The sequence below is a fragment of the Echeneis naucrates genome, chromosome 18 (genome assembly GCF_900963305.1).
Source record: "Echeneis naucrates chromosome 18, fEcheNa1.1, whole genome shotgun sequence".
Taxonomy (NCBI): domain Eukaryota; kingdom Metazoa; phylum Chordata; class Actinopteri; order Carangiformes; family Echeneidae; genus Echeneis; species Echeneis naucrates.
Window position 1 is genome coordinate 14,890,657 of NC_042528.1, and position 127,222 is coordinate 15,017,878.

General features: G+C 40.8%; 4 protein-coding genes and 2 non-coding genes across 13 annotated transcripts; 2 read left to right on the forward strand and 4 right to left on the reverse strand.

Annotated features, from left to right (window-relative positions):
• Window positions 1-12,037: 12,037 nt before the first annotated feature.
• ap1s1 (adaptor related protein complex 1 subunit sigma 1) lies at window positions 12,038-21,165 on the reverse strand. Of its 2 annotated transcripts, XM_029526620.1 has the most exons (5): window positions 21,021-21,165; window positions 17,251-17,429; window positions 14,641-14,749; window positions 14,416-14,553; window positions 12,038-13,265 (listed from the first exon to the last, which is right to left on the reverse strand). In XM_029526620.1, exons 1-5 carry the CDS (start codon window positions 21,021-21,023, stop codon window positions 13,218-13,220), a joined length of 477 nt encoding a protein of 158 aa, XP_029382480.1. In that variant the 5' UTR covers window positions 21,024-21,165; the 3' UTR covers window positions 12,038-13,217. The 2 variants fall into 2 exon arrangements, with proteins under 2 accessions (XP_029382480.1, XP_029382481.1); XM_029526621.1 differs by lacking the exon at window positions 21,021-21,165 and having other exon boundaries at window positions 14,641-14,664; window positions 17,319-17,429.
• A 320-nt stretch (window positions 21,166-21,485) lies between these two features.
• serpine1 (serpin peptidase inhibitor, clade E (nexin, plasminogen activator inhibitor type 1), member 1) lies at window positions 21,486-25,103 on the reverse strand. 2 transcript variants are annotated; one of them, XM_029526585.1, is made up of 9 exons: window positions 25,032-25,103; window positions 24,298-24,536; window positions 23,484-23,708; window positions 23,207-23,401; window positions 22,925-23,123; window positions 22,698-22,798; window positions 22,518-22,604; window positions 22,208-22,291; window positions 21,486-22,122 (listed from the first exon to the last, which is right to left on the reverse strand). In XM_029526585.1, the coding sequence occupies exons 2-9, from the start codon at window positions 24,533-24,535 to the stop codon at window positions 22,076-22,078; spliced, it is 1,176 nt and encodes a 391-aa protein (XP_029382445.1). In that variant the 5' UTR covers window position 24,536; window positions 25,032-25,103; the 3' UTR covers window positions 21,486-22,075. The 2 variants fall into 2 exon arrangements, with proteins under 2 accessions (XP_029382445.1, XP_029382446.1); XM_029526586.1 differs by lacking the exon at window positions 23,484-23,708.
• A 9,410-nt stretch (window positions 25,104-34,513) lies between these two features.
• trnat-agu (transfer RNA threonine (anticodon AGU)) lies at window positions 34,514-34,587 on the forward strand. Its single transcript has one exon. It is a non-coding gene; the product is annotated as a tRNA-Thr (tRNA).
• Window positions 34,588-35,937: 1,350 nt separating this feature from the next.
• On the reverse strand, window positions 35,938-36,019 carry trnas-uga (transfer RNA serine (anticodon UGA)). Its single transcript has one exon. It is a non-coding gene; the product is annotated as a tRNA-Ser (tRNA).
• Window positions 36,020-60,732: 24,713 nt separating this feature from the next.
• On the forward strand, window positions 60,733-79,626 carry gal3st4 (galactose-3-O-sulfotransferase 4). Of its 6 annotated transcripts, none has more exons than XM_029526170.1 (4): window positions 60,733-61,219; window positions 63,594-63,710; window positions 73,941-74,241; window positions 74,987-79,626. In XM_029526170.1, exons 2-4 carry the CDS (start codon window positions 63,595-63,597, stop codon window positions 76,052-76,054), a joined length of 1,485 nt encoding a protein of 494 aa, XP_029382030.1. In that variant the 5' UTR covers window positions 60,733-61,219; window position 63,594; the 3' UTR covers window positions 76,055-79,626. The 6 variants fall into 6 exon arrangements, with proteins under 6 accessions (XP_029382030.1, XP_029382028.1, XP_029382029.1 ...); XM_029526168.1 differs by having other exon boundaries at window positions 60,733-61,148; XM_029526169.1 differs by having other exon boundaries at window positions 60,733-61,148; window positions 73,944-74,241.
• A 7,275-nt stretch (window positions 79,627-86,901) lies between these two features.
• Window positions 86,902-121,577, reverse strand: zanl (zonadhesin, like). The gene is made up of 52 exons (XM_029526970.1): window positions 121,511-121,577; window positions 116,702-116,848; window positions 116,301-116,566; window positions 115,234-115,318; window positions 115,000-115,152; window positions 114,532-114,699; window positions 114,349-114,446; window positions 113,979-114,057; window positions 109,299-109,623; window positions 108,682-109,103; window positions 108,377-108,570; window positions 108,112-108,253; window positions 107,594-107,838; window positions 107,268-107,416; window positions 106,947-107,075; window positions 105,660-105,798; window positions 105,230-105,371; window positions 104,439-104,635; window positions 104,098-104,236; window positions 103,901-104,017; window positions 103,444-103,568; window positions 102,919-103,064; window positions 101,727-101,870; window positions 101,398-101,505; window positions 100,257-100,426; window positions 98,921-99,123; window positions 98,540-98,684; window positions 98,036-98,283; window positions 97,704-97,881; window positions 97,436-97,544; window positions 96,936-97,030; window positions 96,508-96,684; window positions 94,564-94,772; window positions 94,327-94,471; window positions 94,156-94,253; window positions 93,911-94,057; window positions 93,643-93,807; window positions 93,409-93,536; window positions 92,371-92,642; window positions 92,075-92,283; window positions 91,110-91,254; window positions 90,763-91,010; window positions 90,559-90,688; window positions 90,281-90,476; window positions 89,658-89,819; window positions 89,381-89,511; window positions 88,999-89,201; window positions 88,764-88,899; window positions 88,335-88,472; window positions 88,028-88,121; window positions 87,274-87,317; window positions 86,902-86,954 (listed from the first exon to the last, which is right to left on the reverse strand). The coding sequence occupies exons 1-52, from the start codon at window positions 121,575-121,577 to the stop codon at window positions 86,902-86,904; spliced, it is 8,304 nt and encodes a 2,767-aa protein (XP_029382830.1).
• Between the last annotated feature and the right edge of the window lie 5,645 nt (window positions 121,578-127,222).

Below are 127,222 nucleotides of genomic sequence, written 5' to 3' on the forward strand. Positions count from 1 at the left end.
GCTCTACTAAAGCAGTCTTTCCCAAAGTCTTTGCAAGTGCCCTCACCCCACCTCCCCCATTTACCATAGAGATACAAACGAGATAGCCTATGAGCGTATGTGTTTTCTATCTCTCGTGCTTAAAACAAAGTTTTAAAATGCTAAACGATATAGTTGTATTTTAATTTATTTATGAATCTATGTTGGTTTCATAACTTTAGCAGGCGATTTATTATATGTATTATGAAATGGAACAGAATGCCTTATCACAGCTGAAATTCTGTGTCACTTACCAGTAGCAGGCCCTATACAACATATCGTAGCGTCCTCCAGGATGTGTTGGAAAGATGAGAGAAGCGTTAATCAGTTTAACAGTGTATTGGGTTAAGGATTTGGATGGGTTAATGTAACCAAAACAATAACCTCTGCAGCATTAACTGTCTACAACTCAACATATGCTCTCCTTCCAGCATTCTCTCACATGACAACATCCACTCAAACGCTCACGTACCTCATGCACTCGTACCCTGCCCCTACCTGCTCCACACCTACAGGCTCGAAACTTCCATAAAACATCTGAACATGTACAACACCACACAGGAACATTACTGCAGGGTTCCTACAGTACATACAACAGTCAGCAACAATCAATCAACTCAACTTTACACAGTTATAACATATAGCATATAGCATATAAAAATAGAATAATAAATAATCTGTTGATTAAAAGAGTCTATATCGCAGTGCATGTGTAAACGTGTTTAGTGAAAGCATATAGCGCCATATTTTCAACTTTTTTATGTTTGTGCAATAGTGATTTCTATGTGACCCCCAAATTATTTCAGGGTCCATCTTGGCCACCCCACTGAAAATTTTCTGGCTCCGCTACTGTTGTGTATTTCTCTTCAGTATTGTCATTATAGTCAGAGAAGCAGCTATGTTTCCTTGACAACAACCAACTGTTACAGTAGGTAGCAAAACTTAGCGGTGGTGTTTTGACAAAACTAACAGACAAAATTAGTTGAATTCACATGTTTAAGGTTAACTTTCACCTCCAGGGAGGGTTGACAGCGGTAGAGTGGATTGAACAGTGACTTTCTCCTGAAAAAAAAGCAGAGGAATAGACGACATACAGCACTAACGTCAGGAGAGGTGTGCCAGTTTTCACAGTTGGGCTATTTTTATTGGATAATATGTATTATCCGAGAGGTGGGGTGGAAGAAGAGCCAAACCAGACTGACTTCTTGGTAATGACCGGAAAGGATACTGACAACGATATAAAGCTCATGAGAAAATTCAGGTGTGGATGGGAGAAGGTGACTACCTTCAGAGGAGGCCATCAGCAACATTGCACTACAATCGCAGGTCAGACAAGAGGAGAACAAAGCCAGGTCGCTAACCACAATGCTGAGGTTTCTAATGCTGCTGAGGGAAGGCAGGCGGAGCATACAGAAGGATCCATGATGGATACTTATTCTTTGGAGGGTGGCACAGGTGAACATATCCCTAAAACATCAATGAATCGCAGAACACCAACTGACCCCAGCAACCAGGAGCCAGGTCAGAAGGCAGAGAGGAAGGAACCAGGGTGGAGGCAGCCAGTCAAATGGCCAAAGGCAAATGAGGTGGCAGTTTGGAAGCAGCTTGATAAAGACCTCAGCAGCATCTTAGAGCATTCGCTGCGTGGCAACATAGAAACCAGACTGAACTGCTTGGGAGACATCCTGTATGAGGAGTGCAGAGGCAGATTCGGGGTAGTTTCCAGAAAGCAGCGCGCGGGCCCGAAGCAGAAGGGGAGGAGGGAGAGAGAGATTGAGCAACTCTGAAGAGGCGGCGTCAGCTTCGTAAGCAGTGGAGGAAGGCAAGTAAAGAGGAGAAGGAGGGCCTGAAATCATTATGGGAGGAGGTGAAGAAGGGCCTTGCCAGCCTGCGGAGGGCAGAGCGCATCCACAAGCACAGAAGATGGAAGGAGAAGGAGAGGAGCAGCTCCTTCAAAAACCCCTTCAGGTATGCGAGACAGCTACTGGAGGAGAAGAGAAGCGGGAAGCTTGAGATCACACAGACAGAGCTGGAGAATCACATCAGAGAGCGATACAGTGATCCAGCAAAGTCAACTCTACTCGGATCACCAGGGTACGTTCCTCGCCCAGACCCTCCATCTGTCCTGTCCCCAAACTCAGCGAGGTAGCAGAAGTCATCCAGAAAGCGAGAACAGCCTCAGCACCAGGCCCCAACGGGGTCCCATATAAGCTGTACGGGTACTGACCAGGAGTCAAGAGACATCTGTGGAACCTCCTGAGAGCGGCCTGGAAGAACCAATACATCCCATCAGAGTGGCAGAGAGTGGTGACAGTGTTCAGGAAGCAAACTCCACCTCAATCAGCCAGTTCAGGAGCATTGCGCTCTTGAACGTCGAAGGGAAGATCTTCTTCGCCATCCTGGCCAAAAGGTTAACAACTTACCTCACAAGCAATGGGTACATTGACACCAGCTGCCAGAAAGCAGGAGTGTCAGGCTTCTCAGTATGTGTGGAGCATTCTGCAGTATTATGGGAGCAGATCCAAAAGGCAAAAAGAGAGAGAGGTGACCTGCATGTGGTGTGGCTAGACCTTGCCAATGCATACGGGTCCATCCCCCACCAACTCATTGAGTATGCCTTGGTCTTCTTTTACATCCCTATCTGCATTTGTGCCCTGGTGACCAAGTACTTTGCAGACCTCAAGATGTGCTGCTCTCATCAGGACTTCACGACATGCTGGAAACAGCTGGAAGTAGGTATCGCCATGGGATGCTCGATCTCTCCCATTCTGTTTGTTGCAGCCTTCGAGATCATCCTGACAGGGGCGAGGAAGGTAGTCGGCGGAATGAAGCTACCATCAGGACAAAGGCTACCACCTGTGAGAAGCTACATGGATGACATCACCACCATCCTCCAGACGGCAGCAAGCTTTCGGCTGTGGCTCGGGAGGAAGCAAGGGAGTTGGGGGTCAGACAACATCTAGGGCAGCAGCAAGGGGTGGCAAGGAGGGATCCTTGCCATCGCTCCGCCACCAGGAGATGTACTGGGGTTAAAGGAGCGAAACATCCATCATCGGTGGTCCCCAGCTGATGACCCACTTAAGCCCAGAGAGGTGTTCAGGGGAGCACACTTCCACCAAAGGCACCGGCAGGCTGTAATGCCCAGAATGGTCACCTGTATCTTCTAAAGTCTGATTAAATAAAAACTACATGAAATGGATTGTGTATTCCTCTGTATATTTCCATTATTGGTAACTGCTTTATAAAAGAAATACATCACGGCCGGCCGAAGAACGCCCCTTTAGCTGTGGTATAATGAGCATATACCATGGCCTGTCGTGATGTATTGCTTAATTATAATACAATAGATTGCATACAAAGAATACAAAGATTACAGTCTAAGATCAGGTGAGAGGACAACTTGGACAGCAAAACAGTCTACAACCAGTGTCCAAAGTGGACAGTGTAAGAGGACAGTCTGGTGCCATAGGGAACAATCTAATGACAGGTCAAGACAGTCTATTCTACCACCTGGTGAGGAGAGGACAGTCAACCAGCAGTCCACCACCAGAGGTGGAGAGGACAGGCTGAAACCAGAAGGGGACCAGTCCAACAACAGGTCTAGATGAAACAATGTAAGAGTACAGTCGACCACCAAAGGGGAAAGTCAATACCAATTGGTACAGTTTAATACCAGGTGAGGGGGAGACCAAGTGAAGAGAGGACGGTCTCCCACCAGAGAGAAAACCATCCGAGACTAGGTGAGCTTTCATTTATCATAGATTTACTATATTTGTTTCTTTTAATGTAGAAAAATTCATTGACATAGGCATACTTACATCCAGGAAACACATGTTTATTCGGATGGTTACAACAAGGTACATGTAGAAAGACAATGATCAGTATTGGCCGCACATTGTTTCTGTTAACTTTAGGATTTTTTTAAAATACTTTTTAATCTATGCTTTTACAAAAAGAACCTATCTATATGCAAGTGTACAGAAACGTGCAGTTGCTGTAGCAGCGTTTTTCTCTGTCTCAGACGTTTTAAACCTTATGACACAACAAATTAAAACATGACACATAGCTTCACTTCCTCTGTTTACTGTAGTGTCCGATTGTCAATGCCATGGTTTTGTCTTATAAGAGACACAGATTATGAGGTTTACTTGTCCCTTAAAAACAGAGGTCACCTAGAAATCAGAGAGCAGGACATATATTTTAAAAAAGCTGATTGTTGATCACTGATTATTAGTAGCCAGGTTATAAACGTTTGTATGTGACAAACATCAACCTTTTCTTCGTGCTTCCGCTATCGGTTCAAGACACAACACTTGTATCTGAGACGGAAATGGAGACGCTTGTCTTCATCATCATAATTAAATATAGAGAAGGGGTTTTGATTTCGATTTTTTTGTTATTTTCTGAGGAGATGTTTCGGAAACAATTACTCAGTGGAATGCAAAATAACGCCATTGAATTAAATCATTCTGATCAAACATAAACACTTAATCGTTCTTCCCACTCTTCATTTTTTTCAATCTGACTTCAGTTCTCTGTCATCAAATCCCAGCAATGAAGAATTGCTTTGTTATTTTTCAATTTGCACATCATCCTTCTGCTGAATATGGGTCAGTTGTTCAAATGGAAACAGTCAATGATTATTTTATCTCCTTTGTCCCAGGAGGTAAGCAGCATTCATCATCATTTTTTAACGAAAGCAGTGTGAAAAATTTGACAATACCACATTACCTTCAGACAACAGGTTTTACTGTCAGCGTGAAGATGTTTCTCCTGTGTTTGTAGCATTTAATCCTAAATTATAAAGTCAAGATATTAAAAAATTTTTTATACAGCTGTGGAACGTCTCAGCAAGTCACCTCAGCAACCTGAGGTGAAGTAATTGACAGATGCACAAACATGTTTTGAGTTTGGTTAAAGTGAATGTGTTGAACAAAGAACAGTGTGTCTCCACCCTGCAGTCTCCTCTGTAGGTGTGAGCTGTAGAGGCTGCTGTATTGACTCTGGCCAGGTTTTGACTACATAGCAACAATGTAATTGAAATTATGCAAAAGGACGACTCATCATGGCCATTCTTGTGGTTTTTCTGTGCGCCTGTGTGAAAGAAAAAGGACGATGACATGTCTTTATACAATTAACAAAATTATACTTATTTAAAAACAAATGCATTACTTACCTGGGATGACTGATACAAAGCCATCTGTCAATTCATGCACTATATGGCCAGAATTATGTGGATTAGCTGTGGTAAAGGGAAATCTTTGAGCAGTATTTTAGCTATTCCTGACTCAGCCTCCATGCTCAGCTCCAGCCCCACAAAAAGTGACCTAACTGATGTTTCTTGTGTTTGCAGTTTACAGAACAGCAGAGGCAAATATAGCCTCATATTAATGAGAATCTGCTTGGTTACCATAGGTCATATAATCATACATGGCTGCTGTCCACACACTTTTGGTCATGTAGAATACATCATTTAACATTTACTGTTTCCATGTCTGAGATGCTCCCACAAAATTTCTTTTTGATTCCACACAGTAAAATTCACCCCCTATGATTTCTATGACTCACTAATTCTTCAGAGGTAAAGGAAGCATCCTTGTTTGTTGGCATTATAAATTACCCAAATGGAGAATGTGGTCATGATGAGATGCATGATACAAGCATGATACAAATCTTTGTCCAGTAAAAATCCATCCCTGGCCCCTGGCGTTACAGAGGAAAAACAAAAACACAAACACAAGAAACCAGAGAGAAAGAAAAATCCTTTCACTGTCCCTTCTTTCCATTATCCCTCCCTTCATTATCCCTATTCAGTCCACCATACGTGGTCTTTTCAGGAGGATCTGCTGTATGAATTTCTTCAGGTCTCTGCTTTCAGACTGTTTTCCAGAATCATAATGATCTTCGTCTCTCACCAGGTCTGAGAAATACATCTGTTTCTGTGGAGGAGAGACTGAACGCATCTGGGAAGGGGCGCGTGGTTTAGGAACAGACACTGGCTGAAATGTCCGTGGGTACAGTGTGAGGGGGTAGCTGATGTAGTATGGCCTCTGCTGAAGACCTGAGGTGGGGGTTCTCAACCGTGGTTCCACCCAGCTGTGGTATTCAGGTTTGAAAGGGAAACTGTGGGTGTCCTCCACTGAATTTCCCAGCATGTTGTTGAGGGGGAGAGCAGGCTTGGGGATGTAGTAAAGGGGTCTTAGTCTGGGGGGAGGTGGAAAATAGATGGGGTAGTAGCCTGGGTAGGGTTTCTGCTGGTAGTAGGATGGGTAAATGTAAGGATAAGATGAATAGCCTGTCCAAACCTTCTTGGGTGATTTTAACCAGGCATCCTGTTTGATGGACAGTGGCTTCTGAGGTTTGAGCATATGATTCTGTTTGGCTAGCAGGGGATTTGCATGTTTGCTCCAGTGACTTTTTGTTGGACTTTTTTCCAAGAACCAGGATTTGGGGAGAGTGATAGGTAGAGATGTCTGCTTTGAAACAGGGAAGTTATTGTGTTTGGTCAGTACCTGTGGTGCTGAGAAACCATTGGTAGATGAAAAGGAAGATGGCAGGGCTGTCATAGGTTGCCAATGTAAAATCAGCTCAGGTGGCATGTCTTTCTTCTTCTTCTTCTCTACATCGTTGATAATATCAACCACATCATCAGCAGGGAGGTGGAGCTTGCTTGAAATCTCAATCAGCTTGTCAATGGTCCGAGGATCAACATCATCATCCTCCATGACTCCCTGGTCCTCATCAGACCTCTTGTCTTCTGCAGCACTGGACAAAGATGAACTGTACTTCTTGTTCCCGTGGTTCTGTTTGACCATGTAGTGCAGCAGCATGTCAGAAGCAATGTCAGCCAATTTTTCCTCCTCTATCTTTGCTCTCTGAGCCTCTGCTGCCTGCCTCCTCATTTCCTCTTGCTCTGCTTTGGCCCGAGCCTCCTCCTCCTCTGGACTGAGCACCTCCTCCTCAATCTCCTCCTTCCCAGCCTCATCCTCAGAACCATGCTCCTCCATTGCCTCTTGCTCTGCTGAGACTTGTAACAGCGCTGCATCACCACCATAGTTACTGTCCTCAAAGTCATCCATAAAATTTCCTTCCGTGAATACTGGGAGGTTAAGGGCTTTCTGCGTCTCTTCCTGCCATTTCAGCTTCTTCTTGGACATTGCCAGGTTGCTGCCTTTATTTATTGGTATGACATTATTGTGGCTGCTATGACCTCGGCTCTCTCTTTGGTTCTGCTCAGACTCTTCCTTCCTCTTAGTGGCTGTGCTCAAGCGAGGAAACTCCTTCATCATGGTCTCAAGGCTCTTCAACTCCTCTGGACTCAATTGCTCCTCCTCTTCATTGGTGACCTGTTCAGAGCTGATTGGTTGCGTCTGCTGGGGAGGGCTCTTCCCACTTTCCTCTCTCAAATCTGGACTAGGGAGCTGCTGATCTGCTGCAACTTGGACTGTCTGGCTTGTAGTGTGACTGGTAACCTTTTCTGTCATCTTCTCCTCTTCCACCAGAGCTCTCTGCCCCTCCTCTGCTTCTGTTTCCTGCTCTCGCCCCAGTGTGGCCATCAGCAGCTCTGAACTCTCTTGTCCATTTACGCCTTGATCTGCTCCGTCCATTGTTCTCACTTCCCTATATTCCTCCTCTTTTTTATCCTCTCCTCTTTTGGGCATGATCTTTTTGTCTATCTGTGCATGTTTGTCTTCCTCCCTCAGTCCTCCAAAATGTGAATGATTCAGGGCCTCTATTAAAACTGCTGCCAGAGTTTGGGGGTCCACATCTTTAAAGAGCTCTTCCTCTGCCACTGTCTCTTCTTTCAGCAATGACACTCTTTCCTCATTCCCTCTTTCCCTGTCTCCTGACACTGTCAACCCAGTAGGAGGGATTCTTTGTGGGTCCCTGATGTCTCCAAGGTTGCTTGTAGTATTAGAGGAGGATAGATGGAGGAGGGACACGCCTGTCAGGAAAACCAGGAAGGTAAGGACTCTTGAGACTTCATGGTACCCTGTCATGGCCACTCACACTGGACGTGCAGGGAGGGAGTCGAGACTCAAAATTTTCTATGGCAGAGAAAAAAGAAACAGTGATTTGGTGTCAGTGACTGTGGGCCCTCAAACACAGCTATACACACTCTCATGCTTATAGTTGGTACACACGATGACAAAAACTGATCAAGACAATAACATTCCTCCACATGGTCACATATAGGTGTACGCTGGTGTAAACAGTGTTACACTACAGGATGAGAGAACAGCGCTGTTACCATCACCGTATTGGCACCAGGGATTTGACATCTAATGAACTTCTATGAACAATCATGCAGACATTTTCAGATCTGAAAACATGTCACATCAACATTTCACATATTGTGCGTCCATCCGAAGAAGATGAGGCAGCAGCTCCTGATTGACTGCAAAACAGCTGCAGCTGATCAGGTGTGAGCAGAGCACAGGAGACACACTTTTCTTGGACATGGAGTCAGCACTACTATGTACCAATGCCATCTGATGATTTCAGCTCAGCACTTCATAATTCCATACAGATTGCATATGCACTTAGACATATAATTGTCAACACTCCAAAAGTCCTAGTGGAATTCACCTTTGTCAAAAATTACTAAAAATGCACCTACGCCCAAAAGACAAAGTTTGCGTAAGCCAGAAAATATATTATAAAGCACTTAAAACAAACTTTGCTTTATGTGTGCTCAGCTGTGTCAGCCTCATGCCACGCCCTGTACACGCCAATTTTCAACTATACATGGTCAATGCAAAGCATCTCATGAATATAAAATAAGACTCAGAAACTTTTTTTTAACCTTTTCTTCGTGCTTCCGCTATCGGTTCAAGACACAACACTTGTATCTGAGACGGAAATGGAGACGCTTGTCTTCATCATCATAATTAAATATAGAGAAGGGGTTTTGATTTCGATTTTTTAGTTATTTTCTGAGGAGATGTTTCGGAAACAATTACTCAGTGGAATGCAAAATAACGCCATTGAATTAAATCATTCTGATCAAATATAAACACTTAATCGTTCTTCCCACTCTTCATTTTTTTCAATCTGACTTCAGTTCACCACAGCACCTTCTGGATAGCCTATTCCCCTTTTCCTCCAAAATATGCGTATGCATGGGTCAGAGTTACCGTAGAGCTGCGCAGATTTTACGTCAAGTCTGTTTTTTCTAAAGATCACAACCTTTGCGTATAAAGGACGTACGCAAGCTTTATAAATGAGGCCCCTGAGTCTAGATTGCTGGAGTCAATCTGCAGTGGAAACGGAGGAGCTGCTGTACTAAAGAAAAAATTGTGTAAAAAATTTGTTTGTGAAAAATAATGTGTGAAATCAGTGAATGATCAAGACAGGACCCAATATGACTGAGCGCATATGTCTGACTCATGTAGGTGGATTGCGGCACATTAATAATCTATATATGACAAACTGGAATTGGAAAAAAAAACTCAGCATAAAACCACCTCCAGACCTAAATCAGCCTCAACATTAACCCTCACAACCACGACAAACATGATCGTGACTCACTGTGAACATCACAGAGGCAAGGGAGTATATGGTGATGACGAAGAATAGGTGGTTGTGTTATAAACAAAGAAACATGATAAACAGGTCGTAACATAAAGTCAGTCACATACACGAATTAATGACTGTGAAAATGACAGACAGTTTGAGAGATTACATTACACAATTGTAAATTATTTTCATTGGTCTAGCGACAGTACAGCATCACTCTGGCGTTGAATGCGAGTGGGCTCAGTGAGACCTGTGTTCCGCACTGGATCAGAGGTGGTTTCTGTGATTTAGAGGTGAAGCAGAAGTTGACACTTACCTACGGTGATGCTGAAGCCTGCCCTCCTCTTCACGCAGACTCGGGCCTGATGGAGCTCTGCAACGTGAGCTTGTTGTTGTGTGAGTTGTTGTCTAATGCTGCGTGCCGTCACTTGTTTTTGCCTAGTTGCAGCTCCCGGGATTCCGTCTATGGCCGTTATCAGGACCACGGACAGCGGCTGCAGTTCCTATACCTCCGCCCACGATTCATGCGTCAAACGGTCTCTATTGACGTCACTAGAATGGGTTTCATTCATAAGATTTGTCTTCATTCGCAACCATTCTCCTCCTCCCCTCTCTGATCAACCAATTAACTGCAGCTCTCGTGCCACTGAGCGAACAGAAGCTGCTAAATGAATCTGCAGTTTATCCGCCGTAAATGACGGAAGATGAGGCACGCATTGAAAGAGATCCAAGTCTCCGTATATCGGGAAATTTATGACGACCTCGTTTCTGTGACTGGATTTAATGGATGTGCAAAATATTAGTTGCATACCATCTACGACCGATGATGTCATTAGTTAGTCTTGGGTGCAATGGTCAGATGAAACACCTCAAGTGTCTGATGATAGACATCAACGATTGGCATTCTATAAGGTAAAGGACATCAGTGGGTGATTTCAATGTAGCCTGTTGGTTTTTTGAGAGTCAGATCTAGTTTTGTTCTTTTGGTGTCAACAATTACATGAATCAGTACTACACCATATCTGTAGTAAACCTGATGGACAATATGTAGCCTTTATTCATAAAGAACAGTACACCTGGAGCAAAACACTAAAACATCAAACTAAATATGATGGAAAAAACATTAGGAACTGATGTTGATAACAGACATTTTCTCCACATCTCCCTGGCCTCTTCATCTCTTCAGTCAGTTACAGGAAGTGGTTTTCCAGACCACTGACCAACAGAAATAACACGGTGGCTACAGTATAGTACTTGATATCATGGAGGAGGAAGCCCTCCAATGCAGAGTCCTCTGATCCAGACTACAGTCACTCTCCCTCATGTCATCCTGTAGTCTGTTCCACTTTACATACATGCTGATTTACCATCATTTGGTCGGGCCAGAGAATCTCTTCCTGTGCTTTACCACATTGAGAACAGGACTGCTTTGGTGCAGGAGGTGGATATGGCTGTTGAACCCTCTGATGCCTTCGTGTTCTCTGGACTGAAACAGGTGTGTCTCCATTGTCTCCACACTAAGACGCTTCCTGCCTCAGCGCATCTTTGTGAAGGAGAAAACAGTGTAATGTATCTTAAATTTTTTTATTTCTTTAGAAAATTACATTCACACATTTATCCCTGTATCCCACAGAACAGACTCACTGATGCTTCCTCCACTATGGCCCTGTGCAGCTCAGACTTCATCATCTTCCTCAAAGAAACACAAAGATTTAGAATCTAACATCTGAACCCACTGAGGGGGTGTTTTATGACCTTATATAGGATTTGGTGAAAGTGTGGAACTGGGTGGTGTCTGAACATTACTGGTGGGGGTCAAGTCCTCAAACAAGAATATGAAGCATGACGTAACTGGTAACTTAAAAGAAAATGAGATTAAGGCTGACAGGATCATACGAAAGATTACGGTCACATTCTGATTTATCTGAATATCATCTTCACCACATCTAACCTCAGAACTCTTTTACCTTTAATGCTGGATCACAAAGCATCTTTATTTAACAGCAGATATTGACTTCTGCCTCTCCACCTCAACACTTAGACCACAGTCAGAGTGTTAATAACCTCAACAACTAACTCTGCAATGACAAAAATCTCCACTCTAACTAAATGTCACAACCAGGAGGACAAACAAACCAAGTGGCATTAACGTCCTTGCTAACAAACCAACCAAGGCTAAATAAATACCTGGGATTTCCCACCAGTCATTTAGACCTGATGAAGCCTCTTGGATGAGGTAAAACATCTTCAAGAATCTACAGCAAAGTTCAGTTTGCCTCAATTTAACTATCATAGAGAACTTGACCTGGATGATTGAGAACCTATCCAAACTTATTGTACATCATATTGCTCCAAAGATGTTGAAGGCAGTAAAGGAGTGTTCCTCTTGAACACTTGTCTTTTCGTGGTCTTCCTGTTGAAGTCAGCTGAGTGACCATGAAAAGCAACAGCAACTGAGCCTGTCTTTTACCTTCATTCATAGATTCCCCAAAATATCAAACATATTTAAAATAAATTTAATAAAATAATGATATGATGATTATTGACAGAATAAAATTAGGACAGAACAGCTGGAAACTGGAAAAAGGAAAAAGGAATTTATCAGTTTTGGCCTCAGTCCTGTTTGTTATGAGGATCAGGGGGGTCTTCACGGGTCAGGTGTGATGCCTTATGGCTTTATGATGTAATTCAATATGATCAATCTGATATGAGCTCAACCCTCAGTGAGACAGAGCAAAAGTCTGAGTAAGTTCCTTGTTCTGGGTCAATGAAGGCCAGCTGAACTTAGGCTGCTACTCTGAACTGAACAAAAACTGTGTATTATATATGTATGCATTATAATGTGTATATATATGTGTGTGTGTGTGTGTGTGTGAAGCCTGTGAGCAAATCAGCGGTGGAGTATATGCAACAAGAGATTTGTAAAATAGGTCTAAACCACCACAATTATGACCCACTCAGGAGTGTGTGTGATCCTAGATCTAGGCTTTATTCTTCCCCTGAGCCTCAAAGCGCCAGTTTCTTTAATTATTTGTAACAGTTACAAATTATTATAATCCGTCTCTGAAAATAGTCCCCAGAGTCACTGTTCCTTTCTGTTTAAGTAAAAGAACGACAGCATCTTGCTTTTTCTAGGAAATTATTTAAGCTTTTTAAAAATATTTTTACAGATGTGAGTAACTAATATTAAGTACAGGGGTGGGAACAGATGATGTTGAAAAATGATGACATCTGCTTTTGGTCTTTTCATGAGATTTGCTAAAAATGTGAAAAATCTAGAATATCAGATTTTCACTGGAGAGAAGTTCAGTTATTATTAGATCTTATCACTGGGACAAGTCCACATTCAGGATCTCACAAAATACAAGGTGAGACAGTTCAACCTGCCTCTATTTGACTAACATCAGTGTGCACACTGGTTCTTCTCTCAACTTAATGAGAGTTTCACACTTATTCTAAAACACATTTAGATTATAAACACACACACACACACACACACACAATTTAAGGGCCTGTCAATGCAAGGACCCTCCATCTGAGTCTCCTTCCCAGTTAAACCCTGTACATCAGTACCCACAGATACACAGAGCCCATATCCTCAGTCCAAGTATGTTCAAATCCAAATTCTGTCCAGTCCCCTCTTTCACAATATCTTACAGTCTCTCTCACAAGGACATACTCTACGCCAAGCCCATCTCCTCCAGCACACTCCGAGGCGATTCATCTTCCTGTGAAGGAAACACAGAGATGTTACATTTGAGGGGCTCAAGTATGGTTCAAAGCAAAAACAAAAGAGAAGGAATAAATCTTAATCTATAGTTAGTTTATCACATTACACAGCCCTAAAAATTGTGTTCAATCTTCTCCTTCAAGTGCTCCTACACCTACAGATAGTCTGACATACAATTAAAACTACAAGCACACCTACAGGCACTACTTTAACCTATGTGTGATGCACCACCTTCGACTACTCCTTCTTTTGCAACTATAGGTACCTCCCGACTAAGTCTTACACTTGCAGTGACACCAAAAGGTTGTACTCCACCCCACTCCCTACAGTCACACAAATACGACCAGGAAAAGAAGGCTAATGCATGTTAAACTCTTAATAACAACTGCAGAAAATTGTGAGAATTGGACCAGGTCATGCCATAGAGCAGTAGAGAAAAAAAAAAAAAAATCATCACAAGTTTGGATTCTAGGTCCAGAATGATCCAGTCTGTCATCAACAATCAATGAGACATTCAATACCAGCTAATGAAAGTGAACTATGTCATTAAAATCTGCACTACATTTGTTATAGTCATACATAGCAATTTTTCTAATTAATAAATGATAAATGAAAATGTATTCAGTTCTTTTCCATTTTACTGACCGAACAACTTGTAGAACAATTGTAGAACTATTATAGCAAAATGATAGAAAAAAAATTTATAGTTCTACAACAATAATAACTATTCAGTTTCTGTCTGTCTCTCATGCTGCTTTACCTGAAGAAACTGATTCATGACTTAATTCATTAATGGAGTTAAAAGAAGGTGCAACATAACAGCTGACACAAACCACATAAAGAAGTCTATATAAAAGTTATAGATCTCTGTGGAGCAGTGGGTCAGATTAATGTCACTCTCAACCATTGCCATCCTCCTCTTGAGCTTCACAACAGAAATATCAGTGTTGGTGCACCTGTCTGAGGCTTTAACAGGTGTACGCTCAGCCCCAAGTTTTACTGCAGTGTCACTGCAAAGTGACATGGACAGTGGGTTGACAATTGCCCAACAACAATAGATGTAGATATGTTCCTTTCTGGGATGACCACGCAACTGACAGAATTCCCTAATGTTGCTACATAGAGGTGACTCCTGGTGTCCAGGTTACCTCCTGTAGGAGGTCGGCCTGTTCAATGGCTTTGAGAACGCTCTTCTTAGACGTGTCCTGGATCTCTCCTCCCATCAGGAACTCATCCAGAATAAAATACGCCTTCTCAAAGTTAAAGATAATGTCCAGTTCACACACCTACAGAGATGGACACCAGTTATCAATGTTCAGTATGTTTTCTGTCATCTTTAATTAGAAGCAACAAATCAAAGACGTTTCACTTACGCTGCCAAAGTATTTGTCAAGAAGCTCCACAAAGCGATGGATAACCTCCAGAGTTATTAACTCATTGTCTTGCTCTTCAATGGCACAGCAGAAATACAGACTGGCATACCTGTAGGAATACATAGCCACACAAAAACAACACATCAGTAGTATATCAGTCGTAGTATAGTAACTAGTTGTGATTAGATGAGGCCAAGAAGCTCACAAGCACTTCATTTCACACTGACATTATGAAATTCTGTGAAAAATCGTGCATCACTCTGGTTTTGGAAGAATCAGTTATTTGGTGTGTACTTGATTTCCTGTGTGCACAGCCCAAATTGCAGCATGATTATTGCAGGTTTGATTCTCAGGCCAGGAGCCTGTGCAGAGTTTCCATCTTATCCCCGTGCATGTGCAGCTGAGAGTGCTGCTAAGATGAACTCCCTGGTACCAGCCTGGATGAATTGGTTATATATGTGAATTTTCAATTGTGACTTTCAGTAGTTGAGCCTCTGAAACACCTACTGGCATAAAACTATGTGATTAGTCCATTTTGCTTGGACTGGGATCACACCCTCCTCGACTCCACTTATTCTAGCTGCAGTCCAGAGATTCTAATGCGCAATGCTTGTTTCATCTACACTAATAAACATATTTCTATCAAATAACTGTTTGGTTTATTCAACATTAAACATTCTGGAGCCTAGGGTGACCTCATCATATCTCTCCAACCAACAAAGATGGTTGTAACCCTAACCCTAACCCTCCAACCAACAAAGAAACATCAAACAACACTGATGGAACAACTGAGAACTACTACAGTCACGCACATCCCGGAGATGGAAGGTTAATATCCTTTCATGGATGATCAATCAATAATTAGATAATCAGCAAATATGTGAACTAAGGTTTGCACTTCTTGTAAACACATTTTTGAGTTAAATTTAAAAGGCTTGTGAAAACATCAGAGCTTCTATTACATTAGAGTTCCCTCAGTTCATGTCTACTGCAGGGAATCCTTCAACACATCACCCACACAGAGTTTTGTTTGTCCACCTCTGCATTCTGCCCACTGAGCCTAGGCAAACACTGTATGTGTGTGTGTGTGTGTGTGTATGTGTGTGTGAAAAAGGAGCGCAGGTCTCACCCTGTCCACCTACCTAAAATCTGATGCAGTTCAGCCCACTAACAAACAGAAGAGATGTTCTCCCAATCAGTGGGAAAGAAGCCAAGTGCCAGAGTAACTAATATTCGACAATCTAAAGTCACTTATAAACTGCACCTGGGGGCTTTTCATAATCAAACCTCTTTATTTTAAACAGTACAGAGAATGTCATGTCACATCACTACAATGAATATGCTGGCCCTGAAATGCCACAACCTGGGTTTGTCAGCACCTTTCTGCTCTGTGTCACTGATCCTCAACATTGGCACGCCGCAAGGTTGTGTGCTCAGCCTTGCCCTCTTCACTCACGACTGCTGTGCCATCCAACCCACAAACATGGTTGTGAAGTATGTGGACGACACCACCGTGCACCACAGAGAAGAGGTCAAGAACCTGATACAGTGGTGCTTCAGGAATAACCTAATCCTGAACACCAGCAAGATCGAGGAGGTCCAGGAAGACTAAACACGCTCCTCTCAGCATAGATGGGGAGGTGGTGGAGCGTGTGGACAGTATAATGTTCCTGGGCATCCACAGTTCCTCTGACCTCTCCTGGTCTGTGAACATTTCACACCTGGTGATAAAGACCCAACAATTGCTTCTCAGCTGCTCGTAAACTTCTACAGAGCCACCGTTTAAAGTATTGTGTGCCTCAGTGTGACAGTGTGGCACATTGGCTGCACAGCACAAGAGAGAAAAGACCTAGCCTGGATGGTAAGGACAGCACAGGGGATTGTGGGCTGCCGTCTACCAGATCTGGACCCAGAGCCGTGAAAGCAATCGCCCCCCCTGCAGTGAAACGTTCACATCCCATCCCCCTACAGAACTCACACCACACCCACACCTTATCCTATGTTGTTCTTTACTGTATATATTTTTATTTTTATTCTTATCCTATGTTGTTTGATGTCTCTGTGTGTAATGCTGCTGCTACACTGCAATTTCCCAGCCTGGGATAAATAAAGTATCTCTATCTATCTACCTATCTATTTATCTATCACACACACACCTTCTCACACACCCCTGCTGACAATCAAACAGATCACCAGTTCTCAGCAGTAAGACAATCACACACAGAACTTTTCATAGTCTGGACTTACAGGAAGCTGCATTTTATCTCCACTTTATCTTTATAATTGTTCTATTTGAAGGTTTATTTTATGTTGTGTTATTTATGTGTGCCTTTTTTAAGCCAGGAGTGTGCTAAATTTTGTTATGTCCTCATAATGACTATAAAGACTCTTGAATCTTGAACATGCATGCATACACATACCTACTTTGTCATGAATGTAATGCATGCTGGTTAGAAACTTTCAGAAGCATAGGACATAATCAGCCTTTGCTGACATTAACAATATGAGTTTTCCAAACATCAACATGCCAATGAGCTGTGTCTATTCAAACTCAGCCAATAGGAAAGAGACTACTGACTGAAGATAAATCAATGCGTCAGTTATTGTTACCTTTTATAAACAATCTTCAGATCCCTCCATTCAAGGAAGCTGCACATCTTTGGTTTGCGAGCAAGCACAGTTTGCATCAGTTCCCTCACCATTTTCTTCTTGTCACGTTCGGCTGTAGCTGTGTACCACTTTTGCAGCCGCAGCTTTCCCTGTCTGCTGAACAGCAACATGAAACGCATCTACACACATACATACCAGGAAGAGATTGGAGACATTATTCATGAGAGGGGTTAAGAAAGACTCTTCATTGATTTATCTGAACTGAACTAAGAATATCATGGGCTTATTAAAAAAATTACAAACTGTAACACCACTGAGCAACAGAAACAAATCCTTCACACATCAATCATAACATCTTTGGTGATGCTGAGCGGAATTCATTCAGAAAGACATTGGTTTTTAATGCAAATCCCCCACAGCCTCCAAGGTTAAAGAAGATTATCCGAACGTCCCATGCTGGACTGAGGTTGAAGTGAACTGACATTTAAATTCATTAATCAATTAACCATTTATTACACAGCTTTTATTAACCCTCCTGACCTTAAAGTTGACTTCAACGTAGGGCTGAGTGATAATCCAAACATGGAAAAGGATCATAGTAAATTTAAGGTAAATAACGATGATAAGCTTTGGACATAATTCACTCAGTAGCACAAGGCTAAAATAGGAGCAACAACAGCCAATCAGTTTCAGTCTTGAACTTGTTTCAGTGATATAAATTTCTACTTATTTTTTTAACAGGCCATTTAGATGCTGTCCTGGCAAAGGATTTTGATGTGATAGTAGTCACACCTGTTTGTTTATTTATGTTGTTTCAATAAGATTCAGGTCACATTCATTCATTCATTAAGCTGTTTTTATGTTGTTTTCGCAAGTTGTTTACAAAAATCAACAAATGTAGCCAAAACTGACTATTCAATTTATTTGCACATTTATTTTCCAGAAATAGAAACAGAAAACATAATTTCAGTCTGGAGGAACAAGTGTTGCTCTGAAATTTTCTTTGCCAATACTGGGCCGATCTGCTCTCTTGACCAATGGAGGGAATTTCATACAATGAATATGAAATTCTAAGTTAGGATGTGAATCCTTTGTTTGCATGAAAACCTTAAGAAAAAGAATTAGGGCTCAATATTTAAAAAGTTTGTTACTTTTTTGGGGGGTTCATAAATTATATGCTAAAGTTAAAATAATTCAACCTCTGGTTTGCTCAGGCTTCAGTCAGGATGCTCTTCAAACTCAGCGAAAAATACATAATGTGAGAAACAGCATTACTGAACGATATTTTGTGATCACTTGTATTCGGTAAATACTGGGATTACGTCATATCTTCAGGTAATGTACAGGTGCACCTCAACAAATTAGAAACTCATATGGATTCATTACACACAGACTGATATTTTTCAAGGGTTTATTTCCTTTCATTTTGATGATAACATCTTAGAGCTAATAAATTATTCTGTAAATCAGGAAATTTGAATAATAATGGACTACTGGAAAATATGAACATTTACAGAACTCAATATTTGGTCAGGGCTCCTTTTGCAAGAATTACTGCAGCAATGCAGTTTGGCATGGAGGTAATCAGCCTGTAGCACTACTGAGGTGGTAAGGAAGCATAGGATGCTCTGATATCAGCCTTTACCTCTTCTGCATTGTCAAATCTGGTGTTTTGCATTTTCCTCTCCACAATACTCCATAGATCCTCTATGGAGTTTAGGTCATGTGAATTTGCTGGCTAAACAAGCACGGGGATACCATATTCCTTAAACCAGGTACCTGCACGCACTTTTGCTATGTGTGCAGGTGCTAAATCCTACTGAAAATTTAAATAAGCATTTTCATAAAGCTTGTCAGCAGAGGGAAGCATGACGTCTTCCTAAACTAAATTCTTGAATGGGGTTAGCTTCACAAACATTTAAAGGCTGTGGTTATCCTTGTTGCTTGTGCAAACTTTTCCTTTCCATTCAACTTTCCACTTAATGTGCTTGGATACAGCACTCTTAACAGCCAGCTTCTTTAACTGTCCTTTTGGGACCTTTTGTGTCTTAGTCTCCTTGTGCAGGGTGCCAATTATCATCTTTTGGACAACTGCCAAGTCAGTCATCTTACCCATGGCTGTGTTTCTTACAGTCTACAGAGGACTGGTAGACCATTTATAGGCTCAGGAAACATTTGGACGTGTTTTGGGTTAATTAGCTGATTAAAATTTGATACCATCAGTCTCCAATATTGAACTTTTTTTCAGTATTGAGATACAGAATTTTTGGATTTTATTAGCTGTTATAGTTAGTTATAACCAGTAAGTAAGTAAGGTATAACCATGAAAATTTTTTACTGTTCTGATTAATGCTTCTTACATTGTGTAATTTGTTTTATATTGTGTAAATGTAAATGCTGTTTAACAGACCCTGTCCTTCTGTTCCATCTGCTCAATAACACATGAAGGTACTCGTGTGTACATTCAATGTGCTCGTCAACATGCTGAAGCAACAACCTCTGCTGTTCATGCATGTCTCAGACTTTTACCCCAGTGTTAGACTGAGAGCTGGAATTTGATCTCTTTCAAACACCAGGATGGGGCAGCACGGTGGAATAGTGGTTAGCACTGTCGCCCCACAATAAGAAAGTCGTGGGTTCGGTTCCAGCCTGGGTCCTTGCAGAGTTTGCATTTTCTCCACGTGTCTGCGTGTTTCCTCCAGGTACTCCGGTTACCTCCCACCGTCCAAAGGTATAAGTATAGGTTAACTGGCGACGTTAAATTCACCGTAGGTGTGAATGCGAGTGTAAGTGGTTGTTTGTCTCTGTTTGCCTTGTGTGTTGGCCCAATGGACTGGCGGCCTGTCCAGGGTGTACCCCGCCCCTCGCCCAATGTGTGTTGGGATTGGCTCCAGAAGCCCTGCGACCCGGATATGAATAAAAGCGGATGAAGATGAGTGAGTGAGTGAAACACCAGAGTCTATTAGATTTTAGATTTTAGATTTTAAGCACCAGGTACTTCTGTTGCCAATGAAAATGAAGGATTTTTTTCTGCAGTCACAATACACAAATCAATTGTGACATTATCATCAATACTGCACACACAAAAAATGTATGTTCAAAGGGAGCCACAGACAAAGGTTGGTGGGTTTGTTGGTCGCTGCACTTCCTGTCCAGTCTGAGATGATCTTACTGGTATATGTTGTAATTGCAGCTAAAAGTTATTTATCAGCTTTTTACACCTTCTCATTATAGTTTATTGCAAACAGATTAGTGAGGGAAAGGGGTACATTATATGGTTATAACATTCAGCATATACTACATGATGACGTGAGACTGACGCTGCAACTATAATCACACTGGATCTGATATTAATTTCATTAGTTTCTTCCAACTGTGGTTTGGAGATACGATAGCCATGGCAATACTAACCTTCACAGTCGCCTGCCACCTTCATTGTTTAACCTTTGGATGAGCGAGTTACATACCTCCCGGAAGGTATGACATATCTCGGAAAATTTAATTATCCTGGTCTGAGTGGTTCAGCATAACTTGCGGGTCGCACTATGTGTAAAACAGCCCAAACATGGATTCGAATAACTCCGCTGTGTAAGAAGGACGGCAATATTTTACGTCCTGTACTGTGACACGGCCTAGTAATTTACAGTTTATGCTGACAAAAGCCAAGTGAAGGTACTGCAGGTGGACACTTCCTCAAAGCTTACACCTTGCTAGCATTACCCTAACACCAGGCTTCTCACTTTCCCATCGAATGATTCTCAGTAACTCACCATGTTGCCGGATTTTTGTTAAACTGCTGCGACGTTAGAGACGAATTTAGGCTCAGAACTGGTCCAACGCAGACGGACAAACCGCGGCTAAAACAGACCCTCCATGTCTGTCTGATACTGAAACACTGGATTCACTGCTTGCTACACTGAGGACTTCCGCCTCTCATGAGCATGCGCACTGCACAGCCAGCCGTTCTCGGTCAGGTTAAACCGTACATTGAGGTTTTTGTTCAGTTACCCATTATATTATATATATTAATTTAATACTTCTTGGAATGTAGTTAATAATATAATATTTTGACTTTTGAAATACCCGCGAAGAAGTTTCAAATCCAAAATCTAACACAAATAATATCCAATTTTTAATTTTAATTTAATTGAATTTTCTCAATTTGCACAACTGTTCGTACAAACTATTGTTTTATTCTTGAAGTAAACCATTGAATCAAAAGGATCCTGTGGAGTTCTCAGTGTGGGCGCGGACATAGAACGAGGGAATGAGTAGAGCGTCAAGCTAAGGCTTCATTAATAAGCGACCTACATATACAAATTTTCAATCAAAACAGTAATAATTAAAAGCTATATAGTATACAGCACCTAATGATGACAAATTATAATTAAATGTTAAATTCAAACACATTTAGTGACATTGATTGTGTAAAGCAAACTAAAGTAGTGACTCTTAATGAAGGTGCAGAGACACTGCATTTGTAAAAACATAGAATTTTAATAAATATAAATACAACAAGGTAAAAATAGATATTTACATCTAAAAATAGATCATATGCATTTTTTTTATCCTAATGCAGTCATAAGTCTGCCTCAGTGTAGGGCGCAAGGATCACACGTCAGAATCCTAAGTTCCTTCAAAGCTAACTTCCTGTTCCCTTCAAACCTACATCATCTATGTCTACACTTTAAAAAACAGGTCTGTCTGTGATGAAGTTAAGTGACTTATTATGTGTGTTCATTGTGTGTGTCCCTCAGGTGTGGATTCCACAGGTGTGAGCAGCAGTATTCAGACATAGTAGGTGGCTGCAGGTATTCAGGGTGTGTTATTGTTGTTGAGGCTGGTTGACCTGACCCATGAACAAAATAGCACCTAAACACAGAGGAAAAACAATGTTGACTCCAAAAACACTACTTCCACTGATATGTAATTTTTCTTATTACAATTAATGTGTCACCTGTGTGTTTATGCTGGATGAAGAAGAGGAAGGGTCGGTCAAGAGTGATCTCCTCAACTGCCATACGAGAAAACATGACAGCAGCTATGAGTGGGGAGAAAGAGAATATAGGTCAGTGTCTGTAATGCGAGCAGGGGGCCTGAGTCAGGGCGTCTTGAGGGCTTCATTGTTTCTACCTGCGTACATGTGAAGCAGTACATTTGAAACCAGATTGCCACCCCTTTTCCTTTGTCTCATGGATGGTTGGTGTCATTTCATTAAAAATTAAGACATTTCTTAAAATGTGCAATGTGTGTGTGCACAGACATACCTGTTCCTGCTGCTCCCTTGGTCCCCCTCTCGTTCACTTCAATTTTGACTCTCTGCAGGACCTTTGATACACACAGCCGTTCATCAGCTGGAGGTACAAACACAGGTCAACAGGTCAAGTGACTGTTCTCAATGTCATGAGGTACATTAATCTGTGAAAAGGGACTAACAACTAATTTACTGGTAATGCGTGTGAAGTCAGCAGTAGCCAGGCTGAACATGTCTCTCAGACCCAGGTTCAACAGAGCTTGCTTCAGGTTCACCTCAGAGTCTAAAATGAACCTGAAAAATAATGGTCCTTAGTTTGCATTTGAACCACATAAGGATAAATGTAAGACAATCTTCAGATACCGTCAGTCTATAATCTGATGTGAGTTCCACACACACTGACAGACCCTGTCACCTCACCTGGGCATGGATAACCGCCTCTTCACACTCCTCAATTCTGTTGTCCACTGTTGAATCTTCTTGCTGGTCAGAGCTGCACTGAGTTCACTCAGTGGTACCTCAGGCTCAAAGGGTGACACCAGGAGCATGCTGAGTGAGTCACCCTCATATGGGACCTCTATAACATCATAGTCCACCCCATCATTGGTGACAAATTCACCTGTAGATTAAATCGTGGACAGATGTATTTCCTGTGGACCCTGGTACAAATTGAAGTGAAAACTGTATGCTGTGTCAACTTACCATAGTTGAAGTGGCTTGTAAGTCTCATCATGTGCACAGGTATAGTGCTACCATTAGGACAATGGAAAATCCGCTCCTGTGTCAGAGTGGGGTCAAAGGGAACCTTCCACAGGGCTTGGAAGTGGAGAGCATTGAGAAGGACCATGCGGGTCTCATCACTCAGAGATCCAGCTTCCAGGAACACAGGGATTGCTCCTACAGAGGACAGATACATACCAGTCAAAAAAGGCTGTGGAGATCGAAGCAGATGACATGGATGAGTGGACACCAAGAGTACCTGCAGTATGGTCTGACACCCATGAATTGATAATGCTGACTGCATGGTCTGGCTTAGTGAAGTCCACCTGGTGAGGGTGGGTCTGGAAGGCCTTGGCCAGGGCCCTACGGTATCCTTTCTCTAGGTTCATCTTTCTCTCCACCATCACCCCACTGGCTGTCTCCACCCATTCCTCACTGGACAGATCCCGATGCAACAAACGCTGCTGCCGTGATAAACCTCGCTCTAAGGGATAATCATTGTTATTATTCCTGTTATTAATAAAGTCAAATGTATAAAGTACATTAGGACCAGGATTACATTGTGTTAGCATGTTTTTGGTTCTAATCAAATCAAATTTCTTTATATAGTGCCAAATCATAACAGAGTTACATCAAAGAATCTTACATAGAGAGCAAGTCTAGACCAAACTTTTTATAGAGTTGTTAATGAGACCCAACATATCCTTCAAAGAGCAAGCACTTAGTGACAGCAGCAAGGAAAAACTTCCTTTACGAGGAATAGGCAGAACCAGGCTAAACTACAACTAAAGCATACAGATGTAAATACTGATTAAAGCCTGGTACCATTGAATATGCACTAGTAAATATTACCAGTAATTAGCATTGCAGCAACCTTAAATTCAGTTTTATTATGACCCAAGCTGCTGATGTACCTGTAGACCAGCAGAGGGCGCTATTGCAGCTGGGGGGGCAATACTGCTTTGGATTTGCTGCAGTGTTATTTGTTATGTAGCGATAACCAGTATGCAACCACATTAATCATTGTTAGTTGGTCTCCAGACATTATGTCTTTGTCGTCATGAGTCACTCACCTCGCAGAGAGAAGCCAAGGGCAGCAGTTAAGGCCTTGTGGGTGTTTCCTGCTGCACCAAGCTGCGCCATGGATAGTACTGAGGCCAAACCATAGGGTGAGAATACCACATTCTTGTCCATGGAGTCCTGGCTCAGCTGGAGGAAGACTTTCAGGCCAAAGTCAGTCTGCTTCTCCTGCAGAGAGCTCAGGCCAACTCTGCTCAGGGTCAGTAGTAGGAAAATGTAAATGCAAAGCATCCTGGGAAAGACACAAAAGAGTGGTTGATTGTGACAGGTTGAATTTCACACCTTCATCTCACTCAGTTACCAAGCAGTTACACATTCTGACTTTTCTTTGCACTAAGATGTAAAAAACATCAATTGTGGTAATAGTGAATCCTCCTGGGTAATGGTCAGCTCTCAGGTCTTCTCCCTAAAGGTCCAGCAAGGCTTCACAGTTCATGTTCATTTCGGCCCCCAAAACCACCTGAGTCAAGCAGCTTCATAGAGCTGGTTCAGGTCACAGACACCACCTGAGTCGAGCAGTTTAATAAAGTTGGTTCAGGTCAGAGAGACTACCTGAATCCTCAGTCTGTGGATGTGTAACTACTCTGTGAGAATAGACACACTGAAGAAATAAGTCTGAAAGACAGTGAGTCCCCTGACTGTGGTCTTGCCATTACTTGAATTGCCCAGCTTGAGTCAAGTATTTGTTGCTGAGGGTCCATATGTTTGGTTCAGATGCAATTCTTACCTTGCAGTTGCAGTATGTCAGGTGTGGATATGCACGTTTCTTCTGTCACCAGTTTTGGTGCACTCCTCCTCTTCAGTCTGACAAAACTACTGAGTTTGTGTCTTTTTATAGTGTAGAACTGTTGGGTTGGAAGCCCTGCCCCAATCCACCCATGTGCACACATTATTGGAGACGATGATGTCATCTGACACTGTCTGGACAAGCTTCCTTTTCTTGAACACACACTCTCTCTGTCAGTCTTTGTGTCTCCCCCACAACATGATAGAACATATGGAAAGTCTTAGACTTTACACACACAGATGCACACACTCACACACTGTGGGTTTGATGTGACAAATGCTGATGGCTAACTCAAGAGCCATTTGCCTATTTCATTTTATCCTGACTCAAGTACTCATGAGACTCAACTTTCTCATGAGCTGAGACTACTGTGCTAGCAGGTCCATTTCAGTCCCTCCAAGCAAAACCCATGTTGTCTTCATCAGTAAAGACAGGGTTCACTTTGTACATGGTTTCTAGGTAGTAAAGGAGATTGCCTTGTTTCAATTTCCTGAAGTCTTCCTGATCATTTCACTAGCAGTTTCGCAGCTCATGGTATTCAACCTGAACATCGCTGATACATTAGTGTGTATTGAAGAGCTGGTGACACATCTAAATACCAAATTTGGTCGTAGCTTCCAACATTCCTCATACCACTACTCACCAAACATCTGGTAGACAGGCCAGAGACTGGAGCTAACACACTCTTTCCAGCTCTGTCTGGATTTTATTGGTCTGCCCAAGGCAGGCCAACAAAAATCCTCATTGAACCCACGTTATTTTCATTTTCATTATTACACGCCTCTGGAACTGATATGTCCAGATCAGTTGCCTAGATCTGACAGGACTGGATCACTTTGTTGGATCTGCTAAGACAGTAGTGGCATGTTTGATGACATGGTTTGAGGACCATTTATGCAGAATTGACAGCTGCCTTTGATGATGATACAAATTATACTATTATACTAATATTGATATTTGTTGGGGGTCGAAGGGGGCCTGCAGTGCAGCAGCATAGTGCTTAGTGCTGTTGCCCCACAATAAGAAAGTTGCAGGTTCGGATCCGCGGCCTGGGGCCTTTCTGTGCAGAATTCGGATGTGCCTGCATTGTATGCTAGCTAACCAGTTAGCTTAGCAAGTCTAAAACTTAGTCAAAATTTTCTGCAAAGAATGAAAATTGTCATTACCATCACACAAATCATGTCAAAAATGTCTGGGTTGGGGACAAGCCCAAAGCAGTGACAATCTTGCACGTTTGAATTTTGAACACACTGAAAAAGTATTAAAATGTCATCATTGAGACAATTATTTTTTCATCGCTACTACAACCTAGCCTTAACAAATACAATAATTGTTTTTTCTTGAAAATCTACCCGTGGAGACCGATGAACTCCCTTAATCAAAGAGTCACCCACACCTATTTTCTACTAGTCAACACACTCCACAGCTGTATTTAAAGACCAGCTCTCCACTCTCTTTACATTGTTCAGTCCTGTATGCTGATGACTTGATGACTTTAGCGCTTATTTACTTTATTCTGTTTGGATTATTATGTCACCAGCATCCCTCCTTGAGCTTCAGGTCCAGACCTCTATTACCTCTATTACCACTTTCAGCTTTGTTATGAATCATTACTAGCATAATCAAGTGGAACTTGAACCCAAGGTTCCTTTGACACTTTCCATTCATGCCAACCTACTACTTTGTTGGCAGGTCTGAATTTGGCTAAATTTTAATCACCACAGAGCATCCTGTTAGCCAGTCCTCTTTAACATAACTACTATGAAGTGATTTGGTCTCTCCCATATCACATATCCCATATAACTATCACTGAATAAATTCTTTAGAACCTTGTCATTTAATCTGCAGGGTAAAATAAGGTTTCTTTGTCATTTTCTCTTATGTTGAGCAATAATCTTTTCCAAACTTTGGTGAAGTGCCATAAACTGAGCTCCTCTTCTGGGACTGAGAATGATATCATTGTTTTCTGCCTTTTATCATTCCTCTGGCCAAACTGTGTGTGTAATGAACATGTATAGGGCTATGAACATTTGTTTCTGGCATGTTTATGTTTTTTATACTGTCTCAATGGCTGTTGTAGGATTGTAAATAATTAAAGAAATTACTATCTCAGGCTTCAGTTGCTGTGACCACTAATACTTCAGAATTATGGGTTAGGGTTAGAAGCATAGCTGAGTGATGGGTCAATGACCCCATGAGACCTTTTGTTTCTCCAGAGTTGTTTTTGCCTGGTATGCAACCATTTGTTGAGGTGGTGTTGCCTAAAATACACAGATGCATCAGCATCTCTTTACTGTTACTTGGCAAAGGATTTGGTACATTCCATATATGGCTGTGAATGGAAACTCTTCTTCCCACTTGGTTCTCTCTGTGGGCTTCAGGAACATAGGATTCAAGTGTTTCCAAAATAACACACATACACGTACAATAGTCATTCTGTGACTATGTGTAGGAACTAACTGATATGAGCTTCTCTGATTCTCAATGTCTGGAGCCATAAAGAAAATCTCAAAGCAAATTTAAATTTTGAGAATATAACCAGAAGTCCATGATGGTACATAAATGGCACTGTGTGGTACTGTGACAGTTGCCACAACTTGTGCTTTGTGAAAACTGCCTAGTTGCCTGGTTTCCAGGCCCTTATGAAGGCAGGTAATGGACTGGAAGGCTTAGCCCCCCCACTGCAGTTCTGTAAACACTGACACCATTGTCGCTCTTGTTATTGCTCTCTAAAACTGTGGAGAGCTCTTTAGATAAGTCAACAATAAGAGCACAGGGAGGTAAACTTATTTGAAAGAAGAATAAACCAAATTAGGTTATTTTTTTCATGTCACTTTCTGAACCAGCAATGAATTGTGATGATGAGGGTAGAAATGAGGATGTCTGTTATTCTCTTCACTTTTCAGTGGTCATAATGTTATGCCTAAATTGTATATGACCAAAGTTCTCTGGAGCTGCTCCATAGCTGTATGAGGTGAAAGAGCCCAGGACATTGCTGCTCTGCAGACACAGAAAATTTGCACCAGAGTCAGAGGTAGGGTTTGCTCTGTGTAGAGAGAACTGGCAAAGCGTTCAATTAATGGGGAGAATGATCATGGTAACGCACGTGTGTGATTGTTATGTCTCACTGACAGAGATATGGTGGCACGGGATTCATTTTGAGCTCTGATTTACCTTCTCCTTAACACTGAAACCAGTGTTGATATCTGAAGAATGGGGTTAATAAACTTTTCTGATGCAAGGAATAGTACATATCATCCTGGAAAATGACCATACCATAGTTTATTTTTGGAGGAAAGCAAAGCAAGACAAATTTATTTGTACAGCGGCAAATCATAACATGTAGTTATGTAGTTATTACAGAGGCCCAACATGTCCTTCCGAAGCAGGCACTTGACAACTGTGACAAGGAAAACCTTCCTTTAAGAGGTAGAAACCTCAGAACCAGGCTCAGGGAGGGCAGCCATCTGTGTCGACTGGTTGAGTAGGTGTAAATTGCAAAACCTTTAAATTTAGATCAGGTATCAAAGGAAAACTTTTTTGTCTGCAGCTCCGTGGAACAGAGGTTAACAGGTCAGACTTAGTTAGGGAAAACCTAGCATCAATCAGTCTCTGATGGTAGTTAGTTCGAAACGTCCTGACTTTTTGCTGAGACTGTACACCTTTCCCTTCCCAAACAGGTTCCCCTGAATCCCCCATGTGTTCATCTGGTCCAGCTGTTGACACTTATTAAATATAATTTCTGTTTTATAATATTAGCTTTGGTTATAGTTCTGACCAACACTCTTGATGCAATCAGTTTTTAATGTGATTCTGACTCATATAACTGCTGCCAGTAAATTACTTTTAACAAGGAAACAACAATTTTTTCCTTGCATAAGGAAATCATAGGGAATCTTCAACTTCACACGACTTCTGTGGATTTCACTGATGTTGTAAGGCCATGGAGAATCTCCACACGTGGTCTTTTGACCTTTAGGTTAGGTTGTCAGAGAACAGAGTGGAGATTTCAGTGTTAGAGTTTGAATGGAACATAGTCTGAATCATAAAGAGGCAAATGACTCATCAGACCAGTATGATCTGGGTTTTGTTTTTTGTCAGCATTAAAACATCTTTTTCTTACTAATTACTACTAACTAAGTGTTTGGAAAATTACATGGAAATATGTGAAGTAATCTGATCACATATAGGGTTAGGGTGACACACAACTACACAGAACCTTTTTTCCATGTTCTATGATTTTTTTTCTTAAGTGAAACAAACATGAGAAGTCGTACAAATGAACCATGTCCATTCTGAGGAAGTCAGAATGATGATGGTGGATATGGTGGTCTGAATGTGTATTTCAGGTTGTCAAACCTTTCCTTATTTTTTTCATTAAGTACTGTTCTAATTCAGGTCTGCATCCAGTCAGGTACAATCCAAATTATTAAATCTCCTTATGTCAAGTTGGCATAGCCAAGAGATTACAGCTCAGAGCTGGGCCTGAGCTGCTAGAATTGGCAATACAAACAAATTTGAGAATGGGGATTTGGGCGTGGTGTGTTGGCTACAGTTTAGGATGACAATACTCCTGTGTAATATACACATTTTTGGTTGAACCATCATGACCCCTGTATGTATGAATTTGAAGAAACAGGGACAGCTTTTTTTTTACATGTTTTGTCATGCTCCATCAGATAACAATGGATGCCTCATGGAATTAAAAACAGGAAGTGAATCAGTGGACTGAGATAGTCACACTTCCTGACTCCCTGGCACACACTAAGAGGAGAAGCCATCTCATTTTTTAATTTTTAAGACTATGGTATGTTGTAAAAAACAAAACTTACACAGTGGGATTGTACGGAGGTTCTTTTCTGTAAAAGCTCAGAGGTCCGTTTCGCAAAGCAGGTTTTCGTGGAAATGGTCTTAATAATAATAATGCGGCATAGTGATTAGTCCTAAACAGAAGGTCACAGGCTCGGTTCCAGGGCCTGGTAGAACATAAATGAATATTTGGAAATTGCCACCACACTGGTGGTGCCAACATCTTTCTCTGATTAGGTAACACGGTTAACTTTCTCTGATTAGGCGAATCAGCACTTGAATTTAAACTGAACATTAAATGAATTAGTAATTGAGTTACAGCATAATGTATGTATTTTATTTAAATCTCCTACACCAAGTTTTCCCAAAGTCACTCTCTCTCCCAGTTCCTCTCCTAGTCCTTATCCTGCAGACGGTATTTCATCACCATCCTGTGTTTCTGCAATGCCTGCTGCTCCCCAAAAAGTCCAAAGCATGTTCACGTCTTAAATAGGGTATCGTAGTATTTAGTGGGCACAGACAGAAATGGACAGATGCAAAGTGCCACTGATCAATATTGACAAATGCAAGCAACACAGACCAATGCAGATAGATGCACAGACAGAATCAAATACCGTGTCAAGACCAGGCTAGGACTCAGGACACAGGTGAAGGGTTCAGGTGTATCAAGTAAGTCTTTATTGTTTACTTCCACAAGGACTCCAACATTGAGAAACAAACAGGCTATGAACCCATCTCTATCAATCACCCCTCTTCCATACGGGAAGAGGCGTGGCTATGAAAAAAAAAAATATATATATATAAAAAAAACAAACAAACAAAAAAAAAAAACACTCCACTAAAAGGAGGGAAAAATACAAGACTATAAAAGGTTTATCAATAAATAGAAATCACTACAAAAAAGGCATAAACAACAACAACAAAAAAACTGAATAAGTGGAGCCACTAATCTATGAAAAGGTAAGGAAACAAAAGATCACTCATCATGAAGGAAACAAAGGGCTATGAACACATTAACTATGGTCTAAACTAAGGTGTGAAAACTTACAACAGAAAACTCTCACTTGGAGGAAGAAGGACCGGAGAGAGAGGAGGAGGGAAGGGGAAGGAGAAAGAAAGAAAGAAGGGGAGAAAAAAAAAACAACCAAAAAAAAAAAAAAAACCCCCACCACACAAGGCTGTGGTGAAGCGCTGGGGCGTACACACAGGTACAAAACACACTAGCACAAGACAAAGGGAGATGCAGACTATTTAAATACAGGGTAATGGGGAACAGGTGGAAACACTCAGGAAGCAATCAGACCAAGACACATGAGGAAGGGCAAGTGACCTGAAACTAGAGGAGAGTCACTTTTTATAGATGTGGAGACATTTTCACACAAGTGCATTGGAAAACACGGTGGGGGGTAGTAAACAAAGATGCTGCTTTTGTTTGTTTAGTTTGTGTGAAAAACAAGAAAAGGAAACAGTCTGAGAATAGTGAACACAACTGAGTGTCTAATTGTGTACACATGCTTTGTCTACATGTTCACAGAGGGGACCCCGGAACCCCTTTGACGGAGTTATATTAGATATGATTATATGAAGTGGCTTTAATCCTGATAAGACTGCTGCCTCAGACACAACATTTAAACTCAGGTGATCTCCACCCCTTCCTTCCTACCTGCAGATCTGGCTGACTCACTGCATCTTTGCACCACTGTTGCCCATCCCTATGAGTCAGAGTATGCACCCTCATCTTTATGAACCTTGATAACATGTGTTGTGTTTAGAGGCAGGCCTTCCTACACGTGTCAGAGGCCCTTCCATAGGGCACCATGCCATGGTGGGTGCCAATTATGCAGCCAGCCCCACCAATAAAATAATTATTATGTTGAACTATCGTCCAATGTGAGCTGGGATTGGCTCCAGCAACCCCTGCAACCTGAAAACAGATAAGTAGTAGAAGATGAATGAACGAATAGACAGAATTTATTGTCAGCTTTTGGCATCAGTCTATACCTCTAACTATGCAAACATTTTCATGTAGGTTAATGAAATGACCCAACTCTGTGCTCAAAAAAAATTCTTGGCCCTAATAAACATGAAACAATATTTTCAAGTAAACTGTAACTGAAATGTATAAAACTAAAAGTTAATTTAATAAGAATAATTAAACATTATGTAAATATGATCTTCACAAATATAATGTAAACTGATCAAGTAAACTTTATCTGATTGGACCACAGAAGAGGACAGTGGGTGTGCGTCAGCATGTTGTCACCATGGTAACTACAGTGATCAACGGGTTCGACCACCCTGCCCTCACGCACTTGGCACTGCGGACCGTGCGTTGATCCTGACTCCAGACTGACTGATGGAGATGAGTATGTGGTTCAAGTCACTAAGGTAAGTTTAATTGTTTGAAATATATTGTGTAAATGGTAGTAACATGATATTTTAGACGTATATTGATGTATTCAATTTTTTTCGAGTTTCTCAAAGACAATGCAAATGCTTTGGCATTTTTGAAAGTCTGGTGAAGGGAGATTAGGTTAGCACTGTCAATGCATGGTTATGGCTTTTAGCATGCGCTAGGAGCACTGCTCCCACCCTATGCTTCCACCCCCATTATTTGAGCAGAATGAAGCTAATGGCTACTGTGGTTCAGGCTGCGTTATTTACTTTAGATACATTGGGTGTCGTCAGGTCCGAGACGAGGCCGGTTGTTGAGGCGGGACGTGACGGCCTCAGGCCAAGCGCTAGTACTGAGCTGTTGGCACCTGCTGCAGGAGTTTGGCGCTAAGTCACTGGTTCAGTCTACAGCGGAAAAGATTAATTACAGCCAGGCTGCAGTGTTTTAAAAATATCCAAATGGTATTATTTTAATGGTCATGGTCAAGTGCCGCTCATGTGGGAATGCTCCCTTAAATTTAAATAGTAATGTCTAAATCTGCTCCAAGTTTAAACTCCCTTGAGCTGACTTAAGTAGTGTACAAGTGAAATGATTGATTAATGTAACCATTCATATGGGTGGTGTTATTTACACTCTGAGATGAATAATAATCTATTAAATTATTAATTTTCTTTTGCTTTGTTATCAGTTAGTTTTGAATTTTGACTGGATATGTGTTGCCCAGCTAACAAGAACCAGCTAGGTTATAGTTATCTACAGGCCTTTGCTTGCAAAAAAAATAAAATAAAAAATTATTTTGCGTACAAACTTCTTTAACTTAATATCACTAGCATTAACAGTACTCTCTAAATACGTAAGCACATTGCATTGTTAATTAACATACTGACTCAACATGGTAAAAACACTCTGAATTCAATGGGACTTTCACATTGAACTTGCCTAATAAAATTACATGGACCTTCATGTAATTGAAATAATTAAAGTCAGTTTTTGGTACAATTAGTTTTTTGAGTGTGACCTTCCTTTAACCATTACCTGAAAAAACACACCAAAAATTCTGAATATGAAGAAGCCTCAGCCTTTCGAGGTACAGTTTAGAAAAAAGAGAAAAGAAAAACCGGGTAATATGCTAAGTATGTATGTATGTATGTATGTATGTATGTATGCATGCACTAAGGGTGCAGTTTTGATATGTATATGTTAAATTCACTGATTAGCATTCATGATGGTCATGCCAGCTAGCAGAAGCAGCAATGTCATGTAATCTTGTTAGTAGAGCACAGATGCAAAGGAAGGACATGATGAACAGACATACATATAAGATGCATGTTGGGGGAATAGTGTATAAAAAATAGTTCAACATAATAATAAACTCGAACATTTCAGAAAGTGAGTGCCATGGGTACTCTGTGTGACTGTCAGTATGTGTCATCTCTGTCTTAGTCATACTCAGGGTTGTAGTAACAGGGAAATTATGCACACAGTTAACTTAAAAAACTGTGATTTATTTAGTTAAGATAAAGAGATGACAGCCAAGACCCACCAAAAGAAACATTATCCTGTCACCCTCAACCTGCCAGTGACGAAAGTGCCTGCTTCTTTAGGTGAGCAAACTGCTCATCTCGAATCAAATCAAACTATATCTATTTATATAGGACCAAATCATAACTAAGTTACATCAAGGTAAAAAAGTTTGGTCCAGACCTGCTCTATATGTAAAGAGATCCAACAGATCCCCCGATGAGCAAGCACTTGCCAACAGTGGCAAGGAAAAACTAAAAACTCAGGTTTTTATTATTATTTTGTGACTATTAGTTTTGATTCTTTAGTGTGCACTTTGCATTTGTTCTTAGCGAGGGTTTGGAATAAAATTTGTTGCACGACTAAAATTTTTTTGTTTATATTTTGCCAATTATATTTAAAAGTTTTATTTTAAATAAAACTTTTTTACAATGACAGTAAAAAATAAAACAATTTTGATCTGATTTGATTTTTTCTATATATATATATATACATTGTTTAGATAAATATACAGTACAAAGGATTTGCATTATAACCGCTTGTGTTGCACACTTCTTTAACACGACTGGCAAGACTTTAAAGATGAAAAAAGCGAGCGTGAATTAGCAGAGCCTCAAGTCGAGCACCTTTCTTGGACACCTAAAACTGTCGTAAGTCAATTTATATTAAAGCATGTGTAAAAGCATTACGATCAGTTGGCGCCGTGGCTTAGTTGGTTAAAGCGCCTGTCTAGTAAACAGGAGATCCTGGGTTCGAATCCCAGCGGTGCCTTTTATTTTATTTTTTTTTTGCCTAAAGACAAATTTGTGTTGGATGTGGGGAAGCACAGTAGCAGAAAGTTTAATGCTGTATCCCCACAACAACCAGCTCGAGGGTCCTCTCTGTGCGGAGTTCATGTTCTCGTGCTTTAGTAGGTTTTCTTCGGTTACTCGTGATGTGTTTGTCGCGAACGATACGATTTTTTTTTTTTTTCCTGTTCAAGCTGCACGTAATTGGTCAGCACCATGAGCACTGAGCAGGAGAGGGAGGGGCGGGGGCTACACACAGCACAGAGAGAGGACAGTCGCTGGCACACCCACACAGAGATGCTGGAAAACAGGTGGGGATTGAAAATGAGTGGCAGGAAAAGAAGTAAAATTATGATGCATTTCAGTTTCATTGCAAGCAAAGGCAGAACGGGTGACCAAGGCTTCAGTCTATCCAAGCCTTGCACATGTGATGGCATGGAGACAGTGTATTGTGGCCACATCCGTCCTCTCTGAGTGAATCTTTTAAAAAACAGGGCAAATAATTATAGAGAGGGAACAGAAGAGCCCCCCCCCCCATGCTAAGGCACTTGGCTTTTCTCAATGCCAACCTTCTCTCAAGACTAGCTGAAACTGTTACCTGTTTTTTCTTTTTGTTTTACACATTTTTATTTATCGTTATTGTGTTGTTATTGTTTTTATTTTGTTCTTTTTATATTTATTGTTGTTTCACACTAAATAGTTAAAGGTGGATGAATAAATAAGTAAACAACCGGAGATTAGACCTTTTGTCTAATTGAGAAGGGTCTTTGTTTTTGTAATTATTTAAACACATTTATTTTTTGTAACACTCTGCCCCATGTTGATTATAAGTTATATGAGTAATGAATATTTGATATAATGTACGTTTTTAAATTTAGTAATTCATTTTACATTATTATTTATGGTAATAGATTAATTTAAGCAACAAAAAATCTGAGGAGCCACTTTAGAGCTGAAAGAGCCGGTTCTTTTTAGTGAGCCGTGCCAAGATAACAGCCTCGCTAAACAGAGCCGGAATTTACATCATTACCGGTTCCTCCGGTTTCCTCCCACCCTGCAAAGACGTGCATGTTTAGATCAAGTGGTAACTATAAATTGAGTGTGAGTGGTTGCTCGTCTCGGTCTGTCTGTATGTTGGCCCTGCGATGGATTGGCGATCTTTCCATGCTGTACGCCCCTGTGAGCTGGGATTGGCTCCACGGAAAGTTGAATAAATAAAATATATATCAATAAAATGCATGAATATTAGATAATAATTTGGTTTATGAAATAGTGAACTACATAAAACACCGCAAATTGAAATTTTAATGTGTTTACGTCGAAAAAGCAGTATCGCTGCGAGCAGGGTTCGAACCTGCGCGGGAAGATCCCATTGGATTTCAAGTCCAACGCCTTAACCACTCGGCCATCGCAGCTTGTAGCAGTCAATATAAGTATCGGTCTTTTTCATATATTAATCAGTGTCAGTCTTATGTTTTGGTAGCGCTGAAATCAACTGTTCATCTCTGTGTGTGGATAAATAAAAGGGAAAAAGAAAAATTGTTTAGTAATTATGTTTAATAGACAGACAAAAGTAACAAACAAGTATTATCTAATTTAATACCTTTTTAGCATTTTTTTTTCTCCTCTCGTCGTTACTTGTTATACATGTTGTCTCTTGTGTCTGTCCACTTCTTTCCATGTTAACAAATGTGAGGCTACCATCCACTGGCATTACAGAACAAATCAATCTCATGTTAGCCTTAGCGGTAACGTTATTACGTAAACCATAAAAGCATAGCATCATGTCCTATCAAAAAAACTGCCACCTGCTGAAGAATAACAGACAATGGAAATGCTGACATTCGCTTCAATGTAAGTCAGACAATGAATCTTGCCCGGAGGACCTGGGGCTGCGGAGAACTACAAGAGGCACAGTAAAAAAAACAAACAAACTACAGACTACAGGGAGGACAACAGAAGAATAAAGGATGAGGGCCACAAACAATGGTACAACATTATTTTAGTTTCTTGAAGGAAATTACTAATTCATTTGGATCGGAATGCACCTCTGGTTGCGTTCTGGGGGGGATTAAGTAAATCAAGCCGATGACGTGGAGCAATCAAAGTAACTTTAATGGGTGAACTGAAGGATTGTGGCTCTTCGAACAGTCTAAGACGTTCAGCCCTGCAGGTTGCGCCTCCAAAGTTCCTGGGAGGTTGAAAAGTGTCACTCCCCGACCAGTGGCTGGAAAGTCTATCACCCAGTACCTGCAGTACCCAGTACCTGCAGTTTTACTTTGATATCACCTGTCGGAACACGAAAGGATCTCAAGAGATCCCTCTGTGGAAAGTTCCACGGGAGGGACTGGTGACGACAGCACGATCGAAACCTGGTCATAGTTTGAGATGATCGCGGTACACGCCGTGCCGCCGCTAGAGTACAACAGAGGGGACGGCCCTTATAAATATTGGCTCGTGGTGTGATGTTCGTGTCCCATCCTTCTGCCCCAAACTAGGAGTTTAAGGGATATCATTATTATATCATTAACCTTCAGGTGCTCAACTGGAGTCACTCCACATTCAGCAAGAGGAGGTGAGTGAAAATTTAAGCCAATTCTACGATTCCCAACAACACTTAGACAATTATTATTATTATAGTATTAAAGAAGAACCAGAAAGGGCAAAATATCAGTCAAAATCTAAACGTGTTAATTAAATTAAAGTGAAATAACTTAATGTAAGTCGAATAGAAATATTGTAACAGCCCACTCATGAAATACTGAATCCAATGCACAGATTACTGCATAAAAGATTTCACTAATCAAATCTTAACAGAACCTGCTACACCGACAACATAACAACAATAATAGTGAGATAATAATATGAATGTTCTTTAGTAACACTTCATTTTGTGTCTCATTTGTCAAAATTAACAGGTCATCACTCTACTGGACAAGTTGATGTGTTTGATGTGTATGTGTTTAGAAACAGAAAGTGGGCTAAACCTTTACTTGGATCCCCATCCTCAGTTAAGAATCTAACCTGTTTGTGTGTACCTGCCTGTCTCTGAACCTGGTGATATTCTCAGAACACCTGTCAGCTTATTGTCTATCAGTTTGGAGTGATCTTGTTTGTGCAGCATGAGCCTGGCATGACTTGACCATTTTTGACCTTGTACAGCAGGTACTGGATGAGGCACCAGACAGAGGGTTAATTAGGATTTGTTACTGGTTGATTCCTCATTGGGTCTAACACAGAGATTCTGTTTTACCAAACATCAGTGAAATCATCAGAATTTTGTATCAACAGAAATACTGAATCAGATTTCCACTTCAAGTGTATTTTTTCACGTTTAAATTGATATTATTCCTGACGACATGTTGTATGTGTTTAAGACCTCACAGTGGTTAAAACAGGGTGACAGAATTAAAAATCAAACACATGCCTCCACTAGCTGGGACTGTCTCAGCTTTCTAACACTTTCCCCGCCAGAATTATATTAAAAAGCTGCCAGACAGCGCCAGCCCTTTTTATCATATCCCCTAATCTTTGAAGTAGCCTATGTTAAGTAAACCTCACTGCTGGATCACTTACACTAGTTAGTCGATTCGAAATGGGCTGCTGGCTTACTGGTTAGCATGCTTGACTGACGAATTGACAACATTATTTTTGACATATAATGTTACTATTGCTGAACATTCATTTGGAAATGGGCAAAGCACCTTCAAATTACATATTACTGCCCCTTGGAAACACCCACCGGATAGTGTACATATTTTTTTATAATTCATGAGCTCAAATATAAGTTTGTCCATGTTATGAGCATGAACATACATTCACATGACAAACACGCATCCTGGGCACCCAAATTTATCAATTTTGCACCCTTGGGAAACTGGGTTGGGAATTAGGTTACACACAATGCTTCAGTGAATGTTCCATTCACTGAACACTTAAAATATTTTTTCCTGAAAGCCTGCCCATTATCTGTTATCTCTTGCATGATGTGACCATAAAATAGGCTGTAGGCGTATGATCAACAAGTTAAACTGTTGCATAGACACAATAACAATTCAGCAACAAAGCATGGTATTTATGTATTCATTAAAATGATAAACAAATCAACAGGCGTGAACTTGGAGCAAAGAAATTACAAATATGCAATTAACTCTTTGCCATTAAAAACAATGACTGGCAGTACCGAATGAAATAACATGATCAAACCAAGAGGGAAATCTTGTTTTTGCTGCAATCTCGCGTAATTCATCAATCATTTTGTACCACTTCACTTTCCAAAGAGGCAGTTGTTCTGGGTTGGTCCTGTGGGCAGTGTCGGTTAACATGGCTTTTTGAGGTTAAACAGGAATTCCAATAAGAAACCAAATCGGTTGACACAACAGCAGTCTCTAGGTGCAGCTCTAGGGAGGAATTAGCAAAGCTTAGCGACTGACGCAGAATACGACCATTTTAGCACATTTGAGTAAGTGCAATATGCACGCCACATTTTGTCATCTAATCAACCATAATACCATGATAGCTGTGTCGTTATATTATGTTTTTAACAGATTTTAATGTAATGCTGTGCTTCGTTCAACCTACTGTGGGCACAACCTTCTCATCCTGGCAACATGCTGACGTCACAGCCAGCTGGGATTGGCTCCAGCAGCCCTGTGATCCGGATAAAAGTAGATGAAGATGAGTGAGTGTTCTTTCCCATAGGTGGGTGTCTTTGTTAGAATTAAAAGATCAAAGGTCACAATAAGATGCAAGATTATTTATTTAACTGCTTAAGGAAACACAAGAGCAACAAATCTTTGGCTTTGCTTCTATGTATTTGAAAGAGAAAAAGGTACTGCATATACTGAATAGCATGCACTTTTTAAACATTCTGCAAAATAAAAATATTTTTAAATTCTTACTGAATCTTACTGATCCCAAGTCAGTAACATTTCACACAAACTGAAACACACAATTTGCTTCTACTACTTTGAAAGTATTTTGAAAAATCAAAGTAAATAAAGTCATAAATAAAGTCATAAATAAAAAGATGAATAATATATTAGAAATTCAAAACCCTGACAATCCCGGGTCGAGACCAGGAGGCAGAGCCGCAGTTTAACACGCTCTTCTGCGCCTCAGTCAGAGCGGTCACCTGCCGAGAATAGAATAGAGTCTCTGTCTATGTTTAGGTCTATAGAAACTGTCCCCGACCACCTAAATTTAGAAAAGTTAAAAAACCCAAATTAAACAGAACAGGAGCTAAAAACAAAAACCTAACTGTAATTAAAACAGCCACAAATTCAGTCTCAAATAACACTGCGATCAAATGTGGACTGTTGAACATTCGATCATTATCATCAAAATCTCTACTAGTTAACGATCTCATAGCTGATCACCATATTGATTTATTTTGTATAACTGAAACGTGGCTGCAGCAGGATGAGTATGTTAGCATTAATGAAGCTACACCCCCAACTCATGTTAACTTTCATATCCCTCGTACCACAGGTCGAGGAGGTGGGGTGGCTGCAATATTTCAGTCAAGCCTATTAATCAATCCCAGACCAAAATCTGGCTGCAGGTCTTTTGAAAGCCTCACTCTTTGTCTTTCCCACTCGGACTGGAAAGGTGAAAAACCAGTTCTGTTACTCACAGTATACCGTCCACCTGGTCCGTACTCAGAATTCCTATCAGAGTTTTCTGAGTTTATATCAGAGTTAGTACTTAGTACAGATAAAATCATTATTCTGGGAGATTTCAATATACATGTTGATGTAGAAAGCGACAGCCTTAGTTCTGGGTTTCTTTCCCTACTAGACTCAATTGGCTTTTCCCAGCATGTGAATGAACCCACTCACTTTTACAATCATATCCTTGATCTTGTTCTAACTTATGGCATTGAAATTGACAAGCTAACAATTCTTCCCCAAAATTCTCTCCTGTCTGACCATTACCTTATTACATTTGAGTTTACTTTAATGGGCTCCACAGCATTGAGGAATAAATTCAGCTATAGAAGATGTTTATCTGAAGCTGCTGTGGCTAAATTTAAAGAGAACATTTGGTCATCATTCCCAACAATGCCATATCTAAATTTAAATGAGGATTTCTCCCATACGCAGGTTGATGACCTTGTGACTAGCACTATGGCCACACTGCGTTCGAATCTTGATAATGCCGCCCCTCTCAAAAAGAAAGTATTCAATCTGAGGAGGATGGCTCCCTGGTATAGTTACCAAATCCGTGCCTTGAAGCAGACATCAAGGAAATTAGAAAGAAACTGGCGTTCCAGTAAGTCAGAAGAGTCTCACAGAGCCTGGAAAGACAGCCTAAAAACGTATAAAAAAGCTCTCCGCAGTGCGAGAAGTTCATATTACTCAGCACTCATAGAAGAAAACAAGAACAACCCCAGGTTTCTCTTCAGCACTGTAGCCAGGCTGACAGAGAGCCATAGCTCAGTTGAACCAGTGATCCCCTTAGCTCTAAGCAGTAATGATTTTATTAGTTTTTTTTCAGACAAAATTCTCATGATCAGAGAAAGAATTTATCAGCTCTTGCCTACGTTAGATAAAAATCCCCTTCTGAAGACGACAACTGCTGAATCAGCTGCGGCGCTTCTTTTACATCTGGAATCATTCTCACCTCTAAATCTCTCAGAGCTAGCTTCTATAGTTTCATCATCCAGACCGTCAACCTGTCTATTAGACCCAGTACCAACTAGCCTCTTTAAAGACATCTTTTATGTAATTGAGCCATTCATTCTAGATTTGGTTAATCTGACTTTATTTCTGGGTTATGTACCTCAGGCACTCAAGACTGCGGTCATCAAACCCCAGCTTAAAAAGCCTAATCTTCATCCAGATGTTTTGGCAAACTATAGACCCATATCGAACCTTCCATTTATTTCCAAAATCATTGAGAAAGCTGTAGCAAAACAACTACACAAGCATCTGGATGGGAACAGTTTGTTTGAAGAGTTTCAGTCAGGATTTAGAGCCCATCATAGCACAGAAACAGCGCTGGTTACTACTCCTTCTAGATCTTAGTATAGTATTATAGTATAATAGTATAATATTTTACTACAAAGACTGGAACATGAAATTGGAATTAAAGGAACTGCACTAAAGTGGTTCAAATCCTACTTATCAGATAGACATCAGTTTGTTCATGTAAACAACAGCTCTTCCTCATGTACTGTAGTCAGTCATGGAGTCCCGCAGGGTTCGGTACTTGGACCAATCCTCTTTACGCTTTATCTGCTTCCTCTAGGCAACATTATCAGGAAACACAGCATCAATTTCCACTACTACGCAGACGATACTCAGCTGTACCTATCAATGAAGCCAAATGAAGTCAGTCAGATAGTCAGACTGCAGGCATGTCTTGAAGACATAAAAGTCTGGATGACTGGAAATTTTTTACTTCTCAACTCTGACAAAACAGAAGTTATTGTACTCGGTCCTAAGCACCTCAGAAAAATACTATCTAATCATCTCATCAGTTTGGACGGCATCACTTTGGCTTCCAGCTCCACTGTAAGAAACCTTGGAGTAATTTTTGACCAGGACATGTCCTTTGTCCCTCACATAAAACAAGTTAGTTGGGCAGCTTTCTTCCACCTGAGAAACATTAGGAAAATCAGAAACATCCTTTCTCAGGATGATGCAGAAAAACTAGTCCATGCATTTGTAACTTCTGGACTACTGTAACTCATTACTATCTGGATGTCCAAACAAATCTCTAAAAGGCCTTCAGTTAATTCAGAACGAATATTAACAGGAACTAGGAAAAGAGATCACATCACTCTCCCGTGTTAGCTGCTCTTCATTGGCTGCCAGTAAAATATAGAGTAGAATTCAAAATCCTTCTTTTAACGTATAAAGCTCTTAATGGCCAAGCTCCATCGTATCTCAGAGAGCTCATAGTTCCTTACTGTCCTAGCAGGCCACTCCGCTCTCTAGATGGAGGTTTACTTGTGGTTCCTAGAGTCTCCAAGAGTAAATCTGGAGGCAGATCGTTCAGTTATCAGGCTCCTCTTCTATGGAACCAACTCCCAGCATCGGTCCGGGGGGCGGACTCTTTAGTAACTTTCAAGACCAGGCTTAAAACTTTCCTGTATGACAGAGCGTACAGTTAAAAAGTCCTCTACTCTTTAGGTATGCTGCTATAGGCCTAGGCTGCTGGGGGAAGGACTGAGCTTCTCTCTCTCTCTCTCTCTCTCTCTCTCTGTCTCTCCCAGTCACCCTCTCTCCCCCTCTCCCGCTTTCTCTCTAACTCCCTCCTTGCATGCGCTGATAAAAACCATCCTTCTTAAAAAAAACAAACAAACAAAAAAAAAAAAACAGTTTCACCCAGTTCTAAGCATTTATACTGCATTTACTAACCATGTTCTGCCAAAGACTCTGTCTCTCCCAGTTCCTCTCCTCTCTCCTGCCTACACCCCCCCCTCCAATGCCTGTCTCTCTCTCTCTCTCTCTCTCTCTCTCTCTCCCACTCTCAACTCAACCGGTCGAGGCAGATGGCCACCCCCCCTGAGCCTGGTTCTGCTTGAGGTTTCTGCCTCTTAAAGGAAGTTTTTCCTTGCCACTGTTGCCAAGTGCTTGCTCATCGGGGGATCTGTTGGGTCTCTTTAAATAAATTTATAAAGAGTTTGGTCTAGACCTGCTCTATATGTAAAGTGCCTTGATGTAACTTTGTTATGATTTGGCGCTATACAAATAAATCCGATTTGATTTGATTTGATGCACATACTGTACCATTTATCAAGCGTATTTATCAATGCTGTGAACCCAGGCTTGGTCGCCGTGTTGAGACGCACCATATCTTTAGCAATGAAATCAGTTATTGCCTGAGTGACATCCCCATGCCATTTAGGACTAGGCTAACCCTAACCCTAACCCTCTACAGAACGACTCTTTCAAACATATCAGACAATGATGCCTGTCTTGGGTTTAGCGTGTGTGGCGCACTGGTGATCGGATGTCATAAATGGCTTTGTGGTGTTTTTTTAATTGCTGGAAGAGGTTTGTTGTGTTGCCCTGTGAAGTAGCTGCGCAGCATCTTCCTTTTTAAAACTGAAATAATTCCACACTACTGTCTGTTGCTCATCAAAACTAAAGTCTGAGTTGAGTCAGTTTCTGATGGTTCCATCGAACCAGAGGCCATTGCACAACATGCTAAGGTGCAGCATAAAGAGTTGATGCAGTCGAGTGGTCCGCTCTCGCTTGCTCTCTCTCGTATCACATGACCGCTTCTTTTTTTTCGTGGCCACATTGTCATCGCCCATGTTGTGATTAGAAAATTGTGTTTACTGCAATATTATTGCAAATGCAATTCATTGTTCAGCCCTAATTTGAATATTGGTAGTTTTCATGAAAAAATTACATTTTGAACAAAAAACTGAGAAAATTGTTTTTTTTTTTTAAATCAGACATTTATTTTCAAGATAAAACAGATTTGCATTTTATATTTTTGATATTTTTTTTTATATATTGTTTCTCATTTACAGTTGAACACTGTATACAAAATAACAAAATTAAAGAATCATAACTATAATAATAATAATAATCAGTTTGAACATATCCCAACATTCCCCAAAATTACCAAAACCAAAACAAAAGTACCTTATAAACTTTACATATTTACAAACATCGATTATTCTTCATCCATATCAATTTAGTCTTTTATTTATAAAAAGTTCCATATTCAACAATTTCATTTTCAATAATAATTCATGACTGATTGATGTATTGAAGTGATTGGTTAGGATTAGGATTGATTGATTATGATTGATTGCAATTAGAATTGACTGATTTGTTCAGGCAATATAATGTGTCTTTGAATGGTACGTGTAACATTCCCAAAAATGTAAGGAGACACCACAACATTTGCAATACTAGGATGTCGCCTTCAACAATCTTGTTCATGTGCAAACCCTGCATCTTCTTTTTTTGTAAATGACAAAAGCATTGAACAATTTTTTTGCAAACCAATATATGCATTGCTGTATTCAACAATACAAGCTGGCTTCTGTTTTGATACTTTCTCTCGGTGGCCACTTTGATGGAATGTTGTCACCATTTTCACAATTTATCTTGCCAAACTTTTTTTTGTGATGCATAGCAGGTGTTCACTCCCTCCTAAGGTCGGCATTTCCAACACCTTGAATGACTGATTGTTCACCTCTGCTCTTTCTTGGTGTCACACAGACATGGGTTTTCAAGACAAGAATACACTTCCACAGGGCAACAGAGTTGCCATGATCTGCTAAGCAGCTAAGAGAAACAATTATCTCTGAGTGGTGCACTTTCTGCACGTTTGAGATTAAAAGAGTACCCTGTCTCTGAATCACACAAAGTGTAGGATCTAATGCCATATTTTATAGGTTTTGAGGGATTGTACACCTTGAAAGCCAGGCACCCATGGCAGAGAAGCATTCCCTCATCAATGGAAATGTGCCAGAGAACATTCTAAAGGGTGATAAGGGTGATAAGGGAGGATGATAATGACATTGACATAAACAGGAATTAACATTAGTAGAGAGGGTAATGTTATAGGACAAGGAAGGTACACAGTGTTTCCCCTACCATTATATTAGGGGAAACACGGTTTTTAAGTTAGATAATGAAACAAGAAATAAACATGATAAAGGCATTCACTACAAAAAGATGACGACCTTGATTTTTGACATATGAAACAACTTGACTGTGGCAGAGCAAGAGTTGAAAATGTCTTGAGTACAAGGTCCTAGACAAGACGTCGATGTTTTGCACATCTAATTACTCAGTGCAGCTCTCGCCAAAGCTTCCAGGTTGAGCTCTTTTCTCCACATAAGATAGATAGATAAACTTTAATGTCATTCAGGTACACAGGCACAGTGTAATGAAATTGCATTGCATTGACTCTGTGATAGCATTAAAAGTAGATGTGCAAATACTTAAAAAAGAAAAAAGATAATGTTTCAAAAAAAAAATATATGAATAAATGAATAAATACAAGTTGACGATTGTACAGTGCAAAATCAGTGGTTTGGGATTAAGCTGTCACAGAGGTTGGTTGTTCTCTTCTTACTGTGGTACTTCCTACCAGAGCCCAGCAGTGAGAACGGTCCATGGTGTGGGTGTATGGAGTCTCTGATAATGTCCTTTGCTTTAGTCAGACAGCGTTTGTGGCCAATGTTCATGATTGAAGGAAGTGAAGTCTCAATAATTTCCTCTGCTGTCCTCACCACTCTCTGAAGGCCTTCCAAGTCTGCAGCCGTGCAGCTGCCGCACCACACAGAGATGCAGGTGCTCATTATTGACTTGATGGCGCTTCTGTAGAAAGTGGTGAAGATAGGAGGGGGGAGGTGTGATCTTCTCATCCTGTGGAGGAAATGCAAATGCTGCTGTGCTTTGTTTTATTCTGCTGTATTTTTTATACGCAGAGTATGACTGGATTGATCTTTCATAAAGTCAACAACAATCTCTTTGGTTTTGTCCACATTCAGGAGAAAGTTCTTCCTGCTGCAACAGTTCACCAGCTGCTTGACCTCCTCTCTGTATGCCTGGTCGTCGTCGTTGCGGATGAGGCCCACTATTGTGGTGTCATCTGCATATTTGATGATATGACAGGTAGTGGGCCTGGCAACACAGTCATGTGTCATCAAGGTAAAGAACATAGGACTCAGGATGCAGCCCTGAGGGGGGCGACCGAGGAGGTGTTCTTCCCCACCTGTATAGACTTGGGTCTTTCTGAGAGGAAGTCTAGGATCCAGTTGCACAGAGTGCTCTTGAAGCCCAGGAGTGCCAGTTTGCTTACCAGGTGCTGGGGGATTATCGTGTTGAATGCTGACCTGAAGTCAACATACAGCATCCACATGTGGGTGGTCCATTTGTCCAGGTTTTGGAGACTGCAAAGCAGATGGCATCCTCTTTTGAGCGGTTCAGGTGGTAAACAAACTGCAAGGGGTCAAAGCTAGAGGGTGTTAACAACCAGACTTGTACATGTTAACAAAGATGAGATGGAGAACAAGACAATATGCTGCAAGCACATTTACTTCATAACAGGAAGCGTGTTACATACAAACAGGTCTGTCAGGAAAGAACACCGCTCAGCTATATTTACTTTTACAGAACAGAGGGGAGTTTAGAGACCATGTGTTGCTTTATAAGCCTTTCAAAGCACATTATTATTGGTGTGAGTGCTACAGGGCAGTAATCATCTGGCAGGTTATTATGGACTTTTTGGGCACTGGTGTGATGGGTGATAGGTCTTAAAACATGATGGGACAATAGCCTGGTCCAGGGACGTGTTAAAAATGTCCATCAGTGAGTGCCCTGGTATGCTATCCGGCTGCCTTTTGCTTGTTGATGTTTTTCAGGGTTCTGAAAAGGCTTCTGCAGTTTTAAAAGACAGTATCTGTATCACTATAATGGTGTTCAATGCCTTAAACCTGCCTTAAACCAGCTATATTTACTTTTACAGAACAGAGGGGAGTTTAGAGACAATGTGTTGCTTTATAAGCCTTTCAAAGCACTTCATTATTATTGGTGTGAGTGCTACAGGGCGGTAATCCCAGTCTGCGCAATCAAAGCAGTCCTGAAGTGCTGTAGCTCCCTCAGGCCAGACTATAACCTGCTTCACAGTGGGCTTCTTTCTGATCAGCAGGGTCTCATAATCTGGGATGAGCATTACAGAGGGGTGGTCACAAGTACCTCTTTCCAAGATACATTTGAGAAGGAGTTTGGACAGTGTGGAATCGCTTTCTCTATTACTACTTGGTTGGAATGGAACACTGAAGCAACTGAAATTAGCGACTCACTGTGACCACGTGAAACTGTACAGTTCTTGACGATGTGGGACACAAAGAAACACAGTATTCACAGCTAGAGAGTGGAATCAGATAAAGGAACTAGTGGATGTTCTTCAACCTGTTGGAGAAGCCACGGATCTCACACAAGGAGAAAAATTTGTCACTATAAGTGCTGTGGTACCCTGCATCATTTCTCTTAATCATCACTTGCAAAATCAAAAAGAGAAAGTGTGCTACTTGGGTGGCTTGATCTATAGCCTGCAAGGATCACTCCAAAGAAGATTCAGTGGGATCTTTGTAAATGTGAGGATGGCAGATTACCAGAGTGGTGGAGCAACCTTGCCCTTCTCTGACCCTCTATAACTAAAATCTGCTCTTCTGGATCCTTCATTTGGCTCCATGTGGTTGGCCTCTGATGTTTTGGCCCCTGAAAACATCAAGTATGCTGTGTTTTCTGTAGTAATCAAATTTTAATGTCAGACCTAAGAACAAATAGGCTATAGAAGAAATGTTTTCAATGTGTTGATATACTCACTGAGCACTTCAGTTTTGTTGACATTGTCAGAAAGGTGAAAATTCTACTTTAGTTATTATTGAAGTTTTAGAGGGTGATAAGGGTGTACTGGAGAGTGTTATATTGAAAAGTGTTCCAAATATTTTGACTGCCACGTTTATCAGAGCATCAGTCTGGGCTATTCTCAGCATACTGCAAAAAACAGAGGATGGATTCAAGTTCCAGCCCCCAAATTCAGCTGAATCACTATTTGGGCATTTGTGATGGACAGAGCTGCCTTCAGTTTTGGGCCATGAACAGGCGCACCCTCCTCTCTTTGTTCAAGGTGGCAGTTAGAGTTATGGCATTCCCTGCATCAAGTGTACCTGTTGAACCTGTTGCATGTGATATTACTTTTGAAATATACATTTTTTTCATGTCCAATGCCATGTGTGCCATGTTCTACAACATGTAGGACAAGTGACTGATTGACTTGATCTGTTCTCATTTGTATACAGCCACCTAGAGGTTCTGATTCATTCTGCTCATAGGTTGCAGATAATAATCATGAAAAAATGTATTCAAACTGTTCACATAATGGTTTTAGTGTGCCACATGCTAATGTTCTTCTTTTTTGGGTAGAGCTTAGTGATGCTAGGGTTGTCATGTGCTAAGATAAAATAATGCTTTACTATTCACAAAGTCTGGGTTGTGCCAGATATGAGAAAAAATACATAGTTCCAATTGGGAATCTGTAGTCTCCAGAATTTTCCACCAAGCAGAGAGGGTGGAATCAATCATTGGATTTTTTAAACATTTATGAGATAGGTGTGTGTGGGATATGAGGTAGACGGTATAAATTATATTATATGAATTTGGCCTACGCTAGAGATTTGGATTCTACCGACCAATCGTGATAACGCTTGCTGATGACATCAACACATCTGCCTCAGTGTGACAATGATTTTAAGCACAGAGACCACAGAGCAGGAGGAGCTGCTTAAAAAAGAAAATGGTGCTCGTCAGTGATTTTGACTTGGTTTGGATTTAAAAAAAAAAGATAGTGAGCATGGGGGTGGGGGTGTCTGGGTGGGGGCCTGTGCCCCTGTAAAGCTGCAGGGCTAGCAACGCCCCTGCTGCAGACCTCTGTTGTGCAAGCTTTTTCAAGGAATACCCCCAATGTAAAAAGAGTAAGCATTGGATTATAGAAATTTGCCATTATAGAAAATAGCCTGTGTACTGTTTTTATTTAAAATGTCAGAACTTGTTATTTGCTGAGTTTTAATTTTGAGTTCTGATATCTGTTTTCTGTTTCTGTCTGTTATTTAGCTTTGCTAAGGGACTATATAACGCATTAAGAAACACTTCCATTATAATTTTATATCGCATTATATACCATTACCATGAAGGGATTCAATTCATACCGCGATATGAATTTCAGGTCATATCAAATCAAATCAGATTTATTTGTATAGCGCCAAATCATAACAAAGTAACATCAAGGCACTTGATGCACATATAGAGCAGGTCTAGACCAAACTCTTTATAAATTTATTTAAAGAGACCCAACAGATCCCCCGATGAGCAAGCACTTGGCAACAGTGGCAAAGAAAAATTTCCTTTAGGAGGCAGAAACCTCGAGCAGAACCAGGCTCAGGGGGGGCGGCCATCTGCCTCGACCGGTTGGGTTGAGAGTGGGAGAGAGAGAGAGAGAGAGAGAGAGAGAGAGAGACAGGCATTGGGGGGGGGGTGTAGGCAGGAACATGTTGTTGCATGAAGTTCATGGAGTTGAGCTGTAATACAGAATTCATGCTATATGGGACCAGCAGGTGTTGCAGGAACATGGGATGGCGATTTTATTAGAATTTTACCAGAAACCAATGAAGAAAAGCCAACAATGGAGAAATATGGTCTAGTTCCTGTTAATATTGGTGCAGCAGCATTCTGAATCAGCTGAAGGCTCTTCAAAGATTTGTCATAACATCCTGATACTAATGAATTACAGTCGTCCAGTGTACGTAACAAGTGCAATGAACTAGTTTTGCTGCATCCTCTGAGACAGGATGTTTGTGATTTTCGCAATATTGTGCAGGTGAAACAGGGTCGTTCTAGAGATGACCTAGGACCAAAGGACATGTTCTGGTCAGCACTGAAAGTCAAGGTAATGCCACCCAGACTGGTTAGATGATAATATAATGCTTCTCTGAGGGGCTTAGGGTCAAGTACAATAACTTCAATTTTTTCTAAATTTGCAATAAAAGATTCCTGGTCATCTGGGCCTTTATGTTTTGATTTATGTCTTGACAGATATGATTGAAGTAAATCTAGCAGATTCGTTTTATTTGCCTTCATCAATAAATGTCATCTGCATGGCGATGAAAATTGTGCTTCCTGATAATATTGTCTAAAGGAAGCATATACAAGGTGGAAAGGATTGATCCAAGTACAGTGTGTAACTCTATGAATAACTTTAGTGAGCTTGGACAAGCCATAGTTAATATGAACAAACATGAGTCTATTTAAGAAATGTGACATCTAATAGTAAGGCCTCAGCAGAATCACATGCAGATGTCCTTAATGCCACACTGTAATTACGCAATGATCCCTGCTAAAGAAGCTCAACAAAATACTGAGAAATAAATGAACAGTCTTTTCAGAACATTTCTGTGTTGTAAATCCTTTTTTTGATTGAAATATTCTAATATTTCAATGCAAAAATACCCAGTTCATTAGTGAACTAACAACATGTTAAATTGAGCTGATCAATTAATGAACAATCTAAACTATCTAAACACAACATCAATAAGAGTCTTGTTAAAGTAACACATTGATAAGAGATTGTTTCGAGTTCAAGATCTTGAGTCATAAGAAAACTGCTAAATTTCCAGACTGATGAAAGAACCACTCCTGGATTGAGAACATAATCAAACCTAATTAAGAATACCTTTAAAGTAGCAGACTGTTGACATACTTGATCAACATGAGAACTATTAAAGAACGAGTTTCAATGAGCAATATTGGTAAAAGTAGTAGGATGAGGGTTCCCTAAGAAGTTACAGTACTAACAATATTCATCCCAACTTGTGCAGCTCTATTTTCTCTTTTGGTGAAGTCACCAGAGAGAAAACAGTACAAAAATCAGTTGTGAAATACAACTATACAGAGGGGACTGGCTTCATAGGCCAGACACACTGCTGTTGTCTGGCCTGAGCCATTTGCATTAGTGTGAGGAGGGGAGTAAGGGAGAAGGGTAAGGCTGGTCAGGGGCAGCTGGTGCTGTGTCTTTACAAAGGTCAACTGATCAGAGGCTTTATTTCTAAATTTAGATCCTGAGCTACATCCTGCAGAACACACTGTCTGATGACTCCTGAATAGGCTTCTGGGTCTTAGGTTTACAGATACAAGAAGATTAGCCTTTTGCAGTGTGTGCACATGTATAACAGTGCCTGGATTTTTTTACTTTCAAATGCTTACATAGTATGCGTTGTTCTTCCTTAGTCTTGACAGAATCAAACTAAAATGATGATGGTCATGATGTTATTGGTTTGTACACAGCACCTTTGTTGAGATATGTCACACTGTGTCTGAGGCCTGTGTTGTAGTTCTGATTTGATCAGCCATAACATTATAACCACTGCCAGGTTAACTGATTCACAGTGGTTACCATGACACCTGTCAGGAGGCTGGTTATATTAGGCTATAAGTGAACATTTAGTCTTCAAGTTGAAGGAAAACTGCTGGGTCACTGCATATCTTATAAACCCTGAATCCTCAGACTCACACTTTCACAACAACTTCTTCAGTTCTGTTCATTCACTAAACCCTGTTTATGATGACCCTTAATGATCATAGTCTATGATAATTTCTGAAAGATTGGCAATAGAAGGTCAAGAGTGACAGTCCAAATGATATTTTAATAATACAAGGCTCTTTTCCTTCAAGTTGATGTTCCTTTTCACCAACAGTGTCGTATGTAGTTTGTCTTGTCATCTTAAACTTGACCCTGTGCCTTTATGTTGTTAAAATATTCAGTTAATGGAGAGGAAGAATGTGGATGGTATCTGTTTTAGGGTTAGAGTATAAAATAAGTAAGAATACATGATTATATGCCCAATATTTGTCACTTTAATGATGCAGCATCAAGCCGAGGCAGTGTGAACAGTGATTATCTTGGGGTCCAATGATGAAGATTTCATCATCTTTGATCACTCAGTAAACAAAGCTGTTGGCCCCTGAAGCACAGCACACTGTTAAATAAAGTGAGAGGTTTGAAAAGCTGCAGCACAGTGATATTCCTGAACAGTTGGACCTCACTTCAGCTCTGCAGGGAGACACATACTGTCAAGAGACAACAGTTAAAACCCCTGTTATGGTTAGTGATTAGTGAGTGCTATACTATATTATAAGGGTGATAGAGAAGATCTAAAAGTCCAATTCAATAACAATTATTGATGAACAGATACAGAACTTTTCTCAGTGACAGGTAGAAAACCACAGTTCGAAGAATATCAATAACACATCCACAGAGGTAGAGGAGGAGGTTATAAGACGGGATGCACCTGACACTAAGGTGAATAGGCCAGTCAAAGAGAGAAATATGGAGCAGAAAGATAAGAGTTAAGAGTTAAATGGCCAAGGGCAAATAGTAGCAAAGAATGGGAGACAGTCAACAGGGACTTGTCAATAATTCTGCACAGACTAGGAGGAAACTCAAGCTATAGGTATAGAGAAGAGCTATAGAGAAGATGGGAGACATAATTTACTCCTATGATGTATAAAGATTTGGGGTGCAAGATAGAAAGAGGGTTGAAAGAGTACAGGTAGCTAAGTCTAGATGGCAAAGAGAAATGGAAAAACTAGTTAAAGAAAGAAGACAATTAAGAAAGCAGTGGAAAAGAGCTACAGAGAAAGAGAGGGAGGGAATTAATGTGTTGCAAGAGGAATTGAGAAGTAGGCTAGCAATACTCAGAAGGGCTGAATAGCTTTGGAAAGAGAGGAAAAATAAAGAATATGTAAGGACAGCGTTTTACAGGGACCCATTTAAATTTATTAAAGGATTGTTTAACCAGGAAAAGGGAGGGCAGCTTAAAGCAACAAAGACAGAAGTAGAAGAGTACCTGAGGAATGCATATTCAGATTCTGAGTATCAAATCAAATGAAATCAGATTTATTTGTATAGCGTCAAATCATAACAAAGTTACATCAAGGCACTTTACATATAGAGCAGGTCTAGACCAAACTCTTTATAAAACGATTTAAAGAGACCCAACAGATCCCCCAATGAGCATGCACTTGGCAACAATGGCAAGGAAAAACATCCTTTAAGAGGCAGAAACCTCGAGCAGAACCAGGCTCAGGGGGGGTGGGCATCTGCCTCAACCGGTTGTGTTGAGAGTGGGAGAGAGAGAGAGAAAGAGAGAGAGAGTGAGATAGGCATTGGGGGAGGGGGCGGTATAGACAGGAACACGTTGCTGCATGAAGTTCATGGAGTTAAACTGTAGTACAGAATTCATAAAGATATGGGACCAGCAGGTGTTTCAGGAACATGGGCTGGTGATGAGTCACCACCTGCAGGATGAGAACAGGGAGAGAGAGAAGAGGAACTGGGAGAGGCAGAGACTTTGGCAGAACATGGTTAGTAAATGCAGTATAAATGCGTAGAACTGGGTGAAACAGTGTTTTTTAAGAAGGATGGTTCTTATCAGCATATGCAAGGGGGGAGGAAGGGAGAGTGAGCGAGATGGAGGGAGAGAGAAAGAGGGAGAGGGGGAGAGAGGGTGACAGGGAGAGACAGACAGAGAGAGAGAGAGAGAGAGAGAGAAGCTCAGTCCTTCCCCCAGCAGCCTAGGCCTACAGCAGCATAGCTAAAGAGTAGAGGACTTTAACTTTTTAACTATAAGCTCTGTCATACAGGAAAGTTTTGAGCCGTCCATATTAGAGTAGATGTCGTCCCCAACCCAGTAGGCATGTTCCAGGATGACTCGCACCTCACTTGCCACTACTTGCTGGGCCCCCTGAGGGCCTGCTTCTGTTCTGGTGTCAGCTTGTTATATTCCTCTGGTGGAAGATAGTTACCTTTCTTGGCCGGTGCTGTAGGCAGCTTTTGGAAGGCTGGTCTGGGCTGCTGGTCTGGTTGCCTTGTCCGCTTTCATGTGGCCTGTTGTAATTCTGCTGCTGCGGTTGTGGTCTCAGAACAGGTCTCTCAGCGGGCCTGCTTCTGATGCTACGCTTGGCTTGGGAAGTTGCTGCTGTGCACCTTTCTCCCTCTTGTTCTCGTAGTACCTTCTCTTCAGGTCCCACTTCTGCACCAGTCCTATTTTTTTCAGGGTGGTGCCACTGGTTGAAAGCTGCATGAAATCCACCTCATCCCTCTTTTCCTGCACGATCATACGCAGAGCCGTGACAGGGCTGAGGTGATCACCCCCTTCAATGTGTGCAACACGTGGGTGAGCATGTGTCCTTTGGCCAGGGTCCTCTTTGCCCTCTCAATGAGCGCTTCCTCATCTTCCATTCGTCCAACACTAACCTTTCGTAGCAATGGTTGGCTTTATCACAGGACCTCAGGGGATGGCCTGTGACAGTGCTCAACCACAGTCACTTGGCGTTGTCGTTGTCGGTCTCCGAGTTGACTGGGGGGCCATGCTTCCATCAGGTAGTCCTGGATCTTCTCACTTGACTCTCTTTTCTGCACCAGCAGTTGGCTCTTCTGCAGCTCATGCATTTCTTATCCCAGCGGCAGCTTTAGCTTCCAACTGCCAGCGCTCACCTTGGCAGACTAGGCTGACGAGACTCCCTTCTAGGTAGTGGCACCTTGTCCTGTTCTTCCTCAGAACCGTCTGAGAACTCCTGTTGCTGAGCTCTCTCACAAGGAGGGAGTAGGTGTGTCAGTGAGTGATACGTTAATCTTTATGGCTTGAATATATATCGCGAGCTGCAGCCATTTGTAGCTCACCCGGAGGGAGGGGTGAGTTAACGGTGGTAGCAGGGATGAGTCAGTGAATGAGTCAGTGGGGTCCAAGAAGAGTCCATGAGTCAGTAAAGTGATTCTCGAGTATTGAACGATTCGTTCATGACTCGCACAACACTAGTCTGGCAGCAGGAAGACAGCATTGTGATTGGAGTAGCTGAGTGGGGGGTGTGCGTGAGTGATAAATGCATCAGAAATGTTCCCATAACATAAGTCCAGGGTGTTGTTCTTCCTCATGGGGATGACCACATACTGGTGGAAAGATGGCATGGTACAGCCAAATCAACAGCTGTTAGAACCACCCAGAATTAACATTTAGCCAACATGTGGCTAGCGTCCTCGGCAACCAGCTCGACTGCTGCTCACCAAGTGTTGGCACTTGGTGGGATGTAAATGCAGCTGCTCACGACGCTACGGAAAAATCCCTCAGGAGGTGCAAGAGGCGCAGTGACAGCATCAGCATCTCCACGTCAGCTTGTAGTTGGTGCCTCTTTATGAAGACACTGTGAAGTCTACAACAAATTTCCCACTGGGACAATAAAGATTTATCTTATATTATCTTATGTCTGGTAGCCACAAATGGATCAGGATGTGGAGAGGGAAGTTACTGGTGTATGGCATTTCAAGAGAACAGCAAACCCCCCTCCACAGAACCATTACATTGCTGGGAATGGCTAGAAAAACCATGGGCCTGTCTTCATGTTAATTATGCAGGCTTTTCTTAGGAAGCTGTTTCTGGTGCTGTTGATTCCCATTCTAAGTGGATAGACGCATATATGACCGCAGCCACTACACATGGAACCATGGAAGAGTGCCAAAGTATCAGTGTCCATGGACAACCCCAGATATTGGTGAGTGGCAATGCCATGTGCTGAGTTTGCAGATTTTATGTCTACAAATGGGATAAAACATCAGCCCTTTTTCATCTGTCATCAAGTGGATTGGTTGGACATGCAGTTCAGACCTTTAAAGAGGCGATGAAGAAGATGCAAGGAGGAAAGGAGAGTTTGGAAACCAAAGTCTCCAGATTCTCCAGTTCTCGCGTTTGAGAACTGAACAGCAAATTCAACCAGGGGGTTTTTTCCAGCAGAGATGCTGATGTTCCAGAGGCCAAGATATGCTTTTGAGCTGTTACTCCCAGATTTAAAATCCAAAATAGAACAGAAAGAGTGCATGCAAAAAGCTAATCCTGAAAGCAAAGCTGAGCTCAGACGTTTTATACCTGGTAATCCAATTTTTATTAAAAACTATGGATATGGACCCTTGGAACTATTGAGAGCAGGACTGGTCCCCTGTCATATACAGTTCTCAGTGGTGATGGACAGACTCTGAGGAGCAGGAACGTAATTTTGGGGAGGGGACAGGGGGGACGTGTCCTCTTTTTCAAAAGGCAGTTTTGGTCCCCTGCAGTTTTTACCATTCAAAAACAGTATTACGCTATATTAAATGGAGACAGGTCAAGCACTAGGTCCAAATGGAAAAGGGATGCTCAAGCTGAAGCCAGTTTCCCTTTAGACAGCCCACAAGCTCATTGCTTGGCTCTGCCGTTTCTTGCTAATGTGTGATTGGCCGTCACCACTGTCACTCCATCTGGCTGTGAACAGCGCCTGGACTTGTACACCAGTGTTTGGCTAGATGGCCAGGAGTCCGTGTTTGTGGCATAGTGACAACTTTGTATTTAAAAAACAAAAAAATTTGAACTTCATATTGCTTTGAGGAGTAGGGTAGATATCAGGGCACTGTTCAGGCAGTTCAAAGAATCTGCATTGGCCCCGCAGGTTCTGACTCTCAAAGACAGCTTGGACATGACCCTGAGAGTAGGCCCCTGGAGTTGAAGAAGGACTCTCCACTTGCATTAGAGCCTTTGCCTGTGTTCAAGGAGCTGTCATCATTACCCTTGAGGCACTCACATAGCGAGAGGCATCCTCCTGATGATTATTATAGACCCGTAGTAATGATTGGCTTTAAAAAAAAAAAAAGATTATTATCAAGGCCCCAAATTATTTTATCTATTTTTTTATATATATTTTAGTTAATCAATAATTGTTGATGTTAAAGAAACCATGCATTTGTTTTTTAGTATGTTGGTTGAAATGTTTACTTCCTTTCAAAACATTAGATCTCTACCCAATAAGATGGAGGAGCTAACAACGCTAACCAGACTGCAGAGAGCCTCCTGATGATTATTATAGGTCTATAGTAATGATTGGCTGTAAAAAAAATAAAATAAAATAAAATAAAAAAAGATTATAATGACTCCAATTTTTTTTATTTATTTTATTTATTTATTTATTTATTTATTTATATTTTAGTTGGTTGATAATTTTTGATGTTAAAGAAACCATGCATTTGTTTTTAGTATGTTGGTTGAAATGTGTATTTCCTTTCGAAACATGGGATCTCTACCCAATAAGATGAAGGAGCTAACGGTGCTAACTAGAATGCAGAGGGAGTACCGAGAGTGTGGCATTATTTGCTATGCTGAATTGTGGCTGAATTAACTGACCCCAGATTTACATGTTTTATTGGATGGATTTCAGCCTGTGAGATTGGACAGGGTAGCTAAGGACAGCAGCAAAGAAGAAAGGAGGCGGTATTGTGATGTTTGTGAACAACAGGTGGTGCATCCCAGGACGCATCAGCATAAAGGAGCAGCTCTGCACTAAAGAACTACTAGTGGTTAGCATGCGGCCATACTACATCCCGAGGGCGTTTTCACATGTCATAGCTATGACTGTGCTTCCCACCCTCGGCTGATGCCACTGCAGCCTGTGACTGCTTGCACACTGTTGTTTCACAGCTCCAGACATCACACCTCCAGGCCCTGCTACTGATCTCCAGTGATTTCAACCATGCTTCCCTGTCCTCCACTCTCCCTACATTCACACAGTAAATTGCACCACAAGAGAAAGTAGGACACTGGATTTACTGTATACAAATATCAAGGATGCATACTGCCTGTGTGTCAGGAAATGGACTGATGTGGCCGGTATGGCCCTGAGGGACTGTTTTGACACCACAGACTGGGTAGTGCTCTGTGGCCCACACGAGGAGGATATTGATGGTCCACCTGCATTACGGACTACATCAACTTCTGCATGGAACTACAACAAGTGTGCAGTGTTTTTCCAACAACAAACCCTGAGTGACCCCTGAATTAAAAACCCTGCTGAACGAGAAGAAGAGGGTCTTTAGGACTGGGGACAAGGAGGAAATAAAGAGGGTGCAGAAGGAGCTGAGAAGAGAAATAAAGATGGGCAACTTCAGGAAGAAGCTGGAGGAACTTTTCAAGGAAACAACACCAGGGATGTCAGGAGAGGCCTGAAAAGCATCTCTACACACAGCAAGGACAGTGGAAGTAGCCCAGAATCAGGCGACGGGGAGTGGGCAAACCAGCTGAACCTGTTCTTCAATAGGTTTGACTGTACCCCTGCCCCTGCAGACTCCAGACCTGACAGCACCCCCCCACCCCTCCTTCTCTGTCACATTGGACCAGGTAAAGAGAGGATCGAGGCGAGGAAGGCTACAAGCTAGGCTGACCAAATGTCCTCTTTAACCGGGACATGTCCACTTTTTACGGGGCGTCTGGGTTTTTTTTAATAATTGATGGTTTTCCTTCTTTGTGTATATATGTCTGTGCCCCCTGTCCCCCGGTTGTCATTGTTTGGGTTAGCGTGTGACAAAATCCCCGAGAGGCTGCCCTGTGGGCAGATCTAAAAAACTCACAACAAGAAAGCAACAGACACTGGCAGTGCAGCTGAAGCATTCAAGATGCCAAAGCGCAAATGCACATTCACAGATGAACTGCGACAAAAATTCAAGGTTTACTGACCCAGTCAGGACTTATTGAAGGCTGATTGCACCATGTGCAAAGTTGGTACATATGTGTCTGTGTCCAATAAAGGTGCCGGGGATCTCACAGCTGATGTGGACACAGAAACATGAACAGGCACTGCAAGGTGAGAGTAGTTCAGCAAAGTCGACTGAGTTCTTTGTGAAACGTTGATTTATCTAACAGAGAAGAGATTTTACATTTATACATATATAGATATATATACCTGTATATACCTATATATATCTATATATATTTATTTATTAAAAGTGAGGCATAATAAAGAATGTTCAGTTACTTCTGAGAAGCCTATTATTTTGTAATGTAGCAAAATATTCTATCCATACATGTAAACTTTATATATATTACAATTATAAGTAATCTTTGAGTTAACTGCGAGTATCATTTAAGTAGGCTATCTCGCGGCCAGTGTTCTCTTTTTTGGAAATCAAAATATGGTCACCCTACTACAGGTCCTTATGGCAGCAGCTCTAGCCTTCTCAAGGACTGTACAGATCAGCTCTGCATGGTTTTTCTGCACATCTTTAACTTGAGCCTCAGTCTCGAGACAGTTCTGCTCCTGTGGAAGACATCCTGTGTGGTCCCAGTTCCTAAGACAATGCATCCCAGGGAGCTGAAAGATTTAATAGTCCTAATCTCTCACTTGATGAAGACCATGTAGAGGATCGTCCTGAGCTACCTAAGTATCCTGGTGCATTGTGATATGGACCCTCTACAGTTTGCTTACTGACTCGGCATTGGTGTGGAAGACGCTGTCATCTACCTGCTGCACAGATGCTAGTCACACTTGGAGACCACTGGGGGCATGGTGAAGTTGGAAGGAGCTGGAGAGGGCTGTAACTTGGCTGCATGGCCCACCAAATACCTCACCAACAGACCACAGTGTGAGGCTTTGCGACTGTGTGTCTAATGTGCTAGTCTGCAGCACGGGACCTCCACAGGGGAGAGTTCTATCACCCCTCCTCTTCACCTTGTAGACATCAGACTTCAAACACAACATGGACAGCCTCCACCTCCAGAGGTTCTCTGATGATACAGCCATTGCTGGATGGGTATCTCGGGAACAATCTGGAGTACACGGAGGTCATCACCAACTTTGTGGACTGGTGCAAAGAAAATCATCTGTTGATGAGTTATTTACCTCACCTACCTAAGTGAGTAGTAGAGTCAGGAAATTCTTTTTACTACCATTGGAGTCCCCACCCCCCTTCTGTATATGTTTTCCTTACAGGTTTTCCTCCCAGTACCTGATAAGACATCATGTTTGGGTTAACTGGCGACTCTAAATTGGCTGCAGTGGTTGTGTGTCTCTGTCTCTCTCTGTGTGTTGGCCCTGTGATGGACTGGCGACCTGTCCAGGGTGAACCCCACCCTTGCCCACTGTGATTGGCTCCAGCACACCTGTGACCCAGAAACGGATGAACAGTTGAAGATGAATACATGAATGAATGAATGAATGAAGTCTCATGGTTTGGTATATTTGCTCTTCTGACAACATAAGGGGGATTCTGTCAAAGACGGTGGTAAGTCATAACTGGAAACATCAAGTTATGTTCAGTTATGTTATTATTAGTCATCAAATACATTTTTTACTGTCAGCTTTTAATATATTCAAATATGTTATTTGGGGCCAAGGAAATCTATTATAAAATGTACCCATAATTTTCTCATGGTATGGTCAGATGACAGTGTCAAAACAACTGTTAAACGGCACCAGAATACAGGATAACACCTATTCTGTTCAGTATTTTCTGGTGGAATACCGCCGTGCTCCTCCATTAGATTGCCTCGCCCACGTTTAGAATGCTTCCTCCGGCCATGTTTTATATATGCATTGAGGGGGCGGGAGCCTAGATACTTTTATCCCTGGATGCCTTTCTGTCAGCATCACCGTATGACGTCGGACATAGCCAAGCTGCTCTGTCAGCTCCACCGCACTGAGACAGAAGGATAGGAAATGCATCCAGTCTACCTTCAGTTAGAAACAGTCCACCACGGCATACAATTTTCCTGACTGACAGGTCAGGAGGCATACCTGACAGTAAAAGACTCACAGTCACAAGAGGGGGGTGAAGCACAAGTCCTGTCTGACTCTGGTGACCTCAGAATTTCTGAAACCCCGGGACCCTCTCTGTGTGTCGGGATATTTTATTTTGCAAAGTTCCGGAAGTAAAGCTATTCTCTCTCACGCCCCAAGTCTCGGCCGTCGGCAGAATAAGCTTTAGAACAATCGGTTCATAGAAACGGATTTCTGTTTCAGACTTTCAGAAGGAAACAAGCTGTGTGAGCATGGCTCGATCTGCGGGGCTGCTCCGGGTCCATAGCATGATCTGAACTGGATCCGATCGGCTGCAATCGAAGCCTTCGAGATGCTCCGTGGTCTCTGCAGCTGCACAACAACACCGTCACCGTTACCGGCCCGGGGACACAGCTATGCTTTTCAGACGGAGAGCCAGGTAACGTTAGCTAGCTAGCAGAAGAGAAGCTGAGGATGGGAACCACTGCGTCCACACGGATTTGCATGCGGGTATTGTAGAGGCTTAAGGGTTGGCGCTGGGCTGTGATCCCACATAGGAACAGGGTGTGTGTGTGTGTGTGTGTGTGTGTATATGTGTGTGTTAGTTAGTTCCATAGAGGAGCCTTTATTTAACGTTTATTTAACTTTGTATCAGTGAATCTGTCAGAAGCGATCCGACGTGTCAAGGGGGGTTGGGGTGGGGTGGGGGACTGAATCCTCTTTGTGTGGAGATGGAGGCCTCTGTGCGTATTGTTCAGATTACTGTTGTGTAATGATGCACCTCTGCCGTACAGATGTTTATCTAATGTAGGTCAAAGGGCCACCTTGACCTCACGGGCTTCTTTGTTGGAATACCATCTCAAGAGCCTTCACAGCACAAACGTTATTACACAGAGCATTATTCGACAGAAACAGCCATATGAAGAATTCATGTGTTGAATTCACCCATTAAGTTATATTCAGTTAACTTTGGATCACAATTGGACTGAAAATATTTGTGATGTGTGTAATATAATGTGCTCTGCATAATTTTAATAGAAAGGGAAAACACATTTTTTACAGCAGATTTTGAAATAGCTAGATTTTTCAAAAAATATAACATTATTCATATAAACGCGTAACTAATTTGTCCATAGAAATACATAGTCTGTTAAAACAAATACCCTTCAATCAAAGCACAAAAATGACAATAAAATGAAATAAAATAAAATAAAAAATAAAAAATGAAAATAAAATTTTCCAAAATATTTTGAGAAAACTATACTGAAAAAAGAAGATTTTCAAAAAGGAAAGAAAATATGTAGAGTCAGGCTGCACAGCAGCATAGTGGTTAGTGCTGTGGCCCCACAACAAGAATATGGTGAATTCGGTTCCGAGGCCTGGGGCCTTTTTATGTGGAATTTAGGTTCTCCCGTGCTTGCTTGGATTTCCTACTCTGGTTTCCTCCCACATACAAAGACATGCATGTTTAGGTTAAATGGTGATTCTAAATTTGTTCGTGTGTGAGTGGTTGTTTGTCTCTGTCTGTCTCTATATGTTGGTCCTGCGATGGACTGGTGACATATTCAGGGTGCACTCAGCTGTTGCCCAGTATGAGCTGGGATTGGCTCCAGCAACTCCCACAAGCTGGAAACAGATAAGCAGCAGAAGATGAATGAATATGTAGGGTGCAGCTCACCACTAGTCACAGTACCTCATTAAAATTCAGCTAATATCTTCCCTTGCCAGACTGTAACAGAAAACAGGATACACATCAACAACAAATCAAATCAGATTTATTTGCATCGTGCCAAATTGTAACAACAAGTTACATTAAGACACTTTACATACAGAGCAGGTCAAGACCAAACTCTTTATAAATTATGATGTCTTTCTATCACCACTGCAGGCAAAAGAGCATGTGCACACAGGGCTGACATCACACACTTCCCTCTGAACCCAAAGAGTGAGGTGTAAGGTAATGACGAAGAGTCAATGGAAATTAACAAACAAGTTTTAGTGTTGTGTATGGGGTGGTGTAACTGCAGGCTGGTCAGGGTGTCCATGCTGACCCCTGACCACCGCCAAAAGATCCTACAATGGACACATGAGCTTTAGAAATGGACTACGAAGCTAAGGGAAGAAGGTGGTCTGGTCTAATGGATCAGGTTTCCTCTTATATGATGAGGTGACATCATAGAATGGGCATGGGGAAGACATGGTGCTAGCATGCTTTATGGGATGAAGTCGAGGTGGACAATATTCTGCTGACAAACCTTGGCTACTGCTATTCCTGTTGATGTTACTTAGACATATACCACCAAACTGATGGCAGTGACCTCTTGGAGCAGGATAATGCTGAGAGAGGGAGGAGCGAGAAAAGTTCTTAAAAGTTATTAAAGTATTAATTTTGATAAATTGAGACAAAGTTTGGCAGCGCGGCGGCATAGTGGTTAGCACTGTTGCCCCAAAATAAGGTTGTGGGTTCTGTTCCCAGGCCAGGGGCCTTTCTGTGCGGAGTTTGCATGTTCTGTCTGCCTGCGTGGGTTTCCTCCGGGCACTCCGGTGTCCTCCCACCATCCAAAGACATGCATGTTTGGGTTAGATGGTGACTCTGCATTGTCTGTAGGTGTGAATGCGAGTGTCTGTCTGTCTCTGTGTGTGGCCCTGTGATGGACCGTCCAGGATGTACCCCACACTCGCCCAGTGTGAGCTGGGATTCGCTCCAGCACCCCCGCGACCCGGAAATGGATTAGCGGTTGAAGATGAATGAAAGAATGAGCAGCAGCCAGAAGATTTATTGGTCATGCATGTCTCTTGATGAATTCTGGCTGCTTTCTGCCTATGATGATGATGATGCTCATGCCATATCTGCTTTATGCCCCACACCCCACTCATCCAACAGGATGTTGCGATGGCTGGTGTGTGGTCGGTTAGGTCCAGTATGGATGTGGAAGGCTCTGCTGCTCTTTTTGGCCATAGCTTTTGCTGGACAGCTGCTGGGGGTCATCTTCAACAAGAGGTATGTGATTCAACCTCACCTTTGTATTTCAGCTTCCCACTATTCTTCTAGTTTTACAGCTCATACTGCTGTTAGCCTCACAGCCATCATAGACTGTTCATCAGCTCTGATCACAAGTACAGTCAGCAGTAAGCCAGCTGATCAGTCCTTAAAACTGATACTAAAATATTGAGTTGATTGAGATATATTGTGAATATTGAGAAACAATCTTGTTGTCAGAGGTGGGAGTAAGTCACTCTTGTGTTGTGAGGTCCGGAAAGGGGGTGTATAGATTTCCATCTCCCACACCCCTCAGATCTCAAAGAGACTGTTGCCTCCAACAGAGATTTCCCAGATCTCTGCTAAGTGCCATCCCGGGCTCTTATCTGAGTCTTGCTTTGAATGACCCAGCCTTCCAAAACAATAAATTTGCAATTCATGCCACAAATTAGCAAAAATAACACTATCAGAGGGCGGCTGTAAATTGCCACTCTGGAATGCATCCAGGCCAACAAGGACACAAGGACTGATATAATAAGAAATTGGATGTTCCGATCAAATAAGAGACTGCAAACATGCCAAACTAATTCCCCCGCGAGAAGAGGACTTCACAGATGTTCGAACAATTTTTCTACGAGATAATTTGGCAGAGATAGACTTTACACCAGACAATGAACTATTCCAATTATGTAACAACAGCGTTATGTAACACCTGAATGATGAACCACTGGAACTGAAGGCATATTGCCTGAGCACCGTAATCTATGTGCTTGGTTCTTGCTTGTAACTGTTCTGTAAAAAGAAAAAGAAACTTCATACACAGTCTGTAGTCATGCAATTCTGTTTTTCCACATCCAGTCAAGAAATGCATGAAAATGTTCTTTTCTTGGTTCATTTGTTTGTGTGCTCTGTGATGTTGTGATGAAAATAATAACAATTTAATTGTGTTTTACAGTGAATAAAATAAAACCATGTCTACCGAAGTAACCACAACAAGCAGAGAAACTGTATTTAGCAAAACGATACATTTTTATTTGTTTTATGGGTGGATCACATGATGCATATTTTTTCAGTAATGAAGTATTAATGCTTATTTAGATGAATTTTCATCATATTTCATCATATGACACTAGCATAGAACAGTATTTTATTCTAAAATCATGATTTTGAATGTAAAACAAGTTTTGTGTTGTTTATATTTAAAGGTGAATATGCAAAATGTCCTGCGGTGTGACCGTAACATCGATGATTCATTAAATGTAAATATTGGTAAAATAAGCAAAAAATATCTGGAGCAGCTAATAAATGTCCTGGTATTACTTTGTATACATTTAGTTCATTTATATACATTTTTAAAATTGAAAATAGTAATACAATAATATTTACAGTAAATTCAGTTTCGTAACACAAATGCTGTCCTAGGGTGTGACATGAAATATAAGATTTTTGGAGTGGCAGTAACATGGACAGCTACAGGGCTATTTTACTCGAGCCTCCACCAGGAAGTCCCCCAGATGTGAGAATTTGCTGATTCAGTTGAAAGGTGAGTGTTAATCTCTCATTAATTTCACAAATTTCATCATTTCTGTCAGACTATGAAAGTGTCCATTTTTGATAGTCCTGCTGTGTGACAGCTCTAGTTCGAAAAAAAAAAAAAAAAATTTTAGGTTTAAAACAATACACTTTTTCAGCTAGCATAATGCGCAAGGTCAGTCTAGTATAGCAATGACTCCAAATGGCCACAATGGTGAAAATGTCCTGTGGTGTGACATAATTCAGTCAGATGTCTAGCTAGATTGTTGTCTGTTATTTTTAAAATGTTATATATATATGTAAGTTATTTTTCTCAATGTGACATCATTGCTTGTCGAATGTAGAATGTTAACAATCACTGATAATTTTTTTTTTATATATATAATTTTGTGAGTTTTTATGCATAAGCAAAGAAAAGACAAGGAGGTACTGGGAAAGGTTAAATCAAGATGAAGCCAGGCGTGAGGAGATTCTTAGGGAGAGAAGAAGAAAGTAAATGAGTTGATAACAGGGAAAGGGAGTTAGTGAAGCATTCCTTGAGATGTACACTTTGTGTAGAAAATATATAATAGCTGTGTCTGCTCCATCAACAGATATCAAAAAAAGAAAGCCAAAGGAGAATTTCAACCACGAAAAATAAGTTGTCTCCCAAAACATAAAAAGAGAAAAGCTTCGTAAGGAATGGAAGAAGACAAAGTGAAAAAACAGGAAGAAGAAGAAGGATCTGGCAGCCATTATGGACATAACTCCTCCATCACCCAAAGAACTTGATGTGTCCCATGAATATGATGTTGCCCTAAGTCCAGTCCATAGCTCTCCTGCTCATGGTTCCTTATCTAGGCCTTCTTTTTCTCCAACTCCACAAGCTACTATTCTGTCAGCAATCAGTCCTAGCCCTCCCTTAGACCATCTGCAAATTACTAATGGCCAGAAGAAAGTTCATCAATCCAAGTTGAGAGCAAAAGTAAAGAAGCTGGAAAAAGAAAACATGAAGCTCAAAACAGAGCTGGATTGCATGAGAAAAGCCAATAGTAAAATGAGAGTTCAAAAGCATCTCTTGATGAAAGAAAACTGCTCGTCAATCCACCATCAGACCACTGAAGAAAAGAAGTCACTCAATTTCTGTCGAGGGATGAGAACAGTAGGCTCTTGGTGGGAAAAATGGATACAGTAGGGTGGAAAAACAAAATGCAGTGGCGGGTTCTAACCAAAACCTTATTTGAGCTCCACAACAAATAAAACAGTTTTTATGATGAATTGCAGCTCAATTTGCACAATCCTGATGAATTGGCTAGGTGGGAGCAGTGGCAACGGGTGGATGACCCAGTGGGGGAAAAGGTCTTCAAAAACTGGGTGAAGAAAGGGGTTGATGGAACACTGGGACAGCTGGCAGAGGACTTCCAGCGTGACTTGGAATCTGTAGTGTCCCACTAGTTCAATTGGATGCATCAAGCAGGGAAAATGAAGGAATTAAAGGGAAATTTGCAGGAGAATGGTTTAGTTTTGCACATTTCTCTGAAAACTATGGTTGCAAACTTAACAAGGAGATACAAGCCTTCCACTTTGCTGGAAGTAGCAACCAGGCTACCCTCCATGCAGTGGTTTCATCCACCAAAACAGCCACTCATAGTTTTGCAACTGTTTCAAAATCTCTGAGACACGATGAGCGTGCAGTATGGGCGCACTTACAGCCAGTTATTGAGCATGGCAGATAGTTTGAGTCACTGCATCTAATCAACAAACTACCACCAAAATCTAGACAAATCTAGACAAACTGTTTTTTAATGAGTACTGTGCCATTTACCTGGGGGTTCAATACTGTCACATGTAAATACAGTGAACGAGGACATGGTAAAGGAGCTCAGGATGTGGTTGGGGCTTGTGTGAAGCGAATGGCAGAACAGGCTGTCCAACAGGGAAGTGATCTTCAAACTGCAGAGGCCCTTTTCGATTTCTTGTCCACAAAGGAGGAGATGAAAATCCAGGTGAAATGGATTGAGGAAAAGGACATAGAAGAAGTGGACAAACTGCTCCCTTATGTGCAACCTGCTGCTTATGTGCTCCTCCTGCTGTAAAAGGCATACTGGGCACACATCAGTAATATTCAAAAACACCAGGGATGGTGTTCCACAGGGCAGTAAGTTGCTTCTTCAGCTATCTGCAAGTGTGTGGCAGCTTCAATGCTGTAAAAGTCACAATGACAGCTGACAGTCCTGTTCAAGAGACTAGTCCGATCCCTCCCTCCTTGGATGAAGAGGATGAAATTGACCAAGATGTGTTAGAGGTGGGAAGGTTCATCATTGTGAAATATGATGAGAAGCGATATGTGGGCCAAGTCTTGGATATTCAGGGAGAGGAAATACAGGTAAACTGTATGGTTCAACATGGACAAAAGAATGCCTTCCAGTGGCCTAACAAAGAAGGCAACATTTACTACTCTCCTAGTGACATAATTGGGGTAATTTCAGAGCCTGAGCCCTGTGGTAGTGTTGCAAAATTAACCAAAATGGACTGGCTCATGTTCAACTCACTACCATTTCTCCAACAATTTCCCTTTTCTACGTGTTGTAAGATGTTGTTTGTTATAGTTTTTCTTATTAATGGTGACAGATATTTTTGCGATAAGTGATGCCAGAAAGTTAAAAGTTCATTGCACTTTTTGCTGTAGTAATGTACTGATGATTTTTACATGATTCTAATTCCACATTCTACTGATAAATAAGGCATTTGTTGTGTTTTAGGTTAAACAATGATAATTAATGCTAATTAATCATTTTCATTATGACAATGGGTCTAACTGAACCTCCAAAATGTTAATTATTCAGCATGTCTTGTTCAGTATGCTTTCAGTTCAAATTCATGCATTCAGAAAAAAATATTTTAATGAGATGTTACATTTTGACAAATGTTCAAATAAGAATTGTTTGTTACAAATGTACTTAATAAATTCTACAAAAAATGTTCATACAGTGTTGCATCTTGTCCTGTTGTGTAACTAGCTTTCATTTTGATGCGCATTTGAAAACATTGCACAAAGTATAAAACGAAAAAATTATATATTATATTTTTTTCTTATTCTGCAGAATATTTCCACTGGAGCAAGTGATAGATGATGGCTCAGGTAAAGAATAGAAATAATCAATAAAAGCATAGAAAAATAAGCAAAAGCATAATTTTAATATTCATTCTCAAAGTATGCTTCTTAAAGTTAAAATATACCTTATTTGTATTTGAAATCAATAACACTTTAATATTAGAATTTTATGGTAGATCAAGCCACCCAAGTAGCAAACTTTCTTTTTGATTTTCTAAGTGATAATTAAAAGAAAGGATGCAGGGTACCACAGCACTTATAGGAACAAATGTTTTTCCCCTTGTGTGAGATCTGGGGCTTCTCCAACAGGTTGAAGAACATCCACTAGTTCCATTATCTGATTCCACTCTCTAGCTGTGAATACTTTACGTCTTTGTAGCCCACATCTTCAAGAACTGTGGACAGTTTCTGGTGGTCACAGTTAAGCACTAATTTCATTTGCCTCAATGCAGAATTCCAGCGTGTGGTAATAGAGGCAGGGATTTAGTGTAAAGTCCTTCTCAATTTTGTCTTTTTAAGAGATACTTGTGTGGAGCAAAGAGCTCAACCTGGAAACTTTGGCGAGAGTTGCACTGAGTAATAGGGTTGAGACGGACACGTGGCTGAAACGAAAATCTTTTAATGGCTACAGCAATTTTGACAAGCATTAATAATATACAAGTAGTGTGAGTCAATATCTGTGCTTGGGCAGAAGGAAAATCCTCTTCAGGGCATCCTGTGACAAAGAGAGAGCCAAACGCCGAAAGCCATGCCCATTGGAGGAAAACAATCGGTGGAAAATTTTAACACTGTCAAGTAGTTCACTTAAAACATTATTTCAACAGGTCAGATTAGTATTGTAACACGCTAGCTGTACCGGAGAAAAAGATCATCATTTAACTTAATAGTGATAAAAAGTTGGGCTACATCCGCACTATGACATCATCATTTTAAAATAGGTTTTTTAACCCAAACGTTTAAAATCTGCCCCACTTTATGGGGTTATGGGCTAAAAACTTGATTTGTAACAGAAACGGCGTTTGTGTGACGAGTCAGGGCTGCATGCAGCCCACATCACATTTCTAATTTCTTCAGCAAGTCAATTTTTTTCTGGTTGGCTCGCTCTTCTTATCTTGGTGTAATACAAATTGAGCTGCAAATAAAAATACATATTGTGACTGTGTACTTGCTCATCCCTACTGAGTAATTTAGTCCTTTTAAGGCCATCACCTATAGCCAGTTGAAGAGTGTCTGCAAATCACTGAAGTCTTATCTGGAACTTTGCACTCAAGACATTTTCAATCTCTCTTGCTTTTCCACAGTCAAATCGTTCCAAATGTCAAAATCATCAAAGTCATCATTTTCATCTATCTATCCAGGAAAACATGTCGTGAATGCCTTTTTACGTTTGCGGCGTTGTCACAGATGATGTAGTCGACCTTTTTCTTGATCTGATATTATTCACATAGTTGCACAAAGTCTTCACAAATTCTTTCCCCTGTATGGGAACCTTTGAAGCAGTTGCACGCAAGCAACTGGTATTTCAATTTAAGATCATCTTTTAAGGTCATCGTCAATGTTGATCCAATGTCCTATGAGTCCACAAAAGCCTCATCCTGCAGTCTGGCCACATGCCTACAGCCACTGACACATAATCTGATATTACTAGTTCATTTTTTCAGCTTGAATTGCCAATCTGCCACCAGATTGTCAAGATTTGAAGTAATTATTCTTCATCTCACTGGAGAGTTGTTGTCCACTACTGACAAAAACTGTTGAAAGCTTTGATCTTCAATGATGGACAGTGGTATGTTGCAATTTATAATGAGGTCAGGCAGTTTTTATCATCATTCATCTTAATTGCATAGTAAATCATTAGAAATATAGTTTATATCTATGAATATAAGAGTCATATAAAATTAATATTAATCCTGGAACTGCAGACTAGCTAGGACTCAGTGAAGAAGTCTGTTAAATTTCTGTGAATTAGCTGTTTTAAAATGCACTGAAATTTTCATTCATGAAAACAAAATCTGTTCATATGCAATGTGAGATAGTAGCATGTGAAACAAATGGTCACAGTTTGTCACAATGTTCCCCTGTAATATCCCCACTGAATAGGTCCTTTTACATTATTATTCAAAGACAATTATATGAATAATCTAATAGGGTTTATAAATTCAAATTCAAATTCTCAGTGTGGCTAGAAAATATTAACTTGAAGATAATTTTATAATGTTGACAAAATCAAAATTCTTCACTTCTCTTTTTTGAGGCTGCTTTACAATGTATAGTAATAATGTAATAATAGCTTGATATATTTATATTACATATTATACATTTACAAAGCTGATGATTATTATTGTGCATGCGTATGCTATTAAGTGACTCTTAACAAGGTCAACATTTCATGACTTTCAGAAAATATTTAACACTGAATTTGTTCATGAGAAAATGAAGAAAATGTAACTATTAATGAAGCAGCGTCTGCCATGATAGACCTGGGATGTAATTACCAGACACCAGGATGCCCTGCTGTCTGCCTGGTTATCATATGAAAAACTGTATCTTATTTCATATAACATCACGTTGCTCTTATGCATATCTTAAAATGTACACTTAGTAAGCTACATTAGCATTCATTTTAGGAAATGTTACCTTTTTTATTTAACGCTTGGCCCATTTGACAAGCCAATAAGCCAGCTCAAGACACTTTTACTGTGCATTTTATTGAGAAGACATAGACATTAGGTAGTTTGTTGCGTTCTAACTGCCTTAAAGACACACTCACTAAATGACACATTCATGTAGCATACCTTTCTTTGTGGGTTTTGTAGTGACGGATGATGTTAGATGTTGTAGTGGTCGTGTCACAACCACTACAACATTTTTGCTGTAGAACTTGCATACTGCAGTTCTCTTCTTCATATTATCATCAATAACATAATATTTGATCCCAAATTTAATTATTTTTGATCTAGCTGCCTACATGACTGCTGCTCCTGTGTTGACCTGCTGTTAGTCCATGCAGCATGCATTGCTCTGAAATATCACCTGATCATGTTTCAACATAAAACACAATTTCTAACATAATCTAACTTTCAATTTTCAAAACTTTCAAAAAATGCCATTCAGAGTTAGCTGGCTCTATTCACTAGCTAACTAACCTAGGTCCTCATTTGTAAAACTGTGAATAGAATTGTTAAAATTGTTAAAAGTGTATGTATGCCCAAAAGCCATGGGTCAGAGTCATGATGAATTTATGTAGTCATTCCGACTTTTCTACCTGTGAATCTTTTTGGTTGCTTTGGATTTGTATTTAGGATCATTGCGCTGGTCAGGTTGCTTAGCATTCTCCTGTCAAGTCTGTTTTTTATAGGTTACAACCTTTGCATGGAAAATGGCGTACACCCTGTTGTATGTACACCAAATTTATAAATGAGGCCCCTGGTCATATTGAACTCCAGAAGTTGGAGAGTACCTGATGCTCTTGTTTTCTATGGCTATTATATTCCCTGAAGTTGTGTTTATTCAAGAAGAATCTGCATCATTGACGGTGGGAAAGTAAACTGACCTCAAATTTTTGAATTTTTTCCACTCAAACGAAGTAGATGTTTTTATGTTGATTCAGACACAGGTAAGAATTTCTGCAAGTATGTATATGAAAGTACATACAGTTGTGGTCAAAGGTTTACACACACTTGTAAAGAACATATTGTCATGGCTCTCTTGAGTTTCCTGTTATTTCTGCACCTCAGATTTTTCTCTGATAGAGTGATTGGAGCACATACTTCTTTGTTACAAAAAACATGCATGAAGTTTGGTTCTTTTATGACTTTATTATGGGTTAACAGAAAAAGTGATCAAATCTGCTGGGTCAAAAATATACATACAGGAGTGTTCATATTTGGTTACATGTCCCCTGTCCATTTTCACTACAATTAGGCGCTTTTGGTAGCCATCCACAAGCTTCTGGCAAGCTTCTTGGTTGAATCTTTGACCACTCCTCTTGACTCTCTCTCTCCTCTTGAATTGGTGCAGTTCAGTTAAATTTGATGGCTTTCTGACATTGACTTTTTTCTTCAGCATTGTCCACATTTTCACATTGGGGTTTAAGTCTTTGGGAAGGCCATTCTAAAACCATAATTCTAGCCTGATTTAGCCATTCCATTATCACTTTTGATGTGTGTTTGGGGTCATTGTTCTGTTGGAATGCCCAACTGTGCCCAAGACCCAATCTTCGGGCTGATGATTTTAGGTTATCTTGAAGAAATGGAAGGTAATCCTCTTCATTCTTCATAGTCTTCATAATCCCATTTACTCACTGTAAAGCACCAGTTCCATTGGCAGCAAAACAGCCCCACAGCATAATACTACCACCACCTTGCTTGACGGGGTTAAAGGCCTCAACTTTTCTCCTCCAAAACATATTGCTGGGCATTGTGGCCAAACAGCTCGATTTTTGTTTCATCAGAACTTTCCTCCATAAGGTCTTATCTTTGTCCATGTGATCAGCAGCAAACTTCAGTCAAGCCTTAAGGGGCCGCTTTTGGAGCAAGGGCTTCCTTCTTGCACGGCAGCCTCTCAGTCAATGGAAATGCAAAACACGCTTGACTTGGACACTGACAGCTGTGTTCCAGCAGCTTCTAATTCTTGTCAGATCTGCTTTTTGGTGGTTGTCGGTTGACTTTTCACCCTCGTGACCAATTTTCTCTCAGCAGCAGGTGATAGCTTGCGTTTTCTTCCTGATCGTGGCAGTGGCAAAACAGCGCCATGCACTTTATACTTACAAACAATTGTTTGCACTGTTGCTCTTGGGACCTGCAGCTGATTTGAAAAGGTGACTTTCCTGACTTGTTCAAGTCAATGATTCGCTTTTTCAGATCCATGCTGAGCTCCTTTCCCATTGTAGTGTTTGTGGGTGTTTGTATCCAATGAGCCCTATTTTAATGGCCTCAGAGAAGCCACCAGCTGTAGTCACTCATAATCACTCACAAGAAGTTAAGAGGCCATACTATGAAGCTCATTTCATTGACACAGTCACCAAAATTGCTAATTCATGTTGCTGTATGTATATTTTTGACCCAGCAGATTTTGTCACTTTTTCTGTTAACCCATAATAAAGTCATAAAAGAACCAAATTTCATGAATGTTTTTTGTGACAAAGAAGTATCTGTTCCAATCACTATCAGAGAAAAATCTGAGTTGTAGAAATAACTGGAAACTCAAGAGAGCCATGACATTATGTTCTTCACAAGTGTATGTAAACTTTTGACCACAACTGTATTGTCTACACATTACAATGGTACATTCATCGGGTCAATGAGGGTTCTGCAAAACTTGCTGAACATTTCAACATTTCAAGGAATATGAGAAGATAAGATAAAATGTGAAAACCTACAAAATCCATGTAGCATTGCATCTAGCTGTATTGACTTCCTGTTACACGGCCACAAGGGTAAACACCATGTCTGCATAACAGAGCTCAGTGAAAATGCAGAGCTTTTAAGGCTCCTTGGACTTATTAATGTGACATTATTTCATCTGCTGTTGTATGTTTTTTAAAACACTGAACTGTATGAATATAAATACAGAAATCAAGATGTGGTCTGAAGTTGAAATAATTTCCTCCCCTTATCTTTCAGCAGCGTCCAGCCAGCTACTCGTTCCATCTTCTCGTCCCCTGATGCTCAGGGGCCCTCCCTGGGCTCCTGTCAGCCCCATATCCACATCATGTTCCTCAAAACCCACAAGACGGCCAGTAGCACTGTGCTCAACATGCTGTACCGCTTTGGAGAGGAGCGTGACCTAAGCTTTGCCTTGCCACTGGGCTACCAGCTGGGCTACCCATTGCCCTTCAATTCTCATAGGGTGAAAGGTTACCGAGGTCCTAGGGCCATGGAGTTTCACATCATGGGCAATCACATGAGATTCAATAAGCCAGAGGTGAGTCATACTGAAATCAAGAGAAGCTTAATTAGTAGGACAGCTATGATCAGCTCTTCTGTAGTGTTAAAGCAGCGAGAGGAAGGAGAGGAAAGGAACATGAGGAGAGAAGATGCCATTAAAAATGCAAGCAAGATAGACAGATGTAAATACTGATTGAAGCCTGGTACCACTAAATGTGCACCAATGAATATTAGTAGTAGGAGAAATTTAGTTCTTAGCAGAAGAACTTAATGGGAAATGAGTAAAGTGTGCAATGATAATTCATAGCAACTAACTAACTATTGTAGCAGCAGGTGTTGAACAGGAACATGAAGCAGAGATGATACAGCATCTGTCAGACAGGGACAGGAAGACAGAGGACAGGAGGGACGAAAGATGAAAGAAAGAAGACTGAGAAGAAACCAATATAACAACTTGTTTTGTTGTGATGTATACATGCTCAGGGGAGAGAGAGAAAGAGAGAGAGAGGTGCTCAATGCATCCCCAGCAGTCTAGGTCTATAGTTGCATGACGAAAATAACAGTAAGTAAACCTTAACTTTTAAACTGTAGGCTTTCTCATAAGGGAGGTTTTAAGCTTGATCTTAGGAGCTGCGACGGAGTCTGCCCCTCGTGGTGATATTGGGAGTCGGCTCCATGGTAGAGGAGCCTGACAGCATATAGAGTGAAGAGCAGTCAGATCATGAACAAGGCTTTATAATGGGCTGGTTGACAGACTGTATCTCCTCTCCCTTTGTCTCCAGGTGGAGAAGGTGATGCCGGCAGACACTTTTTACTTCTCTATCATCAGAGACCCGGTATCACTGGCTGAGTCCTCTTTTGCTTATTACAAAGAGGTAGCACCTGCCTTTCGGAAAGCTAAAGGTTTAGGTGACTTTGCCGATGACCCTAAGCAATACTATGACCCTCGTCTCCGCAACAACCACTATGCTCGTAATCTGCTATGGTTTGACTTTGGTTTGGACAACAATGCCAATTTCTCTATAGCACTGGCTCAACGTGGAGTGGCCATGATCCGCCAGACCTTCAAGCTAGTTCTAGTTTCTGAGTACTTCGACCAGTCCATGATCCTGCTAAGGCATGCACTTTGTTGGCCGCTGGATGCTGTTGTCTCATTCAGTCTCAATGCTCGGCAACAGAAACCTAGCAGCAGTGGGGCAATGAGTGGAAGCTGGGTAGGCAAAGCGGCAGCAGTGGCTGGTGTCAGTGTTAGAGGTGGGCATTCACAAGTCAAAACACTGCCAAATTTGTCACTAACAGCAGAACAGCGAGAAAAGCTGCGGCAGTGGAATTCTTTAGACTGGTATTTGTACAAAACCTTCAACCAGACCTTCTGGAATGAAATTGACAGGTTTGGTCTTTCTCAGATGGAGGAGGAAGTAGCTCTTCTCAGGATGCGGCGGGAAGAGCTGGCCCATGTTTGCCTCAGGGATGGCGGGAAACCTGTAGAGGCACACCGGATCCGAGATAAAAATATTCGGCCATTCCAGAGTGGATTAGTGAAGATTCTTGGCTATGAGCTTCAGCCAGGGCTGGACAACACCACCAGAACGGCCTGTCTGAGGATGATCAGGCCTGAGATCCAGTACAAAGATGTGCTAGATGCTAAACAGTTCCCCCGAGGACTGGTGCCCCCAGCCCAGCCAGGGCAACAGAGCCAGGTAAGGTTGGTAAAGCAAAACTCATCCAGGACGGGAGAGAAGCTGGTGGGGAGAGAGATTCGGGCCAGGATAGTGAAGGAGGGGGAAAGAGACTGGGATGGGATCCGTTTAATACGGAGCAACCAGACTTTGATACAAGGAAAAGTATAAGGACCGGTGATATTCTGAGGTGAGCCTGCTTCTTGAAAATGGTACCTTTGGGTTTACATGCAGCAAGATTCTCCTTCGCACCTTAATTTTTTGGTCTTTTGCTTGTTTTCTTAAAAACAGTTTCTGCTCTTTGTTAGTGTTACCTTTTGTTTCTATTCAAAGAGAAGGTCCTACGGGTGATGTTGTTTTTATTTCCTACTGACATTTGTCTTTATTGATTTTCATTTTATATGTAACCCTAATGATAAAAACTTAACTTAAAACTACTTCTAAATAGCTCTTTTATTGTCAAGGTCAGATCAGACGTCAACTCTGCTTTATTCCACCGTCTGCTACAGAGCAGGTTATTTATCCATTACATGTACCAAGGTACTTGTCTTTGCCACCTGTTGAAAAACAACCCTCCCCCACACCAAGTTTCTCTTTAATCTCAGCAAGTCAGTATTCTGCCTAAATCGCAGGCTTTTTAATCTTGACCTGATGTTAGACAAAATGATATTTCTGACACTAAAGGTACTCTGGGCCCTACCATAGCTTAGACAATGCCAGCAAAACAAAAATAAATCAATCATCACCCATCACAATCCAAAACAAGACAAAATAGGAAAACTTGGTGAAACTGAATGATGTCACAAATACAACCCATGTCTCAGAAATATAATAACACCATTACTTGTGTGATGCCCATCTCAAACTGGTGGTTAATATTATTTTAGTATTATTCTTAGTATTAAAAAACTTCACTAATGAGGAACACAAAAAAGCTATCATTCAGTGGTGTTCATCCTAGTTCAGTGGTTATACATGCATCGGTCATATGCTGTAATGCAGGCTGACTCTTGTCCATTTGTTTTTGCGTTAAAATTTACATGGAATATAACAGAACAAAAACACATCTCTACCTCACTGTCAGCTGTGGCTAGTCTGAAAGAAATGGGCATGTGTGTACTTGTTGATAATGTCAAACTGGTTTTCCACATCAGTCACTCGAAGACATGTTCCTACATGGTCATGAATGGGGTCACTGTAGTTCATTCAGAAATAAGCATGCCTGCAGTTAGGACCCTGAGGGGTGGGCTCTGCTCTACATTGCGGGAAAATACACAATGGAGGGCATAGATAAACACTTAAGATGTTTAGTTTTCATTAAAACAACTACATTAAGGAGCAATTAAGAAAACAGAGACCTCTTCCTCAAAATGATCCAATATTCAAATTGTTTCTGATAAGAGCATTCTTTTATTTAAATTATGTGGTTTCTGTTAAAGTTATGTGTTGTAAACAACACAAACATAAACAAAACTTTTCAAAATGTCATGTGGCGTAATTGCTGCCTAAATAGAAGGTTTTCTGTTTGTTTACTACTTCCTGCAACACATCACAGTCTTTCATGTGACTTGAGAATTGCTCATTCCATTAAAGCATTGTTACAGTATTGTATTGTTTATTGTCCACGTGACAGTCTTGTATACTGTACAATATTCATCTTAGCTACAACTACACCCTGTGACGAATCAGATCCAAGGATTCTCCATGGGTTAGTGTTGGACACTGTGGGTTTATTCAATGTTGCATAAACAGTCATAGCTGTTCCCCCTCATTAGTCCAGGCGATTCTGTCCAAATAGCCAAATCCCTGTGCAGCTCAGACATGCTAAGGATGTCCCATGCAAGTTAACCGATGCCAGGCTACTCATGCAGTACAGTGCAGGTTAATAATCAAAGGAAACTTGAATTGTGTTGGAAGATCTGACTGTGTGCCTCTTTGTCTGAGTTGTCTGTGTTGCCCAAGTTTTCTGTTCTCATATAGTTTTTACTCTGACTAACAAGAATGGTAAACAATAACTCACATAGCACATAGCATTGAATCTGAATCTTCAGTCACATGATCCTATATGAGAGAAATGTTTGATTAGCAGTTAGTCATGATCCTGATGAGATCACCCAGTTTTGCATTATGTGCGGGCGCCTTGAGGGAGGGAGTGGGATCACCAGATGGCGATCAGCTGATCGTTATCTGGTGAGGAAACAAAATATTTGATACGACATATTTTACCAGATATATTTTTAACAGCTAGCACAATTTAAAAAGCACTGTCCAGTAGTTCGCTTAAAACATTGTTTCAACATGTCAAATGAATCTTTTAACACGCTAACTGTACCGGAGAAAAAACGGTACAATGAAAAACTCCCATAAGCAGGTCTTTCTTATTGTCCCTTCTGTTTGCCTTCAATGATCCCACTGAATGGCCAGAGGTAACATATCGATAATTACAGCTACCTGATTGAATCCCCCGGTAAGATCATCATTTAACCTATAGCAATTAAAAAGTCAGGCTACATCCACGCAACTACATCATCATTTTAAAATAGCTTTCTATCACCAAAACATTTCAAATCTGCCCCACTTTATGGGGTTATGGGGTAAAAACTTGATTCGTAACAGAAGCGGTGCTGCATGCACCATTTTTGCATTCTCATTCTTGCTGTTTCTTCAGCGGGTCAGGTTTTTTTATGGTCAGCTTGCTCTTCTTACCACTGGTGTAATACAAATTAAGCTGTAAATAAAATTTATTGTTGTTTACAATAATTATAGCAGCTTCTGATCAACCAATATCAATTTTAGGCTTAAAAAGACAACTTTCATATTAACCACACCCATTTCTGGTTTAAGTACCGCCCCTTCCGAATATGAGTACGGATACAGAAAATATAGATGGCTGAACAGATACGGATACGGATACGGATAGTGGTGTAGTTGCTCATCCCTATTGACCATGGTCTGGATTTCTTGTGTGCATACTCATCACTTCTTGCATTGCAATGAATAACTGGACCAAACCAGCAGATGTAAGAAGTAGATGTTTTTTCCCTTATAATTTGCCACACAATGGCTCAAGGCTTTAACACAATGTCCTGCTGTATTTATTACTCTGTTTGTACATACTATATTTATAGGGTTGACTATGTAGACATTAGAGGTGGTGAGGGAAGAATGTGTCCATCTTAGTATGGAGTTAATCTTTTGTAATTACTATCTCATCAGCGGTCGATGCAGGTCTATTTTCTCAAAATGAAATTATGAAATCACAAAAGTGTTTTGTTTTTTTCATTTGTAATCATCTGACTCACACTCCCGTCACGTTCTTTTCTGATTTGAAAATGAAATGAAAGTGTCTTCCTAAGCTTTGCTTTTATTCTTCCAGGAGAAGTCTGGTTTAAACATTTAGTGAAATTGTGACTTATTTTGTAGCTTGTTACAAGTATTCAAGTTTTCTTATGAACGTACTGTATGTTACATAGCATGTAAGAATGATTCAAAATAATTCCGTTTTCAAAGACTTGTGCACAGGGCGGCTCACCTGTGATAATGCTTCATCTCTGTCTACTATCCCCACATCACTAGGTCAAGTCCATGCAAAATAACCTTCATCTTCTCTCAACCTGTGACAGGCTTCTTTGAACTGGAGTGGGTTTGGGTCTCACCTGATAGGAATGGGATTTGTAGTAGATGATGCAATTTGTCTGCATCCACTGAGTTATTTTTTTCTTGTATTTAATAAACATTTGTCTCTAAAATAAATGTGTCTCTTACTTGTTACTTAGACATATACAACGTAGCTAAACCTGGCTCAGACCAAGTCCAGCCTGTCATGGAAACTGTGTTCCCTCATGACAGTGGCCTCTTTCAGCAGGATAATGCTTCCTGCCACTGCAACAATGATCAGGAACTATTTGAAAGAACCACTTCAACGTGTTAAGGTGATTTTAATTTCCCAAAATCTCGATTCAAACCAGCATCTATTGGAAGAGCTGTAACAACAAACCTGATCCATTCTAAAGGGGTCTGCCGCTAATGTCTTGGTCAAGATATCTGCTCTCCTCCATAGGTCAAGGCTGTTTTGGCAGCAAAACAGACAAACAAGATATTGGGCAGGTGGTTATAATGTTTTGGCAATTTTGTGTATGTACTTGAATTAACAGTTGAATTAACCTCTCCTTGAAAAATCAACAGTAACATTAACCATGTTTAAAATGGATTGTGTTGTAGCAGTGATTAAGTTGAAGCAGTGGTCTGATTTCGTGCAAAGGTTGGGAAATGATACTCTTGTCTTAGTACACATCGTCATCTTCTTAAAATAATGACTTACGTCATTGTTTTGATAAAATTATTTTTTTGCCGAAATCATCTCCTCATGATGCTGGCTACTTTGGCTGTTTTATTTTGCCCCAGTCAAAAGACAAAGTGACTTAGGCAATTTTACAAGCCTTTCAAGATGGTGAAAGCCTACCAGCAACTGAAGTTATTTCAATGATTCAGGGCTGGTCATGTACTGGTAAGTGATGAGGTTTACTATAATATAGACTAGGCTATAAATATTGCATAGTTATTTAGTCTTTTTTCCGCCTTTTAGTATCTTTTGATATCACTAAGGCCAAAAATGATATACATGTCACCCAGAAAGATGAGGCAAGATCCAGCCAACAATTTAATCAAACTCAACTGGACTTAGGACTTAGGTTTGTCAAAGGTGTTTCGCCTCCTTATCCCAGGGGCTTCATTAGTTGAAACGCATCGGTCTGACTAATCTTCACTCGTCTGACAGTGAAGTTGGACCCAGGTATTTAACATCTGGGAGTGCAGGCAAAAAAAGAACCACAAGGTTGCAATTATTGTGTTTTGTTTGTATTTTTTATGACATATTCTCCTTTTCATGCTCTCTCACCATCCTTCTACCAAGTTCCCCCTCCCATCCTTCACACTTGTTCTGACTGTGTCTCTCTCCAACTGTCTCTTCATTTTTCTCTGCCCCCCGCCAGTTTTTCCTTGCCACTGTCCCTTCAAGTGCTTGCTCTTGGAGGGATATGTTGGGTTTCTAACAACTCCACAAAGAGTTTGGTCTGGATCTAATCTATGTGTAAAGTGCCTTGATGTAATTTTGTTATGATGTGGTGCTATATAAATAAATTTGATTTGATTGGTTTGGGTTCTTTATGGTTTGCTGTCTTGTTTTGTTGTTTTTTCTGTTTTGTTGATTTTAGGGTTTTAGGGTTTTATTCAAGATTTACTTCAAGATATTTAAATAGCAGTTATTCGGTCCTTGTGGGTTTATATATTATATTGACTGATGTTGATAAGCCCCCCTTTCCTCTCATAAACATATTTATTTACTTATTTCTATCTCCTTTTCTTGTAACATATTTGTGGTTAGTCACTATGAAGTCATACTCACCCCTCCTCTTTTGTTATCCGGGCTTGGGACCGGCAGTGGCAGAGTTAAAGAGTTTTTTTTTTCCTTTTTTGTTTTTTTTTTGTTTATGTTTTTTTGGTGTTTTTTTTTTGTTTTTTTTGTGTTTTTTTTTGTGTTTTTTTTTGGTGTGTGTGTGTGTGTGTAGGGGGGGGGGGTTACATGTTTGAAAATTCACCCATTTGTGAAACAGAAACCATAATTAGAACAACAGTCAGATAGTCAGAACATGGAACAGTTCTTTATGCCCACAGTCAAGCTTTTAGTCTGCACTACTGTACACAGGATGTGCAGAGAGTGTGTGCATGCTCCTTGCAGACATATTTCTTGCATTGCGAACAGGTCATGCTGGTCTTGGAATCATTTCGGGTGGGACAAACCTGACACCTGCCGCGTTTCTTGCCCGCGGTTTTCTACCATTGGAGGAGTTGGGGTGTTTGTCTCTGTCTGTATGTCCCTCACAATAGCTGCAGCAGCTGTTGATGCTCTTGGAAGGCATCGTCTTCTCTCAATCTGTGGTTTCACCAGTGCATTACCAAGCTGCTCCAGGAAAATCCTCCTGCGGCTCAGTTTTCCCCTGTTCCAGTCCTTGTTTATTTCACACCATATCACAAACGCATTGTATGCACTCACATCAATGATGTGGAAGAAGATGACAAGGGGCCAACGGGCAGTCATGCGTCGACAGCTGTACGTGGCTGTGACCTTGTCCAGGTTGTCCACCCCTCTCTTTGTCTCATTGTAGTCCAGCACCATTTGTGGTTTTTTGTCTTCTCTGCTGCTCAGGGCATCATCTTTGTGCATGGTGCTAAGCAGCAGGACATTTTTCCCTTTCTTGGGGCAATAGGAGACCACAGTTGCTTTATCAGTGAAGGCAAACACTGAAGATGTTACCTTCCTGTTCTTGACAGCAAGAAGTTCAGAGGGAAGCTCTGGTTTATTTTTTCTCACTGTCCCCAACATCGTTACCTTCCTTTTCAGCAGTTCCTCACCCAGGGCATAAGATGTGAAAAAATTATCACATGTAATATTATGCCCATGCAGTCCTTCAGCCATATCAAGCACAACCCTTGTGCCCTGATTTTTTTCCGGTGCTTCGCCAGGAGATTTGCCTGTGTAAACCTGCATATTCCATGCAAAGCTGGACTGTGCATCACATGCTGCCCATATTTTGATGCCATATTTGGCAGGTTTGCTTGGCATATATTGTCGGAATGGACAGCGCCCACGAAACGCAACCAAGCACTCATCGACAGTCACGTGGGGGCCTGGATTGTAAAGCAGGGGTAAACGCTGCACCCACTTGTCCCACACATCCCTTATTGCCGCAAGTTTGTCACGTTCGCGTCGGCCGTGCCTTGTTTGTTTGTCATCAAAGCGTATGACACGGGACAAAACTTGGAATGTCTTCAGAGACATGGTGGCTGGAAATATTGCCCTTCCAGTCTCAGCATTCCAAAGGCTTGCTGTTGCTTCACCTTTTGATTTATAAACTCCCGCCAAAATGAGCAAGCCAATGTAGGCTTCCAAGTCGACTACATCCAAGTCTTTCCAACTGTCCCCATACACACGCTTCCCCTCTAAATTTGTCATCCCAAGTACAATATTCTCAATCGATGGTGTTATGAAGAGCTCTAATGATGACTTGATGTCTTCAACATGGCTGATTGCATATCTGGTGGGGCCTGGAACCATTTTGATAATATTAGTAGCGCTAAGTCTACCTTGCTGTCTAAGTGGGGAAAGGGACCATATTATCTTTCCATTTTTGGAAAGGATCGTGTCTGCTGGTGGTTGAGAAGCAACAGGAGGGTCAACACTCTCATTCTCATCAGATGAGAATGCCTCAAAATCAGGGTCCTCCTCAACACAATCCTCTGTCTCAGAAACATTCTCCTCTATGTCACTTTCACTGTCAAAGAGCTGTTCCAAAACGTCATTGACAGTAAACCTTTTCCCAGAAGACATTTTCAAATGAGAGAGCGTGCAGATTGCAGTGTACACAGAGCACAAAGAAGAATGATGTGGATAGAGGGCTGCAATGCAAGCTTTTATATGTTTGCTCCTCCCTTATTTTGCATGAACTACCAATGTCCTTGCAGGAATACCCCGCCCTCCACAGAGCGGGAAAGTCCCCCCCCCCCTCCTGAGCGGGAAAGTCTCCCCCCCCCCAGAGCGGGAAAGTTTCCCCCCATTATGTATCAACTCAAAAGTATCAACTCTGCACCTGCAGGTGTGGGGATGTTAGGTCACACACACAGACAGACAAGTTTTACACAGCTAAAACAGCTTGGGGTCAAATTGACCCCAGAGGAACACCGATGCGTGGAATATGCGTTCAGCACATTGAAAAAATATTATCATGATAATTTTACGCTTAATCAGTTGTCCCCATCAAATTAGGAAAAGTCATGAAATATGGAGCAAAAAAAAAAAGCCAACTATTGTTTTTTGAATGATAAACATTGATTGGGGTCAAATTGACCCCAAGGATAATAGGAGGGTTAAGGTTTTCAGGCAGCTGGTATCCTGTTAGTTGCCACCTACTGGAACTAATTAAATATCTCTGGCCTTGCCCTCTCTCACCACACTCAAGAATACTTTTAAGACCTGTCCCTATCAGTCCAACTTTTCCATCCCTGTCATCATTTTCAGTCTTTCCTGGACATATCTCCTACAATTAATAATGGCATGTTCTATTGTTTCAGCTTGTTGACAGATATCACACACACCAGTTGGGTGTTTTACAATGATATAAAGTGTCCCGTTTAAATTACTGTGTCCTATTCTAATTCTACTCATTGTTAGCACCAGTCTTCTATTTCCTCCTCTGTATCTATCAATACCCACTCTACTTTGTTTTGTATGAAGATGACTTCGCTTTGTGTCCTGATCCCAGTTTTGCTGCTACTCAACATTGATTTTCTTCCATATAATACTCTTTCCCTCTGATTTAGAAAGTTTTATTGTGATGTCTATTGTTTTTTTTAACAGCTTGCTTAGCCAGTTTATCCACTCTTTCATTCCCAAAAATGCCCATGTGTGCAGGGACCCAAGTGAATGTGACCTCAGCATCTTTTCTAACAGCTTTAGAGTGTATCTCCATGACTTTGAATACCATATCCTGATGAGAAAGTTGCAACTCCGGGTTTGACCCGGAAGTGATAACGTGACATGGCCAGTTGGAGTTAGATGGCGTGCTGAAATCTCTATGATATGAATGAAGAGCCTTGTAATTAGTTTTCTTTTCTTTTACTGCTGCTGTGTATTTTATAAAAAAAAATATATTGTCTATATCCTGATAGATTTTATTTATAACAGTGATAAATCTGTATTGTAAAAAGTAGGAAAGGAAAATGTAAACAAATTTTGAAAAAAAAAAAAAAAATCGATAGAGTGCATGGATAACAATGTATACCGATCAGGGGATTTTTTGCCTGTTTTGTGGAAAACACATGAGCCACTTAATGTGGTGTTTTTAAATGGCGCAGACCAGACAGAATGTGTTTGCCGCAAAACATCACTCATTCGCTTCGCATTCGAACCCCATCAAACTCCAACTCAAACACATATAAAGATTATTATTATTTATTTATATGTTTATATATTTATTTATATTATTTATATGTCTATGTGTCTATGCTCCAACTACCGTTATCACTTTTGGGTCAACCCCGCAGTTGGGACATTCACTTTCCGGTTTGTTTCGGGACTTCTAAATTTGTCTCAAGCTTTGTGAAAGTGTTTCAGATTTTGTAATGTTGGTTTGCACCACCGTATAAAATCTGAGTCAAATATTCAGCCAGGGGTGATTCTAGGATCAGAGCTTTAGGAGTGCTAACCACTCAATGAGTCCACTCACCCCCTTTTCTTACTAAGGCAAAAAAAAAAAAAAAAAAAAAAAAAAAAAAAATATATATATATATATATATATTGCATAGGCCAAACAACAACCGCCTCTTTCTCTCCAATTCAAACAGTGCACAGTGCATGATTGAGAATACAACATAAAAAATCGCTAGCTAACTGTCTCCTTCCTAACAATATTAAAAGTGATATGTGAGTTTGTGAGGCAAAATGGGGACTGGCTTCAGAGCAGTGCAGTGCAGATGCTGGGAGAGTGTGTGAGAGGAGGATTGTACCATTTACGAGGGGTGGCAGTGTTCTTTTTAATTATATGAAAATGTTATGTTTAATTCGAATTTCATAAGCTCAAATAATGTCTCAAGAAAGTCAATCGTTTGTAGGTTAAAGTGTAAAACAATAACTTTTCAACACAGCTTTTGGGGGTGCCGAAGCACCCCAAAATAGGTCTAGCATCGCCCATGTGTTCAGCTATCACATGTAATCACTATAATATTGGAAGTATGGCTGATCTTATCTAACCTAAAACCTGTCTGATTCTGGGTCAGTCAGCAGCTGTTCATTCTGCCATCACGTCTGTCCTTTGTTTCCCCCTATATTCACTGTGCTGTAGCAATCCTCACAAAGGTAACTTCACTCAGTAAAGATCGAAAAACTAGCTTCCAGGGAGGGCTGGTGATGGTCACAGACACACATTGAAATAATGAAAACTCTTAGCTGCAAGACAAAAAGTGCATCAGTCTCATAAAAAACTGACATACCTGGGGTGGTAAACAATAAGGACAAATGCAGACCAAAAAAAAAAATTATAATAATTCATCAGAGCACACAGAGCATCACAGTTTGTTGTTTATTGTGTATGAGGCTGTGTAGCTGCAGATCAGATTGATGTCCTTTCTAATCCCTGTCCAAAAATCCCTACAATGAACACATGAGCAACTACAATCACAAAGCAACCGAAGATGGCGATCTGGTCAGGTGGATGAGGTCTTCTACATCTTGTGGATGTTGCATGGTCTAACATTGTTCAGACTAAGACCAGCCCTTCATGCAAAGTGTTCTGTGATGGAAGTGGGCACTTTCAGGATAATGCTTCCTGCCACACTGGAATAAATGATCAGGAATGGTTTGAGGAATGCCAACCAGTTGAGGACATTGACTTGACTCCAAAATCTCAGTCCATCACCGCACTTCTCAACTTCCAGGACTTAAAGGATCTGCTGTTAATGTCTTGGTTCAGATATCACAGCTCATTTTCAGAGGTGTAGAGCAAAAGGGAGCTATGCCATTTTTGTCAGGTGGTCATAATGCTATGGCTGATTATGCAATTGCAGGTTCTCTTTGCTTCATACATTAAATGTATTGTGAATCTTTATAATTCAGAAATTATAAGACCCTTCACTTTTAGATATGTTGCAGTTAGATGTCAATGCAGTTACCAATTAATGGAAACTGAAAAGTGAATTTTAAAATTTATAAAATGCCACAAAATGTAAAAGACTTTCGCATTTCACATTTCTTTTCTTTTCTTTATTACACATATAAGGCACTCTTATGTGATTGAATGAAGAGAACATACCTGACTAGAATTCCATCTTCAAAAGTTTAAGTTAAGAAAAACATGAATTGGCACTTGAACAGTATCAATATACAAAGACTATGTACTAAATACACTTTTGACAGATTGGGCATGATGGTTCAGAAAATTTTACATTCAAAATGCAACCGTTTGTCATCACATAGTGGTCACTATGGAATCATTTTGCTCCTTCATATTCATGTATGGACCTGGAGGAGGGGAAAATAGATATTAAAACAGAGTATCACCACCAAGACACGAGAAATTCACAAGAGAAATCTTCTACTGACATCCAGCATATATAGAGGATGAAGTTTGGGTCTATATTTCTGATGTATGATACCTTGATATTTGGAATATCGCTTTGTAAGGTCTCAGTTTATTAAAAAACACAACACTGATAATACCACCAATAATACTGACTTGATCTCTGTGGAATATCAGCCATCTGAAGGTTGTAAACTAACTATATATGAGACCTGCTGTCAAAGTTCAATGCATTTCTCAACTAACAGTCATTATTCTTACTTGTTGATTTCATGGTGAGTTTTTTCTCCTCAAACTTGTTTTTCCTGTGGAGAGAAAGAATTGAAGTGAGAGTTTAGAAGGTGAAAATTATTCCAGCCTGTGAAAGCTGAAGGCACAGGTACAAGGCGTCAAAGTGGATTGAAGGTGGTCTGTGAATCACAACCTCCCTGTATACAGTACAATATACCAGATATTCCCAAAAAGGTGATGAAGATTAATTTTACTCTCACCTCCTGTGAAATGACATCTGCATCTGAATTACATAAAATTGTGACCTAGAATGAAAATGCAACTAGAGGATAAAGACCTTTTCACAAATAATTAAAAAATAATTGGGCAAGTTAAACTACATTAATGTCTAAAAAATTGTGTGAAAGATTCATTGATGACCCTTTCTGTATCCTCCCTTCCTGATGCTGAAACTTGAAATGAAAATTCTAATACCTCAAATACTTCTGATGACTCTGTAATTTCTGACTCCTCTGGCATCTGATTAGTGTCATATTACCACATATTTCATATATTTCCTGTACAGTCTGCTGTTTACTGCTCATGTTACAAGTCATGAACTCAGTCTGAACTCTGATCCATGTCTGAAATATTTCAGGTTGGAATCACTCAGCAACAGTGATTCTGATTTGCTTGTATTGATGTAAACCCACTCAAATTAAAGTTGAGACAGTGTGTGTGTGTTTGTGCATACTGCTGACAAATACACAAATATTTGTACACCATAGTAGCAGTTGAAACTTACTTGTCCTTGTGTTTGCACACACACACAAGAGTGGTCACAATGATGATGACGGTGACTAAGACGACAACCACAATCAGAATAATCCACTTCGTCTCTGTAACAAAGCAAACACATCAAAAACTAACCATAAATCTCTAAACAAAAATAAAATCGGGTAAATATAACAAATACCACCCTTGGAAACAGATAAGCGTTTTAAATGCTTATCTGCCATGTCAACACCGCAGTCTGACTCAGTCATTCATCTTAGCAAATCTGTAGAAGCTTTTGGAGATGGGGAGTGAACAGATGTTTAAGCTGGACATACCCAACCCTCCATCTGGTGTCATCAGCTCCTCACAGTTTGTGCCCTTGAAGCCCTCTGCACACTGACAGATGTACGTGCTGTTGCTTTCTTCATTACATGTTCCTCCATTTTGACAGGGATAACTGAGGCAGGGACTCGCTGCAACACAAAACAAAATTTAGTTTCTTTGACAATTATCTTTTTATCACTACTCAGGACTCAGCACTCAGGAAAACATACTGTGCAGATTACAAAACTTCAGTATGTTTTCTCTAGTGTTAAATTTCCTTTACATTTATGTATTATGTAATGGCTGATCATATCATGTACTGCAAATTCGATTATCAAGTATTATAATTTCTCCCACAAACTGCATATTGTAGTATTTTAAAGTGATTGAGGAGATGCTGAAGGAATTTTCATTTTGATACACACAAACAAAAGACACACCTTTGAAACAATCACGTTTGAAGTCATAGATGGTGCAGATGTAATCATTTGGGCAGATCTTGGGATAGCACACAGCGCCAGTACTAGTGCATTCACAGGTCTGAGAACAGTCCTCCGTCACAAACGTCTCCTTCAGCTGCAGGATGGAGGATGTAAAGAGAGAGAGGAAGGGTGAAATGAGATATCACCATCACATGCAGCCACTGCTGCATAACTATTTAATGAGGCTTCTTACAGGGTAATATCTGTTGAAGAAGGTGCAGCCGCATTGTGAGTATGGTACACAGTTTCCCTCACTCATGACAAAGCCCGCAGCACACTGGCACCCCTCCACACAGGAAGTGGTGTCACACTCAGAGGGGGCTGCCAAGTTGGCGCAAGAGGCTGGGCAAGGCGACATACAGGGAGAGTAGGTGCTGTTGGCGTCACAGGAAAGGACTGGAAGAGAGATATGCTATCAGATATGGATAATGGCTGGCTGTTATTTTAGAATTATATATTTGTAGTTTTCAATGTAACAGAAAGAAGCTGGAGTGATAAAGGTGAGTACAAAACTTTGCTCTCTTATTTAAGATTGCACCTAGTTCAGTGCAGTGTGACATGTTTGTTGGACCCACCACAGTCCAGCTGCTGCCTCCAGGATCCCAGTGTGATTCCAACTTCTTGACAGGCTACAGCATATGCTTCATAACTGGCACAACGAAGTGCTGCATTTCCACCCTCAGCACACTGGTCAAACACACAGTCACTAAGGACATCACAGAGACAAATACACACAATAAATATAGGGATAACTCCAGAAGATGGATGTCAAGTGCATCATATTGTAAATGCTCAAATGAAAACAGCTGTATAACTCTCTCAGTTCTATATGTTTAAATGCAGACTACTCACTCCTGGTAAGGTTTGGGAGCCAGAGTGGTGTGGCAGGTTGCAAACAGTCCCTTGGAATCAGATAGTGCTCCACACTGAGCCATGCTGTTGTAGTCATTGAGTTGAGACTGAGAACAATCCGAGGTCTCAAATCCAGAATCTAGATCAGTCTCTATCTCTCGCCTGGAAAACAGGAAGATGTTTATTCTTTTAAGACATGCTGCTTACAACTCATGGTGTTTGTCTGGGGTTTCACAAAAGGGAAGAAAAGTAGCAAGAACCTATAACCCTCTTTACTCTGTCTGTACCTGCCTTGGCTGTGCTTGTATGATGGCCACACAAACTGCATGATGGCCATGTAGGATATGAAAAGGATTGTAGACTTCACAAAATTAACTTGTTGATGTGACATCATAATGCATTGTACATAAAAGGCAAAAGTCATGATCTCATGGAGATTAATGACCAGCTTTTATCATGTGATAATTAGTTATCACAATTAGTTATAATGTGATATAAAATTTGTCATATCATGTTAATGAAGTCAAGAACTAATGGATCTCATTAATGTTTTTTTATCAAGCAGCACTTTGAACCAGTATCATATTGTACAGAGCTTGTGATTTAGTAGTTAGGGGAGGTACCGATGGACGGTGTGATGAAGATTGTAGCTCCTCAGACCATCAGCCTGGCGATCACTGACCCTCCAGCTTTCGCCAAAAGTGTTCAGATCCCTGACCACCATCCCATCAGGCTTCATGTACTCATTTCTGGAGATGCCATCGTAATTTCCACATAAACCTCTCACAGAGTTCCTGTATGTGCTAGGTAGTATGATATCTGATGCACAAAAAAGACACAGAAGGGTTCACAAACAAACCAAACAGGGCCATTGAAAACAGAGATTTTTTTTTTCTTTTACCTCCCCGACTTTTGCCATCAAAGCGAACAGTGAGTCCAAAGTCAGTGATAAGCTGGATCTGCTGGGAGTTCATTGTGATGGACAAACCATCAGTTGGACTGAGAGGAGGTGCAACACGCTCCCCATTCACCTAGAAGAAGTGAAATGTGATTATTAGATGTATAATTTTTATAAGATAAACACTTGATCAGACGAAGTACTGACCAGGACAGTCTTCTTCTGCAGGAAGCGAACATTTACTCCATAAACATCAATGTACATCTGATCTAGGAATGACACCCTCTTATTTCCCCCACGTCTGATGTTCTTTCCCCTCACTACCAGGGATGGCAGGGAGCTCTGCAGGTTGTGGCTCTGAGTCAGGACGTAGGTATAGGGGCCCTGGAAGTGATGGGTGAAACCATCGAAAGTCCGGTAATGAGGATCCCCAGAAATGCTGCACCTGTCAAATTCTGCAGAAGATAGAGTAATTGCAATAATTAAAACACAGGGTTCTGGAGATAGTTTTTAAACTGTACACAGTAGCTAAAACATGCTGTAACATTACACACTGGTGGGTTTGCAGTAGAGGTCTCCATCTTTGTCCAGAGTGCACACAGAGTTTGAGTTACATTTGTGGTCCGTACAGGTGATTTTACCACCACGGTTACAAACACAGGAGTCAGAACATTTATCCGTCAGCCACAAGTCTCCAACCTATACACACAACACAAAACATTTAAGTCAGGTGATGTTTTTTCCACTCATCCCTGTAGACACTATCTGCCACCCAATCATGAGGAGGTAATAGAAAAGGTAATAGAAAAACACTGGGAAGGGAATTTTGCAAACTAACATTAATATTCAATTTGACTAGTTGATGTATCTCAAACAATTCCTGAACTATTGTTACAGAGAGACAGGGAGCATTAACTTGCTAAATGAGGAGACTACCATCTGGAAATGCTGTTTCCATGATGGAGAAGACTTCGTCTGAAAAATGCTAGGGGCATGGTACGTATGTAAGTAACATCCACATGATAAAAGAAAACCTGACAAATACAGATGACATTGAATATGCATAACAAGTTAATCACTATTATTCACTTCAGCTGACATGGGTCATGAAGTTATGGATGATTGGTTTATACTATAAGTAATTCTATAGTAGTCTATAAAGAAGTCTATAAAGAGTTTGCTCTAGACCTGCTCTATATGTAAAGTCCCTAGATGTACTCTTTTATGATTTGACAATATATAAATAAATTTGATTTCTTTGGATTGTTTTTCTTTTTTTTTTTTACTAGACCTTTTCTGGGGAAGCTGAAGGTATTCAAAAGAAAAACAAAAAACCATGAGAAAAGATATTGGTGTGGTTCTCAGTAAACAATATGTTTACTGTATGAAGCAATTGGACATCTGGAATAAAACACTATTTTGTATTTTATTCCCTATTTCTGTTTTTATTTAACAAACTTCCCTGATTTTTGGTGTTAAGATATTCCTATTCTTCAGCAGTGTGGACAGCTTTACTCACATCATGGTACTCTCCATCTGAGTCCAGACAGCCACATTTGTCCAATGGTACGCATTTATTGTCGCTCAGTACAAAACCTGCATCACACTGGCAACCCTCAATACACGTAGTTGGAGGGAGGTGGCAGATGATAGGGAAGAGGTCAGAGCAGGTTGGAGGGCAGGGTGCTGTGCAGTCTGAAAAGTGGCTGTTAGGTGGGCAGGCCAGAGCTGCAGGGGGAAGAGAATTTAAAATCTTAAATTACTTAAAAAAGTAAACCACAATCTTGTATTTGAACTGTGATTATTGTGACCTACGACAGAAGGAATTGTTCCTCCAGCTGATGGTGATTCCGGTACTCTGACAAGCCTGAGCATATGCCTCCACATTGTCACAGAGTGTCGATGGCATGCCGTCATACTCGCACATGTCGTACACGCAGTTACCCAGAAAAGCTTCAGGGGGAACCAGAGCATGGCAAGGTGTGAAACTGTCAGAGAGGATGATCTCAGCACACTGAATTTCAAATTGCTTCTCTTCTTGTGCTGTGCAGTTGGGGTGTATGTCTGGACGAGTGTCTGGCTGACAACTAAAGAGGAAGAAAAAGATGGGCTGATCAGCCACTGGAATGCCACAGTGATGTCTCATGGGGGCTTGGCTTGGCTCAAGAACTCAAACCACTATAAATATTTAACTCAATCTGCAAGCAATCACATACAAAAAGATCAGAGAGCTCATTGATAACTTCCTTAGACCCCCAATAACCATTAGCATATTGTTACTGACTGATTAGTCATCAAAGCTACTGATCACAGCCCAAGGTTCTGTATGAAGAGACAAAAAATATTCAAACATTCTTAGATTTAAATTAATAAATTAGCATGTTTACCATGTTGGTAAAGAAAATGATAACTGCCCAAATTTATTGAAATTGTGTTGTTTTTAGCAGTTTGAGCTCAAGTAGCTCTTTTATTGGATTGGAGCACATGGTACACCCCCATGATCATCAATGACCCATGATCCTCCTCGGAGATTTGAGGGTCTGTGGAGAGACAGTTTTCCTTTCTTGGACCAGCACAGTTATGTCCTTATCAAGGTCTGTTACAGCCTTGCTTACAGCCTTTTTTTTTTTTTTTTGCTTCAACACATGAACTTAATAAACCCCACCCACTGACAGGTGGTGGTGGAAAAGAGGTAATGAGTGTTATTCAATTTACCTGTTGTTCACCAATTCACAAATTCAATGTTATGGCTCAGCAATATATATTGATTATTAAATATTCACGTCAATCTGAACGATATAAAGAACTGACCAGTGATGAGATAATCAAAAACAATGGTTGTAATCCACTGACCCAGGATCACTGTCTCCTACTGATTTCCAGCTGTTACCCAGTTCAATCACATCTTTGGCTGGTTTCTTGTTGGGCATCAGGTTGTCATCAGAGGAGTTATGGTTGTAGTTCCCACACATGCCACAAAGCTGGAGAGGAGGGAGTCAACAAGCTTGCATCCTCTATGATCAACAATCTATTTGACTGGTGGTGGAGAGACCATAAGACAGTGAGACTGTTCCCACAGCTTCATACCTTGTTGAAGTATTCTCCAGGAACAGTTATCTCCAAGTGGTGGACTCCATCAAACTTCACCAGCAGACCAAAGTTTGTGTCCAGCAGACTGTAGGATCCACTGGTTATCACCTTTGCTCCAGCTAAGGCAATTGAAACTGGGGTTCGCACTCGTCGTCCATTCAACTGAAGTAAGACAGGGAGACCGTAGATAATTTCCACTGCATCCCTCAAACTCTTTTATGAAGCTCTGAGCCAATATTCATAACAACTTTAAGTATATAAATACCAGAACTCTACGGCTCTTCTGCAGCTCAACCACGGTATCAGCAGGAAGGTAGATTTTAACAGAGCGAACATAGGAGGCCTCTGGCTGCCCCCGCTCCTCATTTTTAGCCACTATCTTAAAGGGAGTTACCTTTGTGGTGTTACACACCTGAAATGTTGAAAAGATTTTGAAACTGAAATATTATTTTAATTAGTTTTATAGGTTACAGACATACTGCACAACCATAGGGCATTTTGATCCTATACCTCAACCAGCGTGTAAGTGCATGTGCCCATGAATGTGTGCATCACACCATCAAAAGTGTAGTAGTGAGGATCTCCAGCCACGTGGCACACTCCTTTACCTGAGGAGCAAATTACTCAGTGATTGTTTTTTTTTTTAATCCAAATTCAGCTTCAGATTCTTTGGTAGTCTACCTGTGGAGTGGCAGTCCAGGACTCCTTCCACCACTTTACACTCCTGTGCAGGGCTGCATTGCCAGGGCTCACAGGTGATGTTGTGGTTGCCATTACACTTGCAGCGCTCTGAGCAGTCTGTGTCAGTGAACCAGGTGTCTCCTACCTACAGCAGCAATACACAGAAATATCTTCAAAACAAATTCATACAACAAAACAAAAATGGTTCCTTATGAGCGGTCACCCAGTCAGACATACCGGTCGATACTTTCCATCTTCATTAGTACATCCACACTCGCTAAGTTGGACACATTTGTCTCCACTGAGGACAAGACCAGGATTACAGAAGCATCCATCCACACACGGTTGGTTGCATGAGCCACCGGGGCCAGCAGGATCCTGACAGCTGGGCTGAGGACAGGCAGGGCCACAGGGGATATACTGACTGCCTGTGGGGCACTTCAGAGCTGGAGGGAGGTATTTGGAAAAGATGATGAGATGTTTGAAAAAAAAAAAAAAAAAAAAAAAAAAAAAAGCAAAGTTTTTCAGGATAAAACCTGTTACAGTTTGTCCCAATAGTGACATTTTCTGGTCACTGGTGGTTGTGCTCTGTGTCACCTCATGTGTTGTCTCTGCTATTCTTTCCTATTCACCCGATTAATCGACAGCAAACTGTTATCACACTTAGACTAGTATAGAACTCAATCTGCCTCTCCTTTCCCTAGCTCTTAGACGATACTGTTGCTCCGCTAATCAAACCACACGATTAGCAATGCCCTGCAGCTCTCTCTCTCACCTCTCTCTTCCTCCTTCTCCCTCGTCTCATGTCTAGCTACTTTTCTATCCCTTTTTATGATAGCACCTCTTGTCATAGATGCAGGATGATGGTAGAAATGGAGGCGAAAATAAGCGAGTTAGAGTCGCGGCTCTGCACCTTAGCTAGCCCAGCCTATGATAGCATATGATAGCCAACCCCCTGTAGCCAGTACGGGCTGACCTAGACCAGCTCCTACGGCAGATGAGAGAATTTCCTCCACCCCAGCGGCTACCAAGCAGTCGGGATCTAGTCAGGGCGGTTGGGACAAGAGGCATAGTCGTAGGCAGCAGCACCCGGGTCACTACCAACAAGTTCACGTTTCCAACAGGTTCTCCCCATTCAGCGACACACCAGCTGAAAAGCCGACTTTCGTGATTGGCGATTCTATTCTGAGGAACGTGAAGTTAGCGATACCGGCGGCCATAGTTAAGTGTATCCCGGGGGCCAGAGCAGGCGACATCCAGTCTTATCTGAAACTAAGGGTAAACGTAAATATGTAAAATCGTTATTCACGTCGGCAGTAATGACACCCGACTTTGCCACTTGGAAGTCACAAAGATTACTGTGGAATTGGTGTGCAAGTTGTCAGACACTGTGGTTTTCCCTGGCCCACTCCCCTATCGGACCAGTGATGACAGTCACATGACGCTGGCTGTCGAGGTGGTGTCCCGAAAACAATGTGGGCTACATCGATAACTGGAAGACTTTCTTGGGGGAGACCTTCTCTTATTCGGAGAGATGGTGTCCATCCCACTGTGGGTGGGGCCGCTTTCATATCTAGGAATATGGCCGATTTTATTAGAAAGCCAAAACCCTGACAGCCCCGAGTCGAGACCATGAGGCAGAGCCGCAGTTTAGCACGCTTCTGTGCGCCTCAGAATTTGGTCTACACCTGCTCTATATGTAAAGTGCCTTGATGTAACTTTGTTATGATTTGGCGCTATACAAATAAATCTGATTTGATTTGACTAAATAATTATATTCTGGGATTTCACCTATATGACCATTTTGGGGCGAAATGAACGCGCAATGGAGACCAGACCCAGCCTGAACTGAGCTTCTTCTGACTGCCTCCCATTGAAGGTCCTTTAAAACAGAATAATTTCAAGGCATCGTTTGTTTTCATGTAAACCATTTCTCTGTACTCAGATATTTACCAATACTGTTTTTTTTACAACTGCTTTAACACATCTGCTAAAACTTTTGATGGTTTTAATAGTTAATGTTTTTTGTGAGAAATGCATGAAATGTAGTAAGACTTGCATCTAAAGCAGTGAGATAAAGCTTTCTCATGAGTGACTTAATCAGAGCTACAGCGAAAACTCTAGTAATAAACCTGACCACAGTAACATGAGACATTGCTAAAACTCTTTTGATGTACTCACGACAGAAAGTGACGTTCCTCCATGCGATGGGGACTCCTGCAGCAGCACACATGTCAGCATAGCTCTCTATGGCCTGGCACAGAGCAATGGTCTGACCTCCAGTGGCGCACATGTCATACACACAGTTTCCAAAGTATGGATCAGGGGGCACAAAAGAGTGGCAGGGCTTAAAGATCCCTGTGAGTGAGATTAACATCATATTAAAGTCATTTTACCCAGTGATTATTTTCTTCTTTCTTAGTTCTATGATAACTTTGTTGAGAGTCCGCTGTCTTCTCTGAGCTCCAATCACTGAAGCTTATAGTTAAGTTTCTGGAGCAGGACCACACCTACTCCTGTATTGAGACGGCTAACTTAACACCCTGCTCTCTTTGTTGCTCATACTGTGAAATGTAAATGACATGTAATCAAGACAGTGTGTATGATACCATTGGGGTCAGTGATCATGCCACAGCTGGTGGGCTTCTTGGCATCCTCCTCCACTTCATCATCACAGTCTTCGTGCTCTCCTCCATTGGTGCAGCTTGACAAGATTGAGTAATATGCATTAAAATAGAATAAAGTGATTGTGGTTGATCATCATTGATGCTTAGCAGTCATAATGAACCACAATGATCTTTGATATTGAACTATTGTGTTTGAACTGTTTTATTGTTCTTTAGGGTATTAGCATAAATATAATAACCCACATTGCAAATTGAACATACATGCATTTTAACCAACACAGCACAGAAATAACAGCACGGCGGTATAGTGGTTAGCACTAGTGCCCCACAATGAGAAGGTTTGGTTCCTGAGCCTGGGGCCTTTCTGTATGGAGTTTATATGTTTTCTCTGTGCTTCCGTGGGTTTCCTCCCACCGTGCAAAGACATGCATGTTTAGGTTGATTGGTGACTCTAAATTGGATAATAATCAGTCATCACTTACTCAGGCCGGGGGTCAGGAACCTGCCAGCTGTCACCAAACTCATTGGTGTTGGCTGCTGGTTGATTGTCTGGCTTTAGGTTGTCATCTTCTAGGTTTCCATTGAAATTTCCTGCCAGGGCAACAGATATCTAGTATCTCACTACAGACTGACTACAGACCAGTCAACATGGCTGCATAGTAGTGCTGAAGAATTTCAGTGTGGAAAATCAAGTGGATATTGCTGTCAGATACAAGTGCAAATTTTCAAAAAACTTAAACTGCTTCTTACCACACAGGCCACAAAGCAGGCCATTGTAGGAAGTGGGTACAGTGACATCAGCATGGTGGTTACCATCAAAACGCACTCTCAGGCCAAAGGAGGTCTCCAGGACAACAAACTTTCCACTCAGATAGATCATTACTCCACTGATGGAGGTGACAGGTGGGACAACCATTGTCCCATTGATCTAAAGAGCAGAAAAATATTTACTTTACTTGGGTTAGCTAACACAGCGGAGAAAATGGACAGTGTTTTTATTTTAAACAAATTAGTAAAATTTTACACAACAGGTATTTTGCCTCAGCAGGAAACAGGTTTCCCAACCAGTCAAGTGGCCTTACCTGGACTTTTCGGCCCTTGCCAAGGATCACAGTCACTCCATTCACATTGATCACCACAGCTCTGACGTAGGAAACCTTCTTGTTACTTCCTCTGTGTTCATTCTGTGTATCTACAGCGAAGTACGGCAAGTCGGAGGAGATGTTGCAGAGCTTGGTCATCGTGTATGAGCAGGCTCCCATGTAATGGTGGGTGTGTTTGTCAAAAGTGGTGTAGTGCGGATCACCGGATACTGAGCAGATTCCACTTCCTGATGAAGCAAGTACAAAAGTGAGTTGAAAGGGATTGGAATGGCAATGTTTGATTCCATTCAGTTCATGTTCAAATAAACTCACTTTGTTTCTTAGAGACCTTTCAGAGGGACATGACTGAGATTAAGCCTTGAGTTCTAATGGGAAATATCAGGCTGATATGGTGACGTAGACTGATTTAGAATACACACACATAAAACATATTCAGTGTGTGTGTGTGTGTGTGTGTGTGTGTGTGTGTGTGTGTCTGCATACCTAGTGGTTGGCATTTGTACTCTCCATCATGCAGCTGGCAGCTCTCAGTGGATGGTTTACAGCTGCTGTTGTGACACTGGATGAAACCTCCACTGTGACATACACACTTCTCCTCACAGTGCTCAAGGTACCACTCATCACCCACCTGACAGACAAAAGGTGCCAATCATAGTCCTCCATTGAAAACACTATCAGCATCATGTGTCAGACTCAGCCGCAGCCAACTGGTCTGATTAGAAGTGGGTGTAAAATCAGCTAAACATAATATATTTCAGTATTGATTACTGAATGTTACTGGACATACTGGATTGTTATTATTCATATTATGTAATCACCTCTAGAAATGAATAATAGAAGCATGGAGTGTTTGAAATGACTTACAGGGTGATAAGTCTCGCTGGTGTCCACACAGCCGCAGTCTTTCAGGGCCACACATATGTCACTGCTGAGGATGAAGCCAGGATCACACTTACAACCCTCCACACACACATCCTCACATCCAGGGGGCCCAACCACACCCAGACATGTCTCCGGACATGAACTCATACACAGAGAGTAGGAGCTGTTAGGAGGACAGGTCAGGGCTGCAATGACAGAGAGAGAGGTAAAGACAGAGACAGGGATCAACAAACAATCAACAAAAACTGGACAATCGAGGTTTTTATTCGGTTTGAAAAGGGGTGTCGGTTTGATGCTTGCAGTCATAATGAAGTACTACACGCAGTAACATGCTGACACTAAGAATAAAAAATTGTTTTGCACCTCATCATGTGATTATAAATTGACAGGACAAGTCCAGTTGTTATTGGTCAATGTATGACGTGACCCAGGTATCCAAAAACCTTGGTTTGTTCCTCCTCTAGCTGTTTTTGTCTCTATCGCTCTGTCTCATTTCCCATGCACCTTCTTGGGCTCCTCCCTCTTGTTGCTGGCTCATTTTTTGGCTTGGATCCTCTGAGGCATCTTTTAGATTCACTTTCCTGGCCTGGAGGCTGGCCCTGACTTCCTTTGCAACTCTTCACTCTTACTATGGTAGTGACTCAAGGCAATACCTATGATGTCTATGAGCGGACAAACTGATTGCCTCCCTGCAGTTCCCTGCAAGAACTGACCCTCAAGCTGGCATCAACTACTAAATTAACTGCAACACCAGCAACCCAACTAACTCGAGGCAAAAAGGAGGAATTTGACCACTCAGACCAACAGCTCTGACAACTGCACACTGGATTTGGACAAAGCATAAAGAAGAAAAATTGCCTGTCCAAGAACTGAGTAATGTTTGCTGGGCCAACCTGGCATTAAAGAAGTACAGTTAAGAACTCTACTATTGACCTTTGTACACACACATTTATTTTGGTTACTCTCTCTTTTATGTATTTAGGTTGTTGGTTAACCACACCAGGGGTTGATGTTGATCTATGTTCACACATGCTTTTGACCATCGTTTGCCCTGCATGCAACTACTCTGATCTGGAATAAGTGCCTGGGTAGCTGACCACTACAATCCTTCCAGCCGGACCAAAAATTAAAATGAAATATAAGAACTGTTCTTTAATCATTTTATCAGAATACTTCTTATAGAATAGGTTCATTCTTAAAGAGAATAACATGAAAATGTTTGGGGCAGATCTATCAGATTTATGGGGGTTTCCGTGGTTGTCTTCACTTGTCCTGTGCCTGACAACAAAATTCTGTTATTGAGTTGCTGCAATCTTACGGCAGAAGTATGGAGTCCTCCACTGGTCCACTTTGGCTCCGTTGACCAGGCAGGTGTCAGTGTATGCCTGGAGCTGGTCACAGAGGACTTTTTGCTGGCCATTAAACTGACACATGTCATACACACAGCTTTGAAAAAACGGAGTGGGATCCACCACATGGATACACTCCCTGGAACAGGAAAAATGGAGAACACTTTGAAATGGGCAGGAAATTGAGCTACTAATGAATTCCAATATTTGCCATGTTCCCAAATTCTCTCATCTCATAAAGATTACCTTACATTTATATATTTAAACAAACACAAAATCTCACCCCAAAAACTGAAGTAAAAAAAAGTTGTTGAATTTCAAATGTAAAAACTGAAAAAATACATGTGAGTGTTACATTTACATTTAGAGATGAAACCATGAAGAGATGAAAACACATTTCACCATGTTCATGGATCACTCTGCTACTGATCATAGTGATAGTAGCTACTGATTAACATGCACTATGTGTGTCAAAGACTATTATGTCTATTCCATATTTTTATTTTTATACAATATGTTATCTTCATGCATATGTTTGTATGTATGTATGTTTATTTTATCTATATTTATTTATATGCATGTTTAAATCATTAATTTTATTATATTGTTTAAGGATTCTGTTGTTGACTCTGACCTGAGAATCTGTGTATGTGTGGTTCAGAGTCCACTGCTGTCTATCAGATGTTCCATTAATAAACTGACTGTAATCTAATAAGCGAGTCATGTCATCTTTGTAAAAATGTCACAGTTTGTCTAAAACAAGGTTTAAAGACATTTGTTTATGGTTTCACTTCCAATTGCCTCTTTTGAAATAACATGCTTGTTGTCTGTACAGTTGCAAAGCAGGTAAAGAACTATTGTTGGTGCCATTTGATCTGACCAGCCCCACTATATAAACACATGCTGACGATGTATTTGTCTCTGTTCTGAAGTCAATTTGAGGTGACATGTACAGATACATTTCATTCTTGAGCGAGTGAGAAGGAAATAGAGATAGGTTATCAACTTTCTTTAAGGTGGACTGCTGATATTAAGATAAAAAAAAGACACAAAAAAGATACAGAAGGATAAAAATAAAGATGGATTTACAACCTGTCAGGAATTACTTACCTAAAGGGTCCAATGGGGTCTTTTATTTTCCCACATTTGTCTGGTTTCACCACTTCAGCCTGAAGTTTGGGGTCACACTTAAGGTCAGGCTCGGTGCCTGGTGTACACCTGATCCATGGAGACACACCAGGGTAATGTTCCATTGGAGAAGTTAATGAGTTGATAATTGTAGCACATTTAATTTTTCATCCATGAGATTCATTGTCAACAGTGACTGAATACATGTGCAGTCAGTTTATCAGCCTAATCACGTATAGCTTAGTCACACTTCTGAATATCAAAAGAGGGTTCAAAAAAACTCAGATAACAATGAATGTGTGTCAACTAACCTATCATCCTCATCTTCCTCTGTTTTCCAGCTGTTAGCAAAGTCATTAACATTAGCTACAAGTGTGCCATCAGGTTTGGTGTAGTCATTGTTTGGGTTGCCATCATAATCACCACAGAGACCACACATCTGGTCAAAGTAGGAGCTGAATGGATAAAGACAGAGAATTAGGCATTAAGAGATGAAGAGGGTTATTTTAAGAATATTTAAATAAAAACCATTGGACCTTCTATGGAAATCTAGACACAAAGCAACAAGAGGATGAAATCTCTTCAACCTGACACAATTATTCAGATCATCATCAATAGAAGAAAGAGCCTATCAGCAAAGTTCCAGGGAGGATTCATTCACATGTGTATGACCTTTCAACTGCATCATGCACAGATTCCAATCTGATTTATTGGTTGTTGAAATTAACCTCTAGTTGTGTCAAGCTAAAATGAAATTAAACCATGATGTTGATCACTTCAAATCAGATCCAGATTTAAGATGTAGACTATTATATCCTGGCTGCATTTGAAGAAATTCTGATATTTGTTGGGAAACTAGTTCATATCACTCTGTGTCTGAAGTTCTTTTTGCTAATTTACAAGTCACACTTGAATGTATTGGTATTAGTATAAATATAAACCCAGGTGTTACAATACTTGGATTACTCATTTAAGTCCATTAGAGATGAACAATTGTTGAAAGATTCAGAATGAGACAGACACATAGGCTAAAACACTTTGGTCAAATTCAAGGAATCAAGGCCAAATCTGCTTCATGTTTAAATCATATTATGAAATCCTGCAGTGAACAACCCAGATAATAGCTCATCTCAATGACAGACATTCCCATGTGTTTCCATAGATTGTGTTTTTGCTGTGTGATGTTGTTCAAAAAGTTTCTTCAAACTGTGAAAACTTCTGGGAAAAATTTGACTCCATATTGAAAAGATTCGGTAAGTGACATGAGTTATATACTTGCTTCTTTCGTTTGTACTTTTATGACCTTTCACAAAGTCCTCTCAGTTCCATTGGTTCTGATTTATACTTGTTTATTGGATGTATTTTAACTAGAGGGCCAGACCTAACCTGTTGATGCTATTCTGAGAACAGCCATATTCAAAAATCATCAAGGGGCAGGTCAACCTCTGACATGGTGTGACCATTTAACTATGCCAATATTAAAATAATATTCTTTAAGCCAACCTGGGAACTGAAATCTTTGCATGATGGTTTCCATCCCAACGCACCTCGAGGCCAAAGTTTGTCTGCAGTATGATGTACTGACCAGAAAGACTGAGAGTCATGAGAGGAGAGGGGGAGTAAGGGAGAGCCACCCGCACTCCATTCACCTTCAGGAAGGATGACAGAGGGATGACATTAAGATGATTAAAATACAAATGCAGTTTCCTTTCAGTTTTTGAAGTAATGAGCGACAGGGATGAAAAAAGATCAGACTTCGACTCTGCATTGAGATTAAAAAAACTTTTTGAGCTGTTGGATCAAACAAAGGAGGATATGAAGAAAGAGTAGAAGCAGATTTCTGGAATTGTAAAGAAAATAAAGAGACCCAAGGCAAAGAATGAGGATGAGATCAAATAAATGATGATAAATGATAAAATATAAGGGCAGTCCCTAAACTGTAATTTCACCAAACGCGAGGTTTAGAATTGACAGACAGCTGCCATGTGTGTTGAGTTGTGTATTGTGTGGTGGTGTATCCATACTGACCAGTGTTCTCCGGGCCTTCATCAGGGTCACAGTGATTCCATTAACAGTGACATAGAGTTTCCTTAAGTAGGACACACCTGGCACTCCTCTCTCCTCATTCTTCCCCTCCACTGAAAACCAAGGACCTGCACATTTCGTACAGTGACAGACATTTTTGTAGTGAAAATTAATTTTATGAGTAAATTCATGTTCTGTTGTGCAGACTAAACCACATGCCCTGCAATTCTAATGCAGAACAGTCTAATGAATTAATTGTGATTTCTCTCTATTTATATTCTCAGTTCAGTTTCTGCTTTTTTTTCTGCAGTTAAAAATTAAATACATGAAAAGCATGTGTGATTTTATCAGCTCTGCAATGTTGAATTTCAAAAACCCACATATGCCTATATATCAAAGGTTACAAGAAGAAACATAGAATTGTAACTTAATATCCATAAAAATCTAAACCTGCTTCTACCTGTTTTGTTCTTGCAGGATCTGGCCATTGTGTAAGTACATGTTCCCATGAAACTGTAAAACTTCTTATCAAATGTGCTGTAATGTGGATCTCCAGAGACCACACAGTCCTGAAAACCTGAGAGAGATAGCAACACAACTGAGTGAACAAACTCAACTTTTGGTTCATGTTTCAGTTTATTACTTCACAGAACCTACTGGTGGGATAGCAGCCTAATTCTCCATTCTGGTGTTTGCACTCATGCATTGGGGGGCACTCAGAGGCTGCACATGTAATGAATGGAGGATCACACCTACACTTCAGCTTACAGTCCTCCACATAAAAATCCTCTCCAGGCTGAGAAATACAAACATGTCAAATGCATTAGCAGGGAGAAGCTTGAATCAAAGGTTGTCTGGAATAATAGATGCAAAATGAATGGAAAAGTAAAGTAATGAAAAAAAATCTGGGTTCAACACAACTATCAATTCAAAGGAACAGGTCGCCATAGCTGCTCACAGACACTTACTCACACACACACACACACATATCTGTGTACCTCATAATACTGGTTATTGCTGTGTTTGCAGCCACATGAACTCGTCTTGACACACTTGCCGGAGCTAAGGATGTACCCAGGATTACACACACAGGCTTCAGAGCAGGGGCCTTCACAATGGGAAGGTTTTCCAGAGCATGTCTCCTGACAGGCATCTGCACAAGGCTTGTAGTGGCTGTTGGGGGGGCAGCTCAGGGCTAAAGGGAAAACAGTGAATACATACATTCTCAAATATTCCACATTTTATGTACACTAAAAATTTATTCACGCCTGTGTTACTGATTTGTTTTGACTCAGCAGGTCTTAGTGACTTTATCTCTAGAAAACTATTTTTAGTGCCCACATTTATTGTGAACTATTTTCTTGATAAAATCACAAAATTTGTTTTAGGACAGATGTGCAACTTATTTTTAGAAGTGAGTGGGGGTTTCTTTAAGCCTGAAGATGTTTCTGTAATTATGAAAAAAATATTTAAAATGGATGAGCAGTAGAAGGTCAATGGATGAATGAATTCATTAATTGATTCATCACTGCAGGGCTATGTCCTTTGTGATTGCTCTTGCTCTCTCCAACACACACATATTGATTGATTTCCTCTGTCATACTCAGACTGGCTTTTGGAAGAACTGGCTGAAACGCGGTCCTTAATCGGTCTTGTGAACTGTGAAAGCATCCGTTAAATTTGTAGCCTACTTGTATGTTTCTTTTTCGTGTGTCATTGAGGGTGAGCACTGATGTTTGGCTGTCTGGCAACAAAGTACCTGTTAGTTCTACATTTATCCAACACTTACGGCAAAAGGTTTCATTCCTCCAAGGTCCAATGATGACCCCACGGTCCTGGCATTCATTGATGTAGGCTTCAATGGCTTCACACAGAATGGGTTTAGCGCCATTAAGCTCACACAGGTCAAAGACACAGTCTCTGAAGTAATTCTGAGGACAAACACAGATATTTTGCAGGTGAACCCAATCTCATCCTTACATTGCATAATTAATGTAAGAAATTTTCCTACTCTTATTTTCATTGCAAATTTTACCAAAGGAGGGACAAATACAGGATTATGTTCTTTTGTCTGATCTCATCTTATTGGATGTGCACTAAAATTCTTAATATTCTTAAAATGTATTAATATTGAAAAGAAACGTATTTGTAGTTAATTGAGGGAATTGCTCCATATTTGGAGCATTGAATACTGTGTGTGTGTGTATGTGTGTAGTTACATTGGGGTTTATTCTGGGGTGGCACGCTGCGAAAGGACCCTTTTTGTCTAACAGGATACCACAATATCCAGAGCTTTCATACTGTTCCTGCTCTTCTTCATTGCAGTCAGGGATGGTGGTGTTGGGCTTCTTGTTGCATCTGTTCATATAGACAGTCAGTGAGAGGTTACACTGGAGCAATCCTGACAAAAGGGTACAGTTATGACATTAGGCCTGCATGTATTAGTCTCGTAACGTCACTGCAGGCTTTGTCTAATTCACCCTGAGTCTGGATTGAAACTATCACAGCAACAGGTCGGCCACACAAAAATTTATGGTCATTATTACCATCAAAGTCTCTGAATAAAGGCGTAAATTATATGAAAAGTTTCTTAGTTTCTGCCACTAAGGCTTACAGAATTACAGAACAAGCAGGATATTTGTCTTTGGCTTTTTTATTTCTTATAATTTTCCTTATTCTGGATAACCTGCTGTCAGAAACTTGAACCCACAGATTCCTGGATTCCTTGGTACAACCTGCACATTTACCATGATTTGCTCCCACTCATTTTCTACTTGTGGTTGTGACAAACTGGTTGAACTTTGCTTCATGTGAGTGTATTGTGGATACAGCTTTCATTAATAGAGAAATTTTAACACCAGCATTCATGTTATCAAACAGTAAGGTAAGGTCAGAGCAATCACTGATTCCTTTGCCTTTTATCCCCAACGAGCACAACCCTATTGATGTGCAGTTTAACAAAAACCTTCTGTCATGCCAGAGGCCACTACGATGGTGGCTGGAATTCAACTGCTGCTCTGTTTGCTATGTATCTGATTTGCTTATGTTGCTGCATCATTCTAAAGTAGATTTTCATATCCTCTTCCATTTCTGAATGTTATTGTATTGCTTTGTTTTCAGTTTTTGTTTTCTAAAGATGCATTAACATTAAAATTTTGTGGTTTTTTTTGTTGTTTTTTTTTTATTTAAATTAAATTGGTTGGCTAAGCAAGGGGCAGCGGTATAGTGGTTAGCACTGTTGCCTCACAGCAAGAAGTTCATGGGTTCAATTCCCAGCGTGGCGCCTCTCTGTGTGCAGAGTTCTCCTTGTGCTTGACCCAAAAACGAATAAGGAGTAGAAGATGAATGAATCAATCAATGGCTAAGACAGTACACTGAAATAAAAAGTGACATTTACTAAATGAGTGCATTAGTGAAACTTTGAGGACAAGACCAAATCTAAAATAATCTAACAAAATTAACACTATCTGAAATATTAATGCATGATTGTAATGTGCAAAATTTACTCTGGATTAGTGTTCCAGCTGTGTCCGAAGTCATTGACATTGTTGGTCAATAATCCATCTGGTGTACGGAAGTCATCTTTGGCATCTCCATCATAATCTCCACACAGTCCACACAGTTCCTTTTCATAGCTGTGCAATGCAATAACATCAGCATGCTAGTTACTTTTATGAAGTGACCAGCATCTATTCATTTTGTGACTCACTACACTAAACATTAGCATTTCACTGATCAATTTATTTTCAATTCAATTCAATTTCTTTTTTAGGTTTGAGAAAAAGTATGTAAAATACAGTCTCTGGTGACAGTATCTATTCACTTACTCTTTGATCACTTTGATGTCCATAAAATGGTTTCCATCATAGCGAACTGTCACACCAAAGTTCATGGAGACAGTGTAGTGTTTCCCTGACTTGAACACAGAGACACTTGGGACCGGAGTCACTGGCAGGTTTACTTTGGTTCCATTTATCTATAGTTAAAAAAGAAAAGAAAAAAAAAATCCAACTACTAATTCCACTGTATGGATGTGTGCATTTTAAAATTATCCAACTGATTTCACAACAGGATTTGAGATGTTCTCGATATGGAAATGGGATAATTGTTGTCTCTTCCAACATGTATTACTGTTCCTGCTCTCATTTCTTACCTGCACAGTTCCACCTTTAAGAATGGAGATTTTCAATATGTGCACATATACGTGTACAGCTTTCACATAGGAGATTGTGGGATTGTTATAGCGATTTTCATTGTCAGTGTGGACCTCAAAGTATGGCAGAGCTGTTTCATTGCATGGTTTAGACATCAAATAGCTGCAGTTTCCCATGAAGTTGTACCGGCGTTTGTCAAAGGTGGTGTAGTGGGGATCACCTGATGCTATGCATGTGGATGTATCTGAAGGAGGGACAAATGTGACCGTATAAATTGTGATCAGATTTTACGAGTAATTCAAAGTTTGATTAATTAATGAATCAATTAAATTCCAGTCTCATGCTTGCTTTTCAAAGCATCACATGCTCTCTTGGCTGAAGAGCAGTTGTTCAATTGATTGTTACAGAATTGTAAATCCTCAGATTTAATACGACTGCAGTACAGATGAATAGGAACAATTAAAGATATTGTGATTATTGTATTATGCCACTGGACACGATATAGAGAAAGAAATACCTTTAGGATAGCAGCCTGCAACACCATTAACCTCACGACACTCTTCAGTGGTTTCACAGGAATTATCAACACATTCCAAAGTGTAGTTCCCTGCACAGTGACAAAGCTTTGAGCAGCCATCTTCAAAAACAATCTCACCAGGCTGAAAAAAAAAAAAATTAAAAAAGGTTTAATACTGGAAGTGTGTACCTTATGTTAACAGGATGACAATATGCAACCTTCTTGTTATGCACTCTTCTACCATATTTTTTCATATTCATCTGACCTCATAATAGTTATTCTGGTCATCCAGACAGCCACATCTCTCTAGCGGCACACAGCGTCGCCCCTTGAACACAAAGCCTGGTTTGCAGAAGCAGCCACTGATACAGGAACCAGAGCAGTTGGTCGATGGCTCCATACAAGTGGGGATACAAGCTGGACCACAGTTTATATACTCGGCATCAGGAGGACATGGTTCTATAAAACACAGGGAAGATGAGAGCATTGTTGGGAAAAGAGAGAAAATGAAATCCAGAAGAAATAAATAATAGCGTTATTAAAAAAAAATTTTCAAAGAAAAAGTCATACTTGGTGGCTTTGATGTAGTTGGTTTTGGTGTAGTGTGTCCAGGAGTTGTTGGTTTTGGAGTTGTTGGTTTTGGGGTAGTTGGCCCAGCAGTGGTAGGTTTTGGAGTTGTCGGTTTCAGTGAAGTGGGTTTAGCAGTTGTTGGTTTTGGGGTAGTCAGTCCAGCGGTTGTTGGTTTTAGTGTAGTGGGTCCAGGAGTTATTGGTTTTTCAGTTGTTGGTTTTGGTGTAATGGGTCTAGCAGTTGTTGGTTTTGGAGTTGTCGGTTTCAGTGTAGTGGATTTAGCAGTTGTTGGTTTTGGTGTAGTGGGTCCAGGAGTTATTGGTTTTGGAGTTGTCGGTTTCAGTGTAGTGGATTTAGCAGTTGTTGGTTTTGGTGTAGTGGGTCCAGGAGTTATTGGTTTTGGAGTTGTTGGTTTTGGTGTAATGGGTCTAGCAGTTGTTGGTTTCAGTGTAGTGGATTTAGCAGTTGTTGGTTTTGGGGTAGTCAGTCCAGCGGTTGTTGGTTTTAGTGTAGTGGGTCCAGGAGTTGTTGATTTTTCAGTTGTTGGTTTTGGTGTAATGGGTCTAGCAGTTGTTGGTTTTGGAGTTGTCGGTTTCAGTGTAGTGGATTTAGCAGTTGTTGGTTTTGGTGTAGTGGGTCCAGGAGTTATTGGTTTTGGAGTTGTTGGTTTTGGTGTAATGGGTCTAGCAGTTGTTGGTTTTGGAGTTGTCGGTTTCAGTGTAGTGGATTTAGCAGTTGTTGGTTTTGGTGTAGTGGGTCCAGGAGTTATTGGTTTTGGTGTAGTGGGTCCAGGAGTTATTGGTTTTTCAGTTGTTGGTTTTGGTGTAATGGGTCTAGCAGTTGTTGGTTTTGGAGTTGTCGGTTTCAGTGTAGTGGATTTAGCAGTTGTTGGTTTTGGTGTACTGGGTCCAGGAGTTGTTGGTTTTGGAGTGGTCGGTTTCAGTGTAGTGGATTTAGCAGTTGTTGTTGTTGGTATAGTGGGTCGAGAAGTTATAGGTTTTGGAGTTGTTGGTTTTAGTGTAGTGGGTGCAGGAGTTGTTAGTTTTTCAGTTGTCGGTTTTAGTGTAGTGGATCCTGCAGTTGTCGGTTTCAGTGTAGTGGGTCCTGCAGTTGTCGGTTTCAGTGTAGTGGGTCCTGCAGTTGTCGGTTTCAGTGTAGTGGGTTTAGCAGTTGTTGGTTTTGGTGTAGTGGGTCCTGCAGTTGTCGGTTTCAGTGTAGTGGGTTTAGCAGTTGTCGGTTTTGGTGTAGTGGGTCCTGCAGTTGTCGGTTTCAGTGTGGTGGGTTTAGCAGTGGTTGGTTTTGGGGTAGTCAGTCCAGCAGTTGTTGATTTTAGTGTAGTTGGTCCACCCGTTGTTGGTCGTGGAGTAGTTACTGGCGGTATAGAAGTTGTTGGTTGATCTAAATCAAATCAAATCAAATCAGATTTATTTGTATAGCGCCAAATCATAACAAAGTTACATCAAGGCATTTTACATATAGAGCAGGTCTAGACCAAACTCTTTATAAATTTATTTAAAGAGACCCAACAGTTCCCCCGATGAGCAAGCACTTGGCAACAGTGGCAAGGAAAAACTTCCTTTAAGAGGCAGAAACCCATCTGCCTCGACCGGTTGGGTTGAGAGTGGGAGAGAGAGAGAGAGAGAGTGAGACAGGGAGACAGGCATTGGAGAACATGGTTAGTAAATGCAGTATAAATGCTTAGAACTGGGTGAAACTGTGTTTTTTTTTTTAAGAAGGATGGTTCTTATCAACGCATGCAAGGGGGGAGGAAAAGAGAGCGAGCGAGATGAAGGGAGAGAGAAAGATGGAGAGGGGGAGAGAGGGTAACAGGGAGAGACAGGGAGAGACAGAGAGAGCGAGAGAGAGAGAGAGAGAGAGAGAGAGAAGCTCAGTCCTTCCCCCAGCAGCCTAGGCCTAGAGCAGCATAGCTAAAGAGAAGAGGACTTTAACTTTTTAACTATAAGCTCTGTCATACAGGAAAGTTTTAAGCCTGGTCTTGAAAATTACTAAAGAGTCCGCCGCCCGGACCGATGCTGGAAGAAGAGGAGCCTGATAACTGAACGATCTGCCTCCAGATTTACTCTTGGAGACTCTAGGAACCACAAGTAAACCTCCATCTAGAAAGCGGAGTGGCCTGCTAGGACAGTAAGGAACTATGAGCTCTCTGAGATATGATGGAGCTTGGCCATTAAGAGCTTTATATCTTAAAAGAAGGATTTTGAATTCTACTCTATATTTTACTGGCAGCCAATGAAGAGCAGCTAACACAGGAGAGATATGATTTCTTTTCCTAGTTCCTGTTAATATTCATGCAGCAGCGTTCTGAATTAACTGAAGGCCTTTTAGAGATTTGTTTGGACATCCAGATAGTAATGAGTTACAGTAGTCCAGCCTAGAAGTTACAAATGCATGGACTAGTTTTTCTGCATCATCCTGAGAAAGGATGTTTCTGATTTTCCTAATGTTTCTCAGGTGGAAGAAAGCTGCCCTACTAACTTGTTTTATGTGAGGGACAAAGGACCAAGTAGTCAAAAATTACTCCAAGGTTTCTTACAGTGCAGCTGGAAGCCAAAGTAATGCCGTGCAGACTGATGAGATGATTAGATAGTATTTTTCTGATGTGCTTAGGACCAAGTACAATAACTTCTGTTTTGTCAGAGTTGAGAAGTAAAAAATTTCCAGTCATCCAGACTTTTATGTCTTCAAGACATGCCTGCAGTCTGACTATCTGAGTGACTTCATTTGGCTTCATTGATAGGTACAGCTGAGTATCGTCTGCGTAGCAGTGGAAGTTGATGCTGTGTTTCCTGATAATGTTGCCTAGAGGGAGCAGATAAAGCGCAAAGAGGATTGGTCCAAGTACCGAACCCTGCGGGACTCCATGACTGACTACAGTACATGAGGAGGAGCTGTTTACATGAACAAACTGATGTCTATCTGATAAGTAGGATTTGAACCACCTTAGTGCAGTTCCTTTAATTCCAATTTCATGTTCCAGTCTCTGTAGTAAAATATTATGATCTATGGTGTCGAATGCAGCACTAAGATCTAGAAGGAGAAGTATGGAGGCTGATCCATTGTCTGAGGCCATTAGAATGTCATTGGAGACTTTAACCAGCGCTGTTTCTGTGCTATGATGGGCTCTAAATCCTGACTGAAACTCTTCAAACAAACTGTTCCCATTCAGATGCTCGTGTAGTTGTTTTGCTACAGCTTTCTCAATGATTTTAGAAATAAATGGAAGGTTCGATATGGGTCTATAGTTTGCCAAAACATCTGGATCAAGATTAGGCTTTTTAAGCTGGGGTTTGATGACCGCAGTCTTAAGTGCCTGAGGTACATAACCCAGAAATAAAGTCAGATTAATCAAATTTAGAATGAGCAGCTCAATTAAATAAAAGATCTCTTTAAAGAGGCTAGTTGGTACTGGGTCTAATAGACAGGTTGACGGTCTGGATGATGAAACTATAGAAGCTAGCTCTGAGAGATTCAGAGGTGAGAATGATTCCAGATGTAAAAGAGGTGTCACAGCTGATTCAGGAGTTGCTGTATTCAGAAGGGGATTTTTATCTAACATAGGCAAGAGCTGATAAATTCTTTCTCTGATCGTGAGAATTTTATCTGTAAAAAAAAATAAAATCATCACTGCTTAGAGTTAAGGGGATCACTGGTTCAACTGAGCTATGGCTCTCTGTCAGCCTGGCTACAGCGCTGAAGAGAAACCTGGGGTTGTTCTTGTTTTCTTCTATGAGTGCTGAGTAATATGAACTTCTAGCACTGCAGAGAGCTTTTTTATATGTTTTTAGGCTATCTTTCCAGGCTCTGTGAGACTCTTCTGACTTACTGGAACGCCAATTTCTTTCTAATTTCCTTGATGTTTGCTTTAAGGCACGGATTTGGTAATTATACCAGGGAGCCAGCCTCCTCAGATTGAATACTTTCTTTTTGAGAGTGGCGGCATTGTCGAGATTCGAACGCAGTGTGGCCATAGTGCTAGTCACAAGGTCATCAACCTGCGTATGGGAGAAATCCTCATTTGAATTTAGATATGGCATTGTTGGGAATGATGACCAAATGTTCTCTTTAAATTTAGCCACAGCAGCTTCAGATAAAAATCTTCTATAGCTGAATTTATTCCTCAATGCTGTGGAGCCCATTAAAGTAAACTCAAATGTAATAAGGTAATGGTCAGACAGGAGAGAATTTTGGGGAAGAATTGTTAGCTTTTCAATTTCAATGCCATATGTTCGAACAAGATCAAGGATATGATCGTAGAAGTGAGTGGGTTCATTCACATGCTGGGAAAAGCCGATTGAGTCTAGTAGGGAAAGAAACCCAGAACTAAGGCTGTCGCTTTCTACATCAACATGTATATTTAAATCTCCCAGGATAATGATTTTGACTCTGATATAAACTCAGAAAACTCTGATCGGAATTATGAATACAGACCAGGTGGACGGTATACTGTAACTAACAGAACTGGTTTTTCACCTTTCCAGTCTGAGTGGGAAAGAGTGAGTGGGAAAGAGTGAGGCTTTCAAAAGACCTGCAGACAGATTTTGGTCTAGGGTTGATTAATAGGTTTGACTGAAATATTGCAGCCACCCCACCTCCTTGACCTGTGGTACGAGGGATATGAAAGTTAACATGAGTTGGGGGTGTAGCTTCATTAATGCTAACATACTCATCCTGCTTCAGCCACGTTTCAGTTATACAAAATAAATCAATATGGTGATCAGCAATGAGATCGTTAACTAGTAGAGATTTTAATGATAATGATCGAATGTTCAACAGTCCACATTTGATCGCAGTGTTATTTGAGACTGACTTTGTGGCTCATTTCATTTCAGTTAAGTTTTTGTTTTTAGCTCCTCTTCTGTTTAGTTTAGGTTTATTAACTTTTCAAAATTTGGGTGGTCAGGGGACAGACACAGTTTCTATAGGCCTAAACATCGACAGAGACTATTCTATTCTCGGCAGGTGGGCACTCTGACTGAGGCGCAGAGGAGCGTGTTAAACTGCGGCTCTGCCTCCTAGTCTCGACTTGGGATTGTCAGGGTTTTGGATTTCGAATAAAATCGGCCATATTCCTAGAAATGAGAGCGGCCCCGTCCATCCCAGTGGGATGGACACCATCTCTCCTAATTACACCAGGTCTCCCCCAGAAAGCCTTCCAGTTATCTATGTAGCCCACGTTGTTTTCGACAAGTGAAAACACAATGACAACATATACCATTGTCAGAAGAAATGTGTTTGTGATGGTTGAAGATAATAAGTAGATTGTAATGATTTCTCACCTTTGCACGCCATGATACAAACAGCATCAACAGCAATATCTGTCTGAGAAGTTTCTCCATAGGTACCCATGATTACAAACTGAAACGCATATAAATGGATTTGTGTAAGTTAGTGCAGACATATACAGTACAGTACATTCTGGCACTTGGTTTGCATGAATAGGCCCCAGGCTCTAACCCCAGACACAAAACAAACCAGTGGTATTCTTGTGTCAGTCCCAAGCCCATATAAATGGGGGGGGTGAAGGGTGGGGGTTGCGACAGAAAGGGCATCCAGTGTAAAAATCCCCAAAATAGCGGAAAGCTGAAAGAGGCTTATATTACAACATACACATACAGAGACACACGACGTGCATTTTCAAGTATTCACCTGTGTAGCAGCAGTTCCAAGGTAGCGGACCTCGGCACGTTTCCAGCCTTGACCCTGGTTACCTCTGAGAGTGAAAAGAACAGGTCCAGGGTCTCCATCTGATAAATTAAGGAACAAATTAGAGCAAAAACAAAATCATATCAAAACAATGTTTCTGGAACATTGCAATGAATAATCTTTTACCTCTACTGATTGTGTGGACACTGAGTTCCATGCTAGCACTGGTGCCATAAAGGTAATAGTGGAAGGTGAAGTCCAAACATCCGGAGGTGGGCGTTATTAGAGGGCTTCTGATCTCAGAACTCTCTCCGGGGATTGCTTCAATTGAATCCATCAACATGTAGGAACCCACTACATATTGAATAGTAAAAATGTAATAAGTGCCACTCAGGCCAGATTAAAATGTCACAAATTTTCTTAATTCTGCCAACTCTACCGGTCTTCCAGAGATAAGGCTTACACAATGTTATGTTTTATGGTGTGTGTAAAAAAATGCATAAAAGCATGCAACATTCAAAGAATGACTATAGTCTAAGAAGAAAGAAGAAATGATCCATGACTGATTATAAATATTTTATTGGTATTTTCTATCAAGTCAGGTGAAATATCGAAAAAAAAAAAGTTCCTAAAGAAATGACAAGAACCACTTACAACCAGGTTTGGAGAAGTCATCATCAGGTCCTGTGCCTTCAGTTTCTGTTTGTCCATTCCACTGATCAAAGCCAAATATACCAGGGTGCTCCTTTTGTGTCGTCCACCCACACAGGTCATCAGAGGTGTCAAAATCACAGCCAGAAACACAAGCTGTGGACAAAATGTTTAGTCAATGATACAGAAATATTTGTGTGTGTGTGTGTCCGTGTGTGTGTGTGTGTGTAAACTCACAGGGACATGTCCCTTCAGTGATGACAATGTTATCCAGAGCTGAGTCACAGGAAGAAGTGAAACCTCTCTGTGCCTCAAATATGATCTATACAGACAGAGAAAAAACATAAACACTCAGAGGCCACTGGTCATCTCTGCAGTGATTATATTAGATGAATTCTCAGGCTGATTTTTGTTTTTTGTTTTTTTTTTCAGTTTTGAGGTTTTATTTAGGTCTTTTAAATTAAACCTTTACCTCAACAAATGCATTCCATCCATGTTTTGTATGAACAAAAGTCACCATGAAAGTGCATTGAAAAGAAACAAGAAAGTTGCAAAAATTTTTCTGCTTGGCTGAGGTGGAAAGGTGGGATTTCAACATAGCTGCATAGCTGCTTTGGAAGATGTCCTGCTTGGTTCCTTTCCCTAAGAAGTCGATCCCATCGGCTCTTAAAGACTATTGACCAGTTGCACTCACATCTCACGTGATGAAGGTGCTGGAAAGACTAGTCGTGGCCCATCTAATGCCACATGTGGAGGTACTGCTGGACCCTCTACAATTGTCTGTTAGAGTTGTACCTATCAGCCCCACATAAGATTTGACAATGCTGTCATCTACTTGCTGCAATGAGCTCATTTGCACCTGGATGGTGGTGGCAGCATTGTGAGAATCGCATTCCTTGATTTCTCCAGTGCTTTTAACACCATTTAGCCACTGCGACTGGGGGAGAAGCTGCTGGTGATGGGTGTAGGCACCTCCATTGTTTCTTGGATTACTGATGACAGGCAGACCAGAGTTTGTCTGTCTGGGCAGTGTTTTGTCTGACGTGGTGATCAGTAGTACAGGAGCTCCACAGGGCACTGCGCTGTCTCCTTTCCTCTTTATCTTATACACCACTGATTTCCAGTACAATTCCAAGTCATGTTATCTTCAGAAATTTTCTGAAAACCTAGCTGTTGTTGGATGTATAACAGGGGGAGGAGAGGGGGAGTACTTATAACTGGTGGACAACTTGTGGAGTGGGCTGGACAGAATCACCTGCAGCTGAATGTTAACAAGACATCATTAAAGAATCTTTAACACTCACAGTGACACTTTGGCTGCTGGGTTTCGACACGGTGATGGAATTATGCAGCCAGGATGGACTCTGGATTCCGATCTTCTTCCATACTTCCTGCTCTCTACTGTCACTCTTGGCAAGAACCCTCAACACATTCTGGTTATCTGAGCCATACATGTAGTATTGAAATTGGACACAGATCTGAGAAGCCGTTGATGAAAGGGCAGGGCTCATCAAACGAGCTCTCTGACCATTAGGCACATTGTCACATTCATGGTAGATATAGAATCCCTCTGCAGACAAAAAAAAAAAAACCGTAGAGGATATGTCTTCAGCTAAGATCTCCACATTTACCTCAAAAAACCTTACCCATGTGATAATTTTACAGCAATGAAATTTTTAAAATAAACCATGCACTTAGGACTGACTTCCATCAGGGTAGTCTCCACTAGGGCCAGTGCCAGGTGTTGGGGTTGAACCTTTATGTCGGGTCCAGTCATTGTTGTCTGTACTGTCCTGGCTGAACCTGCAGAACGGTTCACTGTCCTGGTTGAAGTCACAAGAGGTTAGCACTGCTGAAAAAACACAATGTAGAGGTAGAACCATTAAAACAGTGTAATATTATTCAACTGCTCACACTTTGTGTTACTGGAAGATAATTTTATGGCCCATTTTTACTGCATTGGTCGTGATTTTGCGTTTTAATAAGGGAATATGCAACAGAGATGGAAGCAATTACTTAGATGACTGAAACCAGCCTACCATTCTCTCTTTGTGTGCTCTGTAGGCTGTAAGAGACAAAAACAGAAACTAGTCAAGTTGGGTATTGAGGCACTTTACACTACAGATGACTTGAGAGGTAAGGACAAAATACATTAATATCAAAATTATTTATTTTCTGTACTTCAAGGAAGACATCTATGATTATCTACTTCTATGGTTGGTTAAGGTAAGTCCACGTAACCACATAATTGTGTTGATTTATCTAAACTATTGCCACACATGCTTTAGTTGATGTAATTATGTAATTATAGATTAAGTAAATAAGTACAACCATTGTGCAGCAGTTGTGCAACAGCCCTGTTTGAAGGATCAGTTAACAAAAGCAGAGGCTTGTTTAATCAAATTTGACACATACAAGCTGCAATGAGCAAACCCTGACATGAGTTAATTTTAAGTCGTGTTTCAGTGAAATGGCTCCCCTTATCACCCAAGGCTTTACTATTCAACACCAAGACCCTGTAATCTGTATTCTGTATTTCAATTCAAATCACATAAAAATATTAATAGTAGAGTTGGTTCAATGATATTACAGCAATAAAAGTGTAACAACTACATTAACTTGATAACAGTTGTGAGCAAATTGAAAGTCCTCTGACTATTACACATTGTGTGATACACACTACATAACTCCATACATTTTAATTGGAATAAAATACAAATTTACAAACCTATCTTCCTGACATAATGAACATTTAATGAACAACATAATGAAAATTTAATTAGTGACAGCATGGCGGCATAGTGGTTTGCGCTGTTGCCCCACAATAAGAAGGTTTGGGTTCAGTTCCCGGGCCTGGTGCCTTCGAGTGCAAAGCTTGCATGCTCTCCCTGTGCTTGCGAGGGTCTCCTCCGGATTCCTCCCACCGTCCAAACACATACATTTTTAGGTTAATTGGTGACTCTAAATGTGTGAGTGGTTGTTCGTTTTGCCTGTCTCTGTTGGCCCTTCTGATGAACTGGCGATTTTCCAGGGTGTACCAGTGTTACTCACCTTTGCTGTGCTTGTCCTACTCCACAGCCACACATCCATAGGAGCAGTATAAGAAACTGTAATGTATCCATCACTAACTCCAAGAGAAGAATGCAGCAGGGACAGGGCAAAGGTCTTTATATAGAAAGTTGGGATGGGTCAGGGGAGTGTTATGTGAAAACCAAGGATATGTTGGGTGGGTGATGTGAATGCTGGATAACTACGTTATATGATGTTGCAAAATGTGTAAATGAATAACTGCTGTGATAGGGGCAGGGTGTTTCCCTTTCGGTGTGGTTTACAGACATATCAGAGAATGTGTATGTGTGCTTTTTGACCTCTCACCAGTTCACAGGGTGGGCGGGGATGCCATCAAACACTATATTACAATTAAGAATTTGTACTGTAAAACATTATTGTGTAATAAGCATAATCACATGAACACACCTTTTTCAGCATCTACTGTATATATGTATGTGTGTGAAAAGAGATCATCATTCATATTTTTATTTATTTATTATGGAGCAAAAATTTGCCCTAAATATGCTGTGTCTTTTATTGGCAATTAAACTGTCAAAACAGTAGACTCATACCAATGTACCACAGAGCAACTCACCACAATCAAGTATGATCTAGTAAACCTGATCGGCAAAACTGTTTGAGACATGAAGTGCAGTGTGACAGAGGTAGTTTAACTCTATTCAAAATGTCATGACTGGACAAAAACATCAGTTAATTTTCTCTTTTATACTTACGTTTTCTTTATAAAAATATTACAAAAGCTAATTCAACATCATCGGTTACACACATTCCTTTATTTACAACACTTTCATTATTCAGAAAAGGATATTAAATCAAAATCAAATCAAATCAGATTTATTTCATAACATATCATAGCATATTATAACAAATCATTCCCACTAATGTTGTGAAATCTGCAAATTCACAATAAGGCTGCCTGTGTTTTCGGCTGAGCAGTTGTTTTTAGGAATAGCATTTACAGCATGGGACTCAGGAAACATCCTTGGTGGGAATCAGAATTTGGAATGATGGGCAGTACAAGATGCCATTTTGACAGTCTGCAGCTGGAGTGTCATAAAGTCCACGACCCAGTTGCAAAGGGAAGGTTTTAATCTGAGCAGCAACACTTTATTCGCAAAAAAAACCCCAAAACAAAACAAAACAAAAAAAACACAAAGAACTAAAGTGCAACAAAAGCTGCAGGACTTACGGGTCCTACGGGTTAGGGTTGAGAGCAATGTCAATAACTTATGACACTGCGTCTGATGCAGAGCCATTCTTCCTGTAGAGTACTGGTTATTGTTCATGGTTTTTGCTGCTGCACTTTTGGGCACTGGGATATAATGATGGAAGTTTCAAGTCACCATTGCACCACTTGCTTGGGAGAATTAGAAGTTAATGTCTGCATACTTCTGAGAGTTCATGAGAACAATCTCAACACCCTTCTGAGCATGCTGCTTTGCAGGGCTTGATGCGCTGCAGATTTCTACGAACATTCACAGCTGATGCACTAAGGAACTGCTCACCTGATGGAATAGGGAGCCTGGAGGGGAGGAGTTTCTATAGTCTATTCTTCTAAATCAACTTCAGTTTTAGATGCAATACCTAACAGGCTATTTAAAAATGTTTTTCCTCTTATTAACATGGACATTCTGGATTTGATCAATGTGAGTTTAGGTTATGTACCACAGACTTTCAAGATTTCAGTTATTAAACCTATCCTCAAAGAACCTAATATTGATCCAGATGTTTTGGACTCATAACTAACTTCGTTTTAATTTCTAAAATTCTTGAAAACGCAGTTGCAAGCAAATAATGTAAACATTGGCATATGAATTATTAGGCACAATGGTGGACTCCCAAACCAGACAGAGAATTCCAAGGTTTAGGGCCCTTTAATTCCAGAAGGGTCAGTACACAAACGGCAGTCAACTCAGATAAAGGGAGGCAAGAAGGGAGGCAAAGAAAAAGCTTAAAAAACAGAAAAGGTTCATATACACAAGAAGAGTACACTGGGAAAATGCATCAAAGCTCACACAGAACTGACAACTAACAAAGAACAACAGGAAGACACTGACTATAAGAACTCTTGCAGGAGAGATAACGAAACACAGGTGAAAGCCATTAGACAATCAGGACTGCAGGAGCTTCAAAGGACATGGGGAGCCAAACTGACCTTGAAAATAAAAGAGTAAACAGAACATCACATTTAGACCCGGACAGGAATGACCCATTTGTAGAGTTTCAGTCAGTTTTGAGAGTATCTCATATCAAACCAACTTTCCTTTTGAATATTCACTTCAGAAGAAATTAAGTCAGGTTATCACAGAAACAGAATTGGTAACAGTTACCAATGGGTGCCTTTTTATGGCTGGCCTGTGTTGGTTCACGGTGGCTGCCGCGGTGAATTGATGAATCCTGCCAAACTTGGGCTGAGCTGTTCTTTCTTTCCATCACTATGTACCCCATCTTTCACTCGACTCCTCTATTGGGACGCCTTCACCTATCTGGACTCTCATAATCCTGAGTTAGGTGACAGGAAAAGTACAGAATCCTTCACATTACTAGTTTCTACCAATACCACTCTCTTTCCCCTGTCCAATGGTCACACACACACACACTGAAATTATAAAATATTTAAATGCAAGACTATTAGTGCATCAATATCATAAAACGTTGACACACCCTGTGGTGTGGTGGTGCAGACAAAAAATAAAGAAAAAACAAAAAGGAAAATACAAAGCTCTTTATGAACAAGCTCCATCATATCCCAGAGAGCTCTTGTTTGCTTATTGTCCCAGTAGGGCACTCTCACTGGGTGTAGATTCCTCTTCTATGGAACCAACTTGTTTCTGGAGTCTCTATGAGTAAATTGAGAGGCAGATCTTTCAGCTATCAGGCTCGTCTTCAATGGAACCAACTCCAAGTATCAGGGAGTGGACTCTTGCAGCCTTCAAGATCAGGCTTAAAACCTTCCTCGGCCCTAATCCTCACCCTAAGCCTACAGTTAAAAAGTTAAAGTTCAATCCCTTTTTCTTTAGTTAGTCTACTAGTAGTTAGTACTATTGGACCACAACAAGAGTTTGCATGTTCTCATAGTGCTTGGGTCTCCTGTGGGTGCTCTGTTTTCTTCCCACCATTCAAAGGCATGTGTGTTTGGGTTGATTGTTGACTCTGAATTGTCCATAGGTGTGAGTGTGAGTGGTTCTTTGTCTGTATGTGTTGGCCCTGCGATAGACTGGCAACCTGTCTAGGCTATACCCCACCCTTGCCCAATGTGAGCTGGAATTGGTTCCAGCCAACCCCATGATAAGCGGTACCAGCTGAATGAAGGATTAACAGTGTAACTGGAGGCTAAAGTAATACAATCTAGAGTTGGTGGATGATAAGATAAAGATTCACCTTAGTAGTTTAGGAAGTGCTTGGCAGAATAGATGCTTGTAGGTGTCATTCTGAAACCCACAGGGCCCAATGGACTGACTGCCCATGCCTTGATGCCACAGGATACCCTGAGAGGGCCATGTGTCCATGCCATGACAAGATAGAGGAATTTTTGGTGGCATGCGCGGAACCCAAACAATGTTAGTTAGATGCCAAAGATGTTCGATTACCTTTTAGAGTAAGCCCTGAGAAAAGAAATAGCAGAATACACCAGACACTGCAAGATAAGCTCATCCTTTAACCACCCAATATGAAAAATTGCAAAACACATACACACACAAAAAAGGGAAACTGGGGTCATAACAGTCAAAGGTATTTTTGGATTTATTGTGTTAACATTGGGTTGAGTTAATTCATCCATCCATCCATCTTCAACTGCCTATTCCAAAGCTGCATCAATTGGTAACAATTTTAGCAAGGAACTCCAGGCTCCCTTTCCCCGAGAAAACTTGGCTAACTCTGAACTGGGGATCCTGAGGTGCTCCCAGGCCAGTGAAGACATATAATCTCTCCTCCCAGTTGGACATGCCAGGAGGACCTCCATGGGGAGGCGCCTTGGAGGCGTCCTTATCTGATGGCCAAACCCCCTCAACTGACTCTTTTCCACACAAAGGAGCAGCTGAAGGGTGACCCCAGCCATCCTGTGGAGAAAACTAATTTCTTCATTGATTTCAACACAATATAATCTGCACTATTGAGGGACAAGCTGGGCCACTCAGGAGTGGACCTTCTCCTCACATTGTGGATCCTGGATTACCTAAAAAATCATCCACAGAACGTGAGGGCACAGGACTGCATGTCCTACAGTCATCTGCAGTACATGGGCCCTACAGGTAACAGTCCTGGCTCTGTTCTTTTACCCTTTACACTGCAGACTAATCCACACGCCGTCCACCGTTCTCTGATGACTCACTGTCAGCCTCATCACAGATGGGGATGACAGGAAGTACAAACAACTTGTGGACTGGTGTCAGCAGAACCAACTTCAGATCAACATGGGAAAAATTCTCATATAGCCATTTGAATTATTTCTGTGTAATGAAAAAAAATCTCCCCCGAGGAACTAATAAGGAAATAATCTTATTTTATCTTATCTTATCTTGTTGTCAACCTTTGACTGTGGAACATGTCTGTTTGCACTCATTGACATTATGTCACTCATTTTGCGTACTTTCTTAGGATTTCAGATTTTTCTAGGTTCATTTTATATTGTCACAAAGTCACTAGAGGACTTCCTTTGAAGTCCTCCAGCACAAAATGTTTTCATACACAAATTGATGTCATGTTCATTAAACACAAAACTCACATTTAAATATTTACATTCATAGGTAAAAGGTTTTCTGTACGCATCACGTTTTATCTTTTACAAGTTGTAATGCCCAATTCTTCCTTACAGAGATGTCTGAAAATATATATCATGAATATCAAAAATAAGTAGTAGACGGTATGCTTCTACTATACTCAGCTTCATATTCCCATTAAATCGATGGTTCAGGCAAACTGAAGGAGTGCTGATTGCTGTATGCTACTGATATTGTGATATTGCATGTATAAGGAGCCTACCTCAACAACCCCACTTCAAAACAACTGTCACTTTCACATTACCATAGTTGTTCTTTTTGAAGACTATATATGAAGTTGTATCCCTATTATCATTCAAATATTTTTTCCAATATAATGTCTGTAGACCAATTATAGATTAGTCAGCTACACAAAAGTTGCCACAGAATATATTATCAGTTGGCATGAATTTGAACTTACCCAGTCAGAATCAGAAATACTTTATCAATCCCCAAGGGGAAATTGCTTTTCGTTACAGATGCTCCATTTAAAAGTCTTAGGAAGTAGGAAAGTATAAAATATATAATACACTATAATACATAATACATTTACATTTGTTTACATTTCTTCTTGTATCTACAGTGATAAATAAGGGAGCAGTTTATTTACATATTGAATTAGAATATTGAATGTAGAATATTGCACTGGATTATTGCACATCAAAGTAGTTATTGCATATATAGGCCTGTAGAAACTGCAACTGCAGTTATCCATTCAAGGCAACATTATCTCTCTAATCCTTGATGAACTGATGTGTATTCTTATTATTATTATAGCTTTTTGGATATTGTAAAATAGAACCGATAATCAACTTGACCTCTCTGTTTTTGATCACATATGGTAGGCGAGTAGGGTACTAGCATAATTAATAACCAGGTAGCTAGTTACTCAATTAACACTGCTCTCCATCAATGTCTTCTTGGCTAATTTGAGCAAGCCTCTTATAGTGGATGATAGAGTCAGAGTTTATGCCACATGCTGTGTCTCTCATATTAATCATTCAGTCATAAATACTTTGAATACCAATATTATCTCTAGCTACAACACATAAAGAACCCCTAACAACTTTGCAATCTTCAAAACAATCCTATTTTCTTCTAGATCCCTGGGATCTTTTATGAATTGACTAAAAACATTTTCTTGTCAGAAAATCCTGAACTCTCATTCCCCGAAGGGAAGAATGAGCTGTATGTAATCAATTTTTGATGGGCAAAATCTCATGAAGCATCAGATACAATCCCAGTGCCTTGTGGTAAGCTTGTCAAACAGACTGAAACAACCAATTATAAAATGCCTATTAGGACATGGCATGAGCTCTATAGATCAGATTATGATCTAGTGTTACCTTCAGTCTTCCTTCAAACTCTGGGGACTGAGCCAGGTTGCAGCCACCAGCTTATTCAGGTTCAAAACCCTAGAGGCCAGTGAATATCTAAAAGACTGTTTCAGGTGCACAGATGATGAATGAACAATAACAATAATGCAATGATTGACAGCACAAGTGATTACATTTGTGATTACACTCTGTATGGACCCTGGAATACCAATAAGGACGCAGCTTTCTAACAACAACAACAACAAAAAGAAAAAAACTGTATCACAAGAAATGGCCAGATCCTTGTGAACCAGGAAAGGAGCCTCCAGGATTGTGGACAGGGAGAAGCTTGAAAACACTGTTCAAAGATTAGATCAAAACAAGGATAGTAGAGAGGAAGCTGCAGCACAACAACACCAAAGAGATGTAGAGGGGATGAGGATCATCACTGGTTCTGAAGAGAGGAAGAGCAAGGCAACATCAGATAATCGGGACCATTAAACATGTACAACAGATCTGACACAACCTCAGCTTTGGCTGCCATTGGTTCAGCTGCCTGTGTTCTGTTATTGCTGATTTTTATATATTGGTCAAATCATGCAATTGTATCTACAGACAAAACTTTGATATTGGATCCCTCCTCAAAATAGCAATTTACATTCCATGCCAATCTTATTTGACTTTTTTGACTTCAATTCAATCAACTTCAATTCATTGAGACATTATTAGCAGTCAACGCCAGCTTTAGCTAGTCATAGCTAGCTGCAGCTGTGACCAGGCGAAAAGCTGACAACAGTACCTAAAGCAAGCCCACACTAGCCAGAGCTAGGTAGCTGACTGGGCCCGAAGCTTCTTGTTCATTGGACCCAATCTACATTTTGCCATGCCACCAAAAAAAAAAATTCCAACAAGAATCCTGATGATTCTATCCCCGTGACTAAGGCACATGAAATACTTAATCAGCAAAAGGATGTCTATAAAACTCTTCTAGAACAACAGAAGAAATCCTTTAGGATTTTTAGAGACTTGGTTGACTGATGACAACAAACTAGCTCTTTACCAGCTCGGGCCTGCCAAGGGATCCTTTGGGGGGCCTGGGAATGCAATCTCCCAGTGACATGTGCTTTGTGGATCTGGAGAAGGCACATGATCGGGTTCCCAGGGATGTTTTGTAGGAGGTGCTGTGGGAGACTTGTGGTCACTTTTTAAGGACTTTTGATCCCTATATGCCCAAAGCGATGTGTGGGTACAGCAGCAAATCGGACTCGTTTCTGGTGAGTGTTGGCCTACCCCAGGGCTGGGCCATGTCTCCTATTCTGCTTGTTATATTAATGGACAGGATTTTGAGGCATAGCGATGGTGAGAAAGGGCTGCAGGTCAGTAGCTGAAGAATGTCCTTTTGGTGCCATCATTCTTGGATCTACAGAGATCACGGGATCATTTCACAGCTGAATGTGAAGCAGTAGGTACAACGATCAGCACCTCTAAGTCTGATGCTCAATCTACTGGTTAGTCTTCGTTCTTACCCTCACCTTTGGTCATGAGCAATGTGCCATGACTGAAAGAACAGGATTGTGAATACTCGCGGCCAAAATGTGTTTTCTCTGCACATCTCTGGTGGCTGGGGTCTCCCTTAGAGATAGGGTGAGAAGCTTGTTCATCCAGGAGAGATTCGTGGTAGAACCGCTGCTCTTTTGTGTGGAAACAAGCCAGTTGAGGGGGTTCAGACATCTGCTAAGGGCGCCACCAGGGAGTCTCCCCAGAGAGGTTCTCCTGACAAGTCCAACTGGGAGGAGACCACGAGACCAGGCGGAGAGATTATATCTCTTCACTGGCCTGGGAGCACCTCAGGATACACCAGTCAGAGTTAGCCGAGGTTGCCGGAGAAAAGGACGTCTGGGGCTCGTTGCTACAGCTGTTACCTCAGATAAGTGGTTGAAGATGGATTGATGGATGGCAAACATTGGTCCTCATCCTGCAGGTGGTGAATCATCTCTGTGCGACACCTGCAGCTCTAATAGCTACCATTAGTTATCATTAAAGACTATTAATTATTTCCCATTATCACTTCTTCAGTTATTATTACTTACTGCTAATATTAACTAGTGGTAATTTTAGTAGTATTTAGTATTAGTCATGATACCTGGTTACATCTGTGTATGTTTGATTTTGTCTTTATTGTGTGGTCCTTGCTCCTGCTTTTGTCCTTTTTGTTTAGACCTGCTCTATCTGTAAAGCACCTTCATGTAACTCTGTTATGGTTTGCTGTTATAAAAAATAGAAATAGCTTTGAATTGACATGACTTGATCTTTTTTTTTTAATATTTTCTCTTTTGATCTCTAATTAATCAAACTTTTTCTATATTAATTTTTAATTGAAACCACGCAACACTGCTCAGTACTCACTTTGACGCTTTAAAATGCTTAAATCTAAAAGCCCTGTGTTTTGATCATGGATGCAATTCATTCATCAGCTTTGTTTCAGGCAGCACAGCAACATGGTGGTTAGCACTGTTGCCTCACAACAAGGTTTGATTCCCAAGTCTGGGGCCTTTCTGTGTGGAGTTGCATGTTCACTTCCAGTTACTCTGGTTTCCTCCCAGAGTCCAAAGACTGTTGTCCATAGCTGTAAATTGCCTGTAGGCGTGAGTGTGAGTGGTTATTTGTCTCAGTATGTCTCTGTGTTGTTCCTGTTATAGACTGGCGACCTGTCCAGCATGTATCCTGCCTTCATCAGAAAAGTTGGCTGGGGTTGGCTCCATCACCCCATGACCCTTATGGATAAGCAGTAGAAAATGAGCGTGAGAGCCACCGAGAGTTTTGTTTCATAATTAACCTCATGTGTTCGTTAGACTGACAGCAATTGTTTTCACACGTTATTTTCCATTTGTATTTTAAATTCTTGTCAGCATGGATGGATGAAGCCAGGTTTCAGGTTTAAGTGGTGATCTTTTCCTTATTCCCTCTAACATCAACAACGTGACAGAAGGGAGGGAACCGGTTGGATAGTTACATAATCATTTTACACCTACAATTATCACTCCAGGACACCCTGACCCTGCTAACAGCTTTATCTCA

Excerpts from the sequence above, each read along its gene's own strand:
- ap1s1 (XM_029526620.1), bottom strand. Across the intron at positions 14,554-14,640 it reads TTGACAAATACTTTGGCAGC|GTGTGTGAACTGGACATTAT; the intron begins GTAAGTGAAACG and ends CCATCTCTGTAG. Across the intron at positions 13,266-14,415 it reads AGGCCGACCTCCTACAGGAG|GAAGATGAATCGCCTCGGAG; the intron begins GTAACCTGGACA and ends TTTCCTTCACAG.
- serpine1 (XM_029526585.1), bottom strand. The coding sequence starts at position 24,535 with ATGCTTTGCATTTACATTTTCCTACTACTGACCCTGAGCAGAGTTGGC. Across the intron at positions 22,605-22,697 it reads TGACTTCACACGCATTACCA|CTGATGAACGGCTGTGTGTA; the intron begins GTAAATTAGTTG and ends TTGTACCTCCAG. Across the intron at positions 22,123-22,207 it reads CATCCAGCATAAACACACAG|GTGCTATTTTGTTCATGGGT; the intron begins GTGACACATTAA and ends CTCTGTGTTTAG.
- zanl (XM_029526970.1), bottom strand. The coding sequence starts at position 121,577 with ATGGACACATGGCCCTCTCAGGGTATCCTGTGGCATCAAGGCATGGGC. Across the intron at positions 109,104-109,298 it reads CCCACTACACCAAAACCAAC|TACACCAAAACCAACAACTC; the intron begins AACTGCTAAATC and ends TGCTAGACCCAT. Across the intron at positions 99,124-100,256 it reads GAGGACTCCATACTTCTGCC|CCCTGACCTGTCCTCCTAAC; the intron begins GTAAGATTGCAG and ends CTGTCATTGCAG.
- gal3st4 (XM_029526166.1), top strand. The coding sequence starts at position 63,454 with ATGAATGAAAGAATGAGCAGCAGCCAGAAGATTTATTGGTCATGCATG. Across the intron at positions 63,711-73,940 it reads GGGGTCATCTTCAACAAGAG|CAGCGTCCAGCCAGCTACTC; the intron begins GTATGTGATTCA and ends CTTATCTTTCAG. Across the intron at positions 74,242-74,986 it reads TGAGATTCAATAAGCCAGAG|GTGGAGAAGGTGATGCCGGC; the intron begins GTGAGTCATACT and ends CTTTGTCTCCAG.